This window comes from Dendrobates tinctorius, unplaced genomic scaffold, assembly GCF_039654945.1.
Source record: "Dendrobates tinctorius isolate UK_male_01 unplaced genomic scaffold, ASM3965494v1 ptg000171l, whole genome shotgun sequence".
In the NCBI taxonomy this organism is placed as follows: Eukaryota; Metazoa; Chordata; class Amphibia; order Anura; family Dendrobatidae; genus Dendrobates; species Dendrobates tinctorius.
The window spans coordinates 6,815,828-6,938,582 of record NW_027361838.1 but is presented as its reverse complement, the minus strand read 5'-3'; the positions used below and the strand labels follow the sequence as shown (position 1 = coordinate 6,938,582).

General features: G+C 46.9%; 1 protein-coding gene across 1 annotated transcript; it reads right to left on the bottom strand.

Moving 5' to 3' along the window:
* Positions 1 to 23,595: 23,595 nt before the first annotated feature.
* On the bottom strand, positions 23,596 to 89,314 carry USP14 (ubiquitin specific peptidase 14). The gene is made up of 16 exons (XM_073550865.1): positions 88,961 to 89,314; positions 85,681 to 85,826; positions 84,899 to 84,931; positions 81,940 to 82,044; positions 59,541 to 59,644; positions 57,533 to 57,591; positions 57,194 to 57,324; positions 56,084 to 56,164; positions 45,413 to 45,498; positions 37,940 to 38,054; positions 37,384 to 37,449; positions 30,620 to 30,712; positions 30,049 to 30,177; positions 27,643 to 27,697; positions 25,374 to 25,481; positions 23,596 to 24,301 (listed from the first exon to the last, which is right to left on the bottom strand). The coding sequence occupies exons 1-16, from the start codon at positions 88,974 to 88,976 to the stop codon at positions 24,150 to 24,152; spliced, it is 1,479 nt and encodes a 492-aa protein (XP_073406966.1). The 5' UTR covers positions 88,977 to 89,314; the 3' UTR covers positions 23,596 to 24,149.
* Positions 89,315 to 122,755: the final 33,441 nt, after the last annotated feature.

Here is a 122,755-nt window from a genome sequence, read left to right as displayed (position 1 = left end):
GATACCTTATGTTGGAGGTTTGGTGCGAATCCAGATCCGAATCATCCTGAGATGTTGCGTCCGAAAACTCCTTGCCTGACTCGAGAGAGAAGGCTCGAGAAGAGGCAGACTGCCGAGAAGGACCGGGGCGAGATGGAGCAGGAAGAGGGCCTAAAACAGCGCTCCTGTCTGGATCTCTTGCGGCCTATGTTGGAAGGCCCAGATGGTGGTTCCTGTGACCCGCTAGCCACTATGGACATTGGAAGGGATAACCTATCAAGTACGGACACCAGCGTCTGTGTCACCCTGGTGAGATCTGCCACGGATTGTGACAGAGAGGAAGCCCACCCTGGGATAGGGGCCTCGCTGTCACCTGGGGCAGAAGGGGGATCCTGTGTGGTGGGCACGGAGGTGCTGCTGCAGTCCTGACAGAGGGAAGATGACTGACCTGATGGAAGCTTGCACTTACACGAAGAGCACACAAAATGTCTGACGAGCAGTGGAAGAAGAGGAGGTGTGAGGGCGAGAACACTCTCCTTTAGTATTAGGCATGATGAAAGCAGACCCAATAACAGGTGCCAGGTTAGGGGACAGAAAGATGCAGAGGAGAGTGTCAGTCTGCAGCACAGAGCTACTCACAGTAAAGTGCAGTATCCTGAAGTCTGCTCCCAGGCTGTAGAGGCTACTGTGTGAAGATAAGTGACGGAGGAGCAGGTCCTGCTGGAAGAAGTCGCCACCCGGGACCACCAGCCAGAAAATGGTGACCGCACGTAGGATGCAGCCTGTAAATGCGCACTCTGTGAGAGGTCCCGCTCTGAGGCTGGAAAAGGGGCGGGGCTTACTACCGGTCGGGGGGAACAAGATGGAGGCGATGGCAGACAAACTGGTGAGGATGGGAGTAGTGGGCGGAGCTACCTGTCGGGCGCAGGAAGAGGAAGGGATTGACGGGCGGGAGAAAAACCCACCTGAGGAGCAGGAAGGGGTGGGGCCAAGTGCTGTTACTAGGCCCGAGTGAAGCCGGGACCTAGATTTACAGCCGGTAGGGCCAGCGGAGCATGGGGGAGCAGTTCGGAGGGCCCAAAAATGCCGCTGAAGGATGTCTGGGACCCCAAAAACCTGGGAAATAAAGGAGAAGGACCCCTAAAGCCCAACGCTGCAGCTAGGCCCGGGAGAAACCGGGACCTAGATAATAGCTGGTGACCGACCAGAGCATGGAGAGCAGAGGGCCATTAAAAAAAAACGAAAAAAAAAAAAAAAAAAAAGCAGAGGTATGTCAGAATTAAAGGGAAAAAAAACCCTAATGCTCGGTTAAAATAAGGATTTTTTTTTTCTTGATCTTTTCATCTTATTTTCTCTTTACCGGCACCTGGGGAGAAAGGGAAAAATACCTCCCCATCCAGGAAAAATCAGACGTACGAACTCCTGCGTTGTGGGACGTCCGCGTCTCCTCCAACCGAGGGGCTCTGGTGGGAGAGTGGGTGGGGGACGGAGGCAGAACCGATGATCGGCTCACCTGAACACACTTCTGTGTTAGTGGTTAGGGTCCTGCCGACTAGACGTATGAGGATAGTGGGTGGCAGTACACACCGTTCTCATAGCCTCTTTGCGGGAGTACAGTTGTGACTTTTCACACTGTATCCATCCGGGTACCTGAAAGAAACGACGCACACTGAGGTAGATATGGGTCTAATGAAAGACCATTGTCCACCTCCTACTGACACTAAGCTAAACTGATTATCCTAGTGCCAGTCGTTGGGGTGTACACTACAGAGGAGGAGCTTTTTTTGTGCATAGTGTCCGCAGCATAAACCCATGGTTCCTGTGTCTCCCAATGATCGGATAGAGAAAGAAAACTGACTGCCAAAAGTTTTGTATATACTATTTATTGATCACAACAGAGTAATTTATTGCTTGCAATGCCATAACTTAGTATTTTGTTGCCTGACCTCTTGACTTAATTACTGCACCACACCGAAGGGGCATTAAAGCCTCTAGGGTATTCAAGACATCCTGAGGGATCTTGCTCCATTCCATTGGCAAATCTGAAAACAATCTTTATTTCAATGGGCCCCAACTCGTCACCCTAACTCATCCAAAAGGTGCTCTATAGGGTTGAAACATGGATTTTTGTGAGTACTCACCGTAAAATCCTTTTCTCCGAGACGCTCATTGGGGGACACAGGTACTGTGGGTGTATGCTACTGCCGTCTGGAGGCTGACACTAAGTATACAAAAAAAAGTTAGCTCCTCCTCTGCCGCATACACCCTCGCCCCGATTGCGGGCGGAAACCAGTTTAGTGCAACAGCAGTAGGAGAACACAAAACAAATTAGCCTTAACGCAGAATACATATGTCTGAAAAAGGACCACCCTACCTTTTTTTAAAAAAAGGAATTATACTAATTAAATAAAGAGCCAACTGGCTATCAGGGTGGGTGCTGTGTCCCCCAATAAGCGTCTCGGAGAAAAGGATTTTACGGTGAGTACTCACAAAATCCATGTTTCTCCTTCGTCTCATTGGGGGACACAGGTACTGTGGGACGTCCTAAAGCAGTCCCTGGGTGGGAAGTTGACTCACCAATCCAAGCCGCATGCCCTCCTGTTTAAAGGTGCGCCACTGCCGCTTGAAGAATTTTTCTACCCAGGCTCGCATCTGACGAAGCCTGAGTATGCACATTGTAATGCTTAGAAAAAGTATGCAGGCTGGACCAGGTTGCCGCCTTGCACACCTGCTCTGCCAAAGCCTGGTGCCGAAGCGCCCACTGCCCGAGTAGAGTGCGCCCCTATCCCTGTTGGAATCGGTGTGCCTCTAATACGGTAAGCCTCTTGAATAGTTGTGAAGGGTTAATACTAAAATCAGAGCTGAAGTTTCGTTTTGCCATTCTCTGAAGGTTTCGTTTCTTCATTTTTGTTGCTGTAAGATACATTTTGGTAATTGGCAAGGGCTGTCGTGAAACCAGACTGTTCCCATCTGTACAAGATAAGGGAGGCGGGGGTGTAAAACTCTGAAGAATATGCCACTATACTACTTTCTATGACGAACATATATGTAGTTTCTGGTTTTCTTGCAATATTATTGGCTTACAATGTGAAATGATGCTATTGGTACTTGAGAACCTTGCATAATTAAGCAAAATGTTATAAAAGAAGTGACTAAAATAAAGGGGCTTAGTGATCTGCCTCGATCCTCCCGTACAGAGACCCCAGTCTCCGTGTGGTCATTTGAGTTGCTAGCAACACTGGAATAATTTGGAAATCACTGGCTCAACCGTGAAGGGTTAATTAGCCCTCCCTAAATAGCTACCTCGACAGTGGTGCCCAACGTGGGGCCCCCCGAACAGGGATGCCTCTGCCCCCGGAGGACAACACAAAGGACCCTCGGAGCGGACACAGGTGCTGGAAAATAGGGACTGATCACCCCCCACGGCGAGTTAGCAGTTATACTGTTCAGACTGACCGTTTGTGTGGTTTTCCTGTGCTTGTTGCTGCAAAGAGGATCTGAGGTTTGTCCCCTGGTGGGGTGATTCATGGGTGGAATCATATAGAGGTGTAGCCCCGTTGGGGGCCCAGTGCTCGAACCGTACCTCATAAGGGACGGACACCCCGGATTGACCAGTGATTGTGGCTCTCTTTATAGTCAAAATATCCTGAACTCCTGAATTCACTGTTAGTAATCAGGTGTGGTCATGTGATCGAAGACTGAGTAGGATACGTAACTCAGGTATATATAGAGATATATATATATATAACCAGAGGTGTCCGGAGGGATAGTCTGAGACGCCCTCCTCCTTTCACTGAGTACCGCGAATTTTGGGCAATCCCAGAGGGGGATTATTGACCCGGTGGAACAGAGACTGAAATGGCTGCCAGATCTGTGCACAATTTAAGTCAGGATGTTTGGCTCTAAAGGAGAGAATTATGTTTCTGTGGAAGAAAAAGAAAAGTTTGGAATTGTGTGAAGGATCAGATACTGTTAGTCTTATGATTCAAAGACGAGGAAAGAAATGTGTCAGGAATGCAGGAAAAATATTTCCAATTCTGGGATTTCCTAAGGGCGGGAGGTTGCAGCCTACGCTATGGGATGAAGGAGTTAAAAAGAATAAAGGAAGGTTGACTGATGATGGATTACTTGAAGGCGCTGAGGAATTCCGTGGCTTGGCACATGAATTGTATAATGAAGGTTATGTGGACATTGAACAGCAAGTGAATTCTGATTGTTTCTGTTACTGCTATGTTGAAGGAAAATTGTCTATTATTATGGCAAAGACGGGATGTATTGTGGTTCAAGAAAGTGACTGTGGTGTGAGAAAGTGATTGATTAAAGAAGGAACTAAGATCCAGACAATGTGTCAGGCAGTGAATAGTTAAAAGTGATGATTTGAAAGAAGAGGTCTCCCTGCTAGATGACAATTGTACAAGGAGACCGAGAGTCGCAGCCCCCACCTCTGCTGACGGTACCTATTATCACCCGCAGCCAGCCTCAATCCCTGTTCACCCAATCCAGAGGAAAAAAAAAGTTTTCAGAAGACTTTAACCCACTCTGTTCAAGAGAGATAATAAAAAAAAAGCAAGCTAGCAGCTGCTTCAGTACCCCCTCCCATCTTAGCCCACACCATATCCCCCTTCGCCCCACCACAGCTGCGAGCACACAGCCAGTCTCTTATCAGTATCATTGGAGCACACAGCAATCTCTGGCCCCCCTCAGACTTCAGCTAGTGGGAACCCTGCTCCTCAGCCCCTCCCTGCTAATTCTCGTTACTGCTCAGTTTGTAATCTCTCTCACATGTTCAGTAAATTTATTAGCGGCAGATTTATTATCACAGTTCCGCTCCAGAATACAATTCCAAGATGATGGTCAGATGGCTCTTACGTTATATAGTCCCTATGTAGATGAAGACAGTGAGGAAATCTGTATTTTGCATGCCCTTCCTACAGTTATGATGGCCCTGATAGGCTCAGATCCACCCCCAATATTGCTTGAGGATCAATGACTCACCCCATACCTCTCAGAGATACTATCTAAACTCTGGTCAAAAGGGCCAAATGAATCATAGAATCATAGAATCGTAGAGTTGGAAGGGACCTCCTGGGCCATCTGGTCCAACCCCCTGCTCAAAGCAGGATTCGCTAAATCATCCCAGTCAGATGTCTGTCCAGCCTCTGTTTGAAGACTTCCATTGAAGGAGAACTCACCACTTCTCGTGGCAGCCTGTTCCACTCATTGATCACTCTAACTGTCAAAAAGTTTTTTCTAATATCTAATCTGTGTCTCCTCCCATTCAGTTTCATCCCATTGCTTCTAGTCTTTCCTTGTGCAAATGAGAATAAAGTTGATCCTTCTACAATGTGACAGCCCTTTAGATATTTGTAGACAGCAATTAAGTCTCCTCTCAGTCTTCTCTTTTGCAAACTAAACATTCCCAAATCCTGCAACCTTTCCTCATAAGACAGGGTTTGCAGACCGGTCACCATTCTGGTCGCTCTTTTCTGAACTTGCTCCAGTTTGTTGATGTCTTTTTTAAAATGTGGTGCCCAAAACTGGACACAATATTCCAGATGAGGTCTGACCAAAGAGGAGTAGAGGGAAATAATGACTTCACGTGATCTAGACTGTATGCTTCTGTTAATACATCCTAGAACTGCATTTGCCTTTTTTGCTGCTGCATCACACTGTTGACTCATATTCAGTCTGTGATCTATTAGTATACCCAAGTCTTTTTCACATGTGCTGTCACTTAGCCCTATTCCTCCCATTCTATATATGCTTTTTTCATTTTTATTGCCCAGATGTAGTACTTTGCATTTCTCCCTGTTAAAAACCATTCTGTTAGTTACTGCCCACTTCTCTAGTTTATTTAAATCTTTTTGAATCCTCTCTCTCTCTTCTCTAGTATTAGCTATCCCTCCTAGCTTTGTGTCATCAGCAAATTTAATCAGTTTACCCTCAATTCCTTCATCTAAATCGTTGATAAAGATGTTGAACAATACAGGGCCCAGGACAGAGCCCTGTGGTACCCCACTTGAGACATTCTTCCAACTGGATGTGCAGCCATTTACGACCACTCTTTGGGTCCGATCACTAAGCCAGTTATGAATCCACCTAACAGTTGCCTTGTCCATTCCATACTTAGTCATTTTTTCAATAAGGATTGTATGAGAGACTTTGTCAAATGCTTTGCTGAAGTCAAGATATACTATATCTACAGCATTTCCTTGATCCACCCAATCAGTGATACCGTCATAGAAGGAAATTAAGTTAGTCTGACATGACTTATTAGTTACAAACCCATGCTGACTCTGTTTGATCACTTCATTCTTATCCAGGTATTGACTTACATGTTGTTTAATAATTTGTTCAAAGATCTTTCCTGGTATAGAAGTCAGACTCACCGGCCTATAGTTGCCTGGGTCCACCTTCTTCCCCTTTTTGAAGATAGGAACAACATTTGCTCTTCTCCAGTCTTCTGGCACTTCTCCTGTTCTCCAAGAGTTTTCAAAGATTATGGAGAGTGGTTCAGAAATTTCTTCTGCTATCTCCTTCAGTACTCTGGGGTGTAATTCATCTGGACCTGGAGACTTGAATTCATTTAGGTTAGCTAAGTGTTTCCTCACTATCTTTCTGTTTATAGATATCCTGGATTCTTCTATTCCCTTAATAGGACAGTGAATAACAGTTGGTGTTACATTTCCTTTCTGAGAGAAAACAGATGCAAAATAGGAATTTAAAAGTTCAGCCTTCTCAACATCCTGTCTTACCATTTCATCATTTTCATCCTGTAAAAATCCTATAGCATCTTTGACTTTTCTTTTACTTTTGACATATCCCCAAAATCCTTTATTATTGCTTTTGACATCTCTTGCAAGCCTCAATTCATTTTCAGCTTTAGCTAATCTGATTTGTGCCCTGCAGATTCTGCAGACAGCATTATATTCTTCTTTAGATATGCCTCCCTCTTTCCATTTTATAAACATTTTTTTCTTCCTTTTTAGCATGTGCTTAAGTTCTGTGTTCACCCATCCTGGTTTCCTTAAATGCTTCCTATTCTTCCCTCTTTTCGGAATTGTTAACAACTGTGCTTTGAGAATTTCATTTTTCAAGATTTCCCATCCTTCCTGGACATTTTTGTCTTTAAGGATATCCAGCCATTGGATCCCTCCAATTATCTTTCTGAATCCCTTAAAATCTGCCTTTCTGAAATCTAACCTTGACGTCTGAGTCTTCACAGGTCTTCCGCCTCTAGTTATCCAAAATTCTAAAATAGCATGGTCGCTACCTCCTAGGGTTCCAGCCACTTTTACCTCCTCAACCATTTCCTCCCTGTTTATAAGGATTAGATCCAAGGTAGCAGTTCCCCTTGTTTTCTCCCCTACCTTTTGGAAGATAAAGTTGTCAGCAAGAGAGGATAAGAATTTCCTTGACCTGTTAGTTTTGCCTGAGAGAGATTCCCAACAAATGTCTGGATAGTTGAAATCTCCCATGACAACTATGTCATATTTTTTGGAGAACTTGGCCATTTGATGCATAAAGAGTTCATCCATATCTTCAGCTTGCACAGGCGGCCTGTAGTAAATGCCTACAATGGTGTCCTTTCCATTGTTCTGTCCTTGTATTCTTACCCAAACAGTTTCCACAGAACTCCCAGTCTCTGAAGCTTCAATCTCTGTGCAGATATACGCGTTTCTAACATACAATGCAACACCTCCTCCTCGTTTATCAAGTCTGTTTCTTGCAAATAAGTTGTATCCTTCTAGTCTTGTATTCCAATCATGTGTATCGTCCCACCAAGTTTCAGTGATTCCAATGACATCATATTTCTTTTCCTGTGTTAGTAGTTCCAATTCTCCTTGTTTGTTGCCCATGCTTTGTGCATTAGTATAGAAACATTTTAGTTTGTGATTGGTTTCTCTTTCTCCAATATTTTTATTAATTAGATTCTTTCGTCTTTGTTCTTCCTTTCCACTTCTATTAGCAGAGTTCTCAATAGCATTTGTCAGGTGTATGGCTTTTTCTGGTCTTTTGCTTCCCTTCCCATGTTGTTCTAGTTTAAAGCTCTCCTTACAAGTGTAGCAAGGCGACTTCCAAATACATGCTTTCCAGTCTTCGTAAGGTGCACCCCATCTCTAGCAAGTAGTCCATCGTATAAGTAGTTCACTCCGTGATCCAGAAATCCAAATCGTTGCTGACGGCACCATCGACGTAGCCAGTTGTTCACCTGCAGAATCTTATTCCACCTCCTTGTTCCATGGCCATCCACTGGGAGGATGGAAGAGAAGACCACCTGCGCTCCCAGTTCTTTCACTTTCTTGCCTAAGTCTTCAAAGTCTCTGCAGATGGTTTCCAGGTCGTTTCTTGTGGTGTCATTTGTCCCCACATGTAGTAGCAGGAATGGGTAGTCATCTGTAGGTCTGAAGAGTCCTGATATCCTGTCAGACACATCTTTAATTTTTGCACCTGGAAGACAGCACATTTCTCTTGAAGTTATATCCGGTCTGCAGATAGCGGCCTCTGTTCCTCTCAGCAGGGAATCCCCCATGACCACCACTCTCCGTTTCTTCTTCACAACATTTTTCTTTCTCCATCCAGGAGGACTCTGAGGGCGTACAAGGTTGCTGTTTGTTGGCAAAGTCTTATCCTGATGTATTTCTTCATCGTTTTCCTGCGTGAGAGCCTGGTACTGGTTTCTGAGCAGTATGGGTGCTGACTGCCTCCTGATCCTCCTGCTTCTCTGGGTCACATGTCTCCATTCCTCTGTTTCTTCAGGTGCACTTCGAATTTCTTCTCTTTCTGTAACATGAAGAGATAATTCTGCTCTGTCCAAGAACTCTTCACCTTCCTTAATGATCTTCAACGTAGCCAACCTCTCTTCGAGATTTTGCAACTTTTCCTCCAACAGGGACACAAGCTTGCATTTGTGGCATGTGAAATTTGGCTTTTCCACTTGTAAGTCTGTGAACATGTAGCAAGAAATGCAGCTCACCAAATGGCTCCTGGCCTCTTCCATCTTGAGATTTCTTAAAAACGATGAAAGATGAGCCAAAATTTTCCGATTTCCTCTTTTCAGCTGCAACGGCCAAAACCCAGTGATCGTAGAGCTCGCGGAGACTCTTCACTTATCCCAGAAGGCACTGGGAATATGCAAATGATCTCCTCAAGACTCTTCCCCTGGTTTTCCGATTTCCTCTTTTCAGCTGCAACGGCCAAAACCCAGTGATCGTAGAGCTCGCGGAGACTCTTCACTTATCCCAGAAGGCACTGGGAATATGCAAATGATCTCCTCAAGACTCTTCCCCAGGTTTTCCGATTTCCTCTTTTCAGCTGCAACGGCCAAAACCCAGTGATCGTAGAGCTCGCGGAGACTCTTCACTTATCCCAGAAGGCACTGGGAATATGCAAATGATCTCCTCAAGACTCTTCCCCTGGTTTTCCGATTTCCTCTTTTCAGCTGCAACGGCCAAAACCCAGTGATCGTAGAGCTCGCGGAGACTCTTCACTTATCCCAGAAGGCACTGGGAATATGCAAATGATCTCCTCAAGACTCTTCCCCAGGTTTTCCGATTTCCTCTTTTCAGCTGCAACGGCCAAAACCCAGTGATCGTAGAGCTCGCGGAGACTCTTCACTTATCCCAGAAGGCACTGGGAATATGCAAATGATCTCCTCAAGACTCTTCCCCTGGTTTTCCGATTTCCTCTTTTCAGCTGCAACGGCCAAAACCCAGTGATCGTAGAGCTCGCGGAGACTCTTCACTTATCCCAGAAGGCACTGGGAATATGCAAATGATCTCCTCAAGACTCTTCCCCTGGTTTTCCGATTTCCTCTTTTCAGCTGCAACGGCCAAAACCCAGTGATCGTAGAGCTCGCGGAGACTCTTCACTTATCCCAGAAGGCACTGGGAATATGCAAATGATCTCCTCAAGACTCTTCCCCTGGTTTTCCGATTTCCTCTTTTCAGCTGCAACGGCCAAAACCCAGTGATCGTAGAGCTCGCGGAGACTCTTCACTTATCCCAGAAGGCACTGGGAATATGCAAATGATCTCCTCAAGACTCTTCCCCTGGTTTTCCGATTTCCTCTTTTCAGCTGCAACGGCCAAAACCCAGTGATCGTAGAGCTCGCGGAGACTCTTCACTTATCCCAGAAGGCACTGGGAATATGCAAATGATCTCCTCAAGACTCTTCCCCTGGTTTTCCGATTTCCTCTTTTCAGCTGCAACGGCCAAAACCCAGTGATCGTAGAGCTCGCGGAGACTCTTCACTTATCCCAGAAGGCACTGGGAATATGCAAATGATCTCCTCAAGACTCTTCCCCAGGTTTTCCGATTTCCTCTTTTCAGCTGCAACGGCCAAAACCCAGTGATCGTAGAGCTCGCGGAGACTCTTCACTTATCCCAGAAGGCACTGGGAATATGCAAATGATCTCCTCAAGACTCTTCCCCAGGTTTTCCGATTTCCTCTTTTCAGCTGCAACGGCCAAAACCCAGTGATCGTAGAGCTCGCGGAGACTCTTCACTTATCCCAGAAGGCACTGGGAATATGCAAATGATCTCCTCAAGACTCTTCCCCTGGTTTTCCGATTTCCTCTTTTCAGCTGCAACGGCCAAAACCCAGTGATCGTAGAGCTCGCGGAGACTCTTCACTTATCCCAGAAGGCACTGGGAATATGCAAATGATCTCCTCAAGACTCTTCCCCTGGTTTTCCGATTTCCTCTTTTCAGCTGCAACGGCCAAAACCCAGTGATCGTAGAGCTCGCGGAGACTCTTCACTTATCCCAGAAGGCACTGGGAATATGCAAATGATCTCCTCAAGACTCTTCCCCTGGTTTTCCGATTTCCTCTTTTCAGCTGCAACGGCCAAAACCCAGTGATCGTAGAGCTCGCGGAGACTCTTCACTTATCCCAGAAGGCACTGGGAATATGCAAATGATCTCCTCAAGACTCTTCCCCTGGTTTTCCGATTTCCTCTTTTCAGCTGCAACGGCCAAAACCCAGTGATCGTAGAGCTCGCGGAGACTCTTCACTTATCCCAGAAGGCACTGGGAATATGCAAATGATCTCCTCAAGACTCTTCCCCTGGTTTTCCGATTTCCTCTTTTCAGCTGCAACGGCCAAAACCCAGTGATCGTAGAGCTCGCGGAGACTCTTCACTTATCCCAGAAGGCACTGGGAATATGCAAATGATCTCCTCAAGACTCTTCCCCTGGTTTTCCGATTTCCTCTTTTCAGCTGCAACGGCCAAAACCCAGTGATCGTAGAGCTCGCGGAGACTCTTCACTTATCCCAGAAGGCACTGGGAATATGCAAATGATCTCCTCAAGACTCTTCCCCTGGTTTTCCGATTTCCTCTTTTCAGCTGCAACGGCCAAAACCCAGTGATCGTAGAGCTCGCGGAGACTCTTCACTTATCCCAGAAGGCACTGGGAATATGCAAATGATCTCCTCAAGACTCTTCCCCTGGTTTTCCGATTTCCTCTTTTCAGTTGCAACGGCCAAAACCCAGTGATCGTAGAGCTCGCGGAGACTCTTCACTTATCCCAGAAGGCACTGGGAATATGCAAATGATCTCCTCAAGACTCTTCCCCAGGTTTTCCGATTTCCTCTTTTCAGCTGCAACGGCCAAAACCCAGTGATCGTAGAGCTCGCGGAGACTCTTCACTTATCCCAGAAGGCACTGGGAATATGCAAATGATCTCCTCAAGACTCTTCCCCTGGTTTTCCGATTTCCTCTTTTCAGCTGCAACGGCCAAAACCCAGTGATCGTAGAGCTCGCGGAGACTCTTCACTTATCCCAGAAGGCACTGGGAATATGCAAATGATCTCCTCAAGACTCTTCCCCTGGTTTTCCGATTTCCTCTTTTCAGCTGCAACGGCCAAAACCCAGTGATCGTAGAGCTCGCGGAGACTCTTCACTTATCCCAGAAGGCACTGGGAATATGCAAATGATCTCCTCAAGACTCTTCCCCTGGTTTTCCGATTTCCTCTTTTCAGCTGCAACGGCCAAAACCCAGTGATCGTAGAGCTCGCGGAGACTCTTCACTTATCCCAGAAGGCACTGGGAATATGCAAATGATCTCCTCAAGACTCTTCCCCTGGTTTTCCGATTTCCTCTTTTCAGCTGCAACGGCCAAAACCCAGTGATCGTAGAGCTCGCGGAGACTCTTCACTTATCCCAGAAGGCACTGGGAATATGCAAATGATCTCCTCAAGACTCTTCCCCTGGTTTTCCGATTTCCTCTTTTCAGCTGCAACGGCCAAAACCCAGTGATCGTAGAGCTCGCGGAGACTCTTCACTTATCCCAGAAGGCACTGGGAATATGCAAATGATCTCCTCAAGACTCTTCCCCAGGTTTTCCGATTTCCTCTTTTCAGCTGCAACGGCCAAAACCCAGTGATCGTAGAGCTCGCGGAGACTCTTCACTTATCCCAGAAGGCACTGGGAATATGCAAATGATCTCCTCAAGACTCTTCCCCTGGTTTTCCGATTTCCTCTTTTCAGCTGCAACGGCCAAAACCCAGTGATCGTAGAGCTCGCGGAGACTCTTCACTTATCCCAGAAGGCACTGGGAATATGCAAATGATCTCCTCAAGACTCTTCCCCTGGTTTTCCGATTTCCTCTTTTCAGCTGCAACGGCCAAAACCCAGTGATCGTAGAGCTCGCGGAGACTCTTCACTTATCCCAGAAGGCACTGGGAATATGCAAATGATCTCCTCAAGACTCTTCCCCTGGTTTTCCGATTTCCTCTTTTCAGCTGCAACGGCCAAAACCCAGTGATCGTAGAGCTCGCGGAGACTCTTCACTTATCCCAGAAGGCACTGGGAATATGCAAATGATCTCCTCAAGACTCTTCCCCTGGTTTTGATATAGGGAAAATGCCTGTAGAACCAGTAAAAGTGTTTCTCAAACCTGGTGCCTAATCTCATACTCTTTTGTCGCAAATACCCCAGGATTCTGCTTCGTTTACAGTTATTGATCTTACCAATGCCTTCTTTAGCATTCCGTTACACCCAGACTGTCAGTTTCTATTTGCATTCACTTATCAGGACAACAGTTAACATGGACAGTTATGCCACAAGGGGCCCAAAACAGTCCCAACCAGTTTGCAAAAAAAATATGAGCAGGTGTCTTTTGCCATTTCTGCCACTGTTAGCCTCCTTAAGCATCTGGCAGCACTGAACTGTCGGGTTTCGGCCTCGGGACTTCAGTTCTGCCTTGGTCAAGTGATGTTCTTGGGTCACTGTCTCCTTCAGGGTGCCAGACACCTCACAGAAGAAAGAAAAATAGCTGTCAGCTCCCTTCCTTTCCCAAAAGATGAACCTGAACTCCTGCGTTTTCTTGGACTATGCACTTATTTTTGTCAGTGGATACCGGATGCATCACGCATAATGTAACCCCTTTACAACGCCTTGAAAGATGGCATAATGAACTATAAGGAAAGATGACAGTGATGAGGATTACCTCCAACATGATTGTTCCCAACTTCTGACTGAAGAAACAGCTACTCCACCAAATGTCAGTGAGAATCCACTCCCAAATCCCAATCTGGTGTTATATACGGATGGTTCAAGATATGCTGATGAGTTTGGTAGATTCCACACGGGATATGCTGATACCACAGAGGACACTGTAGTGCACGCAGCTGCACTCCCACCCTCACAGTCAGCACAAGAAGCAGAACTCCAGGCTGTCTACTGCATGTACTTTGGCCAAGAACAGACGGGCTAATATATACATGGACTCACGGTATGCATTTGGTATTGCTCACGATTTTGGGGCTCTATGGGCCAATCGAGGGTTTATTACTGCTGCCGGAACCCCAGTGAAAAATGCTGAAGCTGTTAAAACCCTCATGGACTCGATCAAATTACCTACTCAGGTGGCCATTATCAAAGTTGAGGCGCACGGTCCTAGGAACAGCCCACAGACTGTTGGCAATGTATTTGCAGATATGCAAGCAAAAGCCACCGCTCTCTTACCCGTTGAACCAACTATACCAACTATGGTGACCACACGCTCTCAGTGTAAACAAACAGTTACAAGAAGCACAGACCCTACAAGAACCTGATGATCTACAACAGACTGAAGTTTTCTGTCGGACCCTGCAAGACCGCTTAATGACGATGCAGAGAATGTCTCCAAAGGAAGAGGTGAAGCAATGGAAGACTGATGGGACACGTATGGATAATGGTCTCTGGAAAAAGGACCAACTCGTGTGTCTCCCTAAGCGGATGTACCCTGCTATTGCCATATGGGCACATGGACCTATATAACAAAGAAAGAATCAGGCCCTCGCACTGGTGCAAAAATTCTACTGGGCCCCAGGTTCTCCAGTTGGCCGGAAGCATTCCCTGTTACCAACATGACTGCAAAGACAACAGCGAAGAAACTGGTGATGGACGTTATATGCAGATATGGGGTTCCAGAAGTTGTTGAAAGTGACCAAGGTCCGGCCTTTTCTTCTCATGTGTACCAAGAAGTTCTGACAATGCTTGGATCCACTGTAGCCCTCCATACTCCGTACCACCCACAATCCAGTGGGAAAGTTGAGAGGTTGAACGGCACACTGAAGGGACAATTGACCAAAATGATGCAGGAGACTACGGCGCCATAGCCAGAGCTCCTACCCTTTGTGTTATACCACATTCGTACTACCCCTATTGCAAAACCTGGCCTGTCCCCATACGAGATATTGTTTGGTACTAGGCCCCCAGTTGCAAATTTCCAGCCTCAGCAGTTATCAGAAGAAACTGACCGTGCTGTTCAATATGTTATTCAGCTTAGTAAAAATATTGCCTATGTTCTAGTTTTCTTTTCCAGATTCAGCAGAAACCGATACCTGTTATAACCTGAAGCCTGGTGATTTGGTAGTCGTGAAAAGGCATGTCAGGAAGCATGGACTAGAACCCCTGTATGACGGTCCCTATCAAGTTCTCATCACCCCTATATCAGAGAAACTAGAAGGAAGACTGACTTGGATTCACGCATCGCACTGCAAGCTGGTTAAACAAGCCAATAGCAAATGAAGGGACATGATGTTTTGGTTTTTCGCATTTTCCATATTATTATTGGTAGAAGTTAAAAGTTAAAGTTAGAAGATATTCAAAGATCAATACGATAAAGACAATGATTGTAATAGGGACAGTTGGTGGTCAGACACTTTTTCAATCCAGCCAATTGATTTAAGGGAATAGGGGGCTGGATAGCTGGGATCTTACAGAGCTTGTTACACATTGCTGCCTGTATCCTTGTTGTATATGTGATACTAAAACTTGTTCTTTGGTGTATTTCTGTATGTATTAGGAAAGTCTGCACTAAGACAGCTAATGATGATACCAAAGGCATCGTTGCCCCTGCTCTTCTCTGCACCGATCTCAAAAGGCTATCTGATGAAGATGTTGAAGCCAAGCACATGCCTACCTGCAAAAGATCACCATCATCAAAAATTGTTTTTCATGAACTGCAGTATACAGGGGGGATGGGTGCGCCACGACAGCCATGACTGATAACACGGCATCAGCCATGTGAAGACCAGTACCCCTCAAGCTGTTAGCTTGGGATAGCACCTCTGATGCTGCATATGTGTTAAAAAAATATTTATCTAGGGGGAATGTGAAGGGTTAATACTAAAATCAGAGCTGAAGTTTCGTTTTGTCCATTCTCTGAAGGTTTCGTTTCTTCATTTTTGTTGCTGTAAGATACATTTTTGTAATTGGCAAGGGCTGTCATGAAACCAGACTGTTCCCATCTGTACAAGACAAGGGAGGCAGGGGTGTAAAACTCTGAAGAATATGCCACTATACTACTTTCTATGACGGACATATATGTAGTTTCCGGTTTTCTTGCAATGTTATTGGCTTACAAAGTGAAATGATGCTATTGGTACTTGAGAACCTTGCATAATTAAGCAAAATGTTAAAAAAGAAGTGACTAAAATAAAGGGGCTTAGTGATCTGCCTCGATCCTCCCGTAGAGACCCCAGTCTCCGTGTGGTCATTTGAGTTGCTAGCAACACTGGAATAATTTGGAAATCACTGGCTCAACCGTGAAGGGTTAATTTAGCCCTCCCTAAATAGCTACCTCGACATAGTTAGATGAATCCATCTGGCTATGGTCGACCTTGAGGCTGCGAGCCCCTTCCTGCGCCCTTCGGGGATCACAAACAGCGAGTGTCTGGCGAAAAGGTGCTGTCCTCGACACGTACCTCCTGAGCGCTCTCACTAGGTACAACGTGTGGAGCGCCCTTTCCACCCTATGTACTGGTGCTGGACAAAATGAAGGCAGAACAATGTCCTCACTAATGTGGAAAGAGGACATGACCTTCGGCGGAAAGGGCGGAGCTGGTTTAAAGTCTACCTTATCCTTGTAAAATAATCAGAAACGGTGCTTTACAAGATCGGGCTGCCAACTCCGAAACCCGCCTAATGGAAGTTATGGCTACCAAGAATACGACCTTTCTGGAAAGATATGATAATGCAACTTCTTGTAACAGCTCAAAAGGAGCTTCCTGCAGGACACCCAGGACCAGGTTCAGATCCCAGGAGTCTATGGGCGCTCTATAGGGGGGCACCAAATGGGAGACCCCTTGGATGAACATCTTGACCTGCATATTAGTAGTGATCCTGCGCTGGAAGAGGACAGACAAGGCCGATATCTGTCTCCTAAGGGAGCTCGGGGCCAATCCTGCGTCTAGGCCTGACTAAAGAAAAGCCAGGATGTTGGGAACCGAAAAAGACAGTGGAGCAACCCCGTGCTCTCGACACCAACGAAAGAAAACCCTCCAAGTGTGATGGTAAATTCTCGTCGAGGAAGGCTTCCAGGCGCTAACCATTGTAGCAACCACTTCACGCCCAAACCCCGCCTGGGTCAGAATCCAAGATTCAACGGCCATGCCGTCAAACACAGGGCCCCTGAGTTCGGGTGGCAGATCGGCCCCTGAGACAGTAAGTCTGGCCGCTCTGGCAGACACCTAGGAACGTCTGCGAGGAGCTGCACCAGATCCGCGGCGGGGCCAGACTGGGGCCAGCAGAATTGCCAGAACCCCCTCTACCTTGATTTTTCTGATGACCCTCGGAAGCAGTGGCAGCGGGGGAAACAGGTATGGGAGCAGAAACTGGCTCCACGGTAGGACCAACGCATCCACTGCGATTGCTCGCGGGTCCTGAGACCGAGCGACAAATGGCTACTTTGGCGTTCTCCCTGGAGGCCATCAGATCCACGTCCGGAGTCCCCCAGTGTTGGCAAATCTGCTGGAAGACCTCGGGGTGCAGGGACCATTCCCCGGCCGCAACACCCTGCCGGCTTAGGAAATCTGCTGCCCAATTTTCCACGCCTGGTATGTGGACCGCTGAGATTACCGAGTGGTTCCCCTCGGCCCAGCGTAGTACATGCTCTATCTCGCACATGGATGCCCTGCTGCGCGTGCCTCCCTGATGATTCACGTACGCCACCGCCGTGGCGTTGTCCGATTGAATCCGGACCGGACGCCCTGCTAGAAAGTGCTGGAAATGCTGAAGCTCAAATATCCAACAAGTTGATCGGGAGGCGCCTCTCCTGATGCAACCATTGCCCCTGAGCCGTGTGATGGCGGAAAACCGCTCCCCAACCGAGAAGACTCGCATCGGTTGTGATCACCAACCACTGATCTGGGGGAAAGGGTTTCCCCTGAAGAGAGGAGTCGCGTGTCCACCACTGAAGTGACCGTCTGACTCAAGAGGACAACCTGCACTGATGATCGAGCGTGAATGGACTGTCAAGAGAGCGTGCTGCAGGGGACGAAGATGAAATTGGGCAAATGGAATTGCTTCCATTGTCGCCACCATCCTCCCTAGAACCCTCATCCCGAATCGAATGGTGTGAGGGCCTGGTCGTTGAAGATTCCGAACTCCCTGATGGAGCGCTCAAGCCTTGTCCCGAGGGAGAATTACCAACCCTCGAGAGGTGTCGAAAATCATCCCTAGGAATGAGATCCTCTGAGCTGGGACAAGGGATTACTTTTTCCCATTGACCAGCCATCCTAGGCGAGACAGGGTATCCAGCGTGATGCTGACGTTTTCCTTGCATGCCTGAAAGGATGGACCCTTCACTAAGAGGTCGTCTAAGTACGGTAAAACCACTATGCCACGAGAATGTAGAATGGCCATGACGACCGCCATTACCTTCGTGAACACTCTGGGAGAGGTGGCCAATCCGAACGGCAGAGCCACAAATTGGAAATGCCGACCATTGATTGCAAAACGTAGGAATCTTTGATGCGGGGGAAAAATAGGGACGTGCAGGTAAGCATCCTGGACATCGATCGAGGCCAAGCATTCTCCCTGCTCGATGGACGATACGACTGAACGGAGAGATTCCATTCGAAAGTGCCTGATTCTGATGAACCTGTTCAGAAGCTTTAAGTCCAGAACCGGCCTTACTGTCCCGTCCTTCTTGGGCACCGCGAACAGGCTGGAATAAAAACCTTGCGTCTTTTCGCACTCTAGTACAGGAACATCGACCCCGTTGCGCTGCAGCACCCTGATGGCCCCTAGCAACGCCACTGCCCGGGATTCTGCTTTGGGCAGCCGGGAAAGAAAAAATCATCTTGGAGGATCTCTGACAAATTCTATTTTGTACCCTGACGACACCAGTTCCGCCACCCATGCGTCACGTGCCACCGTGACCCAGACGTGGCAGAACCTGAGTAGGCGTCCGCCCACTCTGCCGTCTTCGGGTACCGGATGCCCCAAGTCATTTCGCTGAGGGCCTCTGGGATCTGGCTCCCCTTCACCTGGGCGGGCGGGCGGCCTCGCATCCTGCCCAGCGGGTTGGCTCTATACGTGACCTGACGCTCCTTGTCCTGGTAGTAGCGAGCTGGGGCAGAAGAACTGGCCGCTGCCATCCACCCGGGGCTGCGAAATGCCCAAAAGCGCGCCTGAGGCTGAAGAAATGGCAGCTTAATCTTCTGTTGTGGGAGAAAGCTGCTCTTTCCCCCCGTTGCATCTGAGAAGCGCTTGTCTAATTTTCCCCAAATAGGTGGCTACCCTGATAAGGTAGGGAAGTCAAGGATTTCTTGGAGATCGAATCAGCCCGCCATAGCCTTAACAACAAGGCTCTCCTAATGGCGATTGCATTGGCCACTGCGAATGCTGCGCAATTCGCCACATCCAAGGACGCATTGATTAAATAGTCACCTGCCATCGCGATCTGACCTGCTATCTCAGACACTTCCGTCGGCAGGTCTCTATCCTGTAAGACCTTATTTGAAGAATCTGACCATGACATCATGGCCTTGGCTACCCATGTTGCTGCAAATGAAGGAGAGAGTGCTGATCCTGATGCCTCATACACTGAGCGGGCTAAACTTTCTATGAGCCGATCCGTGGGGTCTTTAATAGAAGAACCACTAGGCACCGACAACAAAGATCTCGAGGCCAGGCGTGACACTGGGGGATTCACAACTGGAGATTCCTCCCATCCCTTACAGAGCTCTGGTGAAAACGGATCTCGTTTCCAGCGTTTTCTGGCCCGAAAAACGCTTATCTGGATGTTCCCTGTGTCGCTGGACTATGTCCTCAAACTCAGGATGAGTGCTAAATACTCTATGCGGTCTCCTGGCCTTCTTAAAGGATACTTTATGACCTGCTGTTAGAGACGTCCTCCTCAATACCCAAAGTTTGATTGACCGCTTCAATGAGACTGTCTACCATCTCCCGACACCTCGGGGTATCCAGGTCCAAGGATTCCTCCAAGTCATCACCTGAACTCTGCTCGCTCCCGGAAAATGGTGATGGTGAGCGAGACGCCGCACTCACGGATGCTGAAGCACCGGAGGGGCCTGGAGACGGTGTGGGTTCTCTTCCTATGCGTCTGCCTAGAGAGTGCAGCCCCTGCAGGCCGGAGGCTCTTGTGAAGTGGATGAACCCTCCCCAACAGGCGAGCAGTCGTCTCTACCCCTATCCGGGGCCTGAAGGGTCTCAATCGCCTTCGTAAGCGAAACCATGGAACGCGAAAGTGATAACGCCCATTCCGGGGGATCCAGACCCCTGGGCTCCATCGCAGGGGAGGGCTCCTGGGCGCGTTCGGAGTCACAGGCTTCACATAATTTAATAGTCTGCGCTCGTGGGAACCTAACCCCACAGGAAACGCATGCAGCATAAAGGAACGTGTGCGTTTTTCCTTTCCCAGACATAATGCTGCTTAGGCCCACTCTTATAACAGTTCGAGGGGAAGGTAACCCTTAAATGCACGTAGCGTAGCTCCGGGACGGGGTCGCACTTACCCTGCTCCTGTGTGCCCCCGCGCTCCCGGGGCTGCCTCCGATGCGCTCCTTCACCTCTGGGTAGGCTGCGAGTGTCTCTTCTGATCGTGGCCTACCCTGCTCTGAAGCCGGGGCCTCAATTTTATCCAGCGCCCGCCCTAGTCATGGGGGGCGGCGCCGGATATGACGTCGCGCTGGGGGGGCGGGACCCTCCACCCACGGCCTAGGCCGAAGCCGCAGGCTAAATTAGACCGTCCGCCCACCCGAGCGCAGGCACCCCCACTAGCCCGGCGATCCGGGTCCCCCACGCTGCTCTCCTCCATCCGCTGGCAGCGCAGTACCCGGAGGGGGGTGGGGAGACGAGGAAGAGAGGACGGAGAGAGGGGAGGGAGACGGGGGGAGGGTGGGGAATGGTGCTGCAGATCGTAGCCTGGCCCACTATGCCCGAGGAGCTGCATGGCCGCTGCAATCGCAGCTGCCCTGATCATTATTGGACTCTACAGGGGGGTCCATCCTATAAAAACGCTGCCCAGAGCCCTCCCCAGCTCCATACCTGCATCATGGCCTACTGCCGTCTGGCTGCTTGTCTACCCATCACTCGGTAGCGGCACCTGGGGTTTTTGATTTTAGGACGGTGCAGGCACCCTAGCTCCGTCTGCCCTGCAGGGGCGAGGAGAGGGACCGTCCGCCGCCATGCAGCACTGCCGTCTTGCGTTGGTGGAGCAGTGGGGGCCGCACAGACTAGTCTTGTGCCTCTGTGCAAGCCCATGGTTTCAATACCTAGGGGTGGGACAGGGCTAAGTCTGGCATAATGTCCCACATCGCTGGAAAGGATACGTGGAGGGATACTCGCACGTGCTTGCCCGTTGATGGTTTGGGGAAATCGGATCTTTCAATAGGAATGCGTTGCCCCTGTCTCATTTCCATAAAATAAAAAATAAAAATAGAGGTCTGGGGAAAAGTCCCAGATATGTCCCTCGGTGCGGGAAAGGATACGCGGAGGCGATACTCAACGCGTGCTCACCCGTTGATGGTTTGGGGAGATCTGACCCTTTCAATAGGATCCGTCGCCCCTGTCTCCTCTTCATAGCAAGAAAACCAAAAAAAAAAAAATAGTCTGGAGAGATCCAGACTGCGTGTGCCTCCATAGGACACCAAGCAAAAAACTGGTTTCCGCCCGCAATCGGGGCGAGGGTGTATGCGGCGGCGGAGGAGCTAACTTTTTTTTGTATACTTAGTGTCAGCCTCCAGACGGCAGTAGCATACACCCACAGTACCTGTGTCCCCCAATGAGACGAAGGAGAAATCAGGTGATTGGCTTGGCCATTGCAACAGGCAAACATTTTTCTTTGATAACCAATTTTTGACTAAATTGGATGTGTGCTTACAATCATTGTCTTGGTGGAATTTCCAGCCCCTGCCTACTTTGGTTTTACCATATAGCAGCATTACATTATCTGGTATAGCCTTGCACATGGTAGCATTCATATTTCCATTAATTCTTTGCAGAGCCAATGGCAGATGCAGAAAATAAACCCCAAACCATGATATTGCCACCACCAGGTTTCACTGTAGGGTTTGGTGCCTTACATCATTTTCCAGTTAGGCAGTAGATATAGTGATTGCCATCACTACTAGATTGAACTAGAATTCATCTGACACCACCACCTTAGACCAACTTCTTTCCATTGCCTGTGTTCTTTGGCAAACTCAAGTCACAGCTTCTGGTTCTTTGCATGAAAGTCTTCTTGACTGGAACCCGTGATTTCAACCCTTCTACTCTTGGCCGTTGCGCCACCATTTGGCAACTCACTTTGACCCCATATTCTTCATTCATTTTGTGCCAAATCTGTACAGAACTTTTATGGATATGAGATACTGACTTTCTTACTGTGATCAACTTTGGAGAATGTTTTCCATGGTCATACACTTCTAGGTTTGTAAGCTGTTCTATAACCTTTTTCTTTACTATAAGTGACACTTGACTCAGCAGTTGAACTCCATAGCTACCTCTTTTTGGCTTATAAGCTTTCTGACATATGGTGATAAATGTGGCTGTATCTTTGCATTTTTTTAACTGGAAAAACTCACAAAACAAAAATTTTTTAGACAAAATGCATGACAAAATATGCAAAACATTCGGGCTAGCAAATGTTGATAAAACAATGTCAAACACATTTTTCATCCCTGTAGCTGACAAACATTTGCTTCCTGTTTACTAAAATTACCAGGAAAATGGCATCACAACGACCAGACAGAAGTAATCACACTTTAAAATAAAAAAAAAAAGCCAAACTTTTGGTCGCCGCTATATGCTACATCAACTATACAGAACATCTCAATTCCAATTTCACATAGGACTCCGGTCAAATCCTATTTGTACTAGATGTAAAATAAAATCAGCAAATTTACTGCACATGATGTGGTCTTTCCTAATCTAGAACCTTTCTGGAAAGGGGTGTTATGAATTGGATAAACCCTTTTTATAAATTTACATCATCCCTACTCCATTTGTGAGTATTCTGGGGTATCATGATGACTTGACTACTGATGAATACAGTAAGACAGTTGTGTCTCCTATGTTATTCATGGCTAGGAAATTAATAGCTCAATATTGGATAATGGATCAGGTCCCTACAATGCCGGAGGTTATAGATTAACAAATTGATTTTCTGAATTTGAAATGGGGCATTTATTTAAAAAGGAATGTTATTACAAAATTTGGAAAGCTTTGGACCCCATGGATTGATGGATCGGGGTTGGCATCAAGACAGTTACACAGATAGCAGCTAGGTCTTAGGTCTTTTTTGAAAGCTAGGCCTTTGTTGTACACCAATTCCAGATGCATTATATTTCTTGACTGCACTTTTCCAGCATACAAGTACTCATCTGTATTTAATCTTTGTCCTAACAAGTTAACGGTAACCAACCAAGTATGGTATGCTCTCTTTTATTGAACTTTGGCTCATCTTTTGCACTTTGATATGACCACTAATTGTTTTGGGATCAGTTTTTTTTTTGTCTGTAAACATCCATAAATTTTAAAATTTTCAATAAAAAAAAATATTTGATTGAATTGAAATAAAAGTAATGGCATATAATAAAAAAGATAAAAGTTATACTACCCTGGCAGAAACTGTGCCAAAACTTTAACTCTGTGCAATTCACTATTCAAGTTGCACACTTAATTCTGCCTCCTCAGGGCTGGCATATGTCACATCAAGAGGTTTCTTTTCATAAACTCTTTAAAGCCCATACTAAATTGGCACATGCCATTTGAGAGGCTTTCTTAGCACAAGTTGTGCCAGAATTGACTTACTGTATTTCTCATGCCCCTTTATGTCTGATTCGTAATTAATTTTGAGAAGGAGAAATAACCTAGAGACAGAAATTGATCACAATTTTATTCTGAAGTCACCAAGATGCCAACATTGGTCTGGACCAGATAGTCAGATGAAGCTGGAGACATGATTGTGGCCAGGTCTTAAGGTATGGGAAGCAGCACTGTTACAATGAGGAAACACATATCCTCCCTCCTTCCTGGCAGAACTGTCAGATAAGGCGACGGCAAGTACTGTGGTATAAACCATGCAATAGTAATGATGAATGATGTAGGTGTGTAATAAATATTGTCTGTTCATTAATGCGTACAAATATTGTTTTAGCACCACCAGGCAGTGGCTGGACATTTAGTCATTTTAGAATTCCAATTTTAAAATTACGTTAAGACAATAGGAAAAAGGTAGCTTGAGGTTTTTACAGCTTTCCGATGAGGATCATCACAGTTTGTGCACCAAAGTGAATTGAACTATACAATTCACATCTTCCGCTAAGATTATTTAAAAAAAAAAAAAAAAATCTGGGTCATGTGATTCTAAGTCGAAGAACATTTATTTCACACCTAAAGAAAAAAAAAAAAATGACTAAAATGACAAATGCCATTATTGTTCGGCCTCTTCTTCAGTAGCTTCGATTCTCCTGGGTCCATATAGAAGAACGTATGCTATATGCCAGTCTCCTCCTCCTGACAACCTTAGTATGTCTTCTGGAGATACAATGCTCACTTTATCGTCATCAAACTTTATCCATTCATCTAAAAAGGGGGAAGAAAAGCATGAGAGAGCATGGCTGGGACAGCTCTGGCAACATACAATGGCATTACAGATGGCATCTACCACGTCTTGACTTACATTAGTAGATCATATAAGGAAAAATCCTTAGGTGAGAAAATCATGCATCAAATGTGACCTAACTCTTGTACAATATTTCCTATCATAGGGCAGAGACCATAGGGTTAGATGACAACTTAAATCCATAGGTCAGCAATGAAGGACACATTTTAAGGCGTTTTCCCACAAACAAAGTATATTTTACTCACTACATATTATAAAAATAAAGTTCCACAACTGGATGTGTTAAAATAAATGTTCCTGTGCGGAGATAATCTTATAAATGTGCCTTTGATGTGTACTGTGTCCCCCAAATTGCCCTGTAACTTAGGATAAAATACTACCTCCAGTTACAGGGGAAACGAGCTATAAAAATATAATGTTAAAATAACCCTTAAAAGACTTAAGACCTTATTGGGGGCACAGAGTGCAAAATAAATGAAAAAAAAATAAAAAATAAATAACAGATTAAATAAATGACACCAAATAAAAAAGGAGACATTGCCAGATTGAATCGCTGTTTGTAGATCCAGTCCCTTGGAAAGAAAATGTCCGATACATAAAAAATTATTTCTAAGACAAAACAAAAGGTGCACAATTTAAAATGTTTTTAGCCGACCTTTGTAGCTGTAGGAAAAAAAAAAAAGTGAAAAATACACATCTATATTTTCTATACATTTTGTCCCAATGAGAGAAAAAAAGACCAGCAACAAAAAAAAAAAAAATATGGCCCATGTATTGCTAAAAAAAAAATATATATTTGAATGAGAATATTTTCTTTAAAAAGGGCTATTAGAAGCTCAGGTACAATAAAACTCAAAAATGTGACTGGTCAAAAAGGGGGCAAAAAAATGGCCTGATCATAAACTGGTTAAACAACTAGCTGTGTAAAGAGGAAACACAGCAGGGAAACTCAGCTTGAATCCTTATGAAAAAAATCAGCAATTAAATATATAAAAAAAAAAAAAGTGTCTGTCAAAACTGAAATGTATTTACCGTGTTTCCTCCTGACCCACGAGACGTAGTGTCCTGAAGAACTTGATCTTCCCTGATGAGTAAGAACTGCCTGCAGCTCATAATAACCACAATTGTTGGAACCAGTATCTGGAAAATAGACCGTCACAAATGGACTGAGTGTAAAGAGGAAAAAATGAAACTTTTTGTTCGATAAAAATGTCACTTTCCCTATTTAGTAGACTTCTCCGTGAATTCACTGCTCAAATCTGTTTGGATGAAAACCACTCTTTCAGGATCAGGTTACAACAAATGGAACAGATAAATGGAGTTCGCGTTTCTGTTTCTAATATATGCAGAAGAGTCCCACTGATGTATACGGGATCCATCAGCTTTAGAATGGAAGAAAAAGATCTACATCCACAAACAGAAAAATAATACACCCCAATTATATGTATATGTACAGATTTAATGTATCTGGGCTTATTAGCACTGCAGGCGTGTATTTTATCTGGTTGGGTGCTTGTTGGAGAAATAGGGCTATATAAAGAACAATAAGGGGGCGACAACCTCCACTGACGGTAGGGGTTAAGAATAGGGGCATATGTTAGGGTTTTTAGACGATTTCCTACTTCCCCTTTCTTTACCCCTTCCACTTGAAATGGTAATTGCATTTGAATGGAGTATACCTGTAGGACCGTTCTACTCTGAGTTACCTGAAGGTGTTGATCTTCCAAATTGCATATACATATAAAGATGTGATATAGTGGAAAGATTTGGGTTTGCACTATAGTGATTTAAAACTTTTTTTGGTGGGTGTAATGTGGCAAATAGGGCTATATAGGACCAATAGGGTCAGTCTACACGGAGTCGGGGCGCCATGTCGACTATTAGGGAGCCAACCTCCACTGACAGGTAAGAGAATAGGGCTCCATACAGCAGGGGTAGGGAATCTTTTTTCTGCCAAGGGCCATTTGGATATTTATACCATCCTTCGGGGGCCGTACAAACTCCGCCCACAAAGTAACTACTGACTCAGGCACTGGTGTCAGGACGTAATCTTTCATTGTATGATCTTCAGTGTTCAGTAGTGAACACTGTGTGTGTGTGCTAACAGAGCAAGAAGAAAGTAATGAGCTGGTTGCAATCAAAATACAACTTCCTGCCCAAGAATGCGGTCCCTGAGAATCTGCTCAGGGGCCTAATAAAAGGTCATCGAGGGCTGTAAATGGCCCTGGGGCCGGAGGTTTCCCACCCCTGCCATACAGGGTCATTAGAATACATTATTGCGGATTTTAATAAGTATTGAAAGAATATATATATATATATATATATATATATATATATATATATATATATATATATATCTTGAGAAAGGATATTACATCCGAAACGTTGCCATGCCATTGGGCAATAGAGTCAATTTTTTTGTGCCATTTTTATTTTATTAATCTTATGATAAGAAGCCTTTGGACTGTTGGCTGGAGAAGCGTGCACATTATTGAGGTTATTTGATGGTGCTGTTCCAATTTTTTCTATATATACACTATCACAATGTCTGGTTGGTTAGCCAACACCTGCTTATCTGTCTGGATCTTGAAGTCCCAACAGGATTTACCACACAAGACAAGACATTATATTATACATGAGAACTGGAGAAGATGTGGAAGGTGAAGGCAACAGTGATTCCAGTGGTGATAGAAGCACTTGGAGCAGTGACCCCTAAGTTGGAAGAATGGCTACAACAGATTCCAGGAGCAACAGCTGAGCTCTCGGTCCAGAAAAGCGCAATACTGGGAACAACCAAGATCCTGCGCAGAACCCTCAAACTTCCAGGCCTCTGGTAGAGGACCCGAGAATGAGAAAGGACAACAAAGACCACCCCCATTGAGGGATGAGAAGGAAGATCTAATATATAAATAAATATATGGTTAACTTATTAAGGGCCACAATCTATTTTGGTTTACTTATTTTACTCTAATGAAACAAGTCAGGTTTATTTTGACCACAGATAGTATACAGTTTCAGATCTATAGTGCGCTTAGCATAGGCTGATTGTATCATTGTACAGCCGAAACATCAGATGCTATGGACTCGATTAATTCAGATTAGCATTTTATATACTAGTCTTAAAAGGGAGCGCTGCCATAAGATGTGTCAAATACATTATGAGGCATGACAGTCTTTAAAGTATTTGGCACATGCTTCAGCTACCATGTGCCATGAACAAATATAAACCAGAACAGTGACAAACAAGTTACACAGAAAACAAAAAAAAAAAAAAAAAAATCTATAAATACTATGGACTTACCATCTGGAAAGGAAAATGGTTCATACTTAACTTCTTTTTGATTAACCTGGCTTACCTAATATTAAATCAAAGAGAAAAAAGAAACAGCATTAGTGCTACATACTAACGTGTACTCACATAATTGTCACAATACTGTATGCCTGAAGGCAGGGGTCCCCAACCTGCGGGGTCGTGATGTGTGGATGCCAGCTGTCTACCCGTTTATAACATTAGCACCAGGTCTAACAAACCGCTATGAGGAGCAGATGGTGACTTGTGAGCGACCCCGCACAGAAGAGCAGATCTGGATGGGCATATGCTCATGGGGAAGAGGATGGGGGAAAATATGGTAAGCTGCCAGGTAGAGAAGTGCTTCTAGCTGGATGCTGTAGTGTAGTGGGAGTGCTTGATGCGAGGATATCGAATGAGGATAAGGTGGGAAATCTTGGATGTACATATACTGCCTCTGTATAGGAAGCTTTGGCTTTCATTTTACTGGTAATGGGGGGAGCTTAGTTTTACTACTGTGAGGGGGGTGAATGGGTCTCTCAAGGTAAGAAAGGTTGGTGACCGCTTCCCTAAGGTGTAGCCAGACTAGTCTAGGAGGCACAAGTGTAACAATATCAACAGAAAATTAGCCAATAATTTAAAAGGTGTAATCTGGCTCAGTTCACTTCTTCATCAGTAGTGGAGACATCTACAGGTATCTGCTGGCTCTCGAGCAGGATCTGGAAGGTATCTGCTGGCTCTCGAGCAGGATCTGGAAGGTATCTGCTGGCTCTCGAGCAGGATCTGGAAGGTATCTGCTGGCTCTCGAGCAGGATCTGGAAGGTATCTGCTGGCTCTCGAGCAGGATCTGGAAGGTATCTGCTGGCTCTCGAGCAGGATCTGGAAGGTATCTGCTGGCTCTCGAGCAGGATCTGGAAGGTATCTGCTGGCTCTCGAGCAGGATCTGGAAGGTATCTGCTGGCTCTCGAGCAGGATCTGGAAGGTATCTGCTGGCTCTCGAGCAGGATCTGGAAGGTATCTGCTGGCTCTCGAGCAGGATCTGGAAGGTATCTGCTGGCTCTCGAGCAGGATCTGGAAGGTATCTGCTGGCTCTCGAGCAGGATCTGGAAGGTATCTGCTGGCTCTCGAGCAGGATCTGCAGGTATTATGCTTCTGTCCTATTAATCATAATAGGCTAATGGTGCAATACATGCCCAGTTTCTCAGGAAACCACAGGAAGCCAAGTAGTCATTTTTGTCTACTAGTTTTTATGGGGTATTCTGTGAAGACAATTTCTTGTGACCCTTGAATAGACTTCAATAGATAGATCTAGTTAGGTCTGTAAGGATCTAAGAAACTAATATAATATATAAACTTGTAGCATTTAGTCCATGCAGCTGTCTTCATCCATTGCAAAATCAGTGTACTTTACCGTGATGGTATAATCCACCAACATAGTAACATAGTTTTGAAGGCTGAAGGAAGACCTTATGTCCATCTAGTTCAGCCTATTTTTAGTGCAGCTGTTCTGCATTGTTGATCCTGGGGAAGGCAAAAAACCCACAGAGTAGAAGCCAATTTTCTCCATAGGGAAAAAAATTCCTTCCCCTAAGCTGGGTCAACCGTCTACCTATAATATTATGTTATTCGTAACCTTCTATACTGTTACTCACAAGAAAAGCATCCATTCCTTTCTTAAATTCATTCAGTGAGTTGGCCATCACCACTTCCTCAGGAAGAGAATTCCAGAGCCTCACGTTCTTACCGTGAAGAACCCTCTTCTATGCTGGTGCAGAAATTGTCTTTCCTCCAAACGAAGAGAATGCCCCCTTGTTCTTGTCACAGTCCTTGGTACAAACAGTTCATTGGAGAGATCTCTGTATTGCCCTCTGATATACTTGTACATATATATTAGGTCTCCCCTAAGTCTTCTCTTTTCTAGAGTAAATAGACCTAATTTTGATAACCTTTCTGGGTATTGTAGTGAATCAACTCCATTTATCATTTTAGTAGCCAGCCTTTGAACACTTTCAAGTTCAGTAATGTCTTTCTTGAGCACCGGCGTCCAAAATTGCACACAATACTCCCAAGTGTGGTCTGACGAGTGATTTGTACAGAGGGAGAATTATGTCCCCATTTCATGTCCCCAGACCTCTTCTAATGCATCCCATGACCCCATTTGCTTTGGTGGCAGCTGCCTGATTCTGACACAACGTTCACTAGAATTTAGTTGTGAATTTTTGGACAACATTGTGCACTGGAAATCTACAACTAACCTGCTGGTCTGCCAGCCCAAGTCCACTGAAAAGTGTACAATACAAGTCAAAATTATTTACTTCCAGGTGCTGCAACATGAGTTTGTCAGTCTCATCTAAACATCTGCCCATTCATTTGTGTAAATCTCCTGCACTCATTGGAATTATTGGATTATCTACTTACTTTAGATGTCTGTCCTGAAACTTTCTTATCCTCCATATCCTTGAACTTAGATCGATAAGGGACCATCTTTTCCTGTAGATCTGGTGTGCATAACTCAAATACATCCAACATGAGAGGAAATTTGACATCCTATGTAGAATTAAAAAAAAAAAAAAAGGCGATTGCCAGGTAGGTTGTGAAAAGTTTAGCGACAACGTGGTGATTTGTATGCAGGTCCCAATTAAATGAGCCTCAATTGGAAGGCATAGCTTTTCAATCAAGTGCTATGAAAAAGTGTTTGCCCCCTTCCTGGTTTCCTATTCTTTTGCATGCTTGCCTCCCTAAACCTACCGTAATAACTGGTTGGGCTACCCTTAGCAGCGACAACTGTAATCAAGCGTTTGTGATAACTGGCAATGAGTCTTTTACTATCCCTCTTATCTTTGAAAATTGTTGTAATTCAGCCACATTGCAAAAGAATAAGAAATCGGGAAGGAGTCAAACACTTTCACACATCTGTAGACACTAAGTGATCATTACAGCCTTTGTGACACATTATTAAACGTCACAAATCACAGAAATACAAACGTACCTTAAGAATTTTGGCATTTACAGACTCTTTTCCTTTATAAAAGAACCGCATCATCTGGATTGTCAGGTAAGCAGGTAAACGGCTTATTCTTGTCTGTGAAAAGACCACAAAAAGTGAAAATTAAAGGGGTTTTCCCATGAGGATGATTAAAAAAAAAAAAAAAAAGCCTACGCTTTAGCCATATGCACTTCAAAGCATTCTATGTGTTTTCCTAGCACATATCTGAGCTTTTACAGGATGTCAGTCAGACTTCCAGTCAGCTTCAGTGAATGTATTTGCCTGTGGGCGTGTCAGCAGCCAAGCATCACATGACTTGCTCCAGGCTATTCCAACTTAATTTCCCAGAGTTCCCTGCTTCTGTGCGCGCTCCCGAGTGCAATAACGATGTCAGAGACCCTCTGGTTACAGACTGGCTGCATAGAAGCGGAGTACGGCAACTAGCTGGAGCTTCTGTTGTCATGTGATTGCTGTATGGGTGCTGCCGATTAGCTGGGAAGCACGAGACTAATGGAGAGACTGACAGGCAGTGTGTCTGAAGACCTCTTCATTCAGGGAGGCAAGTGTTCTCTGGGCTGATGCTCACAGATGAAAAATGTCAGCGTGCATAAGCCAACCCTGCTCGTTCATGTGAAAAGCCGGCGGCCATGACTGTATGCTGTAGTCAGGAGGATTCCATGTGCGATTGTTACTGGGAGGCCCAGTTATGGTTGGACCGACTTGACAGACTGCATAGATAAAGGCCTGTAGCACTATACACATCTGAAGACTGCTAACAAACATAAAATAAATTATATCACACACACATCTATATATACACACATATATATATATATATATCTCTATCTATCTATTATATATCTATCTATCTATCTATCTATATATATATATATATATATATATATACACACACACACACGTTCGTATATGAAAGGGCACTGTATTCCTGGGAAAAAACCCTTTAACTTACACAATAGAATCTAAAATATAACAGATTCTTAGAAAATGTACCAAAATAATCAAGGCTGTCAAAGAGGGGTCTCAGATGTTAAAATGCAGCTCTACTGTGCTTGTTGAAAACCAATTAAGTGAATTTCTTAAAAATAACCTGTAGCGTTCTGGATTCAGTCACGGGGATGGCGTCGGCATGGGTTCAGTCACCGCTCTGTGTATAGAGAGCAGCAGCTGTAACTGTGCGCCCGGCACTGACAGCTGATCGATCCCATTGCCGAGCTGCTGTCAGTCAGTCAGTGTCGGGGGTATAGTTACAGCTGCTGGTCTCTACACAGAGCAGTGACTGGACGCAGAGCAGTGACTGGACGCCGAACACTGCCGGGGGAAATAAAGTACATTTCCTTACAGCTGTGGGGGTCCAAGTGCCAGCACAGGTTCAGAATGATATTAACCTGTAGATTAACCCAATATCTATAGGTTAATAGCTTTTTTTATGTGACAGGCTTCCTTTAAGCCTCCTCAGTTTAAGAAAATTAAAGTGGATATGTCACCGGGATTCTCAATATAAAATATTATTATTAATAATAATCTTTATTTCTATAGCGCCAACATATTCCGCAGCGCTTTACAGTTTAACAGTTTCAAAACACAAGTCACAAGTAACAACGTTAACAATACAATAAAGCAAAATAAGACGACCCTGCTCGTGAGAGCTTACAATGTACAATGAGGTGGGGGAGATCCAAAATACAGGTGTGTATTTACAATGGTGTATTTACAGTGATGGTCCAGCCATCTTGAGGGAGTGAGGGATGGATGGATGGAGATAGTGAATGGGCTACACATGCACACTTACACATAGAATGACTTTGATTAGTGAACGAGATAGGCCGCTCTGAACAAATGTGTTTTGAGGGAGCGCCTGAAACTATGCAAATTGTGGATAGTCCTGATTTCTTGGGGTAGAGCATTCCAGAGGATAGGAGCAGCATGGGAGAAGTCTTGGAGTCGGAGGTACAGATTAGTGCAGAGGTTAGTCGAAAGTTGTTTGCACAGCGCAGCGGTCAGTTAGGCCGATGGACAGAAATGAGGGAGGAGATGTAGGGGGGTGCTGAACTGTGGAGAGCTTTGTGGGTGAGAACAAGTACTTTGAATTGGATCCTATAATGAATGGGCAGCCAATGTAAGGACTGGCGAAGAGCGAACGTGTCCGAGTACCGATTTGTCAGATAGATGACCCTGGCTGCTGCATTAAGTATGGACTGGAGAGGGGATAGTCGAGTGACGGGGAGGCCAATTAATAGAGCACTGCAGTAATCCAGGCGGGAGTGGATCAATGCTATAGTGAGGGTTTTTGTTGTTTCCATGGTGAGAAAAGGACAGATTCTAGAGATGTTCTTTAGGTGTAAGCGGCAAGAGCGGGCAAGAGATTGTATATGGAATGTGAAGGAGAGATTGGTGTCAAACATAACACCCAGACAGCGCGTCTGCTGCCGGGGTGTTATTATGGTGCCACCCACGGAGAGGGAAATGTCAGATTTAGGGAGATTAGTAGACGGCGGGAGCAGAAGTAGTTCAGTTTTGGAGAGGTTGAATTTCAGATAGAGAGTGGACATGATGTTGGAGACTGCGGACAGACAGTCACTGGCGTTCTGTAGTACAGCGGGGGTAAGGTCGGGGGAAGACGTATATAGTTGTGGGTCATCAGCATAAAGATGGTACTGAAAGCCAAATCTGCTGATTGGGGCCGTGTAGAGAGAAAAGAAGGGGCCAAGGGCTGAGCCCTGAGGTAATCCGACAGCAAGAGGAAGAGGAGACGACGTGGAGCCAGAGAACAAAGCACTGAAGGAGCGGTCAGAGAGACAGGAAGAGAACCAGGAGAGAGCAGTGTCCTTAATGCCTAGTGACTGGAGCCTAGAGAGTGGGAGATGGTCGTCAACAGTATCGAAAGCTGCAGATAGGTCAAGAAGAATGAGCAGCAAGTGGCCACCGTTACGTTTTGCTGTCGGAAGATCACTGGTCACTTTGATGACCGCAGTTTCAGTTGAATGTAGGGGGCGGAAGCCGGACTGTGAAGGGTCTAGAAGGGAGTGAGTGGAGAGGTAACGGATAAGGCGGGAGTAAACTAGGCGCTCCAAAAGTTTAGAGATGAAGGGGAGATTAGAGAATGGTCTGTAGTTGTTTGTGCAGGATGGGTCGAGAGCAGGCTTCTTTAGTAATGGAGTAACAATGGCGTGTTTGAAGGAGGATGGGAAAATGCCCGAGGAGAGGGAGAGATTAAAGATTGTAGTTAGGTGGGTTGTGATGACTGGAGAGAGAGACTGGAGGAGATGTGAGGGAATGGGGTCGGTAGTGCATGTAGTCGGACGAGAAGAGAGGAGTCTGGAGACTTCTTCTGTGAGGGGATTAAATGTGGAAAGTGAGCCAGGGGAGATGCAGGAAGGAATGGGAGTCACAGCACTTGGTGGTTGGGAGCAGATGTCCTGACGGATATTATCTATTTTTTCTGTAAAATGGGAGGCCAGGTCATTAGCACAAATGTCTGTGATAGGGGCTTGTGCTTTTGGCCTGAGGAGGGAGTGAAAAGTGTCAAAAAGTTTCTTGGGGTTGTTGGCTAGTGAGAAGATCAGGGTGGTGAAGTAGGTCTGTTTGGCGAGGTGAAGGGCAGCGTTCTAGGTTCTTAACATAAATTTGAAGTGGATAAAGTCTTCTGGTGTGCGGGTTTTTCTCCCTAGGCGTTCAGCACTCCTAGAGAAGTTGAATTTGTGATGTGAGCCAGGGCTATTTTACTCTGTGCTTGGAGGTTCTGAGGGTGAGGGGAGCTACTTGGTCAAGGGTGCCTCTAAGAGTGTCATTGTAGTGATGAACAGCCAGGTTAGGACAGGAAAAAGAGGAGATTGGGGACAGTGATGAGTGTAGGGAATCTGAAAGTGTCTGAGGGTTAATGGCTTGTAGATTTCTGAATGTGTAGTAGGTAGGAGTGAGCTGGGGTGGGCAAGGATTTGTGAGCGTGAAGGAGAGAATGTTGTGGTCAGAGAGTGGAAGCGGCGAGTTATTTAGGTGGGAGATTGAACAGAGCCGGACGAAGACCAGATCAAGGGTGTTACCGTCCCGGTGTGTATCAGAGCTTGAAAGCTGCGAGAGGCCGCGAGAGGCCTCGAGAGGTGGTTAGTGATAGAAGCTGGGATGCAGATGTGGAAGTAGGGCTGTTAAGGGGGATGTTGAAGTCTCCCAGGATAAGGGTTGGAATTTCTGAGGACATGAAGTGCAGCAGCCAGGCTGAAAAGTGGTCAAGGAAGTGGGTGGGTGAGCCTGGGGGCTGGTATATGACCGCTACTCTGAGGGAGAGGGGACGGAAGAGCCTGATGGTGTGGACCTCAAAAGAAGGGAATGAGAGTGATGGAACTGGGGGGGATGACCTGGAGAGTGCACTGTGGGGACAGGAGTATGCCGACTCCACCACCATGTCTGTTTGTGGGTCTCGGGGAATGAGAGAATTGTAAGCCACCATAGGAAATGGCAGCAGGAGAGACATTGTCAAAATCCTGAATCCAGGTTTCAGTGAGGGCCAACAGATTAAGAAAGTTGTTCAGAAAGTAGTTGTGTAGGAAAGGAAGCTTGTTACAAACAGACCGTGGATTCCAGAGGGCACTATTAAAAGATGTATTCTTTATTAAAGAGATCTCTGACCTGATGAGGCAGGGGTACTTTATTTCGAAAATGCACGTCGGATCGTTGGTTGGATCGCTGGGACATTGAAGCGTGTAACGGGACCCTTACACAAGTAAACCCATCCAGATCTATGGGGCTGCACACGTCAGTGTGTCCATGTGCAATACATGCAGACAAGTCAGTTTTATCCCGGCAGCAGGGTCCGCAATATGTCCCGCACACGTGCACACTGACGAAACCTGTGTGTATCATCCATGTGTCAAGTACTAGCAGCTGAGAAAAACTCAGCTAGCACTGTTCCAAGGAGCCGGATGCTGACTACAAATTGCATCAGCCTCACTTGGTCTCCCTGTGATCAGCGAGGCCAGGAAATGCTGATGACCGCTGTAATCAGAGCATTAAAAAAAAAAAAAAAATAATAAAAAAAAAAAAATGGTGTGGGATCCTCCATTTTTATTAACCAACTGAGAGAAAGCAGACAGCTGGGGAATGATGCAATTATTCTGGGAATATTCATAAAGGCTCCCAGCCTATTAGGCTGTGTGCACACGCAGCAGTTTTTGCTGCGGTGTACAGTACAATGATTCTCTATGGGAATCAAACACCGCAATGCAGACGGTGCGGAATTTTCCGCGCGGATTATCTGCGGTTTTCAATCCGCAGAAAGAATTGACATGTCAATTCTTTCTGCGGATTCCCCTGCGGTTTGCCATCTCCTCCATTGAGGAGATGAAAAACCGCAGGGCAAAACCGCAGAGCAATCCGCAGGTCTTTTAACCTGCGGTTTCACCTGCGGATTTTACAAAATCCGCACCTAATCCGCAGCGTGTGCACACAGCCTTAACATCAGCTCACAGCTGTCTGCGTAGCCTTTACTAGCTATTAAATAGGGGGACCAGAAAAAAAATTGACGTGGAATTCCCCTATTTTTAATAACCAGCAAAGGCTAAACAGATTGCCTTGGAAGAGGTCATGGATATTGGCCCCCTTGCAGACTAATAACCCCAGCTGCCCCATAAATGGGGCATCCATTAGATGACAGCCCGAAGCTGTCCAATTAGCCTGTTTACGCAGACAGCTATGAGCTGATATTAATAGGCTGGGAATCTTTATGGATAGTGACCTTTTCCCATAATAACACCATCCCTCAGCTGGTTAATAAAAATAAGGGGGACTCCGCGCCATTTATTTAATGGTTAGATATATTCATCTAGCTATATCTTTACACATCTAACAACTAAAAATCTGTCATTTGTATTATTCTATTCCATTATGTATAAAAACGATGGTGCACACAGACATACGTATGCCATACGGATGGCGTCATACTGTCACAAGGATGGCTCCAGTTCTGATTTTTCCACTACTGGAAATATTAGGACATGTGAAGGGGGTCCAAGTCCATCACAAAAATGTCATGTATATGCATGTGTTATTTGTACATGGGTATCTTATGCATCCTTGTGTGGATGTTTGTACCATGTATATGCGTGCATATTATGTAAATGTGTATATCATTTATTATCAAGTGCATATTACATTGTGTTTAAGGAGAACATGCATGGCAAAGTGTAGGCTTTAACACAGGCGAGTCCTGACAGATGGGAAAGTCCAAACACAAATTCTGCATAAGTACTAAATACTGTTCGCCCATGACGTAAATCACATGCTGCAAAAAATCATGATTCCTTTGTATCCTAAATGCAGAGTTATGCAGCTTTCAGAAAAAAAATAAATAAAAAAACCAACCTTGGGTTGGAAGTTGTGAACAGATTTGCAACGAAAAAAGGGGAATAATATACCGTAATAAAATATATTTAATATAACATATAAGTCATAGAGAGCAAATAAGACAGGCTATAGAAAAAGTAAAGTTCATGGAGAACAAATATGGTAATTGCTTTTCATGCAGATACAAGAAAGCAGGTGCAGACAGCAGCACCCAGGACATAGACCTCACATCCAGCATGTATTACAGAGAGGGACACTCCCACAAGAGAATAATCTAAAACCTGGATCAGTTTTTCTTATGAAAGGGGTCTATAGCCTTTTATTCGTTTCTGCAAGCTACTGCTTTTTTGGGACTTTCCTTCAATTTCATTTTTACAAAATGATTTATAATAAACAATTTCTATACTTACAGTTTTGTTATACGAAGCATCTCTTTGTAATGACGGTGACAGTTTGGTGATTACGTCTTGAAGGCGCTGAAAAGAATTAAAGAGACTGAAAAAAAATACTATTTACAGGGGTTGCCCCCTACCTTTCAATCATTTCAAACCTGGGCCAAATTGGTCTTCTAGGAGACCGTTTCTTACAACTCAGATAGAACGGGACCGTGAACGCTGTAATCAGTCTGGCCAGTGATTGGCTGCAGCACTCACCTGATGTCCACCCTCCTTCCCTCAATCTGGAAAGGAAGCCAGGAAATCAACAGTGTAGGTGCAGTAAGGGGTTTTTTTTTTTTGCAGACCACCATGTGTCCATTCTGAAACCAGAATGGTCCTAAAAATCATGCAGAGTTTAATAGAAATATTATATGGATCATCATAAAGCTTATTTTGCTGACCATATGCTCATTTGGTAAATTAAAAAAATAAATTTATAATGTGCAGATAGGCTATGAATATTAGCTTGTCCTAAGTAATTGCCTTTGTGCAATCACCGATATAGCGTAGAACACAAGGAGCTGCTCACCTGTTTGAGGCCTGTGATGAGATATTTCACTTCTTGGTTGATGTAGCAGTTGAGCTGGAGATGATTTTCATAGCTTTTGGTTACTTCTTCCTCCTCCGATTCAGTACATTTCATGCTTAGGGCATCATTAAGGAAACACAAGGCTGGCGAGAATCATGTCCACGACGACTCAGTAGTTCAAAACCCACATGTATGATATGGATAAAGAGCACTCGATATAACGGTCGGGTGTATAAGGCAACCTTCAATGATCTTCATATACAGACTACTCATATCGCAGTGTTCATTGGACAGGCCTGTGTCCTACTGGGAGAACATCTAATTTTCAAATGAATACAGCAGTCATCAGCGCAACTATTTGGATGTAGATTGTGAAATTTGATGAGAAAGTGGAATATTGGTCGTTTCCTAAACTGATGCTTAACAAGAACGCTTTACATTATAGCTGGTCTTAAAGGCCTGTCTCGTAGCCAGCTTATGAGAATTGGGAGAATTTCATCTAGTAAAGCGCAATAGGATAGTGAAATAGAGAAGATACAGAAAGGTTATGGTAGTGGGCCCTTCACCAGATCATAAAAAGTAGAAGAGACATTTTTTCTCCTTACCTTTCAATTGTTACCCAATGAAAAAAATGTATAAAATTGCAGCTTAAGATTTTTTATTTTTCACATGCGTTATGAAAAACAGGATTTTTTGGGTTGCTTACCGTAAAATCTGTTTCTCTGAGCCTTCATTGGGGGACACAGAGACCATGGGTGTATGCTGCTGCCACTAGGAGGCTGACACTATGCACAAAAAAAGGTTAGCTCCTCCTCCGCAGTGTACACCCCACCGACCGGCAGGAAGTTCCTCAGTTAGTGAGAAAGCAGTAGGAGAAGTAACAGAATAGATTGAAAGCAGAACAAACAACTCAACTGTAACAAACCGACAAACATAAGAACAGGAGTTGTAGAACATGGGAGGGTGCTGTGTCCCCCAATGAAGGCTCCGAGAAACAGATTTTACGGTAAGCAACCCAAAAAATCCTGTTTTCTCGTTCGCCTTATTGGGGGACACAGACCATGGGACGTCCCAAAGCAGTCCCTGGGGTGGGAAACAAACTTCCATCAGGCCAGTGGACTCGCCACCGCAGCCTGCAGAATCCTTCTACATAGGCTGGCGTCCGCCGAAGCGTAGGTGTGGACCCTGTAGAATTTCACAAAGGTGTGAACCGATGACCACGTTGCAGCATTGCAAAGCTGCAGCGCGGAAGCTCTGTGGCGCACCGCCCAGGAGGCACCCACCGCCCGGGTAGAGTGCGCTCTGATCCCTGGAGGGGCCACTCGATGCTTGACCCGGTATGCCTCCAAAATTGCCGATCTGATCCAGCGCGCAATAGTGGCCTTTGAGGCTGGGTGATGAACAGAGAGTCTGACTTCCGCAAGGAAGTCGTCCGGGCTAGATAGACTCTCAATGCCCTGACTAGGTCCAGCTTGTCCAAAGACCGCTCCCGAGGGTGAGCTGGGCTCGGGCAGAAGGATGGCAGAACAATGTCCTCATTGAGGTGAAACGAAGATACCACCTTCGGAAGAAAAGAGGGCGGAGGCCGCAGAACTACCTTGTCCTGATGAAGGACCAAAAAAGGAGAGCGGCAAGAAAGTACCGCTAATTCCGACACGCGCCGGATGGAGGTAATGGCCACCAGAAAGGCCACTTTCCAAGAAAGGAGGGAAAGGGAAACGTCCCTGAGAGGTTCAAAAGGAGGACCCTGCAGAACCTGAAGAACCAAATTAAGATCCCAAGGATCCACGGGAGCTCGGTACGGAGGAACCGTGTGAGCCACACCCTGGAGGAAGGTTTTGACCTGGGGCCGGGAGGCCAGCGTTTTCTGAAATAAAATGTACAGTGCCGAAACTTGACCCTTCAAGGAACTGAGAGCAAGCCCCGCATCCAGCCCTGCCTGAAGAAACGCCAGAATAGAAGGGAGCGAAAAAACCAAGGGCGCGATGTCATTGGCCTCACACCAGGAGAAATAGGCTTTCCAAGTACGGTAATAGATCTTCGAAGAAGAAGGCTTTCTGGCGCGGATCATGGTATGAATTACCCGATCAGAGAATCCTGCCTGTCTCAAAACCTCGGTCTCAACAGCCACGCCGTTAAATTGAACGACCGAGAATTGGGGTGGCAAATCGGGCTTTGAGACAGCAGATCTGCCCGTCGGGAAGCTTCCAGGGGGCGTCCGCGAGGTTGACAATGTCTGCGAATCAAGACCTTCTGGGCCAATTCGGGGCGATGAGGATGACTGGAATCCCCTCTGCTTTGATTTTCTTCAACAACTTGGGAAGAAGAGGCAGAGGAGGGAACAGGTAGGGGAGCACGAACTGATCAAGGGACGGCCAGAGCGTCGGCGCCCACTGCCAGAGGGTCCCGAGACCTGGACACGAATTGTGGTACTTTCCTGTTGAGGCGAGATGCCATGAGGTCTACATCCGGGGTTCCCCACCGACGGCAGAGCAGATGAAACACCTCCGGATGTAGGGACCATTACCCTGCCGCGAGACCCTCGCGGCTGAGGAAATCGGCGGCCCAGTTGTCCACGCCGGGAATGTGAACCGCGGAAATCGTTGGAACAAAGGTCTCTGCCCATTGAAGAATTCTGGACACTTCCGCCAGGGCTGAGACACTCCGTGTCCCCCCTTGGCGGTTGATATACGCCACCGCTGTGGCATTGTCTGTCTGAATCCTGACAGGCAGGCCCTTGAGGCGCCTTTCCCAGTGGACGAGAGCTAGATGGATCGCCCGTATCTCTAGGACATTGATCTGCAGAGCTGATTCCTGAGTCGACCATCGACCCTGAACAGTGTGATTGCGGAACACTGCACCCCAGCCGATGAGGCTGGCGTCCGTAGTGACAATCTGCCAGTGAACGGGAAAAGACCGCCACAAGAGAATGAGGGGAGACGTCAACCACCAGTTGAGAGACCGCCTGATCCGGCAGGAAAGGCGAACCGGACGAACCAGAGACAGAGCCGACCTGTTCCACCTGGACAAAATGGCCTGCTGGAGTGGCCTGGCGTGAAATTGGGCAAAGGGAACTGCCTCTATCGCCGCCACCATCTTCCCCAGGACCCTCATGGCTGACCTGAGGGATGGAAATCGTGTGATCTGTAATGATCGCACGCCCTGCTGCAGGGAAAGAATCTTGTCTTGTGGGAGAAATACCCTTGACCGACGAGTGTCGAACAGAAGGCCCAGAAACACAAGGCGTTGAGTAGGGACCAGACAGGACTTTTCCCGGTTGACGATCCACCCAAAACTGGACAGGGTGTCTAGAACGATCGCCACACTTAGGCGGGCCTGTTGAAAGGAGGGGGCCTTGATCAGGATATCGTCGAGGTACGGAAAAAGAACGAGACCTCTGATCCTCAACAAGGCCATCAACGCCGCCATAATCTTCGTGAAGACTCTGGGAGCGGTGGCGAGCCCGAAAGGAAGCGCGACGAACTGGTAATGTTCGTGAAGAATCGCAAACCGCAGGAACTTCTGATGTCCGGGAAATATGGGCACATGTAGATAGGCATCTTGGATGTCTATGGAACCCATGAATTCCTGCTCCTCCATGGAAGCAATTACCGAGCGAACTGACTCCATCCGGAAGTGGCGAAGGCGAACTCTCTTGTTGAGTAACTTGAGATCCAAGATGGGTCGAACTGTCCCGTCCTTTTTCGGCACCACAAACAGGTTTGAATAAAACCCTGTGAAGCGTTCCGATTCGGGAACGGGCACAATCACCCCGGAACTGAGAAGAGAGGCGATGGCCGAACCGAACCCCGGGACCAAGACCGGATCCCTCGGCGGACGGGATTGTAAGAAACGATCCCGTGGAAGAGAAATGAACTCTATTTTGTATCCTGTTGATACAACCTCTCTGACCCAAGCGTCCTCTACTGAGGCGAGCCAGACGTCGCTGAAGAAGAGAAGTCGACCTCCCAATTGGAAGGGACCCACGGGAGACCGATGGTAGTCATGCGGACGTAGACCGTCCAGATCTAGATCTGGACGGTCTTCCCTGGGAAGAGTGGGACCGCCAGGACGGAGTGGGCCTGAAGGAAACCTTCTTTCTTTCCTGACGTGCCTGTGGCCTTTGCTGGTTGGAAGGGTTTTCCGCCGTATTGAAACGGCGGAAAGTCCGACAGGGACGAAACTGACGCCTTGGAGGTGGTCTGCGAGGCTTGGAGGGGAGAAGAGAACTCGTACCTCCGGTAGCGTCCTTAATAATCTGATCCAATTGTGATCCGAAGAGACGCACTCCCTGAAAAGGCAGATTGGTTAGAGACTTTTTAGAGGACAAGTCCGCCTGCCAGGCCTTGAGCCAAATTGTACGTCGGATTGCCACGATGTTACTTGACGCCTGAACTGCGCAAGATGCGGCATCCAAGGAGGCAGAAAGCAGATAATCCCCCGCATGGGAAATCTGATTGGCGAGATCGGCCAAATGCTCTGGTCGTGCCTTATCCAGAATGCCCTGCCGAAGGTCATCTGCCCAAGTGGATATGGCCTTTGCTGCCCAAGAAGAAACAAAGACTGGACATACCGCTGCTGATGCCGCTTCGAAGGCAGATTTTGCTAGAGATTCTATGATCCTATCATTAGAATCTTTTAGCGACGCCACACCTGACAGCGGAAGGACCGTATTATTAGAAAGTCTGGACACGGGAGGGTCCACCGAGGGAGAAGCGGCCCAGTTGTCCGTGAGCTCTTTAGCAAACGGGTACAGCACGCCGAGACGCTTTCCTCTTTGAAAGCGTCTGGTCGGATCTTCTCTCTCCTTTGTAAAAATCTTTCCAAACTCAGAATGGAAGGGAAACACCCTGGATGGTGTTTCCGCCCGTCTGGACGAAACCTCCTGATCTGAGGATTTCGCAGGGGCGTCAGCGATGTCAAAGGTATGGTGAATCGCGGCAATGAGGTTTTGCACAGTAACCTTCATGTTCGCATCCTGGTCCGAATCCAGCTCTAAGACCCCTTCCGATTCCGAAAGCGCTTCGCCTGACTCGGTGGAGGAGGCCCGAGAGGGAGACTGCTGGGGACTATGGGGTGAGGTAGGACGAGGGGAGGACTCCGCCTGGAGGTCCTGCCTGGGCCTCTTGCGACTGCCGCTGGCTGGGTCAGATGGGACGTCCCGAGACGTGCTGGGTCCCGCCGAAGCTCTCAAGGGCAACTTGTCCAGAACGGCTACTAGGGACTGAGACACGTAGATGAGGTCTGCCACTGACTGTGATTAAGAGGAGGCCCAACCCGGCATGGGGGGCTCACTCGCCCCTGGGGCTATGGATGGCTCCTGAGCGGCGTCAGGCTGGACGCAGAGCGGGTACGATCAGACTTAGCGTTGGACATAGTGAAAAGAGAGGCAGTGCCGGCCGGTTGGGGGACAGAAGGCAGAGAAGGGTGTCAGTCTGCAGGTGCAGAGCTACTCACGGTCCGGTGTCCCCAAGGGCGACGCTCTCTGATCTGGCTGCAGGATGAGGCCAGGCCAATCCGGCTGAAAAAAAGGCCCAGCAACCGAAATCCGGCAGGGAATGAGGTCCGGCTGGCAGGCTGAAAAGATGGCGACCACCAGGGAAAGGGCGCGCTGCCAGAGGAAGAAGGGCGGAGCTCGCCGCAGAGATCCCCTTAGCACCGCCCGCTGTCCAATAGCAGGCTGGTGTGAGGCAAGGGGGCTGGGAAGGCCTAGGACGGGCGGGAGAGAAGCCCGCTTAGAAGAAAGGGGCAGGGGGCGTGGCCGCGACGCAGCGGTAGGCCCGAGATGAAGCCAGGGCCTAAATTAATAGCGCCGGCCGCCTGTCAGCAGGGGGTCGGCGCGGAAGATGCGCCGCAACACCGGGCCGCAACCCCGGGCCGCGTCCCTGCTTCCCACAGCCCGACCCCTGTATACCCCTGCCGGGATGAAGAAACGGGGGGGGGGCGCAGAACAAGGCCCGAAAGAAAAGGGGCCTTCATGGATGCGGCGACCGTGGGGAGAAGCGGGCGCGCAGGCCCTACCGTGGTCCCCTGGCGACCGCCTTAGGATGAAAACGCCGGGGGACCGCTAGACCGCATACTCACCCAGGCCGGGGGCCACAATAAAGGTACCTGAGAATCCCACGCTGTCTGTCGTCTTTATGGAATCCACGCCTCGTCCAACCGTCAGGCTCTGGTAGGCGAGATGGTTGGAGGCGGGGGGCAAGGACCGTCCGTATAGCTGGCACGCACCTGTGCGAGGCTCCTGGTCCTGCCGCGGAGACCTATGAGGATACGGGGTGGCAGTACACGCCGTACTCATAGTCTCTTTGTGGGAGTACGGATGTGACTGTTCACTCCGTATCCCTCCGAAACCTGTAAAGGAACGACGCACGACGAGGTAGATAGGGGTCTAATAAAAGACCCGTGTCCACCTCCTACTGACACCAAGCTAAACTGAGGAACTTCCTGCCGGTCGGTGGGGTGTACACTGCGGAGGAGGAGCTAACCTTTTTTTGTGCATAGTGTCAGCAGCATACACCCATGGTCTCTGTGTCCCCCAATAAGGCGAACGAGAAATTTGCATATTCTTATTAAAATGGACGAGGTTAAAATTTGTTTGAATGAACATAAATCTACTAATTGATCTTCTAAACCGCAGGATGTGAGCAGCGGTCAGGGGATGGCATCCAAACATAAAACAAATATTTAGGCACATCGGTTGCCAGACAGACACTCTATTAATGCATTACATTGGCAAGTGTTAGAGGAGGTTGCCATTATTCGGGACATTACAGCTAGTAAAGAACTGCTGCAGCAGGAGGTTTATTGGATGGGCTGACTTGCAAAGTTACAATCGAAACGATTAACCGAGAGGTATTACGTTATTGCTTAGTTTATGGCTGGAACTTTTATTCATAGGCATGAAGCTCTGATGTAGTTTTGTGAATGAATTATGAATTAGATCGTATTTGGGTTAATATGTGCCTATAAAACAGTCCAGCTGAGCCATGGGTATGAAACATGAATAAGAGGGCTATTCTTCCCGAAACGTCACATCCTGTGACACCATGTTGACTCGGGATGTCAGCTGGTGACTAATGTTACCCATTTTGGTTTCTTCAATAAAGAATCAGGACGGCGTCAGACGACTGCAATGTGCGAGTAGTCTGTATATACAGCTTAATGAAGATTACCTTGTGTACCCTACAGTTCTCAAGGAGGAATAATGGCCATAATGTATGTAAAGTAGCCTGAGACACAGACCAAGAACGAAGGGCAGCTAGATAAAATCAGTAACGAGATATGATGTACCACAAGGAAAACAAACATGATCCATTTACTACATGGCAAAAGCATAATATAAAGCCGCTGTGGAGACGCTATGAATATTGTATAGTTAAAAAGGGTCAATTCCCCCGATGTGTGCCCTTCTGTTCCAACTGTATGTTTTCAGTGTCTTATTTCCTTTAATTTTTGCTATAAAAAGGGTACGTCACTTCTGACTCAATACCAAAAAACTGGTCAATAAAACTCTTCTTTGGTGCAGCAGCAGCAGCAGCAGTGCCAGCGGACTCCGTCTATAGAAACAACATAAAGAGCTAGTTAACCTACCATTTTGCCAAGACAGAGTAAATGGACATAGAAATATGCGCTACTTTATAGAATATTTTTCCTGATTTTGCTTTAATTAACCCCTTACTGACATCGGACGTACTAATACGCCGATGTCAGTATTCCCCGCTTTGATGTGGGCTCCGGCAGTGAGCCCACCTCAAAGCCAGGACACGTCAGCTGTTTTGAACAGCTGACATGTGGCCGCAATAGAGGTGGGCAAAATCGTGATCCACCCGCGCCTATTAACTAGTTAAATACCACTGTCAACCTGACAGCGGCATTTAACATCCGCTTCCGACCATAAGTGCGCACACCGGTGACCTGAGTCATGTGATCGTGGGTTACCAGTGTGTCAGCATGACAACCAGAGGTCTCCTTGAGGATTACTATGAGCGCCACCCAGTGGTCGTCGTTCATAGCAATTCTAATTCTGCTACATAGAGGCGATCTGACCATCGCCTCTATGTAGCAGAGCCGATCGGGCTATGGCAGCTTCTTGCCTCCCATGGAGACTATTGAAGCCTGCCAAAAGTTAAAGAAAAATAGTTTTAAAAATAAAAAATAAAGTTCAAATCACCCCCCTTTCACCCCATTCAATATAAAACAAACAAAAAAACAAAACATACACATACCGCCGTGTTCAGAATTGCCCGCTCTATCAAAACAAAAAAAAAAAAAAAAAAAAAGGATTACGGTAACCTGATCGTTTAGTGACCCTAGCAAAAGAGCCAAAACAAAAAACAAGTGCGGGATTGCACTCACTAGTCCCGCAAAAAATAAACCCTCACATGGCCATGTTGACGGAAAAATAAAAAAAGTTATAGCTCTGGGAAGAAAAGGAACGAAAAACCAAAAAAACCTCCGGTCATGAAGGGGTTAAAAAGGTGCAAGATAAAGAGCACTGTTGCCTTGCAGCGCTGGGGTTCTGGGTTCAAATACCACCAGGGACAACATCTGCAAGGAGTCTAAGATCTCCACGTGTTTGCGTAGGTTTCATCTGTGTTCTCCAGTTTCCTCCCAGACTCCAAAGTCATGTGGATAGGGAATGTAGGTGAGCCCAAATGGTAACAGTACTGATTATGTCTGCAAAGCGCTGTGGTACATGGTGGCGCTAGAACAGCAAGTCAAAAACATAGAAGTGCTTCTCACAAAATTAGAATATCAAAAAGTTATGGTAATTTCAGTTCTTGAACACAAAAGGTAAAACTTATTAAATGGAGTCATTACAAAAGGAGTGATCTATTTCAAGTGTTTAATTCTGTTAATGTTGATGATTATGGCTTACAGCCAATGAAAACCCAAAAGTCATTATCTCAGTAAATTAGAATATTCTATAACATCAGCTTGAAAAATGATTTTAAAATCCAAAATGTTGCTCTACTGAAATGTATGTTCAGTAAATGCACTCAATACTTGGTCGGTGCACCTTCGGCATCAATTACTGCATCACTGCGGCGTGGCATGGAGATCAGCCTGCGGCATTGGTGAGGTGTTATGGAAGCCCAGGTTGCTTTGGTTAAGGTCAGGCGAGTTTGCTGCCAATCAAGCACAGTGATACTGTTGTTTTTAAACCAGGTATTGGTACTTTTGGCAGTGTGGTCAGGCGCCAAGTCCTGCTGGGGAATGATATTTCCATCTCCAATAAGCTTGTCGGCAGAGGGAAGCATGAAGTGATCTAAAATTTCCTGGTAGACGGCTGCACTGACTTTGGTCTTGATAAAACACAGTGGACCAACACCAGCAGATGACATGGCTCACCAAACCACCACTGATTGTGGATACTTCACACTAGACCTCAAGCAGCTTGGTTTGTGTGCCTCTCCACTCTTCCTCCAGACTCTGGGACCTTGATTTCCAAATGAAATGAGAAATTTACTTTCATCTGAAAACAACACCTTGAACCACTGAGCAACAGTCCAGTTCTTTCTCCTTGGCCCAGGTAAGACGCTTCCGGCGTTGTCCATTGGTCATGAGTGGCTTAACACAAGGAATGTGACATTTGTAGCCCATGTCCTGGATACGTCTGTGTGTGGTGGCTCTTGAAGCAATGAGTCGAGTAGCAGTCCACTCCTTGTGAATCTCCCCAAAATTTTTGAATGGCCTTTTCTTAATCCTTTCAAGGCAGCGGTTATCCCGGTTGCTTGTGCACCTTTTTCTACCACACTTTTTCCTTCCACTCAACTTTCCATTAATATGCTTGGATACAGCACTCTGAACAGCCAGCTTCTTTAGCAATGACCCTTTGTGGTTTACCCTCCTTGTGGAGTGTGTGTCCATGACTGCCTTCTGGACATCTGTCAAGTCAGCAGTCTTCCCCATGATTGTGGAGACTACTGAAACAGACTAAGGGACCTTATTAAATGCTTAGGAAGCTTTTGCAGGTGTTTTTTGTTAAATATTCTAATTTACTGAGATAATGACTTTTGGGTTTTCATCGACTGTAAGCCATAATCATCAACATGACCATAAATAAACACTTGAAAAAGATCACGGTTTGTAATGACTTTATATGGAGTTTCACTTTTTGTATTGAAGATCTGAAATAAATTAACCTTTTGATGACATTCTAGTTTATTGATAAGCAATTGTATGTAGAAATTTGAAGGTCATTAATCACCGCAAAAATACGGATACGTCACTATATTCTAGAACGTAAGTAATAATGTCACATGAGGCAATCCAAAAAAAGCCAAATTTGATCAAAAAATGTGTAAAAAAAAAAAAAAAAAAAAAAAAAAAAAAAGGTTTTCCCTCATTCCCTCATTGTCATCCGCATGCAATCCATTTTTATACCAAAGTTATTAAAAGTTTACAACACTTAAATGAAGTTTCAAAAGTTGAAGACCTGCAATGCATCATAAAAATGATTACCTTATTTTTCAGATTATAAGACGTTCTTTTTTCTCCCAAATTTGGGTGGAAAATGGGGGTGCGTCTTATAATTTGAATATACCTTACTGGCCGTGTTGGAGCAGGGTCCCAGCTGGAGGAGGCAAGAGTGGCGCGTTGCTGCAGACCGCAGGCTGGGAGAACGGGTTGTTCAGATTTGCGACACTGCAGGTGTTTGGTGGTCCGGGGGCTCCGCCTACATTTTTTGAAAGCCTGGGACCCCCCGCACTTCCATGGTTTACATAGTGGTGGACTCAGGGAACATGGCTCCCGGGGAAAGCGCATGCACAGATGGAGATCTGGGCACCAAGATATTGGGAGATGAGATCTCAGTGCCAAGATATCCATCTGCACATGCGCCGCCCCCGGCAGCCATTTTCCCCAGAATCTATCGCAAAGTAAATCATGTAAGTACGGGGGCTCCGGACTTACATAAAATGTCGGCGGAGTCCCCGCACCACCGAACACCTACAGTGTCGCACATCCGAACAACCCTTTCTCCCAGTCTGGGGTCTGCAGCATTGCCCCACTCCAGCCTCCGCCAGCAGCGACCCTGGGACCCCACTTCACCGCAGCCTCCTCCCTCAGAGAGCAATATGACACATGGACTGTAAGAAGCACCACCTTAAAAAAAAAAAAAAAAATTTCCTCCTAATTTTCTCCTCAAAATTTGGGGTGTGTCTTATAATCCGGTGCGTCTTATAAACCACAAAATACGATATGTAAGGTGGCTCCATATGATATAACATTTTCTTTTCTTTTGTGCACCAATAGGCTTGAATGGAGGAGTCTCATCCAACACACAGAAGAAACTAATCCATGATGCAAATTTTCTTCAAGCACAGCTTCAGTCCATGAAAAAGTAAAAAGGGGGGGGGGAATGAACTCATATGCACTGCACTGAATTACGTCGGCTTGAAGGTGGTCTATTTTTTTTTATCACGAACAGCACTCGGAATGAAAATACAGTAGCGTGAACTTGGACATTTTGGTATGCCTGATCACAGCACCACGGACATGAAATAGGGATTTTTGTGTACTCACCGTAAAATCCTTTTCTCCGAGCCATTCATTGGGGGACACAGACAGTGGGTGTTATGCTGCTGCCACTAGGAGGACACTAAGCATTCAGAAAGAAAAATGTTAACTCCTCCCCTGCAGTATACACCCCGCAGCTGGATGAGATATCTCCAGTTCAGTGAAAAAAGCAGTAGGAGCTTAAACAGTCAACAGTAACGTACTATGTCAAAACCTAAGAATGCTACAAATGAGCCAGTAGGCTAAACAGGGCGGGTGCTGTGTCCCCCAATGAATGGCTCGGAGGAAAGGATTTTACGGTGAGCACACAAAAATCCCTATTTCTCCTACGCCTTATTGTGGAACGTCCTAAAGCAGTCCCTGGGTGGGGAGCATACATCTGCTAATACCCCATGTACCTCTGAGTTAAGACTGAGGTACTGCCGATTGCAGGATGCGTCTGCCGAGAGCGGCATCTGCAGAGGCCTGAGAATGAATTTGGTAATGTTTTGAAAAGGTATGCAGACTGGACCAAGTCGCAGCCTTGCAGACCTGTTCTGCCGTAGCCTGGTGCCGAATGGCCCACGAGGCGCCCACTGACCGGGTAGAGTGCGCCTTAATCCCCGCAGGAATGGGCGCGTTGCTGACACGGTAGGATTCCTGAATCGCAGAGCGAATCCACCTGTCTAGCGTTGCTTTGGATGCGGCTAGGCCCTTCCTATGCCCCTGAGGAAGTATGAACAGGGGATCTGACATGCGGAAAGCAGCCGTCCGCGAGATGTACCGTCTCAGCACCCTAACCACATCCAGGGTGAGGAGGGCCTTCTCAATGCGATGGACTGGTGCCGGACAAAAAGGAAGGCAAAACAATTTCCTCGTTATGGAAAGAGGAAACGACCTTGGGCATGAAGGACGGGGACGTTCTGAGAACCACCTTGTCCTGATGAAAATTCAGGAACAGAGAACGGCAGGACAGAGCTGCCAAATCCGAAACTCGTCTGATTGACGTGATGGCTACTAGAAAGACCACTTTCCAAGAGAGGATGGTCAATGACACGTCCTGCAGCGGTTCAAAAGGATCCTCTTGTAAGGCCCCGAGAACCAGGTTAAGGTCCCATGGTTCTAATGGATTCCTATAAGGAGGCGCTACATGGGAGACTCCTTGAATAAACGTCCTGACCCGAGGTCTGGTGGCAATTCTTTGTTGGAAAAGCACTGACAAGGCCGAAATTTGGCCCTTGAGTGAGCTAAGCCTGATCTTAGTCCGGATTGAAGAAACTCCAATATTCTCGGAATGGAGAATACCAGAGGGGAACGACCATGATCCTTGCACCATGAAAAAAATATTTCCCAGGTGCAGTGATAGATACGTCTGGATACGGGCTTCCTAGCACTAATCATGGTGGAGATGACGTCGGGAGAGAATCCAGCCTGTGCTAAAAACCAGGATTCAACAGCCATGGCGTCAAAGACAGGGCCCTGGAGTTCTGGTGGTAAATCGGGCCCTGAGAAAGCAGATCCGAGCGATCTGGAAGTCGCCAGGGAACGTCGGCAACTAGCTGTACTAGTTCCGCATACCATGCTCGATGCGGCCATTCTGGTGCGACTAGGATCACAGGCACTCCCACTGCTCGGATCTTCTTCTTGACGACCCTCGGAAGCAAGGGAAGAGGGGGAAAGATGTATGGAAGCCGGAACCGGTGCCATGGCAGCACCAGGACGTCCGCTCCGATGGCGCATGGATCGCGCAATGAACCGAGACACATTGTTTAGCCTGGAGGCCATGAGGTCCACATCCGGAGTCCCCCAACGAAGACAGATCTGGTGAAAGACTTCTGGATGAAGAGACCACTCTGAGGCAATGCCTTGGCGACTGAGAAAATCTGCCACCCAATTTTCCACGCCGGGGATGTGAATTGCCGAGATGGAGGAATGGTTGGTCTCGGCCCAATGGAGGATGTGACTCACTTCGTGCATGGCCATCTTGCTACGAGTACCTCCCTGGCGGTTGATATACGCTACAGCCGTGGCTTTGTCTGATTGAATCCTGGTGGGGTGATCTGCGAGGAGATGGTGGAAACTCCGTAGAGCCATTCTGATCGCTCGAATCTCTAAGATGCTGATGGGGAGACGTGATTCTTGGGTTGGCCAACGACCCTGTGCCGTGTGGTGATGAAAGACCGCACCCCAGTCGAGAAGACTTGCGTCGGTGGTTACTATCAACCATCTTACTGGGAGAAAAGATCTTCCCTGATTCAGGGAGGACTTCAGAGTCCACCACTTGAGGGCTTGCCTGACCTGCAGGGACAGAAGGATCCGACAGTCCAGGGAGAACGGGTTCTTGTCCCAAGATGACAGCAACTGGTGTTGTAAGGGACGCAGAGGGAACTGTGCAAACAGAACTGCTTCCATGGCAGCTATCATTTTTCCAAGAACTCTCATGCTGAAACGAATGGAGTGAGGCTGGACGGGAAAGAGTTCACACTGCCTGTTGTAAAGCTTGCGTCTTTTCTGGAGGGAGAATGACCAACCCGCAGGAAGTGTCCAAGATCACTCCTAAAAAGGAGATTTGCTGAGCCGGTTTCGGGGAAGACTTTTCGAAGTTTATCTTCCACCCCAGGCGTGAAAGTGTATTTACTGTGATCTCCACAGATTCTTTGCAGGCTGAAAGGGACGGACCCTTGATGAGCAGGTCGTCCAGATACGGTAACACTACTACTACTCCCCGAGAGTGGAGAATGGCCATGACAGCCGCCATGACCTTGGTAGAGACCCTAGGGGCAGTGGCGAGTCCAAAGGGCAAGACCACGAAATGGAAGTGTTCCTTATGAATTGCAAAGCGCAGGAACTGCTGGTGAGACGGGCAGATCGGGATGTGAAGGTAAGCGTCCTTGATGTCGATGGATGCTAGGAACTCTTTCTCCATGGAAGCGACTACTGACTGGAGAGATTCCATTCGGAATTGCCGAACCGTGACAAATTGATTTAACAGTTTGAGATCCAGAATGGGACGCATCGAGCCGTCTTTCTTTGGAACCACAAAAAGGTATGAATAAAATCCTCTGAACCTTTGGTGATGAGGGACCGGAATGATGACGCCGTCCCTTAAGAGAGCTTGAACAGCCCGAAGGAAGGCTCTTGTCTTTCCTTTGGGCGGAGAGGAAAGGAAAAAACGAGTTGGAGGGGGAGAGGAAAACTATCTTGTATCCGGAGGACATTAGTTCCCTGACCCACTTGTCGTGGACGACCGCGAGCCAGGTGTGGCTGAAGGAAAGTAGACGGCCGCCTACTTTGTCGGTGTCCGCCGGATACCGCAACAAGTCATTGGGTAGATCTCTGAGACCTGGCTCCTTTGGAACCAGAAGCCCTAGGTCTAGATTTCCACAGACGGTTAGGTCTGTACGAGACCTGGGAGCCTCTGTCCCCGCGCGAAGATGGACCTGATCCGGAAGAGAAGGGAAAGGAGGACCAACCGGAGTTGTTGCGAAAGGAACGAAAGCGCGCCGGCTGTTGGTTGCGAAACGGCCAAGCAGCTTTTTGTTGAGGGAGAAATTTACTCTTCCACCCGGTAGCATCAGAAATGAGTTGATCTAGTTTCTCTCCAAAAAGGCGACCTGTCTGAAACGGGAGAGAAGTCAAGGATGTTTTGAATGCGGCATCCGCCCGCCAGTCGCGGAGCCATAGGGCTCTTCTAATGGAGACCGCATTAGCGGCAGTTTGAGCAGCGCAGTTGGCGGCGTCAAAAGAGGCGTCCACTACGAAGTCCGCTGCGTGAATTATCTGCCTGGCGACCGCGGTTGCTTCCGGAGGAAGATTGGTGTCCTGGAAGGAGGTAATCAAGACCTCCGCCCAAGCGGTCATTGCTTTTGTGACCCAAATTGCCACGAAAGATGGAAAAAGCGCTGCTCCTGAAGCTCAAAAAGCTGAACGGGCAAAGTAGTCAATCTGACGATCGGAGGGGTTTTGATCGAGGACCCCTCGGACACAGACAGAAGTGTCTTTGAAGCCAGGTGCGATACAGGCGGGTCCACCGGAGGGGACTGTAACCAATCTTTCATTAGATCTGGGTCAAAGGGGTATTTAGCCTGAATAGACTTGTGCCCTGTGAATAGCTTATGCGGACGATCTCTATGTTGCTGAACCACTTCCTTAAAATCCGGATGGCTGGTAAATAACCTACGCACGCGCTTGGATTTCTTAAGAGAAATAGGATGTGTTGGAGCGGGAACATTATCCTCATCCAACTTCAGGATTTTGTTAACTGATTCTGTAAGAGAATCAAGAGACTCTTGATCAGATGGAGGATTCTGAGGGGCTGACGTGTCAGAATCAAAATCAGAGTCGTGCTCGCTGAGAACTCCAGGAGACGCAGAGCGAGAGATAGGAGCCGCAGATGCAGAAGCGCTAACAGGGCTAGGGGAAGCGTCATGGGTCCGCTTTCTAGAGCCCCGACCATCCCTTGAACGAGAACGGCCCCTGCTGGCGGACGGTTCCCTTTCAACATCAGTTTTCCTCCGGGGGTAAGGACGCCTTCTGGTTTAAAGAGCCCTCCCAAAGAGAGAATATAGCCTGGGTCAGAGACTCTACCGATCTTGACAGGGACGCAGCCCACTCAGGGGTACTAAACGCAGGAGACCCGTCAGCAGCGGCAGCAGGGTGCGATTGGGCGCAGGCCGGATCGCAGTCAGTGCAGAACGGATTAGTCTGTGCACTAGGTAAGCCAGCCTTGCAAGAGGTACACACAGTAAAAAACGCAGTGTGCTTTTTAGCAACCCGCTTCGCTTCCTTAGATTGAGACATAGCGCTCCTGAAAGGGTTAACGGCAGAGTCTGCTGCAGGGAACGTGCCGGGAAGGGGTTAAGCTTTGATCTGGGATAGATGCAGCTTACCCGGTCTTATCTTGTGTCCCCCGGGAGGAATGGCGGTGGCCTTGCGGTGACACCCGTTATCCGGCTGCTCGCCTCACAGCTTGCTGAGGAAGAAGGATATGGCCCCCGAGATTAGGAGCGTGCGTCTCGTGCAGGCTGAGAGGTGCCAAAGCGAGGGGGTGGCGCCAATAGCGCGGGCGGCGCTATTCAAATTGCGGCCTAGTAGGCCTGAAAAGCCGGGGCCTGGATTTTTAGCCTACCCGAGGTGGGCGGGCCGGGGCGGCGCTAGTGGGCGGCGCCATTTAAATTGTGGCCTAGCAGGCCAGGAAGCCGGGGATTAAATTTTCGAGCTACCTGCGGTAGCGCCGGGGGGGTGGGAGCGACGGTGAGGGCAGCGATGGGCGCTGAGAAGGTGCACCGCCGCTGACTACATCAGCGCTACCCCCAGGGGACAGGACCAGACCCCATACCTCCACTCCAGTGTTCAGCGCTGTTCGGTCCTCTATGCAGGCTCTCATCCTCCAGGATGAAGCAGAGCTGGAGGAGTTCTTAAAGGGGCCACGCTCAATCGATCCTCCCTATGATAGGGGGATGGAGAGCTATGGGGCTGATTCAAGGCGTATGTCGGTATCCGGCTGCTCTGTCCTGCTCCGGATGGGAACTTCCATCATAGCCAAAGGTAGAGGAATCAGCCCCAAAAACATTGCAGGAAAGGTAAGTGATGGGTTATTCCAGGTGCTTGCCTGTTGTTGGTTCGGGGGAGAGCGGGCCGTAGAAAAGAACCGTTGCCCCCTTCACTCCGTTAATTAAAAATTAAAAATTTACAGAAAAATGTAAAATTAAAACAAAAACGGTGGGGTCTGAAACCAGACCCAATTACCTCCTACAGACACTAAGCAAGAACTGGAGATATCTCATCCAGCTGCGGGGTGTATACTGCAGGGGAGGAGTTAACTTTTTCCTTTCTAAATGCTTAGTGTCCTCCTAGTGGCAGCAGCATAACACCCACTGTCTGTGTCCCCCAATGAGGCGTAGGAGAAATTACTGATATTGAAAGGTAAGTTCACATCTCAGAAAGACAGAAGAGTCTGAGTACAAACTCATGACAACCTTTGACACACTCAATGCAGGAATGAATATGTCGCATGGAGTTATGTCTTTTTAAATCAATCAAGGAATTTGATCCTAAGACCTTGTGGGGGCTTCACAACACAGAACGAGACCCCAGTCAGAGGACAATAAAACTTTCACGCTCCTTATCTATGAACTGGTCCAATATTTATGGCCACAACTGTCTATCACTCCCCCATAATGATAGTTCTGCTTCACGTCACTTGTCTAATATATTGCGTTATTTCTGTGCAGTCTTGTGTATAGATATGTGATTCTTCAGATGTTGTATTAGTCGTTGCCTGATGAAGAGACCCGAGTAGTCTCGAAAGCTTGCAATTTCTTACCATCTTTTCAGTTAGCCATGAAAAGGTATCAACCACTGAGGACTCAATTCTGAATATTTTTCTTGGACTTGTAGACATTTATACACAGCACCATGTCTAGCAAGAAAGACCAGGGCAGGTTGTTAATACATAACAGCCTACAAAAAAAAACAAAAAAAAAAACAAAAAACCCATAGCGAGCTATATACATCTAGGGACGAGAACACCTTAGCTTCAAAATATACATTTTTGGATAGGAGTGCAAAGCTATTAAATTAGGAACAAAATGAAGGACCGATAGTGAGGGCAGTAATGAAAGCCACCTACTGAGCATTTACCTCCATTTCTGTGTCTCCTTCTATAGGTTCTAACTTCTGCTGAAGAACCCGCATAACTTCTACCCAGCATTCATTAGCATCCTGAAAAATAAAAACATAATATGCAGGTTCTACAACCAAGAGACCAGATGGGTAATATATGAAAAGGGTTTGCCTCATCACATGCAGCACCTTTCTCCTTTGAACCACCATGATCTTCTGCGGTCCAGAATACTTGGCGATCAGAAAACAGCTGACATTTCCAGAGATATCAGACACTACACATTCCCCATACAGTGGCCACTACATTCATCGGGAGTAATGAATTATTGCTCGGGTCTGCCAGGAGCCATGCGGAAACTGCTCATACACATTCAAGAAGTGTCAGCAAACTGCTCAATTGGCCATCAGCAATTCCCTGAGCTTGGTTATATACATGCATGTCAGGTTAGAGCAAGCATGAATGCAGTCTCAGTACCAAACACCACTTGTGCAGTGGCTAATATTGCAGAAGAACAAAATTAGATATTGAAATAAAAAAATGCCAGATCCTTCTTTCCCCTCAATGTTACCAAGGAAGAGTCGGGCAGTCCAATGTACATTAGACCGTCCACTCCTACCAAAACTGGCAGGTTAAAATGAAGTATAACTGTGCATGGTAACCTTTTCAGAGCCGCCCTGAACTCCGCGGCACAGAGGTGTGCAGATGGACTGCCTTCATAAAGCAACCCATCTAAGCATACAGAAGACCATATGAAAGAGGGAACATAACTAGAAAATGGCTCATTAGAATGCTATATTTTTGGGGACCAGGAAGCTACATTAAGGCTGGAGTAATGACGAAGACTTTGGCTGCAAAACTTGTTGCTTGATTAAAATTTGCAAGGCTGCATAGCAGTGCAATACAAGTGAATTTAGTCACATTGCAACCCCAAGGGTACTATGACCTATGACTGTAACAAGCAAGGCACAAAAAAATCCAACGTGTTTGGACTGGTTTTGACTTGCTTGACACGGTCACAGGATGTAGCAGCGACACCTATTGAACTTTGGTAGCAAGACAAAAGTCGCGGCCAAACTCGCCATGTACCCCAGCCTTAGCATTACAAAGGGCATCTTTGTTAAAGTTACCTGTTGTATATACTGTCCTTGTTCACCTTTTTCTGCAAATCGTGGAAAGGCCATATGCAAGAACTGGAGAAGGATAATTGGCGGAATATTGGAAGAGGTCTTATCCATGGACTCATATAAATCACGAAGGGCTAAAAACAGGAAAGATGGATGTGTCAGACATTTGATGTACGGAGTCATTAAAGAATAAACTATGGCACGGAGGATTTACACAGCTACAAGTTCTAGTTTAATGCAACTGCTCTCATCAAAAAGTTTAATCGATTCCTAACTTTGTGCAATCCAAGTTACACTTCTCTGTGTATATATGTATAATCTAAGGAGAAACAAGACACAAACCTGCAGTAATATACTGAGCGGAGGCCATTTCTCCAGAAGCTCTCAAGGCACCTGTATAGCTGAAATATAAGAACACAAGCATTACAGACCTTCGACAAACACCCTGTGGGGTAATACACTCGCATACAAGCCACGATATAAATAACCCGTATAATATTAACATTACTTTGTTTTATATAATTGTACGTTAGGACCCCGCGCACGGGCCACACTGCACGAGTTTAAGAAGACCGACCCAAGGATCCTTTTTCTAGATACCCATGTGTATCACCCACCATTAAGTGTCATACAGTATAGTTAAGGACCAGATTCATTAATGTGCTTACGTCAGGAATCTGGTGTCACACTCGGCAGCTCTGCAAAAACACATCTAAAAAGTGGTGCAACTTTTGATCAATGCCGCTAAAATGATCATTGCACGACATTGGAAAGAAGTTGAAACCCGTTCATGTAAAGAATGGTTAAAAGAAACGAATCAAATAGACATATATGAAAAACTTAGAATATCTAATTACAACAATTCAAAAATTATTGACTCCTGGAACCAGAGGCTAAATAATTCAGAAAAACCACCAGAAGAAAATTCATAACCCTTTACAATCTTTCATTTCCTAGTGTCTATACCTTCGTTGGAAGACTGCACTCTCAAACCTCTTATTCCGTATCATCATTTTAAGCAGTACATTCTGAAACCCTTAACCCCACCCTCCAACTTTCCCCAAGTGTTAACCCCCACCCCCTCTACCTCTCTTCTCTCCTTTAGTTAGTGAACATTGTTTATTTTCTGAATACATTTGGCCACGCAAACAGTAACTTGTTCTACATGACATGGAAAAGATGCTATGTATTCTTTGTTATGTTTTTCCTGTTTGTTAAAAATTTCTTAAATACAGAACACAAGAAAAAAAAATGGTGCAACTTACTCATGAAATGTCAGTCCCTAGCTGGTGTACATTTCTGGTGCAGAGCATCAGACAGAAAATGTTACTTAATGAAACAAGTAAGGCCTGTTTCACACTTCCGTTCTTGACCATCAGTCAAAATCCGCCGTTTTTGCAAAAAAAACCGGATCCGCTATTTTTTTTGGAGGATAATAAATAAATAATCTTTATTTTTATATAGCGCTAACATATTCCGCAGCGCTTCACAGTTTGCACACATTATCATCACTGTCCCCGATGAGGCTCACAATCTAAATTCCCTATCAGTATGTCTTTAAAGTGTGGGAGGAAACCGGAGTACCCGGAGGAAACCCACGCAAACACGGGGAGAACATACAAACTCCTTGCAGATGTTGTCCTTGGTGGGATTCGAACCCAGGACCCCAGTGCTGCAAGGCTGCAGCGCTAACCACTGAGCCACCGTGCTGCCCTGATCCGTTTTTTCCCCCATTGATTTGCATTAGCGGCAGATATTGACGGATGGCCATCCGTTGGATCAATTTTTTTGCGGATCCGTCTATTTTTTTTGCGTCCGCCGAGATGCCTGGACGGACCATGTAACTTTTTTTTGCTGAAGGATCTGCATTTTTATAGTGCGCATGCCCGGAGGAATGATGTCAGGCGGAAATTTAACCCTGAAATCATTTCTGGCGGACAGAAAAAAAATTCTCTCTCCTCTTACCGGGCAGCGGTTCCTTTAAAAATCTTCATTCGGCGGATCCGTCAAAAAAACGGATCCGGTGGCATCCGTTCACATCAGTTAGGAATGGATCCGCTTTCCGCCTTTTTGGCGGATTTTAACTGACACAAAAAACTGAAGTGTGAAACAAGCCTGAGTCTCTAAGAGCTTATTAGTACCCAAGAAGAAACCCTGTATTAAACATTTTCTGCATTACAGCATTTCTAAAAAGTTGCAAAATTTAAAATTTGATAACATGTGCTTTTGGTTTTAATCTGCAGCTCAAATAGCCAGAAACCCCAAAAGATTAATTTGACACAAGAAGCTATTTATAACCACAGGCCTGGAGGACGGCAGAGAAAAAACCTCAAGTATACCACAATCATACCGCTTAAGAGACTCCTTTAGTTCTGGCACCGAGCGAATACACTGAACTGTGGCATTCATGTAACACGTGTTTCCAAGGTTAGTTAACCCACAAGGCAACTCCATCTGTAAGACACAGAAGACACAAAGTTAAAGTAAGAGATTGCGTGCGTGCATGCAACTGCATGCGTGTGCAAGTGTGTGTGTGTGCGCATGCGTGTAAGCGTGCGTTCAAGTGTAAGCGTGTGTGTAAGTGTGTGTGTGTGCGCGTATGTGAGCGAGTGTGTGCACGCACAAGTGTAAGCACGTGTGCACAAGTGTACACATTTTATTTTATTGTTAAAAATCAGACTGTCATGATCCAGGTTGGATTATGACAGATAAAAGCCCTAGTAACCTTTTTTTTTCCTTAAGCTGTGTGCTTAACGTTAGTTTTGCCCCCGGTGGCCATTAGGGTCATTGCACTGTGGTGGTTTCAGTTCTAGTTTTGCCCCCGGTGGCCGTTAGGGTCATTGCACTCTGGTTACTTTAGAGCACGTGATTACGAAGCAGGTGTGATTGCTATGGCTCTTACCTATAAAAGTGTGTCAGGTGGCTGCAATCACTGTTGGTGATATTGGTCATTTCCAACCATCCTTGGTGGAGGAAGGAGCTAGAGAGAGTTCCTTGCAGCACAGTCGGAGTCCTGGTGTGGAAGGACCCTTGCAGCTCTGACAACGCTTGGTGACGTTGCAGCTATTCAGGAGGAAAGCTGCATCCTGGTGCTGGTCTCGGTTGCTGGGAGCAACAGAGCAAAGCTAAGTGGTGTTATCCCTGTTTGTACCTTTCCTTTTGTGTATTTCAGTGCAGTGGTGGGATTAGTTTCTGCACCGTCCATTTCACTAGAAAGGGCTAGGTGCAGGGCGAGCAAGGGGTTTTTAGGTATCCTGCTCGGCGACAGGTGCGGATCCTGTATAGGGACTGTTAGGAGTGTAGAGACACTGACTCAGGGGAGTGCAGGAGGTCTCCATGTCCCTGTTTCCTATCGCAGGGTCCTCCATTGTATCGGTTTCCCTGGTGTTACCTTTATTATTTAAATTCGCCCTGCTGGAGGCGGTGTATCCAGATACACGTGTAATTCTGAAATTCGCCCTACTGGAGGCGGTGTATCCAGGGTCACGTGTGTCAGAGAAATTCGCCCTGCTGGAGGCGGTGTGTCCCGTCACACGTGACCATCACATTATCACCAAACACAACATTTTTTTTCTCTGGTGAGCATGTCCATTCACACGTAACCATCACACAGCCCATGTAGAAAGTCGTAGTTACTCACCGGTTAACGGTATTTTTCGGAGTCCATGACAGCACCACCTGAGACAGGGGATCCGCCCTCCAGGAACAGGAAATCCTACAGATACATAAGGGCGGCACCTCTCCCACGCATCAGTTGGTTTACAGAGCACAAGAGGACCACAATGGTTAATAGCATAATTTATATACAATACTCTACACGACTTAATTACCCGTGTACATATAAGAGGAAGAAGTGCACACCCAAATTAAACTAAAGGGAGGGAATATACGGGTGCTGTCATGGACTCTGAAAAATACCGTTAACCGGTGAGTAACTACGACTTCATTCGGTCATCCATGACAGCACCACCTGAGAGAATTACAGAGAGTAATAATTACTTTAGGGAAGGACTACAGCCTGCAGAACCCTGAAACCAAAGGAGAGGTCTGAGGAAGCACCCAGGTCTAGTCTATAATGGTTGTAGGAGGTGCTCGGAGAGGACCAAGTAGCTGCCTTACATATCTGGTCGATCTAGACCTCTGATCTCTCTGCCCAAGAGGTTGCCATGGCCCTGGTGGAATGCGCCCTCAGCTTACCAGGGGCCGGTTTGCCTTTTGAGGTGTATGCTAAAGAAATGGCCTCCCTAATCCATCTCACTAGCGAACTTTTTGAAGCCCTAAGGCCCTTTCTAGTGCCCTGGTAGGAAATTAAGGCATTATCTTTTTTTCCAGGGGTCGGTAACTGTCAGGTACTCTAGGAGACATCTCCTAACGTCTAGTGTGTAATTTCCTTTCCTTATTGTTTGTGGGATTAGGGAGGAAGGATGGAAGAACTATCTCCTGAGTTCTATGGAAACTGGAGGCTATTTTAGGCAGGTGTGCTGGATCGGGTGTAAGAATTACCCTGTCATCCCTGAATTGTATGTAAGGAGGAAGTCTAGATAGCGCCTGGATGTCACTCACTCTACGGGCTGATGTCAACGTATCAGAAGAGCCACTTTAAGGGACAGGTTTCTCGTGGAAGCTGATGAAATAGGCTCAAACGGGGCTTCTGTCATGGCCGTAAGGACTAGGTTTAGATCCCATGGCATAAATATATTTCTCACTATCGGTCTGGACCTGCCTGTTGCTTTAATAAACCTATTGATTCAATGGTTACTGGCGATGTTGCAGTTGAACAGTGCCCCTAGAGCCAACACCTGTACCTTAAGGGTGCTGGTGGAGAGTCCCATGTCCAGACCTTTTGCAAGAACTCTAAGATCTGTGCTATGGGAGTGGACTGTCCAGCTACTACCCCTGAGCTCTGAAGGAATTTCTTCCAGATCCTCATGTAGATTTTGGTTGTAACCAGCTTTCTGCTTTTAAGCAGGGTGTTAATTAGGGCCGGGGAAAAACCTCTCTCTTTTAGAAGTGCCTGCTCAAAATCCACGCCGTCAGATGCAGGCCAGCTACCTGAGGATGGCAAACTGGGCCCTGGGACAGGAGGTCTGGGATGTTTGGTAGGACCCAAGGGTCAGATACCAACATGGTCCTGAGGCATGAGAACCATGCCCTCCTGGGCCAAAACGGGGCGATCACTATAATCCTCGCTTTGTCCTTCCTGACTTTCCTCATCACCAGGGGTAGTAAAGCCAGGGGAGGAAAGGCGTATGCTAGGCTGGTCCCATTTGATTAGAAGAGCATCTACTGCCAGAGGGTTCTCCCTGGGATTCAGAGAGCAGAACTGAGGCACCTTCCTGTTCTCTCAGGTGGCGAAGAGGTCCACCTCTGGCTGCCCCCATTTTTGTACTATCTGGTTGAAGATGGCCGCTTTTAAGGACCATTCCCCTTGCTTTAGAAGGTTGCGGCTTAAGAAGTCTGCTGAGGTGTTTTCCCTTCCTTTTATGTGAAGAGCTGTTAAAGATAGGAGATGTTGCTCTGCCCACTGGAACAGCCGTTCTGCTACCTCCATCAGGGGCCTGGACCGAGTGCCACCTTGGTGGTTGATGAAAGCCACGGTGACCTGATTGTCGGAGAATATTTGAACATGGCGACCCTGTAGATACACAAGAAGGTTTTTAATTGCCTGCTCTACGGCTGTTAGCTCTTTCAGGTTGGAGGATATTCCCAACTGATATTCCCGTAGGGCTTGCGTCTGAGGTGACTACTCGGGTTATGTTATTTTCACAGGGTACCCCTCTGGCTAGATTGTTCTCGTCTAGCCACCATTCAAGTGATCTCAAAGTATTTTGGGATAGAGTCAACTGGCCTTCTAGATCAGCCAGGATCTTTTGATGGTGTAAAACCTCGCCCTGTAGCCAACTTGTGTGGAACTGGGCCCACCGGACCGCGGGGATGCAGGATGAGAGAACACCCAGGAGGGATATTGCCTTCCTGAGAGACATGGAAGGGCTGTTGAAGGCGTTCAAGACCTGCTGACGTAGGCGAACTAATTTTTCGGGTCGAAGACGACATTCCCGATTCTGCGAATCTAGGATTAGGCCCAAGAACTGCTGAACTTTCATGGGCTGTAGACAGGACTTCTTAATGTTTAATAGCCACCCTAATCGTTCCAAAGCCGATTTTGCTTTTTCCAATTGATCCAGACAATGGACTGCTGTTTTGCCTACAAGGAAGTCATCCAGGTAGGGGATAACTAGGATGTCTGCCTCCCGTAGATAGGCCATAACTTCCGCTATAACCTTCGTGAACACCCGGGGGGCGACTGCTATACCAAAGGAAAGGGTGACATTGAAAATGCTGTAACGACCCCTCCAAATGAACTGCCACTCTAAGGAAACGCTGATGAGACGCACAGATGGGTATATGGCAATAAGTGTCTTAAATCCACCACCATAAAGCAATTTTCGTACAGCAACTTTATTGTGGAACTGATCGTTTCCATTTTGAAAGGCCGAATGACCAGGTATCTGTTGAGTGCTTTCAGATTAATTATGGTACTGTAGGAATTATCTGGTTTACAGACCAAAAATAGGGGGGGGGGGGGGTAGTAGAAGCCTTCGCCCTTCTCCGCCTCTGGCACCTTTATCAATACTCCCTTCTGACATAGGTCAACAACTTCGGTTTCTAGGGCAGTCTGTTACGCCAAGAAAGACCTGAGCGGGGTGACCCTAAAACTGTTCTGGGGGACACAGGCAAATTCGAGCTTTAGGCCTGAGCCTACCAACCCCAGGATCCAGTTACTGTTCGAGATCCGCGACCAGGCTTGGAAGAAGGCCGATAGTCTACCTCCCACCGGGGCCTCTAGTCACTGGGGGGGGGTTTCTTGGTCTCACGGGATGCTTCTTGGCGTCCCCCTCCAAACATAAATCCGGTACCTTGCCTCTTATCTTCCAATCTGCCCCGGTCCCTGGATGATCTCCTCTGAAAAAAATCTCTACCTAGCAAAGGGACGTCTATAGGAAGGGGTGGGCAGGGAAGGGAATTTCTTTTTATCGTCGCCAGCCTTCTCCAGGAGTTCATCTAGGACTGGTCCGAATAGATATTCCCCCTCACACGGAATGGAGCACAGCTGGGATCTGGCCTGGATATCCCCGGGCCAGCATTTTAGCCATATAGCCCGTCGGGCTGCATTTGATATCTGCTGAAGCGTCGGCTAAAAAGGCTGCCGCATCCTGGATGGTAGGTAGGGTTTTCAAGATAGAGGACAGAGCCTCGAGGGAATCTAACTGCGTTTCTAGCTGGTCCAGCCAGACCATCATAGATCTGGCCGTGCAGGTAGCTGCGGCCGCCGGTCTCAGGGTGCCAGCAGACATCTCCCATGTGCCTTTCAAGTAAGAGTCCGCCTTTTTATCCAGCTGATCCTTTAACGAGACCATGTCATCAAAGGGGATAGCGGATTTTTTGGACGCCATAGCCACTGCTGCATCCAATTTCGGGGCTTTATCCCATTTATTCACCACAAGGTCCTCAAAGGGATATCGCCGTTTAAAGGCTGGTGGTAGGGAGCCTTTTCTTTCTTGTTTCCTCCATTCCGTTAATCAAATTTTGGACCTTGTCGTTTAACGGGAACGACTTACGTTTCCTGGGGTCTAAACCCCCGAACATTAGGTCCTGTGTAGACCGTTCAGGTCTGGTGTCTGTTACCCCCATGGTAGCTCTGACTGCCTTGACTAGTTTGTCCACTTGTTCCAGACCTAGGCAGAAACGACTGGCGTCTCTGAAGAGGATGCAGACGCAGAGGTGAAGGGCTCTGAGGACTCTTCATTCCCTCTAGGGTCAGCTGAAGAGCCTGACCCTGAAAAATTCGCCCTCTTTCTCTTCCTAGACGACTCCCGCTGGGGTACGGATTTTAGGGCTTTAACCTCAGTCCTGATTATTTCCCTTAGACTTGTAGCGAAGTCAGGGGTTTCTTCTGCCACCTACAGGAGGGGGGACAGAGTAAGGAAGTGTGCCTGTAATTTCTTGGGACTACGCCCCCCCCCTTTTTTTTTTTTTTTTTACCGTCTGCTGGGGCATGGGAGCTTCTTGCTCGCCCATCCTGCATCTGTGCTGAAGCCGCGCGTCAGTGCCTCTGTGCCCTTTTTCCCCCCCGGTAATCCAGGTTCACAGGTGACGTGGCCAGGGGCTGATTTTTGCCCTCAATCCCCCATTTTCCCCGACGTCCCTCCCTCTGCGTGCCGCGCCCCCCCACCGCGCCTACCGCTCTACCGGCGACGCACGGGGAGGGAGAAAACCGGCAACTTCCGGTCCAGCGCTGCTGGCCCTGCCCCCCACCGTGTCACTTCCGGTCCGGGCGCGCGCGAGGACGCGTAGGCCGCCAGCGTCACCGGCCCCGCTGCGTCACTTCCGGTACGGCAGGCCAACGGTCCCGCCCTCCGCCACGTCACTTCCGGTCCGGACACTTGGCGAGGACGCGCAGACCATCAGCGCTGACGGCCCCGCGCCGCATCCTCCCCGGTACAGGCGCGCGAGGACGCGCAGGCCACCAGCGCTATGGCAGCGCCCGACACACAGCGCCCCCCGGACGCCACCGAGGCGCAGCCGCACGCCCCCGACCATGATCCAGGCTGAGAGGGACCACACCGGCCAGAACGAGGACTGGGATCAGGGAAGGAGAGGCCATACTTACCTGCCAGCGCCGGCCCAGGAGACGGGTATCCGCCGGACCCCGCTCCCACCTGCCCCGCACACTGACGTGGAACCCTGCACGGGCCACCGTGGCGCTTCCAGGGGACTCCGCACTGCCCGAGGTAGGAGACCCCCCTGCTACCCGAGTCGGACAGCCGGCCTGGGGATTCCTCATCCATGATGGCGTGATCTGTAGGGAATCCTGTCCTCCAGGAACAGGAAACCAACTGATGCGTGGGAGAGGTGCCGCCCTCATGTATCTGTAGGATTTCCTGTTCCTGGAGGGCGGATCCCCTCTCAGGTGGTGCTGTCATGGACGACCAAATAAATTTATCTGTTTAAGGCTAGTCTATATTTACGGTAAATTATAAAATAAGCCATACAGCTATGCTGATCAGATTGAGAACGAATAGAGCCCAGCAAATCTAATGAACCCATTTTTTTTTTTTTTTATCTGTAATGGTTGCTCTGAACAGTGCCACAGTCTATACACCTGAGGGTCATTATAGAAAGTATAAAGAATCTCCCCTAAGGCCCCATTCACAGAAATGTTTTAGTTATTTTTTCTTGTTTAACCATTATAATGTATGAGGCTGTGCACATCTTTTTCTATTGTGGACAGAAAAAAAAAAAAAGGGATTTTTGTGTACTTGTGGCACCCCTGAGGCTCAGTCGCCACAGAGGTACTGCACCTTCTCCTAAGGTGTAGTGCCCCACCAACTAGGTAAGTTGGGAACTCCTTTCCACACTCCAACACCTGCACCCACACACAGAATAGTTCAGCAATGGACCAGATTGCGACTCCAGGCTTAAGAGGATAGCAGAGCACCTTTCGTGGGTCTGTGCTTCGTAACACGAGATGTGCTGGGAGGTGGGTGGAGTTAGGTATAAAAGAGTGGGAAGGTTTAGAATTGGAGTTCAGTTCAGTCTGGAGTTCAGTCTGAGAGCAGGCTGACAGGAGGTCAGCCTGAGGGGAGCTCAAGGCGGAGGAAGGCAGTCAGTCAGGAGAGGCTGAGGACTGGTCTTGGTGGAACGAGCTCCCCAGAAGAGAGATAGAAGAGAGAGTGCTACAGCTGCCTCAGTGATCTGAGCCAGCTGGCACGGGAAAGGAACAGAAGGAGAAAGACGTAGAACTGAAACCTAAGCTTCCATAAGAGAGAGAAGGAATAGCACAGAACGAAGGAGTAGGAGAACAGAGAGGAGCTGTGGGTTGGAAGAGGAACCCTGCCTATAGGTTCTCAGCGCAAGGCCGGGGCCCGGTCCCCGAGGTTGTATGGACACTTATGATTCTGCAGCAGACACCGGTGGAGTAGTTGGTTGTAAATGCATTACTCCCATCCAAGACTTGGGACACAACAGCAACACGGATAGAGAGCCGGGAATCAGAAGGTCCCTGATCAGGCTACAGCTGTCTGTCATACAAGTAGAGTTGTTAGGAACATCTGACAGGAGGAACTTAAGAGTAACCACGGTACTGGAGCTCTTCACACTAATAGGCGCAATAGCGGAGTCGTTCAGAACAGGTACATGTTGGCGGAGTGTTGGAGAGGAGAAGCCCGACTTGCCCGGGAGGCTGATTGAGTCTCTGCCCCGGAGGACACGGCACGGAGGCAGGCACCAGTGTGTACCACGAACAGTGAGTAAAGCTTTGGAACTACAAGCCCTGGTGTCTTCCAGTCATTGTGCGCCAACACCGTCAGCACCGCTACATCTGGGTATCATCCTTTACACTACCTGCACCTTACACACTGCCCTGGGGTTACAGCTTCATCTGTGGGGAGCTATACCATCTATGCTGCAACACACCATCAGCCCCAGAGGACCTGCACGCAGCGTTGGCTTAACAGCTTGCTTGCCAAACACCACAGGTGGCGTCACGAACTATTCCATAAACTATATTACAAACCACCATTGATATTGGGCGCCCAGGGCCACGGACCGGGTCACAGCTGCCGTGATACTTTACCCCTGACGCCGGCCCAGTACCGAGTACCCCACAGCCCTGGGACGGAGGACGACCCATACTCCCCGTAAAATCCTTTTCTCCGAGACATTCATTGGGGGACACAGGACCTTTGGGTGTTATGCTGCTGCCACTAGACTAGGAGGCCGACACTCAGTGGATACAAAAAGATTAGCTCCTCCTCTGCAGTATACACCCACACACTGGCCCCAGCCAAATCAGTTCCGTGACAAAGCAGTAGGAAAAGCAAGAACATACTGTGAGTATAAAAAACGTCAAACCAAAGAACACACTCAACCCATCAGGCCACAAGGTACATAGGACGTCCTAAAGCAGTCCCTGGGTGGGGAACCGACACAACAGACCAAAACCCACGTACCAACTGTCTACAGATGCGATACTGCCACCTGCCAGATCCGTCTACCCAGGCCTGCATCTGCGGAAGTCTGAGTGTGAATGTTGTAGTGCTTCGAGAAAGTGTGCAGACTGTACCAAGTCACAGCCTTGCAACCCTGTTCCACCAACACATGGTGTTGAATGGCCCAAGAGACACTCACCGACCGAGTGGGATAGGTTTGTGTTATGATGGGTCACCGAGGAGGAAAACAAGACCAAGCTAAGTCACAGAAAACCAGAGAGGTTGGTAACTACACGGATTGCAGACCCCTGATCCTAACCACACAACTAACAGCAGCCGTGGAGCATACCTACGATGATTCTAGATGCCTCGTCATAGCCGGAGGACTAAATAAGCCTAAAGCAAGAAAAGGGGAAATCTAAAACTGCCCCAGAGCAGACCCCAAAGGAATAGACAGCCCCCACACATGTATTGACGGTGAAACAAGATGAAAACACGAACACAGGTAGGAAAATAGGCTGAGCAAATGGTGGGGCCCACACTAACTAGAAAGGACGGGAAAGGAAAGTACTGTCTGCAATCACGCCAAAAAACCCTGCAAAAATGTCCAACACTTCTGATAGTAAAAAAACCCTGAAGTCACTAGACTTCTCCCACTATATCAGCACTCTGGCATATTCTGAGAACAGAGCAAAAAGCAAACTGGCAAATACAGTGACATAAGAGTGGAAATTCAGCACAGCCCCAGCCGGAGCTGGCTGGCCACACAAAAAACTGAATAGACCAAACCAAATATGAACATTAGCAAAGACAACTTAGCTTGAGAAGGCAGGAACTGAGCTGGAAACTAAGACCTCAGGAGACAGGAAAAAAATCACCAGCATGGGAATAGGGAGTCGGCTGTCTTAAATCCAGTCTGAGACTCCAGATGTCCAATCCTCTTCCTCATTATCAGGTGGCAGTTCTCTGTTAATTGGATCAGCTTCATTACCCCCTGCCACCACCAGAGGAAGCCCGGAAAGAGAACTCAACTCCTCTGTTAGCACAACCAGCTCCTTCACCAGAAGCCAGAGGCAGACCAGAAAATGAGTTCACAACAGGTTTTCCTCTGACACTAAGCCTGTTGAGTGTATCCACCTAGCTACTGTGGACTTTGAAGCGGCGAGTCCCTTCCTGTGACCCTCAGGAAGAACAAATAAGTCGTCCGTGAGGTGTATCTTCTGAGGGCCCTCACCAGGTCCAGAGTATGAAGAGACCTCCCTCTCAAAACAGTGAATTGGAGTCGGGCAAAACAAGGGCAGGACAATGTCCTCATTAAGGTGAAAAGAAGAGACTACAAATAAGTTAGAGTAGAACCCATCGAAACTCTTTATGGGACCGGAAAAATGACCCCATTTTGGGGTAGCGAATCGATGGCTTGGTAGAAAAGCCGGGCCTGCTCTCCTGCTTAGGGAGGGCGAGAGGGGAATAACTCTTGTATCCCGAAAACACCAGGTCTCTGACCCATTCATTGTGGACGACAGAGAGCCAGATATGATGAAACAGGAGTAGGCGACTGCCTACTTCGCTGGTGTCGACCCGATAATGCCGTGAGTCATTGGGCCGAGAATCTATGGGATCTTGATCCCTTAGACCCAGATTGCTTGGGACAGCTCTTCGATGACTGGTTGGTCTTATATGAGACCTGGGGACCCCTGTCCCCCTGAGGTGAGCATCCTGATGCGGAAGAAGTGGTCGAATTGGCGCGAAAGGGCCGGAAACGCATCTGTTGCTGACGACGAGAAGGTCGCCTAATCTGCTGATGGAGGAATTTACTTTTTCGTTCTGTAGCGTCCGAGATAAGCTGATCCAGCTTCTCTCCACATAAACGACTGCTCTGGTAGGGCAGAGACGTTAGGGAGTTCTTGGACGCAGTCTGCTCACCATTCGCCGAGCCACAGTCCCCCCTGATGGTGATGGCGTTTGAGGCAGCAGTTAGCTGAGTCCAAAGAAGTGTGCAACAAATATTCCCCAGGCAATGAGATCTGATTAGCTAGGTCTGGTGCCTCCGGGGGAAGGGCACTCCTGAAAAGTTCCGGTCAGGGTATCTGCCCAAAAGACCATAGCTTTAGCTACACACGCCGCAGCCAAAGGAAGGAGAGAGTGCTGAGCCCGAGGCTTCGAAAACCGAACAGGCAAGGTTCTCTGACGGTCCTTGGGATCTTTAATCAAGGATCTGTGGGGTAAGGACAGGAGGGTTTTGGTGGCCAGGTGGGAGACCGATGGGTCAACTGGAGGTGATTCAGCCCATTCCTTCCGCAGATCCACAGAAAAAGTATATCTAGCCTCAATAGGCTTATGACCAGTGAAGCGTTTGTCCGGTTGCTCGCTATGCCGTCGAACTATGTCCTGGAACTGGGGATGGTTGGAGAAAACCCTATGAGGACGTTTAGTCCTCTTGAAGGACACCGCTTGCTCTGGGACTGAATTAGACTCCTCGTCAACCTTTAAAGTCCAAGCCCCGACCAGTAGAGGGATCTTGGAGAGACTATCGCTTGGGCTAGTGATGCCATGGACTGCAACAGTGACAAAGTCCACCCAGGGGGACTAGGTACACTGCATTCGGTAGCTGCGGAGGGGTCTTGAACGCATTCAGGATCACAGGCTTTGCAGCGTGGCGTACTCTGTCCCCATGGCAGTGAAGTCTGACAGGTGGTGCATGATGTGAAAAACACTGTCTTGTTAGGCCTCTTGGATGTCTTAGAGAGTGACATAATGTACCCCAGTCTGCCCCTGCTCCTGCTGATATGCTCCAATAGGGAGGACCGTGGCTGTAAGTCTCCAGTGACTACTGTAAAGGAGGGCCAATGAGTATCTGCTGCAGCTGAGTCTTACCCAGGTCCTGTGGCCCAGTGACACGGTCCTCCGGATGCGCTGTGCCCCTCTGAAGATGAACGGGCTGCCTGCACATGTAGAGAGCCGGCCGATAGCTAAAGATGGCTGCCGGCATGTGACATGCAGGGAGAAGTCTCGCGGTGTGTGAGAAGTGCCAAATAATGGGTGGAGCCACAGCATCACAAAATGGGCGGAACCTCTGGATTACTGCGGGCAATAGGCCCAAGCCGGGGACTAAATTTCCGGCAACTGCTGGAACGCAGCTGGGGGGACCATGAGAAAAAGCACCGCATGCGGGAGACCTCCGCTGGGGATACTGACCCGGACGCACACCCAGCCCATCTTACCAGTGGTGTGCGTCCCGGCGGAAGCCGCTGCATGAGGTATGAAGCGAAGGGCCCGGGCAGATGCTTGAGGAGTTTTCCGCTCCCAGGTCAGCTGTTCTAGTTTGGACGGTGCAGGGACCCTCCACCTGCAGGGAGAGGGACCGTCAGCCTTTCTTCCATCGCCGCTGTATAACAGGGGCGATGCAGTGGGAGCTGCACGGCGCCATAAGTTCCTAACTCCTCGAGGATAGGTCAGGGCTGTGGGTCCAGCACACAAAAAAGCGGGATAAGCCTGGATGCAGAGGGGGGTACATGGAGGCGACACTCCATGTTCCCATCTGTTGCCAGAGTGGGGAAAGCGGTGCCTTGAAGGGACCCGTCGACACCCCCCAAAAAAACCTCAAGCCTACCAATGACAAACGATGCAGGAGGGGGTACGTGGAGGCAACAGTCCACGTTCCCGCCTGTTGTAGGTTTGGGGAGAGCGGCGCCCTTAATGTATCCGTCGCCACTTGTAATCCTTGAAAAACTAAGAATAAAGAGAAAAATAAAAAAAATCTATAGATGTGCTCTGTTTTTCACATCACACGTGCCTCCTACTGACACTAAGTTTGAACTGGTTTGGCTGGAGCCAGTGTGTGGGTGTATACTGCAGAGGAGGAGCTAATCTTTTTGTGTTTACTTAGTGTCAGCCTCATGGTGGCAGCAGAATAACACCTATGGTCCTGTGTCCACCAAAGAGGGGAAGGAGAAAAAAGGATCAAGTCAGAGCGGTTAGCTGTTGATCAGATTTTTCGATCAAATTTGTCCATTAAAATGAATGTAAGGAAAAAAATATTATCTATATATATGTTCCAGAAAATGAGGTATCTCTCCCAGAAAATTAGTAACTATGGTTTTGTTAGAAACGTTTATTTCCTGTGTGTATTGGAAGAACACAAAAAAAAAAAACAAAAAAAAAAAAAAAAAACAAACAACAACACCACAGAAAAAGGCAAATGGGACATAATTTCACACAAAGCCCCAGAAATGGGCAGGAAAAGATGGATTTTTGGTTCTTACCGTAAAATCTCTTTCTTGGAGCCTTCATTGGGGGACACAGAATACTATGGGTGTATGCTGCTGCTGCTAGGAGGCTGACACTATGCAAAAACAAGAAAATTAGCTCCTCCCCGGCAGTATACACCCACCGACAGGCACCAAGCACCTCAGTTGGTGAAAAAGCAGTAGGAGAAGCAACGAGAAAAACTCGAACCATATGTACCAACCCAACAAGGGACTATAAGACCCAACACGGTACAACTTAAACAGGGAGGGTGCTGTGTCCCCCAATGAAGGCTCCAAGAAAGAGATTTTACGGTAAGAACCAAAAATCCATCTTTCTTTATCGCCTTATTGGGGGACACAGAATACCATGGGACGTCCCAAAGCAGTCCCAAGGGTGGGAACAGCAAAAAGGGACGAAAGTAACCGAAAGGCTCAGGTCGGCCGGTGAGCCACCGCCGCCTGCAGAACCTTCCTACCAACCACAGCATCAGACGAAGCCTGGGTATGATCCCTGTAGAACCTCGTGAAGGTGTGCAAAGATGACCAGGTTGCAGCCTTGCAAATTTGCATGGCCGAGGCCTGGTGACGAGCAGCCCACGAAGCTGCCACAGCCCGGGTGGAATGAGCTCTTACTCCCGGAGGGGGCCGCTTTTCCTGAAGACGATACGCTTCCAGAATGGTAGAACGAATCCAGCGAGCGATCGTGGATTTGGAAGCCGGAAGGCCCTTCTGGCGACCTTCAGAGATGACCAGCAAGGAATCGGACAGACGAAAGGAAGAGGTCCTGGCAAGATAGACACGCAGGGCTCTAACTACGTCCAGTTTGTGGAGAGACTTCTCAAGAGGATGAGATGGAGCCGGACAAAAGGAAGGAAGGACGATATCCTCATTGATATGGAAAGCGGAAACCACCTTTGGAAGAAAAGGAGGAACGGGCCTGAGAACGGCTTTGTCCTGATGGAGAATGAGGTAAGGGGAACGACATGACAATGCCGCCAATTCAGAAACTCTTCTGATGGATGAAATGGCGATCAAAAAGGTGACCTTCCAAGAGAGAAGGGACAAAGGAATGTCCTGGAGAGGCTCGAACGGCGCCTTCTGGAGCGCGCTAAGGACGAGGTTGAGATCCCACGGGTCTATTGGCGAATGATGAGGAGGAGCCACGTGGGAAACCCCTTGTAGAAAGGTCTTGACCTGTGGTAGAGAAGCTAGCTCTCTTTGGAAGAGGATAGAGAGAGCGGAAACCTGGCCCTTGAGCGTACTGAGGGACAGACCCGCGTCTAACCCAGCCTGAAGAAACCCCAGGATAGACGGGATAGAAAAAGACATTGGGAAGACTCTGTTATCGCACCAACGGAAAAAAGCCTTCCAGTACCTATAGTAAATGCGGGAAGAGGCTGGTTTCCTGGCTCTGATCATAGTTTGAATAACCTGACTGGACAGACCTGATTCCTTCAGAATTGCGGTCTCAACGGCCATGCCGTCAAACTCAGAGACTGAGAACTCTCGTGGTAAAGGGGGCCTTGCGAGAGAAGATCTGGACGGTCCGGAAGCCTCCAGGGAACGTCCGCGAGCATGTTGACCAGTTCCGCGTACCAAGGCCGTCTTGGCCAATCTGGAGCGACTAGAATCACTGGTACGCCTTCCGATTTTATCTTTTTGACCACCCGAGGGATCAATGCCAGAGGCGGGAACAGATACGGAAGTTGAAACTGGGACCACGGAGTCACCAGTGCGTCGCATGCGACGGCTAGAGGGTCCCTGGACCTGGCTACGAACTGCGGCACCTTGTGGTTCATCCGAGATGCCATGAGATCGACATCCGGGGTGCCCCAACGGTCGCATATCTGAGAGAAAACCGCGGGGTGCAGGGACCATTCGCCGGACGCTAGGCCCTGGCGACTCAGAAAGTCGGCTGCCCAATTTTCCACCCCTGGAATATGGACGGCGGAGATTGTCGGAACGTAACGTTCTGCCCAGCGTAATATCTTGGCCACTTCTGACATTACTTGTTTGCTGCGCGTGCCCCCCTGAAGGTTTATGTACGCCACGGCCGTGGCGTTGTCCGACTGAATACGGACCGGCTTGCCGGAGAGGAGGGGCTGCCAATGAAGAAGGGCCAGGAAAATAGCCCTGATCTCCAAAAGATTGATTGGGAGGAGAGACTCCTGTGGCTTCCAGCGGCCTTGGGCCGCTTTCTGATGGAACACGGCTCCCCATCCTAGAAGGCTCGCATCTGTGGTGATGATTTGCCACTGAGGCGGAAGGAAGGACCTCCCTTGGAGAACTGACGCTGGCCGTAGCCACCAAGTGAGAGACTGCCTCACTCTGAGAGGAAGCCGAATAGGACGGTCCAAGGACATCGTGGTCTTGTCCCAGGCTGAAAGCAGAGACAGCTGGAGGGGGCGAAGATGAAACTGCGCAAAGGGCACTGCTTCCATGGAGGCCACCATCTTCCCCAGGACCTTCATGCAGAACCGAATGGGAATGGGAGCAGGCCTCTTGAGAGTTCTGATGCCCTTGGACAGAGTTGTAAATTTTTCCTTTGGAAGAAAAACACGGGCTAGCTCCGTGTCGAATTCCATACCCAGAAAGGTCAGACGCTGGGTGGGGATCAGAATGGACTTCTCCTTGTTGACCAGCCAACCTAGGCGCCTGAGAGTGTCCAGGGTTATCTGAAGGCTCCGGAGACAGTCCTGGCGAGACGAACCCTTGATCAAAAGATCGTCCAGATAAGGGATGATGAGGATACCTCTGGAGCGAAGGATGGCCATGACGGTCACCATCACCTTCGTGAAAACCCGGGGCGCTGAAGCCAGGCCGAAAGGAAGAGCTGTGAACTGAAAGTGGTCTCCCTGAAACGCAAATCGAAGATACTTCTGATGTTGCACACAAATTGGAATGTGCAGATAGGCATCCCGAATGTCCACCGAGCAGAGAAATTCCCCGGGCTCCATGGAAGCAATCACCGACCGAAGAGACTCCATCCTGAAATGAAGAATCTTCACGTGGCGATTGAGCAATTTGAGGTCCAGAATAGGACGAAGAGAGCCGTCTGTCTTCGGGACTACAAAGAGATTGGAGTAGAACCCGGAAAACCGTTCGTCTGAGGGAATGGGAACAATGACTCCGGCGGAAAGAAGGGAGGAAATGGCCTGCAGAAAACCCGGAATCTGGGCCCGCTGTCGCGGAGGCCGAGACCGGAAAAACCGTCTGTTCGGGAGTGAAGCAAATTCGATTTTGTAACCGGATGAGACGAGTTCTCTGACCCAAGCGTCGTCGACAACGGACAGCCAAGCATCCGCGAAAAAGGAAAGTCTGCCTCCCACCCTGGAAGAAATTCCAGGTGGGGGTGACCCGTCACTTAGACGAAAATCTGCCGGAATTGGCTCCTGCAGATCTGGAATATTGACCTCTAGATCTCCAGCGAGGAGCGGGTTTGTAGGAAGGTTTCCTCTGATCCCGCTCCCTGGTGGCAGGCGGCCGATCCTGTTGAGTGGCTCTCTCCGTGGCAGAGAAGGGACGAAAGGGCCTGAACGGTCGAAACCCCCTTCTGTTGAAAGGACGTTTTGGTCGAGACTGGGGAAGCGAAGTACTTTTACCTCCAGTGGCATCGGAAATTATCTGATCCAGCTTTGCTCCAAAGAGCCTAGAGCCATGGAATGGCAGATTGGTAAGCGACTTTTTCGAAGTAGTGTCCGCATTCCATGACTTTAGCCAAAGGACTCGGCGTACAGCTACTATGTTGCTGTTAGCCCTTGCTACGCAGCCGGCCGCGTCCAAGGAGGCGGCCAAAAGGTATTTTCCCGCCTGGTTAATCTGATCTGCAAGATCTGCCAACTCGTCTTGAGGAGCTGACGCTAAGATGCCTCTGCGAAGAATTTTTGCCCAAGCGGAAATGACCTTCGCCACCCAGGCGGATGCGAAAATAGGGCAGAGAGAGGCACCAGATGCCTCAAAGATAGACTTAGCCAGAGATTCAATCTGCCTGTCAGTAGGATCTTTGAGCGATGCCCCGTCTGGCAGAGAGAGCACCGTTTTTGAGGCTATCCGGGAAACTGGAGGATCTACCTCGGGAGCCTTGGACCACTTTGAGAGCAGTTCTGCGTCAAAGGGGTACAGAACGTCCAAGTACTTGCGGCCTGAGAAATGTTGCTCAGGGCGCTCCCAGTGTTTGGATAAGGTAGTGTCGAAATCGTTGTGATTGGGAAAGGATCGAGACGGAGGTCTGGCTCGTCTAAGGAGAACAGAGCTTTCCTGAGTTGGAGCCTCATCCTGTTTAAGTTTTAGTGTTTGGAAGATAGCTGCAATAAGACTATCGACCATGTCCCGCGTTTTAGAAACGCTGTTCCCCTCTGAGCTAGCTTCCGAATGAGAATCCTCGCCTGACTGAAGGTTGTCATCCGAGGAAGGAGAAGGAGGCCTGGGAGCGGAAGGGCCCTGCGAGCTCGAAGACGAAGTGGACAGAGCCCGCTTCCTAGAAGTCCTTCCCTGTCTGTCTCTCTGAAGGTCGCGGTCAGGTGCGGACGACTCACCCCGAGAGGTGGTCGGGGCAGAGGTGGCTGAGGATAGCTGAGGTAATCGTTCTAAGACCTGGACCAGCGACTGTGATACAATGTCACAGTCTGTTTCTGACTTGACAAAAGTAACGGCCTACTCCGGGGGGAGAGAGGAGGGAAGAGCGCCCTCCGCCCGGGACTCTGCGTTCCTGAGATGCTGACATATTTGAAGGACTGCAGGGGGGGCAGAATGGGGACGACTGGCCCGATGCCCACTTCTTTTTACAGCGCGCACAGGCGTAATAGGTAGCGGTGGGCCTGAAGCAGAGATCCCCTGAAGGGTTGGGCATAACTGCACTGATTGGCTGCAGATATTAGGGAATAACTGCCGAGGAGAGCTAATCCCTGCCCCAGAGCCGAGCCTACCGAGATTCTGTGCGAGCAGCAGAAGAAAACGCCGAAGTGTCCCCAAGCAGCGCAGGAAGGAGTGGTTCAGGCATCAGGAAACGCTGTTCCCCTCTGTGCTGGGAGATGGGGGCGGAGCTTAGTGGCCGCGCCGTGATTGGTTAATAGCGACTGGGGAGGGCATGGCAGAAGAGGGGGCTGGCATCCAAGAGAGAAAGAAGCCCTGTGATGGGCTAGAAAGGGCGCGCTGAAAAGAGCGCGCTCAGGAAGGGAGGAGGGAGAGCAGAGGAATTCCCCGCGCTGAGGGGAAAGTGAAAGTGAAAGTGCCTCCCACCCTGATGGCGCCGCAGCCCCATGCCCGACATACCGCGCTAAGGATGATATGACCAGGTCCTGACGCTGCGGTGAGTGAGGGGATCCCCGTAGACTCCCTGGCTAGAGCAGGGAAAGTGGAGGAAGGCAAGCGGCTGAGCGCACGACAGGCAGAAAAGGGCGGGAGATTCAAACTTGTGGAACTGCAAAACCAGGTCCCTTCTTCTCCCATGTCACTGGAGCTTATGCGGGGCCGGAGGGAACGTACAGGCACTTACCTGACGTCCCAGAAGAGGATGACCACAGGGACCCACGGGGAAACGGCAGGCCGCTGGGAGGGGAAGGAGTCCTCTGTACCCGCATCCTGCAGAAGACGGCTTGAAACACCTGCGATCGCCGTCTTCCTCTCAGCCCTGTCCCGAGAAAGGGGTGAGGAGGGGGATTCGGCAAGGACCAGCCACCTGTCCGTAACCCTTGTCACCAGAAGGTGATAGGGAAAAGTCCTGCCTGCGGTACTGAGAGTTGCGATGTGGGTGACACCACACTGCTCGCTCAGCCGCATGATATGGGAAATCAGAGTGATAACTATACCCTGTTTCCCGATGGAAAAGAACCTAAAAGAGAAAAGAGGGAAAAATTAAAAAGTTCAAACTAAACCTGAAAGGAAAATTGGATTAAAACTGCGGATCTGGGGAGATCCCGGTCCGCCTCCTACAGACACTAAGCACAAACTGAGGTGCTTGGTGCCTGTCGGTGGGTGTATACTGCCGGGGAGGAGCTAATTTTCTTGTTTTTGCATAGTGTCAGCCTCCTAGCAGCAGCAGCATACACCCATGGTATTCTGTGTCCCCCAATAAGGCGATAAAGAAAAATTGTTGTCACCCTCAACTTAATATTTGGTTGCATACCCTTTGGAATAAATAACTGCAATCAATCGCTTTCTATAACCCTCAACAATCTTCTTATACCTCAACTGTAATTTTGAGCAACTCTTCTTTTGCAAACTGCTCCAGGACTCTCATATTTGAAGGATGCCTTCTCCCAACAGCAATTTTAACATCCCTCCACAAGTATTCAATGGGATATAGATCTGGACTCATTGCTGGCCATTTCAGAGCTCACCAGCGCTTTGTTTCCATCGATTTCTGGGTTCTTCAAGCATTTGTGGGATCATTGTCCTGCTGGAAGACACATGACCTAGGACACAAACCCAGCTTTCTGACACTTGGCAGTACATCGTGACCCAAAATCCTTTGGTAATATTCAAATTTCATGATGTCTTAGGCCTCTTTCACACTTCAGTTTTTTGACGTCAGTCAAAATCTGCCACTTTTAGAAAAAAACGGATCCGCCCATTTTTGGGCAGATCCGTTTTTTCCCCCCATTGATTTGCATTAGTGGCGGATTTTGACTGATGGTCGTCCATTGGGTCCGTTTTTTGACAGATCCATGAGAATTTTAGTGGCTCCCGGGCGGACCAGACGGACACTGCAACGTTATTTTTGTTTGACGGTCCGCTATTTTTAACTGCGCATGCCCGAAAGGTGAAAACCGGGAGCAGTTTTAACCATGTAATGCCATTCCGGGAGCCGCTAAAATGCTACCTCACCGGAACCGCGGTCACTTTAAATCACGTCGCTTTCCATCTTCCACGGATCCGTACTCCAACGTGGTCCGCTGCCATCCGTCCATCACTTAACGGAGACGGATCAGTTGCTGTTACCCTTTGGCGGATTTCAGCTGACCACCGCCGACGGAGGTATGAAACAGGCCTTACACACAGTCAAGGCATCCAGTGACAGTGGTAGCAAAACAAACCCAAAACATCTTTGAACCACCACCATATTTGACTCTCTGTACTGTGTACCTTTTTTGTAGGCCTCATTCAATTTTTGGTAAACAGCAGAATGATGTGCTTTACCAATAAGCTCTATGTTGGTCTATCTTTCCACAATACGCTTTCCCACAAGGATTTTAGTAAACTGTAGTCTAGCTTTTTAAGTGTGTGTCAGCAGTGGAGACCTCCTGGGTCTCTTGCCTTAACATGTCATTTCATTTAAATGTCGATGGGATAGTTTGAGCTGACACTGATGCACCCTAAGGCTATGTGCACACACTGCGGATTGGTCTGCGGATTTTTATCTGCAGAACCGCAGGTAAAATACCTGCGGTTTGCCACCTGGACAATGGAATAGGTGGCAAACCGCAGCAGAATCCGCAGAAATAATTGACATGTCAATTGTTTCTGCGGATTCAAAACCGCAGCTTTTCCTCAGTTAAAAATCCGCAGTGTGTGCACAGCAGAATGTTAATCCCATAGGTTAACATGTTACTGTACACTGTCTGCAGAACTGCTGCAGTTCTGCTGCGGGCAAAACCGTAGCAAAAACCGCAGTGTATGCACATAGCCTAAGCCTGCAGGACAATTTGAATTTCTTTGGAACTTGATTGGGGTTGCTTATCCATAATCTGGACTAGCTACCTTCCATCAATTTTTCTCTGCCATCCACATTAAAGGAGATTAGCTATAGTGCCATAAGTTGCAATTTTCTTGATTTTGTTGCACACTGAATAAAGGAACATCAATATCTCGAGATGGATTTGTAACCTTGAGATTGTTGATATTTTTCAACAATTTTGTTTCTCAAGTCCTCAGACAGTTCTTTCTGTTCTCCATGTTTAGTATGTAACACAGACAGTGCAAAGACTGAGTCAACTTCTTCCCTTTTATATGTTGTTTCAGGTGCGATTTTCATATTGTCCATACCTTTTACTTGCCACAGGTGAGTTTTAACGAGCGTCGCATGCTTGAAACAAAGTTAATTTACCCACAATTTTGGAAAGGTGCCAACAATTTTGTCTTAACCAGTTTTGGGGTTTTGTGTGAAATGATGATCAATTTGCCGTTTTTTGGCATTGTTCCAAAATACACAAAAGGAAATACAAGGATCCTGATGAAAAAGTGAAAAGAACATGTACATTGAACCAATCACAGTGGGCATATTTATTGGGTATTTGTCCCGTAAATTGTGTTATGCAGAGGCAGAATTTTATTACACGTACTGTGGCACCTTCAATCAAATGATTGGTGGGGTTCTGGGAGAGGGAACACCAAAATCTGATATCGACGGCCAACATCAATCACCTAACACCTACAGTCATGTTCATTGTTGTTGGCACCCATGAATTTTAAGTACATAATGTGAAATATCTCCTGGAAAAAAATGAAACTTGGTTTGAGTCGAAGATCATGGCTTCGCTAGAAAGACAAAAACACAAAAGACACGTCCAAAAGTACAGCGGAACGCTTGAAAAATAAAAAATGAACTGTTTTAAAATGGCCAGCAATGAGTCCTGACCTCAATTCTATTGAAAATCTTTTGCGCAAGCTGAAATCTGCCATTGGGAAAAAGAACCCCGCAAATATTCAAGAGCTTGAAAAAACTGCAAGGAAGAGCGGGAGAAAATACCAGCTAAGGCTGCTTTCACACATACGGTGGTTTTGTTCCGGCGGCGTGCGGTGGAAAGCCGGACCGCCGGATCAGGCCTGCAGTGGTGACACCGGATACAGATGCGGCGCCTGATCCGGCTTGGAAAGCATTTAAAGGAGCCACACCGGGGACGAGAGGCGGCGGTATGCGGGGGGGGGGAAGAGATACGCGCGTGCGCCGAGCACTTGTGGGTTAAACCTCACAGTGTCCGCGCATGTGCTGTAGAAAAAGCCGTTCCGGCGCTGCAAAAAAACGTTGCAGGTAACGTTTTTTTGCTGACGCCGGACAGCGCAGGTTTGCCGTTTCCGGCTTAAAACGGAGGCGCCGCATGTCCTTCCGACACGATGCGGCGATCATTAAATTCTATGTGCCAAAACCGGATCCAATTCCGGATCCGGTTTTCACACTTTTCGCCACATCGTGCCGGATTCAAAAAGCCGGATGTGTGAAAGCAGCCTAAGAAACGCAAGAAGCTTATTAATGACTACAAGAAATGTTTGGAGGCCGTTATCAGTGTCAAAGGCTGGGCAACCAAGTATTAATTAGGGGGGCCTTTATTGCGGCACATGCTGTTTCTTCTATGAAATTGCAACATGTTAGTTGGGAAACAATGTTTTATTATTGTATTACTTTTGACCACTAATTAAATAATCCTAAGGATATAGCTTTGGTATATTTACAATTATTTCAATTAAACCAGATACTTGAAATTCATACACAATTTGACCTCATTGGGATAAAGGTCACAGAAAATATATAAATCTGAAAGCTGCAAAGAATAAAATGCTGTAAGAGTACACTTACTGCAGAGGCCAACTGCTCCTCCGTCATGTCTTCTACAAATACAGGCCTCTCTGCGGGCTCTTCAGGAAGAGCTTCAGCAGAGCCCATCATTAGCAAGCTCATTCCCTGGAAAAGAACAACACGAAAGGAAAATTAAACACATTAAATGGCTCGAGCCGCCCTACATGTAATCCCACAGACTCTGGTGTTGAGATCAAGGCTCTGTGGGTGACGTATCATCACTTCCAAGACTCCTTGCTCTCCTTTACGCTGAAGATCGATTAGGGTCAGTGTCCTGCTGCAGCACAAATTTGGAGCCAATTATACACCTTCCTGATGGTACTGCATGATGCTCAAGTATCTGCCTGGGACACCATTAGTCCTGATAAACTCCCCAACGTCATTTGCTGAAACAAACTGCCTTCTGTTGCAGCCAAATTTTTGCTCATCGGTCCAGAGCACCTGCTACCATTTTTCGGCACCCCAATTCCTATGTTTTTGTGCATGGCAAAGTTGCTTGGCCTTGTTTCCATGATGAAGGTATGTTTTTTTTTCTTTTTGTAGCAATTCATACATAAATACCTCTTCTGGACAGATGTCTGATTAGTGCATGGATGAGGCTGGGTCTCCCTGGTTGCTTCCGGTTCTGTGTAGATGGCACTGCTGAACATCTAATTTTGAAGGGAAGCATAATGGTGGGTCTTTTATCTGCTGCACTCAGTTTCCTTGACCGACCACTGTGTGTACAGGCCTCCACATTGCCAATATCTTGGTGCTTCTTCAAAAGAAGCTTTGACAGCACATCATGAAACCCCCATCTGCTTTGAAATCTTTGCCTGGGAGAGTCCTTACTGATGCAGTATAACTACCTTGAGTTTTGTTGCTATACTCCGTCTTGCTATGGTGTACGACCTGTAACATGAAGCAGTCTACTACAACCTGACTTTATTTTTTTTTTTTTTACAGCAGAGTTTGGTTATTCCTCACGGAGCTTTAAGCCTCCTACACTGCTGTTACTCATACACCTGACTGTAATCCTACAAAATGTCCGACTTTGTGCAAGTATACCTAAAATTTATGCGGTTTTGAAGGCATATGTAATCACACTAAAGATTTGATTTGTATTTGTTTTGTTCATTCACTTTGTATTTTGTTAAGTAATAAAAAAAAAACAAATACATTAGCAATAATGTAAGAAAAGGGTTTAATTTATTTGCTGCCACGAATACCAATAGATATTCCAGAAAAAGAATCAGGATCCAGGATTAAAAAAAAAACAAAACGTTATTTATCGTCGACATGTTTCAAAATATAACGTCTTCATGACAAACCACAAGTATTTATTATTAGAAATAAACTAATATTTACGGTATATTTTTTCAATTCTTACAATGAAGCATTTTTTCCACACCTGCCTAAAATTTGGCGCAGTACTGTAGATAATCTATAGTGATACGAAAAACAAATACACATTATAAAGAAAAAGTACATTCATATGACTCATTCACTTTAACCCCTTAACGAAGAGGTATTTTTGCTCTTGCATTTTCATTTTTTCTCCCCTTCTTCCCAGAGCCATAAGTTTTTAATTTTTCCGTCAATATGGCAGTGTGTGGGCTTACTCTTTGCGGGACAAGTTGTACTTTTGAACGACACCATTGGTTTTTCCCATGTCGTGTACTATGGAACGGGAAAAAAAATTCCAAGTGTGGTGAAATTGCAAAAAAAAAGTGCAATCCCACAGTTTTTTTTGGTCTTTTTTTTCACCATTGTTAACCAAATGGTAAAAGTGACCTGTCACTATGATTCTCCAGGTCATTACAAGTTCATAGACACCAAACATGTCTAGGTTCTTTTTTATGAAAGTAGTGGAAAAGAATTCCAAACTTTGTTATAAAAAAAAAAAAAAAAAATTGAGCCATTTTCCGAGACCCGTAGTGTCTTCATATTTAATGATCTCGGGTTGGGTGAAAGCTTATTTTTTGCGTGCCAAGGTGACGTTTTTAATGATACCATTTGGGTGCAGATATGATCTTTTGATAAAAAAAACGTAATTCTGGTGTTTTGACTTTCTTACTACGCCATTTAGCAATCAGCTTAATCCTTATTTTTATTGATAGATTGGGCGATTCTGAACATGGCGATACCAAACATGTGTGTGTTTGATTTTTTTATTGTTTTATTTTGAATGGGGCGAAAGGGGGGGGGGGGTGACTTGAACTTTTATATTTTTTAAAACTTTTTTTTACTTTTGTTATGCTTTAATGGTCTTTATAGGAGACTAGAAAGCCGCCACAACCCGATCGACTCTGCTACATGCAGGTGATGATCAGTTCACCTCCATGTAGCAGAATTGCTGACTTGCTATGAGCACCGACCACTGGGTGTCGCTCATAGCAGTCCGTCAGTGACCACCACAGAGGTCTCCAGGAGACCTCTTGTTGTCATGTCAACCCATCGGTGACCCGGGTGTCACACATGGGCAGATTTCCGGCCCAATGGCCGAAAGCTTGAGTTAAAGGCTCCTGTCAGAGTTTGACAGCGGCATTTAACTGGTTAATAGCTGCGGGTGGATCGCAATTCCACCTGCGGCTATTCCAATCACGTCAGCTGTTCAAAATAGCTGAAATGTCCAGGGAAAGATGTGGGCTCACCGCCCGAGCCCACATCAAAGGGAGGGAGTCCGACATCAGCATAAATGTACGCCCGATGTCGGAAAGGGGTTAAAAAGCACTGGAATATGTAAGTGGAGAAGAAGATGGGCACAACTGGTGAGGTTGGTCATCTCTAAAGCTGGACAATGGCAGATGAGGTGCAGTATAGTATACCGTCATGGCACCTGTCTTGTCAGGAGTGAGAACATTCACTTTACTAAAGGAGGATGTTGCTGTATTTTCAGCAGCTTCTAGCCATCATACACAAACTTCGGCCCATTGCATGCAAACTGATTTCATCAGAACGTGAAGAAGAAACGACTTACAGTTTTTATCTTGAGATTGCCCCAATCATCATCCTAAAGAAAAGAAAAAAATACATGGATTAACAGTATAATGTCAGCTCCTGGCTGTACACCAAAAGGACATCATATATTAGAGGTACTCTGCAGGAAGAGCAAGGAGCAGGAGCAGTGGGGACAACGGCTAATGAACTGTGTGTTTTGGCTTCCAGATATACAATATGTACTTGCTGGTGAATGAAAATTCCTTTTAAAAGGCTAAAATCCTGCAGTACATGATGAAGAGATCTATCCCAATGAAGGTAAGCAGAGACATGAAAGCAGACGTCCAGTAAGTACATACAAAAGCTGAACAACATGATTTACGAAGCTTTATTTCATTAAAGTCTTACTCCAGGACTTTCTGTTGATGTTTTAATGAGCAGAATAAAATGGCACTGTGTCTTTTAGGCCACGTTCACACGTTCAGTATTTGGTCAGTATTTGTAAGCCAAAACCAGGAGTGGAAAATTCAGAGGAAAAGTGTAATGAAAACCCGTCACCACCTCTGGATTTATCACCATCTCCTGGTTTTAGCTTACAAATACTGAGGTCAAATACTGACCAAATCTGACTGTGTGAACGTGGCCTTGATATGAAATGGGTTTCCTGTGCTTCAGTGCACAGCGCAGAGCTGCCATAGATATGGATGCACGTGATGTTCCTGCACATTGCCATTCAGGTGAACGCACCCAAGCTCGGGATAACCTAAAAACGGGCAGATCAGAGCAGCAGAGTATAACCAGAGCACCTTGTAAAGCCGATACCTTTAACGTTCCTCCTTTCACCATGACTTTCTGCCTGTCCGGCTGCACCCCTGTCAGTGCAAACAGCTGGGCCTTGAAAACCATCGGAGGCTCGTCGGTGTTCAGCTCCACATTGTCAAACTTTTCCTTCCCCCACTTCACATTAACTGGTGGCAGAAAATAGAACAATTTAAGGTAAAGCTCCGATAGATAGGGGGAGCAGAGACCACCTGAAAAATATAACCTGGCATCTGACTGGGGACCAAAGGTAACAGCTCTCGTTTTCCCTGCGCTTTTGATAATCTGCCCGAATGTGCTTTACACCCAGTATACAGAAATGTACATGGAGGAGAACACAATGCGACTTCCATTGTCTGATTACAAGGCTGGATGAGGTCACAGCACACAGAAGGATGTAAGGAGGATTACTGCTCCCTCCGCAGCACCACCTCACGGGTACGACAAACCTCATTTACTACCAGGTACAGTCTAATGTATCATGCTACATAACCCGGTACCTCCAGTCACGGGATCATACATACATCAGTGCCAATCTCACAGGGAAATATAGCATTTGTTTCACATTAGTTGCTTTATGATACAGTATAGACATCGGATAAAGACGACAGCCCCTCTCCTGACAGGACTTGTATCCCCATTATATGCCAGGAAAGGAGCGTTTCTTAGAATTCTGCAATGTGCCCCGTTACAGCTCCCATACACATTAGGCTAACGCCGCTCTAGATGGGCTAAAAGGGATTCTGTCAGATCCCTCATGCCCTCCAACCCAGCACCATTCACCCATGTATGATTAAACCCCTTCCCCAGCCAGCCCTATACAACATAATTCAGTTAAATAACCGCTTTCAAAAAGAATTTATAATGTCCCCGTTTCCTATACTGATGAGGGCTTTGACTAGTTGATGGGGCGTTAGTTTCCCAGATTAGTCAGCCCTCTTTCCATATTAGGACGCCCCTTTGGGTGTGATAACATAATTTGCAGGAGCCGGTGTCATCGGCAGCTCATGGAAATCTCAAGCATGCGCACCGCTCGTTTCGGCAGCATCAACGCATCCAGGGGTACGCTTCCCAGCTTCAGAGACACACTACGCTGAAGCCATCTTCTAAACTTATGGACATGCGCAGCACGTCTCTGAAGCTGGGGAACGTATCGCCGGCTTCAGAGACGCTGCCGGAATTAGTGGCGAGCGTGCGCTAAATTTCCATGAGCTATGACTGACCCCAGCTCGTGCAAATAATGTTATCACACCCACAGGGGTGTCATATAATGGAAAGAGTGCTGACTAGTATGAGGGCATTAGTTCCCATCGACTAGTCAAAGCCTCATTAGTATAGGAAATCGTGACATTATAAAGGCTTTTTTAAAGCATTTAATGACTAACGTTACACAGGGCTGGTTAGGGAGGGGGTTTAATCATACATAGGGGAATGCTGCTGGGTTGGAGGGCATGGGGGACCTGTCAGATCCCCTTTAAAAAGAAAAAAGGGAAAGGAAAGGGTTTGCCTGTGCCGCCATCAATAATGAGGAGAAGACCAGATTTCAAAGAGATGCAGTTTAATAGTCAACGTGTTTCAACGTACACAACTTCATCAGGATAAACCACAGTGATCTACAAGGGGTTGGCGGCAAGTCTGTGTATGGGGGGCTCCTGACTCTCCCCCAACACAGGATGCATGGGAAGATTAAAGGGGTTGTCCGATCTAAAATGATAGAATCTGATATTAGATTAGTGACTGCAGACTAACGACACAACTGTAGATCCTGTTTCCGCCATTACATCCTTATCACAATAAGACATAATGAAAGGCACTGGGGCTGGTCCATGAGCAGCGGATGCCAGCTTTAACCCCTTAGATACCATGGCAACAAAGATGCCAGTTTGTGAACAGACAAAAATGTACATGTCTGACATGCGATGTTAAAAAAAAAAGAAGAAAAAATAAAAAGTAACTACACTGTAATGAGGATCTGTCGCCTGCCTCCTCACTTACAGGATATAAAGTATGTCATCATCATGAACACCGAGATGCATGGAGGATGGTGCTTATGTCGGCAAACAGAACAGAAAACTGGAGCGCAGGGGATGGCATATACAATACTGGACCAATCCCGAGTACCCAGAGGAATCCAGACAAACGCCATGCAGATGTAAGATATTGGACTGATAATGAGTCGGGGTTCTGCTGTACACAGGACACAACCCACACCAGGTTTTTTTTCACCAGTTTTCTGGCATAAAACACTTAAATGTAGAAAAACAAAAATGGTTATTTTGGGGGATTTTTAATACACAAATTTGTCCTGGCCAACCCATCTACTCATGAGCGTTTTACCACATATACATGACAGTCACTGGCCGGAGTAACACCTCTGACGGGGGCACACTCCAGCTGTAGGTGCAGCTAATGATTCAGTAAGTGGCGTTCTCTTCCGGTGTACTAGGGCCGTCATCATTAAAACCAGCATGAAAACAATGCCAGTCGGCACCATGATTATCAGTCACTTTTTGTAACTTGCTGGGCACCTTTAACGCCTTCCTTACATCCACTTGTTGAAAAAGAGCATGTATGAAGAGCGCACATTCAAGGGAAAGTGTCTGTTTGGGGGCGCCTCGCCATCCCCCCTCCCATGACACAACTGTAGGGTGCAGATGGGTGGCAAAAAAAAAAAAAATTTCATTTCGATACAACCTCAAAAATCCAATTACCAAAATTATTAAGCCTATAAAAAGGTGTCACTAAGAAAAATCAAAGAGTAAGACACCAGAATTACTATTCTACAGTGTCACCACCTTCCTCCCCAAAAAGGGTCATAAAAGGCAGTCAAAATGGAAGAATACACCTCAAAATGACACAAAGATTGCTCAGAAAACAACACACAGGCCCGAAGACGGAGACGGACAGGTGGAGTCCTCCCCGGTGACGGCACTGACCCGCTGCAGCTTTACCAATGACCACAGCAAAAACAAAACACCAGGGTGGAATCAGGTTCTCTTCACCAGATCACCGTGCTCGGACTTGGAATCCCCCGTCATTATAGACGGTAAAATGAAGAGTGACAATAATGAGAGCAGCCTGAGGAAGGAAGAGGCGAGCAGAATCCCAGCACACGGGCGGCCTCTGCATGGCGCTGGACGGTCAGACACCCCGGACAGCTGCTCTCCTGCTGGAAGGCTGGGCGAGAGAGGAACCAGAGCCCTCGTCTCCTCCATGCTCCAGGCCGAGTCACCGGCACACAGAACTACTGCACCCAGCAGTCCCCGCGCACAGCGCCCTGTACCTGCATAGACGGGCATGGTGGCGATCGGGGCGCAGTCCGCTCTCCTGGCTGTCTCTGTCTCCCAGTCTCATTCAAACAGGGCCCCGCACAGCAGTGACGCTGCGAAATCACACGCTGCACCGACTGAGCAGCCAATCCCGAACTACAACCCGGTCATGTCGCCAATCAGGCACCAGTCCGGCGACTCTACAGCCAATCACAGGGCACAGTTTTGACAGCTTGACCAATGGCAGCGAGCCTTCCTTTAAAATAACCCGGAAGCCATAGCAGCATTGCTTCCTCCAAGTTCCTCGGAAGTGGCAGGAGATGGACACAGCTGAGCGAGAAGTTGTGCGCGTACAGAGCGGTCCTCCCCGGGTCGGCCGTTCTGGGAGGGCGCTAGGCTGTAACACGCTGGAGTTCATAGGAGGCTAAAACCAGAGCCTGTTTAGTGGCTGTAGTAAACGTTGTAAGTTGTGATAAGTAACTCTGCTCACAGCGCCCACTACCGGTGGAGGACTGCAGGTGCAAGTGTTTAGCCACAGGTGCAGACCTTGTTCTTTACAGCAGCAGCAGCGCTATAAGAACTAATCCCTGGACAACCATGGGATATTCCAATCCAAACCTCCCAACTGTGCACAATAAAAGAGAGGGGAGCAGGCTGCAGAACGCGCCATTGTAAGTATTAGGTGCTAAGCGTTACCTAGTCCTTTATATATAGTAACATAGTTTTGAAGGCTGAAGGAAGACCTTATGTCCATCTAGTTCAGCCTATTTTTAGTGCAGCTGTTCTGCATTGTTGATCCTGGGGAAGGCAAAAAACCCACAGAGTAGAAGCCAATTTTCTCCATAGTTAAAAAAGTTCCTTCCCCTAAGCTGGGGCAACCATCTACCTATAATATTCTGTTATTCGTAACCTTCTATACTGTTACTCACAAGAAAAGCATCCATTCCTTTCTTAAATTCATTCAGTGAGTTGGCCATCACCACTTCCTCAGGAAGAGAATTCCAGAGCCTCACTGCTCTTACCGTGAAGAACCCTCTTCTATGCTGGTGCAGAAATTGTCTTTCCTCCAAACGAAGAGAATGCCCCCTTGTTCTTGTCACAGTCCTTGGTAAAAAACAGTTCATTGGAGAGATCTCTGTATTGCCCTCTGATATACTTGTACATATACATTAGGTCTCCCCTAAGTCTTCTCTTTTCTAGAGTAAATAGACCTAATTTTGATAACCTTTCTGAGTATTGTAGTGAACAACTCCATTTATCATTTTAGTAGCCCGCCTTTGAACCCTTTCAAGTTCAGTAATGTCTTGAGCACCGGTGTCCAAAATTGCCCACAATACTCCAAGTGTGGTCTGACGAGTGATTTGTACAGAGGGAGAATTATGTTTTCATCTCGTGTCCCCAGACCTCTTCTAATGCATCCCATGACCCTATTTGCTTTGGTGGCAGCTGCCTGACACTGGGCACTCCAATTTAGCTTCTTATTGACTAAGATGCCCAAGTCTTTTTCCATGTCTGATTTCCCCAGCAGTTTCCCATTTAGTAAGTAATTGTAGCATCTGTTTCTCCTTTCCATGTGCATAACCTTACACTTATCTGTGTTAAGCCTTATTTGCCATTTTTCAGCCCAATTCTCCAATTTACTCATCTGTCTGTAGTTGCAAACTGTTCTCCTTTGTGTTAACTACCTTACATAGTTTTGTATCATCTGCAAATACTGATATTTTACTGTGTAAGCCATCCACTAGATCATTAATAAATATATTAAATAGTAGGGGGCTCAATACAGAACCCTGTGGTACCCCACTAGTAACCCTGGCCCAATCTGAGTATGCCCCATTAATAACCACTCTTTGTTTTCTATCACTAAGCCAGCTACCTACCCATCTACACACATTTTCCCCTAGCCCAAGCTTTTTCATCTTACTTACCAATCTTTTATGTGGGACAGTGTCAAATGCTTTAGAGAAGTCGAGATAAATGACATCCAATGATTCTCCTTGGTCCATTTGAGAGCTTACATCCTCATAGAATCTGATCAGGTTAGTTTGAAAGGAGCGATCCTTCATAAATCTACACAAAAATCTCATGAGGCCCATTAGTGTTCCCACACAGTATGGCAGCCCTGTTATGGCAAGTGTGAATGCACATACGCAGCTATAGATATGTCTATAAACACCTGTATCCTGCTCCTCTTCCCTTTTCTCCGCTGCCACTCTCATGACCTGAGACTGAAGGGTGGAGGAAGGACCTCTCTGCTCCACCATCATTGAGCTGTATATGTGTCCTGAGAACACCTCTGCAACTACAGCTGGATCATACCCTGGGCCTCATTAACAGCTCCTCAGATTCAGGACAGTACCGATGAATCCCGGACAGATGGAAGTTATGATTGTTTCTATGTTATTAAAGTATAGGCGGGTAGACATTGTTAAAATAAGCCAGTTTTATCTTGAATTTTCTCTCTGCTTCTGTTCTTTTATGTGATCATCTCAGTTTTATCTCATGTTGCCAATGGGGCTGGACACCACTGCTGTGTTTTGGTGGTGGCCAAACGTGTAGTTGCTTCATTGCAATTTATACAGAGACTAAGGCCTCATACCCATTGGCGATTGTTAATCGGATTGCACTCTGACCCATGTTAGTCAATGGGTGACATCTCACTTGCAATTTTTTTCTCAGCCAAAATCGGTCTGAGAAAAAAATCGCAGCATGCTGCGATCTGCAGCGATTTTCAACAATAGAAGTCAATGGGTGCGATTAAAAAAACGGACCATCCGTTTTCCATCTGTTTTTAACAGATACATCACCATTCTGTGGTATAGAACACTGTAAATGGTCCGGTAAATGACTGTAGAAAAAGAGTAGCATGGAAAAAAAAAACGGATGGGAAAAAAAAAAAATCGCATAGAAATAGCATGCCACTGGCATAACACTCCACCCTTTTTTTTCAGTCCAGAAATCGGACCGTTTTTTTAATCCCCAATGGGTATGAGGCCTAAAAGGGATGTCGAGAGCACACAGGGGCTCTGGTTTGTTATCCAAGCCACCTTCTTCCAGCCCCATTAATATTTTAAAAGTGCCACATGCCTAGAACAGCTTTGAAGACACAACTCCAAAAAATTTGATAACATTATTCAGACATGGCATTTTCAGCAAGTAAAAGCCACATTAAAAACTGTGAATACAGCCTAGCACAAAAGAGACATTAGAGGGAGCATGGATTACCTGGGACAGAGGGGGAAATGCTTCAGAGGAGCATTTGTAAGGGGATGTATTGGACATATAGGACCCTGAAGACCATGTGGACCATGCCAGGACAAGCTCCAAAAGGAAAAAAACAAAAAAGTAGGTCCATGCCTGCTTCTGTCCAAAACAAGTGGCTAGGAGCAGCTCACAAGACCACAGCTGAAACAGGGAATCAAAGGGAAGCAGGATCCTCGCTCTTCACTGAAACTTTTGGCTTCCTCCATTGTTATAGATTCTGAAAAAAAGCACCAAGATATATCCCTGGGATCCGCTGAGTACACTTATATACCGAATGAAGCGGGGGACTTACTGAGTGATCAGTGTAAGGAGGACTCAACTGTGGTTAGCTGCAGATCAAAAGTGCATCTTCATTCATTGGCAACATAGATGGGATTTATTTAGGGGATATTGAAAAGAGAAACCCTTCTATCGATCTTCCTATTAAACATTATGGAGCTCTCCCAAGTCACAAGACAATGAATGGAACGCAGATCCCATGGCACAATTCTGCCTAGAGCCATGTCCAAGGTATCTCTGCTACTAGCACGTACGCTACTGCTAATAAAAAGAAAGTTCCTTCTCCTACTTCTGATAATTTAATAAAGGTGACAACACAAACTAAGAACAATATACCTCCTAGGAACATACAGGACTTTGTAGCACAAAATATAACCAAGTTAAGATATTAAAACCTATTCCCTGTGTAAGAGGGTGAGCAGTAATCAGGAAGACGTTCGGGTCAAGAAAGAGTTAAATGTTATAAGAGTATTTTAATCATGTCTGTTTTATATATAGAAATCTGCATTTTATCCTTATGACTGGTGTGTGTCTCGATTTTCCTGGAGGTTTAACCTCAAGGCCGTCCCCATGGAGTGGGGGAGCACTGACAGATCACAGGGATACAGTTTAGCAGCATTCAAGGTAAGCTATAGTTAAAAGCTTGTGAGTAGCAGACATATTGGAAGGCGTTAGATGAGATAAAAAGGGGAAGCACTTCTAGGGAGGTAGTCTCAGACAGTGTGAGTAGTGAAAGGTCCAAGGATGCATAAGTTGCGCAGAGTCCTATCAGTATTAAGTCACCGAACAGTATGAGAACCCGTCTGAAGTTTCACGCAGATCCCGGTTCGGTCTAGGGCCCGGAAGAGACAATGAATTACCTGGCTCTTCCCTGAATGGAAGAGGCCGGTCGTGTGAGAGGGAAAGATGGTGGGTCTCCAAGAAGCTGTAATGCCAGATTGGAAGTCCCTAGTGCCTACAGAAGCTGTTGTTGAGGTGGGGGCAGGTCGGGGTGAACGTACACAAGAATTGATAGTGTACTGGGCCATGGGAACACCAACCAGAGGAGACTCTTGTCTCATTCTGTATGCTGCAGCTGTATGTATCCATATTGCACAATGAAACTGAACCTGTTGAACTGGGCTATATGTCTCCTGTTAGAAGTGCAGCTGTTTCCGGTCCTAAAGATGGGGAGGTATCAAGGGCTTCCGAATGACAAGTGAGTACAGAGCTAATCCCACAGTACAACACAGTTATGTCAGGTTTTTGTTTAGCAGAGGGGTTTCGGGGTGAAGAGAAGTCAAAACCGGCATTGGCCCCCCACCTTCAAGTGGTGCTGCAAGCAGGGTCAGACCCTTGCAACCAGGGCTGTGGAGTCGGAGTCGTGGAGTCGGTGCTCATTTTGGTGGAGTCGGAGTCGGTGTAAAATGGACCGACTCCGACTCCTAAAATATATAATAAATTGGGTACAGTAATTCAATGCAGGATGTGCTGAATATTTTTTCATAGGAGTTTGGGAAAGTTATGAAATGTCCTATAAATGGCTGTTATATTCCTGATCTAAGGCTACATTCACACACAGCGTTTTTCCTGTGTTTTTTGAGGATACGTTTTTCAGCTGCAAAAGCTGATCATCTTTTTAAAAAACTGCATCACCTGAAAGGTTTTTGAGCTCATAGATAATGTTTTCAATAGCAAAAGCAGATTAGAAATCTGCTCTATCTATTCATTTATCCATATCTGTCTATCCATATCGTATCTGTACCAAAAAGAATGAAAACCGGGTAGTACACCAATATATATTCTGTTCTATCTAAATATCTTGATTATTGGATCATAAAAATGATTAAATGTCTGAGGTTCACATTGTACTACAATAAATTTTTCACTTAAATATAAGCAATATGTGTGGGAGTCGGAGTCGTGGAGTCGGAGTTGGAGTCGGTGTAAGGGAAATTGAGGAGTCGGAGTCACAGGTTTGGCTTACCGACTCCACAGCCCTGCTTGCAACAGAAGAAAACGGAGAACTTATTACCTTAGGCCTCTTTCACACTTCAGTTTTTTACAATCAGTCACAATCCGCCAGGTTTTGAAAAAAAACGGATCCTCAATTTTCTTTTGAGGATCCGTTTTTTTCCCCATTGACTTTCATTAATGGCGGATTGTGACGGATTGCTGTCCGTTGTATCCGTTTTTTTTGAAGATCCGCCAAAAGCTTCTGTCCATCACCATCCTCAAAGATTTCAAAACGGAGCTTGCAACGTTTTTTTCCTCTGGCGGATCCTCCAGACACTCATTTAACCCGAAATTCTTTCTGGGTGCTGGACAAAATAAAATTCTCTCTCTCTCTCTCGCGTTTCCTTTAAACTTCCTCATTTTCAGGATCCATCTGAAAACGGATCCTATGCCATTCGTTCACATCAGTTGAGAACAGAACCGCTTGTCTGACTTTTTGGCGGATTTCAACTGATGCAAAAAACTGAAGTGTGAAAGAGGCCTAAAGAAGATGGTGGACAACTACACAAATTCCAAGATGGTAGCATGAGTCCTAGGATGACAACGGCTGGTGGTCCAAAGCAGGGAGGTCCGGCCCATCATGTTGTCTGAAAGGGCGAAGACGAAGTGCCCAACCCACCAGAGTGATATCCTCAAGGAGGTGTGTAGTATCCAAGGTCCAACCCAGAAAAGGTCAGGCAGCACTGAAGGAGGCATGATCCAGTAAGATGCAGCTACCAGACGAGAAGAGGCGACGCGTCGAGGCGGAGTGACCACAGAAGTGGTGGTCGCGTCATTAGTGCAACCTCAGGAAGGACGGAGCCAGTCGAGCAGTAATCATGCCGGAAGTGACTGGCAGTCACCATTTTGCTTATAGCTCATGGACACAGTCACGTATGATCCTCCAGTAATGAGCCGTGTATGCAACAAAGCATAACAGAAGCAATGGAAGCCTGGTCAAATGAAGAGGTGCTTTACCTCATTACCTCTGGGCCTGCAGCAGGAGAAGAGCAGTCCGGCAGAGGAACCGCCGAACAAGCGACAGCACTTGTACAGTGGCAGATGATTTAGTTATCAGCTGCAGTTGGACCTATACCAGCACGAGGTCCGACTGCTTTACTGGAGCCATATGGCTGCAGAGGACCAGATGCCAGCTTTGAAGAATGCTCCCAACACCAGGTCAGTCAGATCCTGCTAGGCCAATTGCACTACTTCTGGAAGAAAGTGAGGGCCCCATGGGGGAAGAGGTAGAAGTGAGGGAAGGCCCGCAAACTGCCACGCACCCTCAAAACGGGCTCTGCCTGAAAAATTTAACTGGAGCCAAGGGAGGTGGGACCTGGCAACCCTTGTGTGCCGTCTGCTAAAAATATCGTATGGCTGCAGGAGATGAACGATATTGTGGAAGAAAGAATGAGGACACTCTGGCCAGGGAGTGGTTTGCAGGCTCGAAGAGCTTTGTTTGAGAAACAATGCACCAAGGGCCGGGTGGTGGACTTTAATTTTCTTAAAGGCTACGGGTCAATTAAAGAACAGTGGACCGGTACTAAGTGTACGTAAACCGGGCCATGGTTAAACGAGACACTCTTCTGTACCACCTACACAGCCTGTATGTAGGTGAAAAAAAAATTGTACTACAAACTGTCATATTGTAAAGGCTGGTACACATACAGTGGGGGTCACTCGCCCTGTGTCCACAACACGCCACGCCACTTTCGAGCTGAGAAGGAAAAGAGACATCCTGGCGAAAAAGTGCCCCAAGTGGCCGGTTCCGGTAACAGCATCTGCTTGATGTGAAACGCCTCAGTCCAGCCCAAAGAGACATGAACACTGTTTTACAGGGTCAGAATCATCCACAATCACCAAAAGAGCAAGGAGAAGAACAGTGAGGTTTGGACTGTTAGCTTAATTTTTGAAGTACAATATGGTCGGGAACGACCTTCATTGGCTGTGGGGCATGTAAGAGGGTGAGCAGTGCTCAGGAAGACAGTCAAAAAAGAGTTAAATGTTATAAGAGAATTTGGTCCTGTTAACCTTTGAGATGCACTATTGCCAGTGTCTGAGTTTTTTAAAAGTGCATAATAAATGCAAAGTTTTACACTCAAGATTTCAGGCTCCTTCCTCTCTGGATCACTTTCCTTTATTTCCAATCATCTTTACTGAAGGTACAGAACTGTGGATGAAAGCCATATGCACCAAAAAATAGGGATTTTTGTGTACTCACCGTAAAATCCTTTTCTCTGAGACGCTCATTGGGGGACACAGACCATGGGTGTTATGCTGCTGTCACTAGGAGGCTGACACTAAGTTGACACACAAGAGTTAGCTCCTTCTACGCAGTATACACTCTCTTGCTGGCTCCAAGTGAACCAGTTCTGTGCAAAAGCAGTAGGAGATAATTAACATCATATCAGAGTACGGTCATTCACATAGTATTAGCGAGCATCACATCGAGTCAGAGACAAGCAGAAGTTGTAAGACCAACAGGGTGGGTGCTGTGTCCCCCAATGAGCGTCTCGGAGAAAAGGATTTTACGGTGAGTACACAAAAAAAAACATTTATCCTTCGCCTAATTGGGGGACACAGACCATGGGACGTCCCAAAGCAGTCCATGGGTGGGAAACAATATAACAGAATCTTATGTACTGATTGTGTAAAAGATGTACTACTACTAGAGTACATCTGCAAAGACCCGTGCTCGCAGAGTCAGAGTGTGACTATTGCTTTGAAGATGCATATAGGCTGAACTAAATCACCGCCTTGCAGCCCTGCGAACATGTTCTGTCTGATGACTCCGAGGGCAGTGTTGTGAACTCATTTTCTGGTCTACCAGTTGTGAGTTCTCCTTCCGGGCTCCCTCTAGTGGTAACAGGAGGTAGTGAGGTTGATTTAATTAGTAGAGATCTGCCACCTGATGATGAGGATAACGATTGGATCTCTGGAATTTAAGACAGCCGACGCCCTATTCTGGTGCTGGTGATTCCTTCTGGCTTTTCAGGTCTTGGTTTTCAGCTCTGTTCCAGACATCTCAAGCTAAGTGTTTCTGGTAATGTTCACACTTGATCTTGTTGGTCTATTCAGTTTTTTGTGTGGTCAGCCAGCCCCGGCTGGGGCTGTGCTGAATTTACACTCTTATTTATCTGTATTTGCCAATTTGCTTTTTGTCCCTTATTAGATTGGCCTCTTTTTGCTCTGTCTCAAAATATTTCAGAGTGCTGATATAGTGGGAGAAGTCTAGTGACTTCAGGGTTAATTTTGTTATCAGAAGTGTTGGACATTATTTTTGTAGGGTTTTTTGGGCAGATTGCAGACAGTGTCTTTCCTTTCCTGTCCTTTCTAGTTAGTTTGGGCCCCATCGTTTGCTCAGCCTATTTTCCTGCCTGTGTTTGTGTTTTCATCTTGTTTCACCGTCAATACATGTGTGGGGGCTGTCTATTCCTTTGGGGTCTGCTCTGGGGCAGTTAGTTTAACCCCTTTTCTTGCTTTGGGCTTATTTAGTCCTCCGGCTGTGACAAGGCGTCTAGATTCATCGTAGGAACGCTCCACGGCTGCTGCTAGTTGTGTGGTTAGGATCAGGGGTCTGCAATCTGCATAGTTACCAACCTCTCTGGTTTTCTGTGACTTAGCTTGTTTAGTTTTCCTCCTCTGTGACCCATTCATAACAGGGCAGACATCAACTACGTAGAATATGCCCCATTCCCTGCTGGGATGGGCACGCTTTTGATGTGGTATAACTTAGGAATAGCTGAGCAAAATTCCCTGGTTATTGTGGCCCTGAAGTGGCCTTCAAAAGACAGTTGACCTCAGGACATACATTCTGAGAGCCCTTAGTGCATGCAGAGCAGGTCTCTTAGTCCATGCTCTGATATGCCTTTAGCCCTACTGGGATGGACACGCTTCTGGCGTGAATTACTCCTGAGTAGCCAAGTGGATTTCCTTAGCTATTGTTGCTCTGAAGTGGCCTACAGGAGAGAGCATAGACATACGTTTTGAGAGTCCTCAGTGCATGCGGGGCGTGCATAGGTTTATGCACCCGATGTACGATGTATGTGTTGAGTCCCAAGGAGGGAAAGAAAAATTCATCGTCAAAATAGGAAGATGAAACGATGGTCTGGGGACCATCATGTTCTGGCGGAAAGGCAGATAGAAACAACCAAAAAAGAGCTCACCAGCGTAGAGCTGTCAGCTCCGACAAGAAGGGCGACCTTCTAAGACAGCGCCCCCAAGTAGGCGCCTGTGACAACTCGAAAGTCTGTTAAAGCGCACCCAGGCCCGATTTAACATCCCGGTCTTCTATCGGCCTCCTGTTGGGGGGTACCCTTGCGAAGACCTATAAACTAGAGTCCTAGCTTACATCTTAGGAGCAATTTTTCACTGGAATAGAGACATGTAGAGTCAAACTCTGTGCATTGAAGGAGCTGAGCACCAAAAACTAAATTCCAAGACAGTGTGGGGATAACGTAAAATGAGAAAAAAGGACGGAAAAGACACAAAGAAGACGTCCGCAGTCACTGCACCGTGCACAAGAAAAAAGTTCAGGTGCGGTGATGGGTGCGATCTAAGGCTTCGGAGCGCCATCATGGTGCAAGAGACACCGGAGAAGAGCAAAGATAGAGCTCAGGTTACCAGAGATGAACCAGATTAACACCAGACCCTCGTGTTCTGGTGACGATTTGGAGAACAGTAAAGCATATCTGACAGACGCTTGAAGATGGCGGCGACGACCAGTTGAAAACTTTGTCCATCACGTCCGCGAGGTAAGCGAATGCAACTGGGATTACTGGATAAAAAAACTCCCTTCACCTTTGTCTTTCTGATGACTGACAGAAGTGAAGGTAGACAGAAACTAAAGGCACGGAATAACCGAGAGATCCGTCTGCCCATCGGATGATGGGGGGGCTACATCGCGCAACGCTGTCCTGCTGCGGGTACCCGTCTAAAACGTCTTACGCCGTGACTTAGGCGTAATACTATTGAATTCGGATGGGGAGACCCGGAAGGAGATAATGGAACTGGTCGAAATACTAGAACATCAACCTGGAGACTTGACTCCCGGGCTGACCTGCGTCTCTGAAGAAGAAGATGGCGAGAGGCTGTTGCCCCGCCAGGGAGGCTGGCGTCAGCAATCAACCACTAGTCATTGGCTAGGGAGAAAGATTTTCCTTGTTTTGAGAGAAGGATCTCAATGACCTCTCCTGAGGGGCTATCAGACCCGTGGTGACAGGCAGCACCGGCGGACGAAAGGAAAGGGTTTCTAGCCCAAACTGCTTAAATGGCCTATAGAAACGGACCAATGACACGATTTGACAGGGTGGGTCTATGAATCGGAAAGAAGACTTTGTCCTGGCGCCTAAACTTTGGAGGACGTAAAGGAAAACACCCTATCAAAGGACGAGGGGGCAAACACAATTTTGTATCTTGAAGACACCCGGTCTCATGCCCTCTCGATGCGAACAGCTGAAGAGCAACCTGAGGACCCCAACATATGTGGCTGTCTTCATTGGAGGTACCAGAGGATAACACTAAGAATCACTGAGTGGGAAATGTCAGAGACCTAGGTCCCACAGATCCGAAACTTCTATAGGAGGATCCTTACATTCCTGCTTGGGCCTATAGTAAGGAAAACATGATTAAAGAAGAGAAAAAAGTACTACCGTAAAAATGCACACCACAGAAAAATATGAAAAATATAAATCACAACAATTTTATTGGCACACAATACAATTAAAACACACTTAAAACCATAGAACTGTATCCACAGAGAAAAATTGATACAATAATAACCCCCATGCATGAGAGTAGATAATAAATGACCCTCAATTAACCCCTCTCCTAGTGGCTCATGAGGCTAAAGCAATACATATAAATATAACCTATCCAATAGGACCTGAAAAGCTCGATAGAATAATAATCCCAAAGGGAGAGCAAAGAAAAATATATATATGAACCGTCTAACCAGTCCAATAACCGATGGACAATATGAACCCAGAAGGAAAGCTCAAACACCTTAAAAAAAAAAAAGCCCCAATGTCAGCATACTACCAGAAGAGAGTCAGGGACCCATTGTTCCCAAGGGTCAGAAATCTATCTGGACCGCAGACATAACCCCACGCGTATCGCCCCCTCAAGTGAGGCTCCATCAGGGGAAGTGCAATTAGTAAATAAAACGTCAGGGACCCTTTTGGGCGTAGTCTGCTTTCCCATTGTCTGAACCATAATGCCCTACTGATGATGATGACATGGCTGATAGTACAGCGTAGCTAGCCATATGCAAAGAGGGAAGAACTTTGTTCCGAGGTCTACAGGACAGAGACACAGATACTCCATCTGACGTCCGAGAGCTTTCAATAGATAATCCATCTGGCCAGGATAAAAGGATTCTAGATGCCAGTCGAAGTGCTGGCGGGCTACGACAGGAGGTTCAGCTCAAGAAGGAGGCCTCACTTCTAGAGGCCTTTTACTGTGAGTCATGTGACCCATCATTTTCTGAGCCATTGACTATAACATGAATCTCTGGATGAATGATAAACGCTCTTCCAGGGCATAATGTCCACTGTAGGATGGTGAGAGATCCCGTACAGGACCGGAATCCCTGTCAACCATCACTCTCTGGTTGACTTCCTTAGGAAACAATTCGGTATTTTCCGGAACTCTGATCCAGAGGAGCATCTGATTTATACCCAACATAAGCAGCAAACCTGTGGAGTGAGAGACTAAACTCACTGGAGCAAAAACACTTGAAAGATCGGGTAACGTACTACGAAACTGATATCTAGAAGCATGTACGTTTCTCAATTGCTTGCGGCCCCTGCTAGCCGACAGCTCCTGTATAGGAAAGAATCCATCTTTGCCAGTCTTGCGAACGCTAGGATCCGCAGAGGCGTCATAGATGTGTTAACTCTCCTTAGCCAGAGAAGCCATGGACTGCGACAGTGATGAAGCCCACTTATGGGGGCTAGGTATGCTGGGCTCAGTGGTGGATGAATCACAGGGCTCATGTGAGACTTGAACCGAGGGCTTTAACTCAAGTATTCTTTTCCATAAACCAGTAGCTTAACCACTCAGCCAACAGCTGTACTGGCTAGTGGAACGCTGCATGCCATCCCTGTGCAGTGTATCATACCAAACGGATCAAGTGGTCATCACCACCCACACAGCTTAGCAACCAATATAAAGCCCTCATGCTGGAGAACGAAAATGGCACAGCTCAGGATGATACCGTATCTACAAGAGAAGACACACTATCAACAAAAGTTACTCTGTCAAAAAAAAGCAGAAACAAATGACACTCAAAAACACTCACGAGCAACAAGAAGTGCGTCTGGAAAGAAAAGAAGAGTGGTAGTTATGGGCGACTCACTACTAAGAGGCACGGAGGCAACTATCTGCAGGCCGGACATAACCGCACGAGAAGTATGCTGCCTCACAGGAGCAAAAATCAAGGATGTGGCCAACAGGATACCAACTATCCTCAAATTCAAGGACGACTACCCTTTCCTACTAATACATGTAGGCACAAACGACACGGCAAGAAATGACCTACCAACTATCTGCGAAGACTTTGAAATTCTGGGGAAGAAAATAAAGGAACGGAACGTACAGGTTGTTTTCTCATCAATCCTCCCAGTTGATGGTCATGGCATCAGAAGATGGAATAGGATACTAGAGGTGAACAACTGGCTACGACGGTGGTGCAGGCAGCACGGATTTGGATTCTTGGACCATGGCGTGAATTACCTCACAAAACCTGGGAAACACACATTCGCCAGAAAACTTGCCACACTCATCAGGAGGGCTTTAAACTAGAAGAAGAGGGGATGGAAGGAAAAACAGCAGACATGCAGCAGAAGGACAAACTAATCAAGGATACTAGATGTGGTAAAGAGGACCCAAGACAGGGTACTCAGAAGGAAGCTAAGAAAAAGGAAGCAAAACTTCTTTCCTGCATGCTGACCAACGCAAGAAGCCTGACCAATAAGATTGAAGATCTGGAGTTGGTAATGTATGAGCAAAAATACGACATAGTAGGAATAACTGAGACATGGTTAGACGACAGCTACAGTCATGGCCAAAAGTATTGACACCCCTGCAATTCTGTCAGATAATATTCAGTTTCTTCCTGAAAGTGATTGCAAACACAAATTCTTTGGTATTATTATCTTCATTTAATTTGTCTAAAATGAAAAAACACAAAAGAGAATGAAGCAAAAAGCAAAACATTGATCATTTCACACAAAACTCCAAAAATGGGCCGGACAAAAGTATTGGCACCCTCAGCCTAATACTTGGTTGTACAACCTTTAGCCAAAATAACTGCGACCAACCGCTTCCGGTAACCATCAATGAGTTTCTTACAATGCTCTGCTGGAATTTTAGACCATTCTTCTTTGGCAAACTACTCCAGGTCCCTGATATTTGAAGGGTGCCTTCTCCAAACTGCCATTTTTAGATCTCTCCACAGGTGTTCTATGGGATTCAGGTCTGGACTCATTGCTGGCCACCTTAGAAGTCTCCAGTGCTTTCTCTCAAACCATTTTCTAGTGCTTTTTGAAGTGTGTTTTGGGTTATTGTCCTGCTGGAAGACCCATGACCTCTGAGGTAGACCCAGCTTTCTCACACTGGGCCCTAAATTATGCTGCAAAATTTGCTGGTAGTCTTCTGACTTCATAATGCCATGCACACGGTCAAGCAGTCCAGTGCCAGAGGCAGCAAAGCAACCCCAAAACATCAGGGAACCTCCGCCATGTTTGACTGTAGGGACGTGTACTTTTCTTTGAATGCCTCTTTTTTCTCCTGTAAACTCTATGTTGATGCTTATGCCCTAAAAGCTCTACTTTTGTCTCATCTGACCAGAGAACATTCTTCCAAAATGTTTTAGGCTTTTTCAGGTAAGTTTTGGCAAACTCCAGCCTGGCTTTTTTATGTCTCGGGGTAAGAAGTGGGGTCTTCCTGGGTCTCCTATCATACAGTCCCTTTTCATTCAGATGCCGATGGATAGTACGGGTTGACACCGTTGTACCCTCAGACTGTAGTGCAGCTTGAACTTGTTTGGATGTTAGTGGAGGTTCTTTATCCAACATCCGCACAATCTTGCGTTGAAATCTCTTGTCAATTTTTCTTTTCCGTCCACATCTAGGGAGGTTAGCCACAATGCCATGGGCTTTAAACTTCTTGATGACACTGTGCACGGTAGACACAGGAACATTCAGGTCTTTGGAGTTGGACTTGTAGCCTTGAGATTGCTCATGCTTCCTCACAATTTGATTTCTCAAGTCCTCAGACAGTTCTTTGGTCTTCTTTCTTTTCTCCATGCTCAATGTGGTACACACAAGGACACAGGACAGAGGTTGAGTCAACTTTAATCCATGTCAACTGGCTGCAAGTGTGATTTAGTTATTGCCAACACCTGTTAGGTGCCACAGGTAAGTTACAGGTGCTGTTAATTACACAAATTAGAGAAGCATCACATGATTTTTCAAACAGTGCCAATACTTTTGTCCACCCTCTTTTTTATGTTTGGTGTGGAATTATATCCAATTTGGCTTTAGGACAATTCTTTTTGTGTTTTTTCATTTAAGACAAATTAAATGAAGATAATAATACCAAAGAATTTGTGTTTGCAATCATTTTCAGGAAGATACTGAGTATTATCTAACAGAATTGCAGGGGAGTCAATACTTTTGGCCATGACTGTATGACTGGGCGGCCAACTTGCAAGGATATGATTTGTTTAGGAGGGATCGTAAAAAAAAGGAAAGGGGGTGGAGTCTGTCTATATATAAAGTCCACTTTAAAGCCCACACTAAGAGAAGATATACAAGAGGGAAATGAAGAGGTGGAGTCTCTATGGGTGGAGATACAAGGAGGGAAAAGTAATAAAATCCTCATAGGGGTTTGTTATAAGCCACCAAATATAACAGAAATCACTGAAAATGTATTATTGAAACAAATAGACAAAGCAGCAAATAACAATGAGGTGATTATTATGGGGGACTTCAACTACCCCGACAGACTGGGAAACTGAAACCTGCGTATCTCAGAAAGGAAACCAATTTCTGTCAGTGACCAAGGATAATTATCTGTCACAACTTGTGCAGGGCCCAACTAGAGGGACAGCCCTTCTGGACTTAATTTTAAGCAACAGGCCAGATAGAATAACAGAAGTACGAGTCGATGGGCACCTAGGGAACAGTGACCACAATATAATACAATTCCACTTGTCCTTCAGTAAGGTGCCCTGGAAGGGGGAAACAAAAACGCTGAATTTCAGGAAAGCAAAGTTTGATCAGCTTAGAGAGGACCTTTGCTGAATTGATTGGGACAATGTCCTCAAAAATAGGAGCACAGAAAATAAATGGGAAATATTTAAATCAGTTTTACACACCCACTGCGATCTAGCCATACCGTACAGAAATAAAAGGGCTAGGAACAGGAGAACACCAATGTGGCTAAATAAGGATGTAAAAAGGGCAATAAATAACAAGAACAAGGCATTTAAGAAGCTAAAACAAGAAGGCAATGAAGAAATATTAAGTTATAGAGAAAAAAAGGGATACCATTATGGAATATCTCAATGTTAATAAATGTTTCAACATGGATTTATGAAGGATCGCTCCTGTCAAACTAACCTGATCAGCTTCTATGAGGATGTAAGCTCTCAAATGGACCAAGTAGAATCATTGGATGTCATTTATCTCGACTTCTCTAAAGCATTTGACACTGTCCCACATAAAAGATTGGTAAGTAAGATGAGAAAGCTTGGGCAAGGGGAAAATGTGTGTAGATGGGTAGGTAGCTGGCTTAGTGATAGAAAACAGAGAGTGGTTATTAATGGGGCATACTCAGATTGGGCCAGGGTTACTAGTGGGGTATCACAGGGTTCTGTATTGGGCCCCCTATTGTTTAATATATTTATTAATGATCTAGTGGATGGCTTACACAGTAAAATATCAGTATTTGCAGATGATACAAAACTATGTAAAGGTAGTTAAAACAAAGGAGGACAGTTTGCAACTACAGACAGATTTGAGTAAATTGGAGAATTGGGCTGAAAAATGGCAAATGAGGTTTAACACATAAGTGTAAGGTTATGCACATGGGAAGGAGAAACAGATGCTACAATTACTTACTAAATGGGAAACTGCTGGGGAAATCGGACATGGAAAAAGACTGGCATCTTAGTCAATAAGAAGCTAAATTGGAGTGCCCAGTGTCAGGCAGCTGCCACCAAAGCAAATAGGGTCATGGGATGCATTAGAAGAGGTCTGGGGACACGAGATGAAAACATAATTCTCCCTTTGTACAAATCACTCGTCAGACCACACTTGGAGTATTGTGTGCAATTTTGGACGCCGGTGCTCAAGAAAGACATTACTGAACTTGAAAGTGTTCAAAGGCGGGCTACTAAAATGATAAATGGAGTTGGTTCACTACAATACCCAGAAAGGTTATCAAAATTAGGTCTATTTACTCTAGAAAAGAGAAGACTTAGGGGAGACCTAATGTATATGTACAAGTATCTCAGAGGGCAATACAGAGATCTCTCCAATGAACTGTTTGTACCAAGGACTGTGACAAGATCTTACAAGGGGGCATTCTCTTCGTTTGGAGGAAAGACCATTTCTGCCCCAGCATAGAAGAGGGTTCTTCACGGTAAGAGCAGTGAGGCTCTGGAATTCTCTTCCTGAGGAAGTGGTGATGGCCAGCTCACTGAATGAATTTAAGAAAGGAATGGATGCTTTTCTTGTGAGTAACATAGAAGGTTACGAATAACATAATATTATAGGTAGATGGTTGACCCAGCTTAGGGGAAGGAATTTTTTTGCCTATGGAGAAAATTGGCTTCTACTCTGTGGGTTTTTTGCCTTCCCCAGGATCAACAATGCAGAACAGCTGCACTAAAAATAGGCAGAACTAGATGGACATAAGGTCTTCCTTCAGCCTTCAAAACTATGTTACTATGTATGTATTTTTAGTGTATGTGCTGCCGAGGCAAGCACTCTATCCCTGAGGCCACTATCCATTCTGAATGCTTTAGGGATAGGCATCTATGGGTCAGTAGTGGCGGAGGATCGTATGTAGCAGAGCCCATGTAGGAGAGGACTAATATATATTTATATAGATAGGGCGCGGTCCAGGTCTTATCCCAGTGCAGAAGCTCCATGAAAGGGGTTCTCCGCTGAGTTAGTTCAGTAGCGGCGGAGCGCCCTAGACTGCGTTGGTGATTGTGCGGAATTAATAATTCTGCGCCTAATGATAACACAGACTAGCTGGTCGTATTAGCCTGTGATCTGGTGCGGCTCCACTCTGACTGGTCAGCGGAACAGGAAAAATGAAAGCAGAACAGCATCCAAGCCAGGTGAAGAATTAGTTTAATCAGCCATTAATACAACGTTTCGACCATATCATGGTCTTAAAAAGACCACGATATGGTTGAAACGTTGTATTAATGGCTGAAGAATAGACCACGATATGGTTGAAACGTTGTATTAATGGCTGATTACACTAATTCTTCACCTGGATTGGATGCTGTTCCGCTTTCATTTTTCCTGTAAGTTATGGTCCCTATTGGGTCCTGGGACTCTTGGAATGTGCATCCTAATGAATATTCTGTGTGCTGTTGGCTGAAATTGCTGTCTCTATTGTGGTCAGCGGAACAGTCACTGGATAAGGCAAGGACAGCCATCCTTGCCATGGTAAAAGGCAGAGATACTGCAGAGAAAGAAACTCCTTTACCTAGGTCCTCTGCGCTGCACTGGATCGCCTGTTGCAGTTTTATGGAGACGGCCGCAGCCAGGACGGCGGCAGCGGCTGGAGATGGTCGCGGCCAGCAGTGAGGACGGAAGCAGTGGCGGCTGGAGACAGCCGTGGCCAGCAGTAAGGACGGTGGCAGGTTGAGAGGCGGGGGGAACTTGAGAGGCAGGCGCACAGTAGTGAAGCATTGCAAAGTGGGCTGGGTGCCTAACCCCCTGGGGCCCGGTTTCTTGGCCAGGAGCTGCATCCGTAGTCCCCCGACAAGTCCAGAGGTGACCAGAGTCTCCAGAAATCTGGCCGCCAAGAGCTTGATGAGCACTTCTCGTTCCAAGCGAGACGCGCCGGATATGGGCTGTAGACTGACAACGCATGAGGGTGGATCCTGTGAGGATGCGGCCTATAGCAGAAAATGGCCGCCGAGCTTGATGAGCGCTTCTCGTTCCAAACGAGAGGCGCTTACATGGATGGAGCCGCAGGGGAGACGACAAAGGGGGCGGAGCTTTCTGGGATGCGGTCGACGCAAGGTTGAAAGCCAGGAGCTAAATTTTTGGCTTAGGCTGGCGCGCATCCGGAGGTTTGAGGAGAAAAATGCCGCGTAGCCTTAACAATCCTCTCCGGACCCCGCTGTTAGCGCGATGCCGCTATTACCGGATCCAGGGTACCGGGTCCTATGGGATTCCAGAGCCCGGAGCTGTGGGTTTCGGACTCATTACACAGTCGCCAGTTGCAGCAGTATCGAGACTTCTCTGCTGAGGTGAGCTGCGGCATTGCTTGGACGGTGCAGGGCACTCTCTATCCATGATCCCTTTGACAGGGAGGTAGAGAGGAACCGTCCGCCTTCTTGCATCATCCGCTTTAACAGTGGTGATGCAGTGGGGGCTGCTCGGACGCCATAGAGGAGCCTCTGTGGATCTTATGGGTTCAATCCTTTAGGATGGGGACAGGGCTGGTTGTGCGGCATTGGCCTGGCTGCGGCAGAGGATACATGAAGGTGACACTCCATGTGCTCGTCCATATTTCGGTGCGGGGAGATCGGTGCCCTTTGAGGGACCCGTCGCCCATAAGGCAGCTCAGGCATGGCATTCCATGTTGCAGGAGAGGATACGTGGAGGAACTCTCGCACGTGCTCGCCTGTTGTTGGTTTTGGGGCAATCGGAGCCTTGAAAGGTTCCATTGCCCATGTCATCCGTGTGAAAAAATGTAAAATAATAAATGGTCTGAAGACCAGAGTGCCTCCTACGGACAATAAGCAAGAACTGGTTCACTTGGAGCCAGCAGGAGGGTGTATACTGCGGAGGAGGAGCTAACTCTTTTTTGTCTCAACTTAGTGTCATCAGCATAATACCCATGGTCTGTGTCCCCCAATGAGGAGGAGAAATGTAGATTTACCAAAGGATTCACTGCGACGATTGTTTATAGCAAACCCAGCTAATGGTTAAAAAAGATGACCAATCCTCCTGATTATTTGATTTCCTATTCTTTTGCATGTTTGTCACACTTAAGTGTTTCAGATCACCAAACCAATTTAAATATTAGACAAACCTCCCCCGGCCCTGTAGGTTTGAAAAACTCATTGCCAGTTACCGCAAACTCTTGATTACAATTTTTGCTGCTAAGGGTGGCCCAACCAGTTATTAGGTTTAAGGGGCAATCACTTTTTCACACAGAGCCCAGTAGGTTTGGATTTCTTTTTCTCTTAATAATGACCTTCATTTAAAAACAGTGTTTTGTGTTTACTTGTGTTACCTTTGTCTAATATTTAAATTTGTTTGGTGATCTGAAACATTTAAGTGTGACAAACATGCAAAAGAATAGGAAATCAGGAAGGAGGGCAAACACTTTTTCACAAAACTGTATGTGTGCTCTGCCCCCTTAAGAGCAGGGAAGCGCGCTCACACACTAAGCACACCACTGGTACTCAGAACGATGAAGGAAGCAGGTGGCACACCAGGGACCACACTGCACGAATTCAGACGTTGGGCAGCAGAGATCTCTTGGAGTGATGCCGCCCTTCGGGGGCTGTTCCGTAGAGGCCTGTGTGAACGTCTGAAGGATGCCCTGGCACTCCATCCTCCACCTGACTCCCTGGAGGATGCCATGACCCAAGCAGTTCGCATGGATCGCAGACTGCGGGCAAGAGGGGTTATGCAACTTGAAACACCATTATTCTCCAGTGGAAGTGAGACCCGGACTCTTCCTGTGGCTATGGAGGTGAGCGCTGTCACCTGTGATGAGAAGGAAAGAAGACGCCACCGGGAGAAGCAGTTGTGCTTCTATTGTGGGGAATCTGGACATTGGAAGAAGGACTGCCCCTCCTGTCTGTCATCCTCCAAGATGGCGGGAAACAACTAGGTCTGGGTAGTAGTCGAGGAGGCTACCCAGACCTTCAGGTACAATTTTCCTCACGTACAAAAATTGTGCTGCAGGTGGAACTGGAACTTGGTAATGCTCCGGTTCAGACTACTGCTTTTGTTGACTGGGGTTCTGCTGTGAACCTGATTGATACCCGAATTATGACTCTTGATAGGGACAGTCAGGCTTCAGGATCCTGTTAAACTTGTGGCAATTGACTCATCCCCTGTTACCCAGGATGGTATCTGTTTCAGGTCTGAACTTTTTTCTCTAAAAGTGGGTCCCACTCATGTGAAAAAATTAAGCTGTCTTGTGTTAGATAACTTGCCTGCAGGACTGGTACTGGGGATACCTTGGCTCCAATGCCATAATCCCACCATTGATTGGGTAACAGGGGAGATCACTCAATGGGGATGCAAGGATAAATGTTGTAACCTGGAACATCTTAACTCTGTTAAATCCTTATCTGTGTCTTCTGTCGGTCTGGAAGGTATTCCGGAGTACCTGAAGGATTTTGAAGACGTTTTTTCCGAAAGTGAGGCTGAGGCGCTGCCACCACATATGATTGTGCCATTGAGTTAGTACCCGGAGCCAAGTTACCTAAGGCTCGATTGTTCAATTTGTCCGGGCCTGAGCGCCAAGCCATGAAGGAGTACATAGCTGAGAGTCTCCGCAAAGGGCATATCAGGGCTTCTGTGTCACCCTTGGCAGCAGAATTCTTCTTTGTGAAGAAGAAAGATAGTGGTTTGCGGCCGTGCCTCGACTTTCGGGAACTTAAGATAACGGTTAGGAACTCTTACCCGCTTCCCCTCATCCCAGACTTATGTAACCAGTTAGCTGGGGCCCAATGGTTCTCCAATTTAGATCTCCGGGGGGGCCTACAATCTGATTAGGGTTCTGGAAGGGGACGAATGGAAAACTGCGTTCCTCACATCAGAAGGACTCTTTGAAAACCTGGTAATGCCGTTTGGGTTAACTAATGCACCCGCTATTTTCCAGAATTTCATCAATGTTGTGTTTTCTAACCTGATAGGCCGTTTTGTTATCATTTATTTGGATGACATTTTGGTGTATTCCCCGGACAGTCAGTCTCACTTGCAACATCTACAGACAGTTCTCCAGAGACTCAGGGAGAACCAATTGTTTGTGAAATTGGAAAAATGTTTGTTTTTCTTACAGGAACTGTCTTTTTTGGGGCTGATTGTGTCCTGCGAGGGGTTTTGTATGGATCCTAAGAAGGTGCTGGCGATCGCTGACTGGGTTCAGCCTCGAGATCTCAAGGGGCTCCAGTGCTTCTTAGGATTTGCGAACTACTTCCAGAGATTCATTAAAGGTTTCTCACAAGTGGTTAAACCACTCACAGATCTTACCCGGAAGGGGGATGATGTAAAAAATTGGTCTGTACTCGCTAAGGAGTCCTCAGCTATTAAGAAATGTTTCATGTCCGCCCCGGTGTTGGTCCAACCAGACCCATACAAACCATTCATTGTGGAGGTGGATGCTTCTGAAGTGAGGGTGAGGGCTGTGCTGTCCCAGGGTCCGACCACCCTTACTAATCTCAAACCCTGTGCCTTCTTCTCCAAGAAGTTCTCTTCAGCCGTGAGAAACTATGATGTAGGCAATAGAGAACTTCTTGCGGTCAAGCTGGCATTCGAGGAATGGAGGCACTTTTTGGAAGGGGCGGCTCACCCTATCACTGTTATCGCAGATCACAAAAATTTGGCATACCTTGAATCTGCTAAGAGGCTTACTCCTACACAAGCCCGTTGGTCACTTTTTTTTTCACGATTTCAATTCTCTATTACTTTTCGACCGGGGTCCAAAAATGTTAAAGCGGATGCCCTGTCCAGAAGTTTTGACCCAGTGTCTCCCCCCGAGCCGCCGTCCTCCTCCATTCTTCCCCCAGGGGTGGTAGTGGCAGGGGTCTCATCAAAGTTGGAACAAGAAATTTTAAGGGCTCAGGCCCTAGCTCCGGCAACCAGGCCAGGGGATAAATTGTTTGTTCCAGATTTATTGCGGCCTAGACTTCTGCAGGAGTTTCATGAGTCTAGGCTGAGTGCTCATCCTGGTATCACAGCCACTAGAGAGGCAGTAGCCAGAGGTTTTTGGTGGCCGTCACTGAGGTCCGATGTCAAGAAATTTATTTCTGCTTGTGGTGTGTGTGCTCATTCCAAAAGCTCGCATAACCGGCCGGCTGGGGAACTCGTACCTTTACCGGTTCCTGATAGGCCATGGACTCATCTCTCCATGGACTTTATTACTGGCCTTCCACCTTCCAGGGGCAATACCGTGATCTGGGTGGTGGTGGATAGGTTTTCGAAACAGGCCCATTTCATTCCCTTGGCATCATTACCCTCAGCAGAAACATTGTCAAGGTTGTTTGTGCAGCATGTGGTCCGATTGCATGGGGTACCCCTGAATGTTGTGTCTGACAGAGGTGTGCAGTTTGTGGCCAAATTTTGGAGGGCATTCTGTATGAAATTGGGCATCTCACTCTCCTTCTCGTCGGCATATCACCCGGAGAGTAATGGCCATGGCCAGACGGAACGCACCAATCAATCCCTGGAACAAATTCTCAGGTGTCTGACCTCCGCCAGACAGGAGGATTGGTGTGATGCGTTACCGTTGGCGGAATTCGCTTTTAACAACCGGGTGAGTCAGTCCACCAACATGTCCCCATTCCTAATTATGGGTTTAATCCTCACTTTGGGGAGTTTTCACGGGTGGATTCCGGTTGTCCAGGGGCAGAGGGGTCCGTTCAACGGTTAAAAAACCTCTGGGCTGAGGTCCAGCGTAATATCTCTCGGGCCCAGGGGAGGTACAAATATTTTGCTGATAAAAAGAGAGCCCCGGGAGACATGTTTAAGGTGGGAGAGAAGGTTTGGCTTTCCACACGTAACATCAACGTAAAGGTACCATCAGCTAAATTGGAACCAAAGTTCATTGGTCCGTACGAGATTATGGAGAGAGTCAACCCAGTGGCGTATAGGATGCGTCTGCCCGCCTCTTTAAAAATATCCAATGTGTTCCATAAATCTCTGTTGAAACCCGTAGGGTCTGTCAAGGAGGACTCAGAGTCTGTTGTTCCTCCAGTGATGGTGGAGGGTCAATTGGAGTATGAGGTCGGACATATTGTGGACTCTCGGCGGGTGCGCCTCTCCTTGCCTTACCTGGTCCACTGGAAGGGATATGGACCAGAGGATCGCTCATGGGTCCCTGCTCACTCTGTACATGCAGATCGCCTGGTTCGGGCTTTCCATGCCTATTACCCGGGGAAGCCTGGGGGTCCAGAGGCCCCCCGTTGAAAGGGGGGTACTGTCATGGTCCCAGTGCAAGTTTTGACCTGCACGTCAGGGGTTAATGTCTGGAGCCCAGTGCAGGCTTTGACCTGCACGCCTGGGGTTAATTATTGTGGCCTCTCTTTGGTTCAGGGAGAGCTTCTTATACCCCTGAGAAACTCCCATCCCCGTCAGTTATACTTTTGCCTTTGGCCGAGTGTGTTGACCCCTGTGTGTCTGTTTGTTGTCTTGTAGCTTGCTTATATGGTTCTGACCGGTTCTGTTCCCCATTGTGAGTTTGCATGTTGATTCTGTACTGCGCTACCCTCTCTGTGTATGACTCATTGCCTGTGACCTGACTACTCTCTGCTCTCCCCTCTTGTACTTTGCAGCTATCTCTGTGTATGACTCATTGGCTACGTCCTGACTATCCTTCCTGTCTAATCCTCTGGTTTTGTCGTGCTAGCTCATGCTTTGACCCCTGTTTTCGTCCCTGTCTATGTCCCTTGGTAACTTTGTCCCGTAGTTACCCTGCTAGGAGTTTTCCTGCAGCTCCTAGCTCTCTGAGGTTTAAGCCATGCCTCCAGCAGTCACGTGATTCAGGTCCTGCTGTTCTGAAGTACGCACCTTCTCTGCTGCTGCCCACTCCACAGGTATATCTGAGCACTGTTTGTTTTACTCAGGACACGCGCACTGGCTCAGTGAGCAAGTTCAGTGCGGTGTTCCTGACACATGCAAGGGCACTGGTAAATAGCCTTCTTCAAGACCGTGAGAACACTCTGCATGGAAATTGGAGACCGACGCCTCTCTATGGACTCCCACAATTTCACTTCAGGACCACAATGTCCCTTCTCCACTAGAAGAAAAGCGACACCTCCCACCATCTTCACGACTAGGATGCTTCTCTTCATCAAGCTATCCTAAGCATAAGAAAGTGGGGGTAGTACCAGGAACTGGGTGTTGGGAAATCTCTCTCCATTCGAGATCAGCAACGACTCAGGAGGATTCAAAGACCAACTGCAGTTCTTCTGACTGGTTGGTGGACTGCAAAGGCTTGAAAGATGCCATTGTCTTGACGTTCTCTTCACCAGACCACCTAGAAACTGAAGATACCTCCTCTGAGTCTATCATCAACCTGGTCTCCAAGACGACACGTCCACGAGGCGGGGAGGTTCCTTGGGCATATTATTGGAACAATCGTTGGGACTGTGTGGAGACTTTACCTCTGCTTCCCTTCCTTTGGAAACGTCCGCATACAGGCGACTAGCAGTCCTGGCAGAAAATATGGCGACACTGCTGACTGACCTGGATGTATGGGGTCCAGATTCCTCTTGTGACTTGACTGACCCCAATGAAGCCCCACACAGGGTCTCCAGATTAGAATGGGCACTTGAGTTCTCAGCTCTTGAAGACCTATGGGAAAACCAGACAGTACATGGAAGTCGATCTCTGTATACACTGCTCCAATCTGGAGTGCTAGCTGCTTGGAAATGACTTGACTTCTTTTAGTAGGGCTTGTCCTTCACCTGATAACACGCTCACCAGATTCTGGAGCTGTCAGATGGGAATCTGACACCGATTCTTCACAGCTTGCAGAAAGAACTTTCCCGCCAAACCAAAGCCTCCACTTGCCACGGATACAGTCACAGTCATCGGTGGAGAGGGAATACTCCCGCCAAGGACAGCCTCTCCTACTCACTCATGGATTTGGAGTTTTTAGACTTCTCAGGACAAAGGCAGTGAGGATGTTCCACACAACCGCAGTGATACCACAATCCTTTCTCACGACTGAGTTCTGGATTTTTCAAACACGATCGACCTTCATGGATTATGCACGGGACACTGCCTCAACAGGCTGGGGAACAGGTGGTCTTTTGAAGGATAGAACCAGACATGTCGATTTCATCAAACGTCCCCTGTCTAGTATGCTAGTGGAAGCTGGGAAGTGAAGATGTTGCAGAAGATTCTGGAATTCGATCATCGAAGATCTTTCTAAAGGCAACAAGGAAGGCCTGCAGGTTTAAGGTGATAGGAACCCTTTTTTTCCCATAGGAGGTTGCTCCATGCTAGGGCATCTCCTGCTACGTAAGACATTAGGATCCCACCTTGACCCGATCGGAAGAAAACATATGGCCCAAAACTTCAAACTGCTGCATGCACTGCTCAAGAACCCACAGCACTGCTTTGGATACTCATAGCACCATGGTGGAACCCCTCCTGTCTGATCCGCTTCAGAGGCATAAGTTTCAGGTTGAATAAATACAGCCGTAGATACTGTAACTTGGGCTGGCGCAACTGACGTCAGAGCTTCCAATCGGGCATCTAATGTCTACAGATGGGAAATTTTTTCGTGGCTTCTCAATAGTAGCTCAGCGGCCGACACAGATCTGAACGTAGGGAGGACTGGGGGATTAGCAGAGCCCATTGGCAAGTAAACTGTTGCGTACATAGTTTCGTGGACCAACTCTGCCATGGGGCCAGACTTACTTAGGAGGGGCATAGTTGAGCGGCTACCTAGTGTTCACTGAAGCTCCAGATGGTGAAGTCAAGTTTGAGCTGCAGTTAGCCTCCAGTTACCACTCCTAGGCAGTCCCCGGTACTGCAGCTGCTGACCCCATGGGTCACATATGCAGACACGTAAAGGATTAGGACTCCATTCAGACTAATAGGTTCTGGATCTTCTGCAGAATGGTTATTGACACAGAGACTAAAGGCCCTTTTACATTTAACGATGCACCAGCGATCCGACCCGGTCAGGATCGCTGGTGCATCGCTAAATGATCGCTAGTGAGCTTTCATACAGAAAGATCTCACAGCGATGCAGCAGCGACTCAGCGCACAATACTCACCTTTCACACACAGCGATCCTGATGTCCTCCCGTCCGCGTCCACGCGTCGCTCGTCGTCATAGCAGGAAGTCTCAGCAGGAAGCGCCCGACGAGAAATGGAGCCGGACATTCTCGCGCGATCAGCGATGGACAGCGGGGGAGCCGGTCGTTGGTAAGTATCACACATAGCGATATCGCTAGCAATATCGCTATAACGTCACAAAACCAGTGACGTTTTAGCGATATTGCTAGCGATATCGCTTAGTGTAAAACCCCCTTTAGACAGGACTGATTCAGAGACTGGTTGTAGCAGTCCAGATATACGGGGTGATCGGATGAGCACACTTTCAGACAGGCATGAGGTACTGATTAAGGGACGGGAAGTACATGGACCGGGGGAGGAGGTTCAGGCTTAGGCCGCATTATATCCAGGGTCTTTAGGTTCAGGATTAGCTGCACAAGGACCAGGGGACTTTGGGTTCAGAACTGGCCGCTCAAGGACCAGGGACTTTGGACTGGCCATATAAGGACCAGGGACTACAGGTTCAGTACACTGGCCACACCAGGACAAGGGGATCTCACAATCAATATACGGTACTACCACACGATTCATAATTGCTTGGCACCTCACTATTGAGGAGGGTGCCTTTTAAACAAGATGCCTCCCGCTATTAGTTGGGAGCCATCTTGCAGGTGAACTCTTATACTAAATGCCTCCCAGTCATAGGCTGGGAGAATTTAACTACAGTGAGGGAAAGTAGTATTTGATCCTTTGCTGATTTTGTAAGTTTGCCCACTGACAAAGACATGAACAGTCTATAATTTTAAGGGTGGGTTAATTTTAACTTTGAGAGATAGAATATCAAAAATAAAATCCAGAAAATCACATTGGAAAATGCAAATAAATTTATATAATTTATACAATGAGAAATAAGTATTTGATCCCCTACCAACCATTAAGAGTTCTGGCTCCTACAGACCAGTTAGACACTCCTAATCAATTCATTACTTCATTACCTGCATTAAAGACAGCTGTCTTACATTGTCACCTTTATAAAAGACTCCTGTCCACAGACTCAATTAGTCAGACTCTAACCTCTACAACATGGGCAAGATCAAAGAGCCTAATAAGGATGTCAGGGACAAGATCATAGACAGGCACAAAGCTAGAATGGGCTACAAAACCTTAACTAAGACGCTGTATGAGGAGACAGTTGTTGGTGCAACAGTAAGAAAATGGAAGAAATACAAAATGACTGTCAATTGACATCGATCTGGGGCACCATGCAAAATGTCACCTAGGTGTATCCTTGATCATGAGGAAGGTGAGAGATCAGCCTAAAACTACACGGGGGGAACTTGTTAATGATCTCAAGGCAGCTGGGACCACAGTCAACAAGAAAACCATTGCTAACACATTACGCTGTAAAGGTTTAAAATCCTGCAGTGCCCGCAAGGACCCCCTGCTCAAGAAGGCACATGTGCAGGCCCATCTGACGTCTGCTAATCATCAGCTGGATGATTCTGTGAGTGACTGGGAGAAGGTGTTGTGGTCAAATGAGACAAAAATTGAGCTCTTTGGCATTAACTCAACACGCCGTGTTTGGAGGAAGAGAAATGCTGCCTATGACCCAAAAACACCATCCCCATGTCAAGCATGGAGGTGAAAACATTATGTTTTGGGTTTTTTTCTCTGCTAAGGGCACAGGACTACTTAACAGCATCAATAGGAGAATGGCTGGAGCCATGTATCGTAAAATCCTCAGTGACAACCTCCTCTCCGCCAGGACATTAAAAATGGGTCGAGGCTGGGTCTTCCAGCAAGAAAATGACCCAAATATACAGCCAAGGTAACAAAGGAGTGGCTTAAAAAGAAGCACATTAAGGTCATGGAGTGGCCTAGCCAGTCTCCATACTTTAATCCCATAGAAAACTTATGGAGGGAGTTGAAGCTCTGAGTTGCCAAACGACAGCCTTAAAATCTTAATGATTTAGAGATGATCTGCCAAGAGGAGTGGACCAAAATTCCTCCTGACACGTGCACAAACCTCATGATCTACTACAAAAAAATCTGAGAGCTGTGCTTGCCAACACGGGTTTTGCCACCAAGTATAAAGCCTTGCTTGCCAGAGGAATCAAATACTTATTTCTCACTGCAAAAGGCAAATAAATTTATATAATTTATACCATGTGTGTTGTGAATTCACTTTCTGGCCTACCTCTAGTTACTAGTGAAGGTAGTGGAGCTGGTTATATTGACAGAGGGGTCACGAGTTCTCTTTCCGCGCTCCCTCTGGTGGTTACAGGAGGTAATGGAGCTGATCTAATTAACAGAGGCCTGCCACCTGATAATGAGAACGATTGGACATCTGGAGTTTTTGACTGGATTTAAGACAGCCAACTCACTATATCCCTGCTGGTGATTTTTCCTGCCTCCTGAGGTCTTAGTTTCCAGGTCAGTCCCTGCATGCTCAAGCTAAGTGTTCTTTTGCTATTGTTCACATTTGATTTGGTTTTGTCTATTCAGTGTTGTGTGGTCAGCCAGTCCCGACTGGGGCTGTGCTGAATTTCCATCCTTATGTTACTGCTTGTGCCAGTTTGGTTTTGGCCCTTATTAGATTGGCCTCTTTTTGCTCTGCTCTCAGAATATGCCAGAGTGCTGATATAGTGGGCGAAGTCGAGTGACTTCAGTATTTTTCTATCAGACGTGTTGGACATTTTTTTGCAGGGTTTTTTGCGTGATTGCAGACAGTGTCTTTCCTTTCCTGTCCTGTCTAGTTAGTGTGGGCCCCATCGTTTGCTCAGCCTATTTTCCTACCTGCGTTTGTGTTTTTATCTTGTCTCACCAACAATATATGTTTGGGGGCTGTCTATTCCTTTGGGGTCTGCTCTGGGGCAGTTTAGATTTTCCCTTTCTTGCTTTAGGCTTATTTAGTTCTCCGGCTGTGTCTAGGCATCTAGAATCATCGTAGGTACGCTCCACGGCTACTGCTAGTTGTGTGGATAGGATCAGGGGTCTGCAATCCGCTTAGTTACCAACCTCTCTGGTTTTCTGTGGCTTAGCTTGGTCTTGCTTTCCTCCTCAGTGACCCAATCATAACACATGTGATTTTCTGGATTTATTTTTTATATTCTCTCTCAATGTTAGAATTCACCTACCCTTAAAATTATAGACTGTTCATGTCTTTGTCAGTGGGCATACTTACAAAATCAGCTAGGGATTACATACTTATTTCACTTACTGTATGTGCGGCGCGTGCTGCCCCATTAAGAGCATGGAGGTAAGTGCGCACAGTAGGTGCACCGCCAGGACTCAGAACCTGGAAGGGAGCATTCCGGGGACCATGCCGCATGGCCGGATCGGTGAGTATACTGGCATCCCTTGCATGGAGAAGGAAGGGGAACTAGGGGCGCCGGCAAATAGGGTTACATACATCTCTTAATCAATTGCTTTTTCTGAATCCTGCTTGTTCCTCTGGAATTTCTTTGTCAAAGTAAAGCTGTAACGACCATTGTAGGATATTTAGTAGTATTTTGCTGGCGTGAGTTAGTTTCCATAGTCGATAGTATCTCCATTCTTCAGAATGTTATAAAGGAAGATTTGTGGATTGTGTCTGCGCTGCCAACCAATTCAAAGCCAGACGTAGTGAAGAAATTAATGGTTTATTCAACGCGTTTCAGAGTCTATATAACTCCTTCAGGAAATACATCAACGCTACGTTCACAAACGTCTAATCCTATCAAAATATAAAATAAATTAGTCCAATCGGTAAACAGCATAATGGGAAAAGAAATCAAAACAGAATTACGTGTTCTTGGCCACCACCACAATGCAATAAAATACAATACATCAGATCTACCCCAAAATGGTGTCAGTAAAACTATCAGCTTAGGGTACAAAAAATGATCCCTCACCCAGACCCATATCCCGAAAAATGAAAACATTACGTGCCTTAGAAAATGGTGACAAAAGCAGAAACTTCCAAATTTGTTTTCGCAACTTAAATAGAGAAAAAAAAATTGTCAAGAGTGGGAGAAGAGGGTTGCATTGACAATCCAAAGCAATGGGCAGCATTTTGAACACATTTTATAAATGGTCATAAACTTGTAAATGACTCATGAAAGAATAAAGTTACATTAAAACCAAGCACACCATTCTTTTTCTTGTGAAATTCCCAATAAAGTTTGATGTCACATGACCCTCTTTCCATTGGAAAAAATAAAGCTGGATCCAAAATGGCCGACTTCAAAATGGCCGCCATGGTCACCACCCATCTTGAAAAGTTTCCTCCCTCAAATATACTAATGTGCCACAAACAGGAAGTTGATATCAACCAACCATTCCCATTTTATTTAGTTGTAGCCATATATATGGCCTACCCTGTTGGTATCTACAGTCATACAAGTAGGGAAGGATTTGCATATTAAATGGTGGTTCAAGTAGAAAAGTGGCTCTCCAGAGCATGGGCTATCTGTAAATCCTCATTTGGAAAAGAACAACACTTGTCTGGTAATATGGTATGACAACCAAAGCAGTACAGGATTTTGAAACGTCAGACAGTAAAATAAGGATTTTTGTGTACTCACCGTAAAATCCTTTTCTCCGAGCCAATCATTGGGGGACACAGAGACAGTGGGTGTTATGCTGCTGGTCACTAGGAGGACACAAAGTAAACCAGAAAAAAAGTTAGCTCCTCCCCTGCAGTATACACCATCTCGCTGGCTGAGATTCCTCCAGTTCCGTGAAAAAAGCAGTAGGAGCATAAACAGTCATTAATAACCATTACTAAGTCAAAGCCTAAGAATGCTACAGTGAGCCAATAGGCTAAACAGGGTGGAAGCTGTCCCCCCCAATGACTGGCACGGAGAAAAGGATTTTACGGTGAGTACACAAAAATCCCTATTTCTCCTACGCCTCAGTGGGCGACACAGGGACAGTGGGACGTCCTAAAGCAGTCCCTGGGTGGGGAGCATACATCTGCTAATACCCCATGTACCACTGAGTCAACAGTGAGGTACTGCCAATTGAAGGCTGCATCCGCAGAGGCCTGAGAATGAATTAGGCAATGTTTGTAAAAGTATGCATAGGAGAAAACACTGTGTGCACTACTGTAATGGTGCCAAGTTAGGTTCCCCAACCATATATAGTAAAATGAAAACCTGGCACTCAACTTAATGCTTAGTGAGACAATTTATTGTAGTACCAAAAAACGTTTCGGTCAGTATAGACCTTCATCAGTTACCACAGTGTGAGAGAATAAACTAAAATAAATAAATTATATACAAAAATAACAGAAAATACAATCTGGTCGTAGTTATGTATACAGTATAGTACAAGAGATAACATCATATAACAGAGACCAAAAAATTCCTTGAATGCTCAGATTGAAGGAATAAAAAAAAAAAAAGGTAGGACATACCGTGCTAGTATGTTTGAATGCAGTTTAGAGGAGGGCGCTTTTTATGATTCTCATAGGTGAAGCCTTAACCCCTTCCTGACATCCGACGTACTATCCCGTCCACGGTACCCGGGCCCGTATGACCGTGGACGGGATAGTACGTCTACCGCGATCAGCGGCGCCCACGTGGTGAGCGCCGCTGATCGCGGCCAGGTGTCAGATGATTATCACAGCTGACACCCGGCACAATGTGTCAGGGGTGGTCACGGACTGCCCCCGACACGTTAACCCCTTGCACACCGCGATCAAACACGATCGCGGTGTACCGGGGGTTAAAGGGAAGCATCGGCAGGAAGGGGGCTCCCTCCGTGCTTCCCTGAGCCCCCCACGGCAGCGCAATGTGCAGCGCTGCTGCGGGGGGCTCCTTTCCTCCAGGCCCCCGAATCCAAGATGGCGACAGGGGCCTGAGGAAGCTGGCTTCCTCAGTGCCTGCAAAGTGCCTGCAAAGCGCAGGCATGAGGAAGCCTTCTGCAGTGCCTGTGTTAGATCGCTGATCTGTCACAGTGATCTGTGATGTGACAGATCAGCGATCTATCACAGGACAGTGATGTCCCACCTGGGACTATTTAATAAAGTAAAAAAAAAAAAAAAGTGTAAAAATAATTTTAAAAAAATCGCCAAATATATTAGAAAAAAAAAAAATATTCCCCCAATAAATCCATTTTTTGGAAATAATAAAAAAAAAAACAATAAAAGTACACATATTAGGTATCGCCGCGTCCGTAACGACCCGCCCTATAAAACTGTCCCATTAGTTAACCCCTTTAGCGAACCCCTTAAAAAATAAAAATAAAAAACGAAGCATAAAATAATTTATTATCATACCGCCAAACAAAAAGTGTAATAACGCGCGATCAAAAAGACGCATATAAATATCCATGGTACCGCTGAAAACATCATCTTGTCCCGCAAACAACGAGCCGCCACACAGCATCATCAGCGAAAAAATAAAAAAGTTATAGCTCGCTGAATAAAGCGATGCAAAAATAATTATTTTTTATATAAAATAGTTTTCATTGAATAAAACCGACAAAAACATAAAAAAACGACCTAAATGAGGTATCGCTGTAACCGTACTGACCCGAAGAATAAAACCGCTTTATCAATTTTACCGCACGCGGAACGGTGTAAACGCACACCCCCAAAAGAAATTCATGAAACGCTGGTTTTTGTTCATTCTGCGTCCCAAAAATCGGAATAAAAAGCGATCAAAAAATTCCACGTGCCCGAAAATGGTACCAATAAAAACGTCAACTCGTCCCGCAAAAAATAAGACCTCACATGACTCGGTGGGTCAAAATACGGAAAAATTATAGCTCTCAATATGTGGTGATGCAAAAACTATTTTTACAATAAAAAGCGTCTTTTAGCGTGCGACAGCCGCCAAACATAAAAACCGCCATAAATAGTAAATCAAACCCCCCGTTATCACCCCCTTAGTTAGGGAAAAATAATAAAATAAAAAAAATGTATTTATTTCCATTTTTCCGTTAGGGTTAGGGCTAGGGGTGTGTTGGGGTAGGGTTAGGGCTAGGGTTAGGGGCGTGTTGGGGTTCGGGTTGGAGTTAGAATTGGGGGTTTCCACTGTTTGGGCACATCAGGGGCTCTCCAAATGCAACATGGCG

What these genes read in the sequence shown, in the direction of transcription:
- USP14 (XM_073550865.1), bottom strand. An exon ending in TAAATGCCAAAATTCTTAAG is followed by an intron (nt 30,178 to 30,619) that starts GTACGTTTGTAT and finishes AATTCTACATAG; the next exon opens with GATGTCAAATTTCCTCTCAT. An exon ending in ACCATTTTCCTTTCCAGATG is followed by an intron (nt 25,482 to 27,642) that starts GTAAGTCCATAG and finishes TCTATTTTCCAG; the next exon opens with ATACTGGTTCCAACAATTGT.